Consider the following 144,179-nt stretch of genomic DNA (forward strand, 5'->3'; position numbering starts at 1 on the left):
TTTTCTTTCTCATTACATTTAAAAAGAAAAAAAAGAAAAGTAAATACATATTATGAAGAAAACTTGAATCCAAAGTGAAAACTCATGGAATAGAAGTCCATCAGGCTTTTCAAAACCAAAGATGCTGATAATAGTCTCTAGAATGGGAAGCTAATGCTGGCAGGACATGGCATGGGAAGTACCATACTGGATTTATTCCATGCCTTGTTTCTTTTCTTAAACATCATTGTCAGAGACAGGATGCTGGGGCAAATGGACTTTTGGCCTGATTCAGCCATACTGAAACAGATGTCCCTTTACTGTTTCAAAAGGATATTTGTCTTTTAGCAATGTTGTTTCCCATTCCCTGGTTTGCATCTCTTCTGTATTCCTCACAAACCTGGCTATTGCTACAACAGCATGATAAAACAGCTTTACACCTTCCCTTCTCTCCAGCATGAGAATATTCAGACTCCTTCTCTGCAGACAGAACCATGGTATTTAGGTGTCTTCACAATTTATGTGAGGCAATGACTGCCTGCCTGTGATTTGGGCTAGCGGTGGAAAAATAAAAAGTCATTCTCAGATGTGAAGTTTTCATATCACATTGATCAGTGCAAAGCAATAGAAAACAAAACCACAGTGGCACAATTGCTTTGAGGGAACAGGGCATTGTGGAACTGAAAATTTGTTAAGAAATATATAACTGAGGCAACATATATGTTTCTATTCTTCTGTAGGCTTGATAAAAGCTTCTGTGGCTTTGGAAAGCTTGTATCACTCGGATGAGAATATTTTGAGGTTTTGATTGCTTAAAAAATGTATTTGTAGATACACAATTCGTGACTACTTGGTGACAGTTCTGCAACAGTGCTTGTTAGTGTAGATGTGGAACTGGAAAAGAAAGTGGGCTAGTAGATAAACAGCAAGAACATGAAGTCAGGGTGTTACTGCTTGTTTAATAAAAGATCTGACAGTGCTTGCTAGAAAATCTGTGTATTTTGGCTTCAAGCATACATAGTGCTTTATTATTAATCATGATTTGTTGTTTTATTTCAGTAAAAGCTAACTTTGAAAAAGAGGCAAAAAAAAAAAAAAAGGTAAGCTGGAGTTTTCAGCTATGAAGATGTATTTTGTCTAATACCTTGTCAGGATTAATTCACTAATATGTAAGTGAGTACTTTCAGATCATTGCACTGAAGTTGCAATACAAAGGAAGTATGTAATTTGTTTTCTCACATCTGAAGCCCATTATTAGTACAACAAATAAAGAACATTTTAAATGTCAGGGAAGAATAGAAATTACAAATAAACAAAATTCTGTCTTAAATCATACATGACATGTAAAAAAGCAGGATTGCTCACTGCAGAACAGTATTTAATTTTTGCCTGGAATAAAGAGTACTTATTCTTCCAACACATTTTCATTAATGGTCACTTGAGATGTTTATAACACAATGGGCAGCAGACACAAGACCTATTCATCAGTCTCCTCCTGGTTACAGCCAAAGTGGCCTTTCACACCACCATGAGACATGAACTCAATGAGGCTGTCCTGCCAACTGCATCATCTGCTTCCAGTCCCTCATCTTCTCATGCTGACAAAGAAAGCACTGGTGGGCAGCACCCATGGCTTCCCTGGACACATTCCAGGACTGACTGATGTTGTTGGGGGCTGCTCTCCTCCGGTGCCCATCAATCTACTTTTGAGCCTGACACACATTTTCCTTTTAATCTTTTTTTGTCCCCTGGAATCACTTGTTCTCATGTTTCTTTTTTTTTCCTCCAGCCCCTTCTGCTCAAAAGGCTTGAAGGGTTGGTAACAGTTTGGCTAAAACCTGGCTCTAAAAGGGAGAAAGACAGCTAACATGGTTTAAACAGGACTTAATTAAATTTTTTGCTCCTTTCTGCAGGGTCTAGGGAGAGCTTATGTGCTCACAGCATCACTGAGAAATACTTGAGGAATAATTGGTCCCAGGAGAGTCATATGCTGGTGACTTGAGATTACCCCTTTACACTGAGAAATTTCCTTTGTTAAGTTCCCACTGCTGATGTTAACCAGCAGAATAAGCACTGACCTGGAGTGTTACAGTCAAATTTTTCTTCATCAATCTCTTTTTGCTGTCCATCTTTTTGGAGGTTTTTTTTTGTTTGTTTGTTTTTGTTTTTGTTTTTTTTTGTTTGTTTGTTTTTGTTTTTGTGGTTGCTTTTTTTTTTTGTGACTAATGACCTCACAATTCTCTGAGCAAGAAAAGAATTTGGAGGTGAGCCTTGTGCTCTTCAGAGCCCTTGTGCTGCAAAATTTGGATCAAAACTACAGGCAAGAATTGGATCTCCAAAGAAAACTGAGGCCATGTCTTCTATAGCCCAGCAGACTCCTGCAGTCCAGTGATGTCACTCAGGGTCAGAGCTGCTGCTCTGGTAGATAGCTGTGGGGGGGGAAAATCAATCCCCCCTTTTCCCCCCAGCACACCTTGTTTTCATCAGATAATTGTGGAACTATAAAAAAAAAAGGCCCCACCTGCAGATCTTTGCCTGTTTGGAGTGGTGGTATATCCATGAAAATATCTCAGGTTGAGATTGCCAGTTCACCAGGCAGAGGAGGCGTGAATCTGCAATCAGATTTTTACTGTTGACTTAAATAAAATGCTGGGGAGGTTTCATTGTGTTTAGCTCTTAACTACTGCACAACAGATCACCGAGTGTTCTAGAGGATGATGCATGTTTGATTACATTTACTCTTCTTGAGTGAGTCTGGGCAAAGTCATGAGAGTATTCTTATGAGTTGAACCATATACTCTGTCGCCTAAATATTCAGAAGTTAATCTCCCAATTTTTCACTTTTGTTAGGTTTTGGTAATTAAAGGTTGGAAATGCATTAGATTTCTTGAAAAACAGTTTGTGATTGACATAATAAAAAAACAAGCATACCTCAAAGAACGGAGAATTTCACCCACTTTGGATTATGACATTTGTTTCCTGCAGACAATGAAATCTTAGTATTTGCAATTTTCTGAGTGCACTTCTCTCCAGTGTAGATATTGCAGAGAACAGCACTGTTTCAGGTGATTTTATTTTAACTTTTTTGTGTCTGAGAAAAGTTTTTAAAAAGACTTATGGAAAAGAAAAGGGATCTAAGATCAGAGAGGTTGGGCAGTGTTGTGCTTTATGTAATATTCTATTTCTCATAGAGATCACTGCCAATTTGATGTAAATTACAGCAAGAAGTCCTGCAGTGGAAAATAATGGAATATATTTTCATCTTATTAAAATCTAGCTTCTGAAAATTAGCATAACACTGGAAATCTGAGCCTAATACTATTAGCTTTTTTGGGCTTACTTGTGCTACCTGATATTCTTGTTATCTTCATGAAGTTCTTGTTTTTTTAATACAACTTCAATGGCATTCTTCGGAAATGAATTTGCACAGTGTGCAATTACACTGTTGAAAAACACCTATTTCCTTTTTCAGTTATAAATGCATGATCTTTTGTCTAAATGGATGCTTGCTTGTTTATATCTGATGAGAAGAATCAATTCTATTAGTTCTATCCACCTTTCCAGTCTTTTTCTGTGTACATTTATTCCATTTCCTTGTATTTCTGGTTTAAAGCACAGTGTTCATCTATCTTCATTACAGTATTTTTCCATGTCTAAGAGCCTTTGTCATCAGTTCTGGCCTTCTTCTATTTTTGCTATGTTATCCCTTGGGACATAAAATCTCCATAATAAATCGTAATGACAAAGTATAAATTAATTTAGCATGCATTTGCACACAATAATCTGCTTCCTCTAGGACTCTTGGTATTTCTTGAACTGACTTACAGTTGATTCAACCAGCTATCAATTTTTAAAATAAGTCTATTTTCCAGAAGTATTTTGCTTTTCTCTCTTACACATTTTCTTTGGACAAAGATCTCCACTGACTAACTTACATGCCAAGTCACAAACAGCTTTCCTATACGTGTCAGGATTTCAAATCAAAGTGGGTTTGTTATCAGTAAGAATGGAGTTTGACTAGTGACAAATCTCCTTTCCCTGGTAGGGTTAGACCTCACCTTTCTATTGGTAAGCCTTGACAGTTTAGAAAGGAGGGCTAGACCATCTTGAGGTGTTTTGTGGCTCCTAAACTAGCTATATTTATGTTTTGTTTTCAATGAGAATTATACTAAAAATCCCAAAAGAGTAGAATGCAACCTTTTTCAAATTGTCTAGAACAGCTTTTATGTAATAAATGTGACTTACACACCTATGCATATATAAGTGAAATGTAAGTATTGCATTTGAATGAGCTTGGACTTCGTGATGACTCACGTACTGTAGTCATCCAGAAGTCATATTCCTAAAAATTGTGTATTGTATCACACAATATGTATTTTCTCATACACATCACATATGTTTTAGCTTGAAGTTGGCTAGGGAACCACTAGGAAGCATGGGGTAAATCATGAAGAAGAAAATTTTGTCCTGAACTCTGGTATTACTAGTTGCTGAACCTTCCTCTCTTTCTACAGTTCAAAATATATAGCCCTGGCATTGCTTATTTTTGTGAACATTGATACAGTTGTAGATAAATGTCTACAATAAACACTGCAGAAAGCTAAGATGAAAAAAGGAAACAATGTTTCTCTCCACAAGTTAGAAAGGGAGAATAACCGAGATATGACATCCAGGCATTTAAACTTTCATGAGATAAATTCCAGACTGGGACTCTGGCACTATCAGTGTCCAGAAAATGAAAAACACATGGGGGTAGGAAACCAGTAGAGGATATACAGATACTCCAGTGCCTATGCTGTATTCTGGCACAGTGCTATAAAGACAGTTTTCACCATGAAATGGCTAACAATGGGCCCCTGCAGTGGGAATGGGATGTCTCCCTAATGCTTGTGGTGTGTGCCTAACACTGCTGGGAAGTGGTGAATCTCACGTTGCTAGGGTGGTCTCCAACAGCCTGGCTGAGGTCTGAGCACCAGGTGCAGCTGATAAGGTTGGCAGTGGTGGCAGCAGTGGTGGATGTGTCATCTCTAGCACAACACGGGTTTGTTCTTGCATCTTGCTTGGAACAGCAGCACTGCAGCCATAGCAAGGTTAGTCTGTCAAGAAGGGTGACAGGCCACTCACATGAGATACTGCTTGTGGCACAAATGAGTGAGAGATGCCATGGATAGTAACTGGGATTTGAAGGGCAAGTGCTGAGAGCTGTCGGGATGGATCCACTACCTGAAACCATTGTGCATGTACCTGAAGTCTGGTAATATCCAAAGGTCCTGCAGCCTGAAGTCACTGATGTATGCTAAAGCCACTAAGTGTCATGGAGTTACTTGGTATGGTACAGGGGACCTTAGTGCTCTTAACTTTTCTCATTTTCGCTCTCTGTCTCCTGAGAGCCTGGTTTAGGCCAGAAAAAGGACTCCATCCTTTTCTTTCCTGGGTCAGAGCCTGGAGTGAGAGAGGAAAGGAGAAACATATTTTTCGGCAGTATAATGTTTTGCCAGGTCATGAAGTGGCTGCTAAAACCATGTTGTCTGGCTTTGCTTTCGAAACAGCTCAGTACTGCTTGGGAGTCAGAGACTAAGGCTGCATTTTCTGTTACTTCTCTCATATTTTTCCCCAGCTCGGTGCTCCGTTAAGAAAGACAGGATCAGAATTCAGAAGAGGAATCATCAATTTTTTCCCATAATGATATTTATAAAGATGTTCATGGCATTTTAAATACCATGCAAAAAGTTTCTCAAACGGGATTTCACAGTTTTCCCCTGAATACAACACATGAAAACATAGTTTCTTAGAGGAAAAAACTGTATTGAAGTGCTTTGTATTCTTTTGCACCCTAGGCAGATCCAGTTGGCAGATGTCAGCTTCTTAGTCTGGAAAAACAAATTTGATTAGTTGTATATAATTAACTTTAAAAGGAAATAATAAATTTATAAACCCAAATCTGTAGAATAGATCAGCAGAAAATAATATTCTTCTCAGAAGAACATGAGATAGTGCTCAGCCAAGCCCTGGGGTCTTGAAGATAAATAGAAAATGTGAGCTGAAAATCTCACCTCTCTAAAGTCAACTGGATTGATTTTCAGTGACCAAAGTAAAGCCAAGTTTTCACTCTGAGGTTCAAGATCTTAGGAGAAAACCTAAAGGGGAGGGGAGGGGATCAAAATTAATAATAAAAAAAAGACCAAAGGCATGTAGTTAATTCTGTGTGTATTTGGAATGCTGTGTGAATTTCTTAGTGAGACCAAAACTGAGCAGAATCATAAGTATTTGCAGGATTTGGGCATAATGATAGAGTTGGTGTTTCAGGCAGCCATAAGAAAAATAGCAAAAGGAAGGCATTGGATTAAAATAGTAGGGTCACTAGTAATGTGGAGACAAATAACTTACTTGATCTTTTCAAGGTCTAAATACAGATTTCAAATCAAATAAAATGGTTGTTTTCTACTTAGAGTTACACAAACATGTGCCAATATAACTTAGAAATATTTTTGTTTATAAATTTGAAGGAGTGAGAGGTTAAAGAACTAGTTATAAATTGACTTGGCCTTGTAGAGGAAATCCATGCTAAACCTGATCTGTCTTTAATAACCAAGAATGTGTTTTGTCTCCTACCCTCTTGAGATTCAGTTAATATTAATGCAAGATGTGAAAGGAAATTCTGTGCTTCACTTTTTAGTAGCTTTTAGTCTCGCAAGAGAAGGGATTGAAAATGAGATAAAAAAGACTTTGTTTGAAAACTTATTGCAAAACTAATGGCTTTTAGAGTCCTTCAAACACTTGTGCACTTGCTTTATGCTCATTGATACAATTTTGTGAAGTTCATTTTCAAGACAGAGGGCTAAAACTGCACTAGTGTAAATTCTGTCGTTGCAGGTCCAAGTGAACTGAATGTATCTTTTGTGGAGTCAGCTACAAATTATAGTTAGCTACACAGCATTCCTAAGTCATTACAGAAATCCTGGATCAGTACAAAAGAGAATTTATTGTTAAAACTATGATGGTTATCTTAGTAGATAGGACATTTTATGACAGAAAAAGTGCTTTTCTCACTGATTTGCAAATCTCGAATCTGTGGGTGTCCTGCTGCTGCTGATGGGAGCTAAAGGCAGCAGGTAGCACATGGAGCAACTGGTCTGCAGGATCTGCTGTTCCTGCCCCGGGGCGAACCCTTTTCCTGTTAAGCAGGTAGGTGCACATTGCAGCCAAAAAACCCCCAGCAAAGCACCGCTGCTGCCTGATTGCTGCTGCTCAGCCCCGAAGGGATCAGGCAGTCACAGCAAGACTTGCAAGTCTGTCATGAGGGATCCTTGAGTGTTACGGCCTTTCACTAGTGAAATCATAGCAGCATTAAGCAAGAGAACAACCCAAAAAGATTGTTTTAGAGTAGTTTCCCAGTTCTTTGGACATCTGACCCTAATTCACAGATCAAAATAATGGATAAAGGAGTGCTTAGGTGGGATTTTAATGGAGAAGTATCCCAGCAAATCTTTCTGAAAACTAAGAATCAATGAAAATACCAGCTGGTACACAGGGGCATTAAATCTGGATCATTCAGCCATCCAACTGGGAGCTCCTGGCACTCACTGGACTCCAGCTGGATGCACCAGGCTTTTCCACCCTGGCTGCAGGGCTCCAGGGAAGCAGGCCTGTGGTCAGGCTGGGGGGCTGGCTGGGCAGCCTGCCCTTCCTCAGAGGCAGCCCCGGTGACCCGCGGGGGTACACAGGTGGGCGCACACGTGGATACACAGGTAGGCACGCTGGTGAGCACACTGGCAGTCACACGGGTGGATAAACTGGCAGGCACACAGGCAGGGTACACGGGTGGGTGCGCCAGGACCATTTGCAGAGTTGTCGGGCCATCTATGGCGCTCTGCGGGTGCCGCTACTCCCGCTACCCAGACGGGTCCAGCTTCACCTCCGAGTACCCCGCGTTACTCTCACAGACATCCCGCTGCCACCGACAGCAGGGCAGCGCAGTCCGCGCCCTTCACAGCATCGGCCGGCGCTCGGCGAGTCCGTATCCTCGGGACCCCGTCCTGTGCCTGCGGGCGGCTGCGGGGCGAGCGCCGAGGTGCTGCCGGCGGGCCCGGCGCTGTTGCCGCGGTGATGCCGGGCAGCCCCCCGTGCCCGTGCCCCCGCCCCGCAAACATGGCAGCGGCGGCGGCGCGGCGGCTGCGGGCGGCGGCGGCTCCGGCGGGGAGCGGCGGCAGGTGAGGAGTGGCGGGGGGGCCACGGCTCCCGGCCCAGCCCTGCCCGGCCCGGCTCGCCCCACCGCCGCGGGCCGCCCGTCCGCTCCCCCGGCTCCATCCGCAGGCCGGTGGGCGAGGCAGTGGCGGGGGGCGGGCTCCCGGCGCCGCCAGGCAGCTCCTCCCTCCCTCCCTCCCTCCCTCCCTCCCTCCCTCCGTCCCTGGCGGCCGGGAGCCCCCGGCGGGGTGACAGCCCTGCCGAACGCAGCCGCCCCGGCCGGGGCTGCGGAGCAGCGCCCGCTCCCGCCTCGGCCCGCTCGCTGCTGGGACGCAGCGGGGCCGTCCCCGCGCCCGCCATGTGGAAGCTCAACAAGAGCAGCAAAGTTCTGCTAGACGACTCGCCCGAGGAGGAGGAGACGCGTCCCCGCGGGCCGCCGCCCGCCGCCGCCTTCGCGGCCCCCCAGGTAGGAGCACGGAGCCCGGTTCGGAGGGGTCGTGAGGCTCGGCCCCGCTCCCGCTGCCCTGCTCTCCGGCGGCATGAGTAATCACTTTTCCCACCCTGATGTGCAGCCAGGCTGGCCCTGGTAGGAGCTGGGAATGTTTGAGCGGATCGTGCGACTGTCACCTGGGTTTTTGAGGTGCTGTCTGGCCTATCCACCCTTGTTTCCTTCCAGCAGCCGGCCTCCGGCGTTGCTGGGACTTGCTGTCCTTCATTCCAGTGGCTTCGTACCGCAGGGTACTTTCTCTCCCAACCCTAGGCAGAGGCACTGCAACCCGTCTGTTAAGCACGATACATAAAGCAAGGATGTTTAAGAACTTAACTTTATTTGCACGTTTGTGTAGAGCGCTGATGTTTTGGCAGGATTGCTTTTTTTCTATGGTTTCAGTAATGGTAGTTCACGGTCTTTAAATAGCTGCGATCTTGTTGGAAAGCTTTTGTTGTTAAGTGTTAAATACCAACAGTGACTTTCTCAACAAATATAACTTGAAAGGACGAGTATCGGTTGAGTATCAGGGCAAACAACTAAAAAAAGTTTGTTGACTTGCTTTCAAAACTTAGGAGCAATTAAGCATCCATCCAGATCAGAAGCCTGTTGCGCTGCCCAGTACAGCTTCCTTGCTGATCTTCTGTTACCACAGAGTTACTTTAAATGAGAGGTTCTGAAGTAAGCAGTTGCCCAGGGTAGTAAAACAGTGAGGTTTCTTTTCAAAAGAAGGTACTAAAGCCTTCCCAGCTCTCTACCCCATGTTTATCTGGCCTATCTTACTGAAGGAGCTGGAGTGTGTCTAGATAAATTATACTCACCTTGAGTTTCTGGTTGACAGGTGCTGTGGGCTGTCAACACATGTGGCAACTGCTGAAGAGCAGCCTCTCCCAGTCACAGCAGTTATTCTCTCCATCTTCCAGTAGCCACAATCACCAGTTTAGCCTTGCCTTGCCCCTGCACAGTAAACAGTAGAACCATGGCCCTTGCTACTTCTTTGACACCAGCTGTGGGGAGTCATATGGATGACTAGGATCTCCTCCTGCAGAAGAAGAATAGACACGAGACCCCCTTCAGTGGAGGAAGGGGGATTGTGGGGTTTGGGGTGACCCAAAGTATCTCCCCCAACCTCTCATACAACATCTAACCTCTGCCTCCTGCTGTTCCTGTCCTCAGGTGCTTGTAAGCCTCCACAGTTTTTGCTAAGCTTCTGGCTTGTACTATCATAGCCCTTGTAGACTTGCTCACCTCCTGAAACCCTCCTCGAGCACCAAAGGTCACCAAAAGCTTCCATAAATCCCACTGACTCTTTGCTGCTCCTTTTCTCTGTCACTGATGGTCCAAGCCCTCACTGAGGTTCCTGACCATAGCTTCCCAGTCAGGAGAGGATTCTTCAGACTTCTGTCCAGAAAATTCTCCCAGCCCTCTACTTTAGCAACAGAGGCTGGAGTTTGTTTATTTCATTTTGTCCAGTACAATTGTCTTTTACTGTCCTGGGCCTCTGTTCCATTAGTTGAGTCTCAAGTTATAATGGTGATGACAATGATTTCTTGTGCAAAAGTTTTCATTTTCATGAACTCTAAGAAAATTCCTTTTCAACTCCCAGTGCAACTGGAATCCTGGTTTTAGTGTTGGGGAGTGGCAGGAGAAAAATGAATTATTCTAAGTCACTAAATGAAATATTCTTGAAGATAAAGGATTCAGTAAAGTTAGCACAACTGTAGTGTAGCTTGGAGTAAAGATTATAAGCTATTAGTTATTTTGCTTGTTAAAATCAAAATCTTTTGAAAGGAATGCAACACCTTGCCCAAAATATTTAGCAGTAGTCATTTTAGAGTTTATGTACACTTTAAGGAAGAACAGAATATATAGAAAGCCCTGACCACTTGATTGACATTGTAATTCTCATGATCAGGGGGGCTTTTAGGTCACCATAGGTAAAATGTGTCTAAACCATGGCTGGGACAGGGGTCAACGTAACCAAATGCACTTGCTGCCTTGTTGTAGCTGATCTGGGTCATGTTCCTTGCTTTCAGTATTTGAAATTTTTCATGTTTCATCACATCCCGTTTTATTCGCCCAATAATACGATTGTCAGGGAGTGAAATCTAGTAATGCGTAGAGGGATTTCGTAATGATCTGCACTGCCTGCTGCTGCATCCTGACATGCATCATCCAACCCCCTGGCTTTGGAGGACAGCAGCACCATGAGAGCTTGGAGGAGTTATGAGGGCAGTTCCTGTGGTACCTTAGCTGTGGATGAGGATGCCTCAGTGTGTGTGTAAGTTGTTATGGTATTGCCTGCTGTGAATGAAGGATTACCTCATCGAGATGAGAAGAATCCAGGACTTCCCTAATTTTTTATCGTTGGAGCCAAAATCCAGATAATTAGTGTGAGTGCTTTTTAGTAAATTAAGAGGCCCAGCTTTAGATCAGAAGTTGACTGTTAAATTTAATTCCTTTTTCTGATACCTCATTTGGTAGAAGAGAAGATGAACTGGAGTAATTGTGTTTTGACTTTGATTTATGATGTGTTGTTTTCCAAAAAACCATCTTTTGTCTTTATTTTTATTTTTAATAAGCAAGTGGGAAGAAAGTGCTTAAGATTCTACCATTCATGCTATAAATAAGGCTGAAACTTTTTACTTCAAAGGCAAGAAATTGGTAGTCACATCTATGTCATTAAAGCAAACAACGTTGAAAGTATTCCAATATAATGAAATGTTGGTGCTGTATATTGTTTCTTCAAAGCTGAGAAAGAGGGAAGGAGTTCTCACTATGCAACCTAATAATTAGGACATTGCAGTAGCAGACAGCAACAAAGAATTAGTCTACTATAAGTTAAAAAAAAAAGTGCCCAACACAAAAAACTCCTTTGTTACTCTAGAGAAATTTTAATCATCCTATTTAGATATGGAAGCCTGATCTGGGCTTAAGCAGACATTTGAATTTGTAGATGTTCATAGTTCTTAAATAGAAAAGCCTAGTTTGATCAAAAAAAAAAAAAAGTTTTTACAGTTCTGGTTTTTTGTTATACAGAATAGTTTGATTTTGTTCCAGGGGAGAACAAAAACAAATTTTAGAACATGAAAATTGCAAGGGAGGGAACTGTCAGCCTCTGGCCACTTTTTAGCAAAAGCTTCTGCATACATTCAGCTACTTTGAATTGTTAACACTTATTTAAAATAGTAAGGTGTTTCCTGAGATAAGAAAGACAAGTAAATTCTGAAACAGTACTTGTGTAAATAAATGTGTGGATTATTGTGAGGTTTTTTTAGCCCAGACAGTTTTAGACTGTATCTTAGAAGTTAAGTTAAAATTGATGCATGAAGGTAACTTGACATGCATAAATAGTACACACATATGAGATGAAATTAATGTGCTTTTTGTGTGTCTCTCTGAAAATATGCTAGAAATGTGCAGTGGTGCATGCCAAACTTGCATTCAGTTTGGAATATGGTCATTATGTTTCAAACTGTAGTTGTATTTTTGGAAAGGGAAGACCGCTGGGTTTTGATTTCTGGAAGGCATTGTTTTGGCAGTTGTACTAAGTTTTTCTTGTTGCAATCCTGCCATCTAATCAGTTCTCAGAGATGTCAATGCTGTGTCAATATCGTGTGTAACTCTGACGTAAAATGGTACTCCATGTTAAAATACATCTGTATATTAGGGGAGGGGATGGGTGTCAGGCTGACCTATATTATCTAATGAAACTCTGTCTTTCATGTAAAAATATTTCAGAACCCTAGCCTTGATCTGTTCTCCCCAGTTGTATTTTCTGTTATGTTCAAAGAGAATGTGTGCAAAAACATGTTTCATGCTGAATTTTGTTTAGACTTGCTCAGGATGTTTGAAGGTTGGCTATACAGAATTTTAGTTATCTCTTTTAATGAAGATGTTTAAATGTCTGGTACCGTTTTAATACTGCCTTTCATCTTGGAATGAGTTGAACTCAGAAAAGCCCTGCAGAAATGGGTGGGAGCTGAGCAGCATTTCTTATGTTTTACTAATATGTTGAATAAGGGTATTTTTTAATTAAAAAAATAAAGTAGAAAATGTTAATCCAGCTAATGCCTTCCCTTCACTTTCTGGCCATTTCTGTGTGTCTCAGGCCTTGCCTTCAGTACTCTAATAATCCCATCATACCTTCTCCTCTCTGCTAGCCTGATTTTTTCCTCTTCATTGGAGTTGTTCTTGTGACATTTCAGTGGCATTTTCCTGGCTAAAATCCATCACCTGTATTCTGTCATCATTCTTGAACATTAGATTGTGGTACTGTCAGCGAAGACTTTCCTGAGCCTTCCTTGGCCTGCCTTTCTTGCTTTTCCTCCTTCTTGTCACATACATAATCTTTCAGCAGCTTCTTGAGTGGGTCCTGTTTATTTCACACAGTCTTTCTGGAGCTCTACAGAGCTGACAGTGTCTTTTGGGGTTTTAGGCTTTCTAAGTTTTAAATCCTTTTCATTTTTGAGGTGTTTCACTTTTTAATTTATACTGTCATTTTTTACACAGCTGGCTGGGATCAGACCTGTTTCTCACCTCTTATCCCCTCTCTCTTGGCTTATTCTGACTCTTAAAAGTCTGCGAAGCACATATTGTCTGTTTGGTCTCCTATTGCAGACACTGTCAGTATATTTTTTTTTTCTTTCAGCCAAGGCTGCAACCTGCAGGTTGTTGGTGGTTTTTATCTATTGTGCAAAAGAAAATTTGTGTCCTAGACTTTACTATTGTTTCCACCATGAATTCCAGGTCAAGTCCGCTTTCTTTCTCACTCTCTTTTTCTTTTTTCTTTTTCTTTTTTTTTTCTTTTTTCTTTTTTCTTTTTCTTTTTTCTTTTTTCTTTTTCTTTTTTCTTTTTTCTTTTTCTTTTTCTTTTTTTCTTTTTCTTTTTCTTTTTCTTTTAATTATTTTTCTTTGCTGTCTAGACAGTTGAAATTCCTGTGCAGACCCTCACTTCCCCTACTGATGGCAATTACTTCCTCTGCAGCTTCTAATACCTATGCTGTGGTTTCCCATCCCCTAGTTCCTGCAAATTCCATTGCTGATACTAATGTTGTTGCTTATGGCATAAAGTTTAAGTTCTCCTCATCCTTCAGATTCCATTTCTTCAGCTGGCCGCCCTTTGTTTCAGGAAGTTTGCATTTAAATCTTTGTCCTTGCATTCAAGGTTTTTCTTATTACATCTCCTTCCTCTCCCTCATTTGTCACTTTCATCACTTGTACCTTTACTTGAGACAGTTCTGCTTTACTGGCTCTGCTTGCCTGGGTTTGCCAGCAGCAGCCGTGTCCGCCCTCCTCCCCAGGCTAACTCGGAATTATCCACTCCCACTGAGCCACAAACCCACCAGTATCTTCTCCTCTACAGCTTGGCTTGAGGTCTGCTTTCACTACGTTATTTGTTGCATCTTCTTGGGATTTTGTGAGGTTTCTGGAGCCATATTCTCCTGCCACTGCTGGACTTCCTCCTATCAATATACAAAGTAAAATGTAATTGGATTTTGAGAACAAATGAATCCTTTAATTTTTTTTCTGTTCAAGTAAGTTTATAATGTTTTCCTCGCTTTTATAGAAGCTGTTTGCCAGATTGTGTGAGGACATCCATAACATAAGTAGAGTTACTAGAAGTTGCTGCACACTTTACTAGGTAGATTTACTTTCAGCTCTGTCATCAAAGGTACATTTCCAACAGGTTTTGCTACTGGTTCTTTGTGAGGAGCTCCAGGAAAATGTGTGATCACTGCACGTGTGATAAAAGCCACATATCAAAAGGAAGCTGTACGTGTGCTGCTGAGCACTGCCACAAAAAATGATGCATTCAGCCCATTTTGCAGAAACTGTGCTAGGAAAATATGGCCATTACTCATCCAAGACCTTTATTGGAGACATGTAGATTAATGGCAAATTCCATGACTGAATAAGAATTGTATGTCAGCTACTGCCTTTTGAATTTAGCATCTATTTGTTTGTTTTCTGGATAAGGAAACAGCAAATATGAACTTCCGCTATGGCCAAGTTGTTAAACGTAATTGACAGGTTTTCAGCTGGAAATTTCATCAAAATTGAAAACCTCACTGGAATAGTTGAATTGTTACAGAAATTGAATTAAAATTGATTATCTGACCTTATTTGTTTCAGCTTTGACACTGATGGATTTTGATCTTAATACAGCTGTTTCCATTTCATGAAGCATATTTGAAATATTATAAATTAGGTAAAGCTAAATTCTTAATGACATATGAGATTTTTTAAATCTTTTAAGGTGATCAATCTTTAATATTCTTCCAAAAATATTTCAGAGAAGCAAAGTCTGAGTAAGATGTGTTATAATCTCTTACTACAGAGATGCACAGTAATGTGAACACTTAATAGAGTGACCTTGTGTATTGATATAAAAACAGAGAGCATAGGAATCTAGTGTTCCAATGTTTCTCTTTGTAATGCCAATAAAATGCAGAACTACAGAAATATTCTTGTGTAAATACTTATATTCTGAAATTAATCTTCTCTGGTACACTTGGCCATTTATATCCATTGACAGTAAAAATATGGAAATAATTTAGATATTCTGTTTTAAAATGTAATGGAATGTGAAACAATAACTGAAGTGGTTGAATGAAACAGTTTGAAAATGCTGAGCAAGTTCTTAACAGCTGTGGATGCTAAAGAAAAGAACATCATCTATATTATTAATACTGAATAAATTAAAATTATTTGAAAGATGAAAACCCATTTCCCTATGTTTTCACCTCTAAGTTGGTCTGGTGAATAGTAGGCAGTTACGAGAGGCTGGAGCCTAAAACATGGAAGCATTTTTAAATATGTTGGATGGGTTATCTCCTGTATATGACGTAGTCATCCAGAGTTTTTTAAGTTAGTGGAGTGAAATAGGTTCTTTTGGAAATGATCTGATGAATTGCATTTTAAAAGCGTGTTTCCAGTTTACTGTTGTCTACAAAATACATGCCAAAATAAAAGTGCATTCTTCAACACACTTATATTTTACTTTTCTTTTTTCTTTATCAACAAGAGTATTTTCAGTTTTGCTGAAGACTGGCAGAGGAAACTTGCGGCACAGGAGTCACTGCCACTATTTAGATACTTTATTGTTCATAATAAAGATTTTTTTTCTAAGTAGAGGGAGCAATCTGGTGTGGAAATGTATTGTTTATAGAAGAGAAAAAATGAATTTAGAATACCAAATTACTCTTAAGCAAGACTTTAGAAATGCTTAGGTTAATTATTTTCATTGGTGACATTAAAAGGAAGTTTTCAATTTACACTGCCTGCCCAGATGGCTGGTTTGATTCACTCATTGCTTTAGGAACATACAAATGGAAGATTGAGATCTAGCAGTAGATGAAATATGGCCAAGGCTGATCACATTATCTTGATCTCAGTCTCGGCTATCTCTGCCAGAAAGGAGCAGAGGCAATTCACAGTTCAGCACTGGGGTTTTTCCGCTGAACACATAGCCTCATGTCCAAGAAGAAAGAGATGTATGACTGAGTAATGCAGCCTTTATTTGTTAAAATTGAAAGCCTTGCTTTTCCTTAAAAGCATGCTCAGTTTTGTATAGATGTTCAGGTACAGTTCAGCTTTGTTTTTCAGCTGTGTTAAAGGAATATTGAAAGTAGTAGAATTGTTTCAGTGCCCATTTACATTTGATCACTGTTGCATCAATTTCCTGACTCAGAAAGCACATATCCATGCATTGAAATTTTCCAGGTGTATTTTAGAGGTGCAGCAAAAAAAAAAATGAGGCCAAATGCCACTGATAACTGATAACTTTCTTCTTACTCATGTTTGAGTGTATCTTGCATTAGTTTTGATTCAGTTCTAAACTTAGATAAGCAGACTGACTTTTGCATTAATAATCAGCTTTAGTCTTGTTTATTTCATTTTACATTATACTAAGATCCTTCTCAAACCCAAGGAAATATTTTCTTTTGTTATCTGTAGTTTAAGATGATGATCTGGCTGTGTGATCTCCTCTTCCCAATCAGTGTTGTTTCTGGTCAGGCTGTGTATATGTAGTTGTTCTACTGTTTGGTTTGTAATCAGTGTTTTGGGAATCTTTCCAGCTTCAGAGGTTGACTTTCAGGTTTGTGATTTCCTGAGTGATTTTTTTTAAAATTTTTTTTAGACCTTCCCCTCTCCTATCACTAAATCATTTACTAGGTTTGTGGAGTACTAGAAATTGCGTTAAATTCTTCCCTGGAGTGCATCTCTTCAGGTGCTGTTTGTTTTGGGTTTTTTTTTTTTTTCCCACTTACATGATACATTTGTGGTACATAACCTAGTTCACACTTACAGGCATGGCAACCTAGACTATATATTGCAGTCAGTCCTTGATGAGATGTGATGATAGGTGGAGGGGATGCAATAAGTCAGTAGAAGGGTGAGAATTTGTTCCAAAAGGACCTACTCTTTTAACAATAGCTTGTTTACTCTCATGTTTGCACAGCTAATGTGTGTGTGTATTATAGGAAGCTCCCACAACTGGGTAGAGAAAATCGATAATATACCATTTTACTTACTAGAGCACGAGAAGGGCATGCAGGACGAAATGATGCTATTATTTCCCTTAACTCTTTGATGTTCAGCATTCTTCATCTTGGCCTGAATTATGAAAGTGAATGATCTAAAGAGACTAATTAATTACTTTACCACAAAGGAAGCTGAGGGAAGCAGATTACAATTTTGATCTCTGTACAAAAAGGTTTGTGTGCTAGTTGAATTAGTCCCTTGAGTACCTTATGGTTTGCAGTATGTCCAACAAAAGGGCACTTGTTTCCTTATGAAAACACACTGTGCATACCAACCTTCCCCTGCCAGAACTGGAGGGCTATTCAAGTTGCTGATCAGCATTTCCCACTAGTGTTAGCATTTTCATCTAGAAATATCTAAATACTGTAATGTAGTTCAGGTTTTTCTTTTAAATTGAAGCGAAACAATGAATTGTCATAACTGTAAACCAACCAGACTAAAACATACTAAAATAATTTATAAGTGTTCAACATCACTATGTGTTATGCAGCATGATAAAGAGTGAAGATGAGCTTTTTTTTACACGTAGCTGCTCAGTAGATTGTTCTCTAAAGAAAATTGATAAACCAAATCATAGGCTCCCTCATCTCAGAATGGTAACAAAAGTAGGAAATATGTATCAGGAGAAGGGTGTACTAATGTGTATCACTTAAAAATACAAATTATTCTGTGGGTAAGAGGGGAAGATGGGTTGTAGAGATCTCTCATTTTTCCTGCTGGCTTCTTCTCAGTGGTGGCACATGTCCCCTCCCTCCCTCTGCTCTTTTCCTCTGTCCTTTTTTTAAAATACAAAGCTCATCCCTCCTGCAGGGTGTACAGGTCCCTCCCTGCCATGGCTGGCCCTGAACCCTGCCCCTCTCCCACCCTGTTCGTGCTGTGTGGCATTAGTCTGCTCCTCTCTGCTTTCGCTAAGGATGCATTTTCCACAAAACATTTTCAAATCTAGTCTGTTGGAGATGGCTGAATTCAAACCTACAGGCTGTTTTTGGACAATGCATGGGATGCATTGATGGCCATCACAAGCACTCTGCCATTATTCAAGTCTCCTTCTTCATCTGCAGTGTATTTAAAAGGATACTATGAATACTTGATCAGTTTTCTGCCCCAAAAAATGTATATTAGGGATTAGATTGTCACCAGTTTTTCTTGAGGGTTTAATGTGTTTCAATCTTTGTATTTCATCTCTTTGAACTTTGTGTTGTCCACTTACCATCAGCCTGGGTTGTGTGAATATAGCTGTTGCAAATGTGTGTTTCATTCTTTAGGAGGTACCATTTTGTATAACCATGAGCAGTAACCCTGTATTAATACAGCAACACAGTCTTGGTTGGCTCTTTTTAAAAGAAGAAAATAAATACCCCCCTTTGTCTATTTATTGTTAATTACATCTTTTCTTGACAATGGTTTTCACATTTTATTGTGATGATTCCCTAGCCCTATAAGGTGGTCTTTGCATCTTGTGGTTTTTCCCTAAAAACTTTCACTGTGTGCTCTCTTCTAGAACATGATGTCTCTATGCACTTTTGTATTTTTATTTTCCTTCCTAAGATACTTGGAGAGCTGGAAGAATTATCATGAGAGGCATTATTTCTTTGGAAGGTACTAACAGTGTCTTGTTTGTTCTGGAGGTGGTATTGTTGGTTGTTGAAACTTATAGGTCTGCCAGCTCTGGATGTCTGAGAATTTCTCCTCTTACCATATTTCCCCTTGGAGCTTTCCTAGTTCTTGTTGATTTTTTTTTTCTTTGGGAAAAATTTGGATAAAACAGATGATGTATTCTTGAGCTCCTACCCTGTGTCCTAGCAGAGACTACATCATGTTGAGTTTAGGACTTTGCAACCTCATCCAAAAGTTTGAGAGCTGAGAATGTTGAGGGGCAAGAGGGAGACTTCTGAATAATATGTTTGAGCTGCTTCCATTTAAAACACTACCAATGTTTCTCTTAAAAGTAGAGAAATAAAAAAGCTGAAAGGGGTGGAAGTAGTGGAATTTAATTTGAGAGAACTACACAAATCTTAAGGTTTTCGTTTTTGTTATCTCATCTACAGTCTTCTCACATTCGACAGCTAACTGAATTAGGAAGTTAAATAACTTGTTGCAATCCACAGGAGGTAATAGTCTCATTTTGACTGATAATATGAGTTCCTGACTTTTTGTTCTACCCCAGCAAGTAAATCTGGCTATCTACAGCTCATTCTATTCCAACATACAAATACTATTGAAGTATAGAGCGATGATCTTCATATTCTATTCTAGAAATGCTCTATCCTTGTCCCTTTTATAGTATAAAGTAGTGCCTGTAAAGTAAGTGGAAACAAATATATATGAACAAATATAAATAAGTAAATAGATCTAAAAAAAATGCATGGGATTTGAAACTAGTCTGTTAAACTGACGCTGATACATCTGGGCCCCCACATGACTAGAAATACATAACACTTTTGTGCTGGTTTTCTTGCCTCTTTCTGATGCTGTTAGCAAAGTGAAGGAGGCCTTTGGCAACGTGTAGGAGCCAGGATAGTGAGTGTTCTAGGTGTCCTGGGATATGTGCATGTGGAGTGCATATCAACTCCTTAGCCTTTACTTTAGTTGAAAAGGAAGGTGTTGATAAATTTGAGTTTTGAAATAGTAAGTGGCTGATGTAATCAAAATATGGACCAGAGTGAATACTGGAGATTTTGTGAAACTGCTGCTTCAAAGACACTTTCCACTTTTCTGTTTTAATTCTGTTTTATTTCCTGAAACTGGGGTTAAATATTTTTGGTCATGTGTAGCTGTTCTGGTTTTGTACTTGAGACTGTTTGTATTTGGAGTCATATGTAGAGAAAAAAAACAAAAAGGCATTTTTCTCATTAAAACACAGAGTGAAAAAATTGAAAATTGCAGATTTCCTGAATGCTATGTCCCACTTCCTTTATCTTTGGCTTCTAAAGTACTCCTAGCAATGATCTTACTTGCCATGTCTTGAAGAGAGCACTGATAGTAACAGTAGGGCCTGACAATACTAGCATAGCAGTTTAACTCAGAGATGGGCAGAAATGCTTCCCTACTGAATAACCTTCACAGGCATCTTTAGCACTCTAGTTTTCTTCTGAAATTTATAGTTGTGCATGGAGGGGAAAGGAATGTGGAGGAAAGTCTTTGACTTAAAGAAATGTAGAGCTTTTTAATGCGAAGGAGGAAAAAATCCTGGGACATTACTCTCCCCCCAGCCCACAGACAATGCATAAGCCATCATCTAGTACAGTATTTAGAAACTCAGTGCAGATCCAAAAAATTAAGATACTAATATTAAAATAAAATCAAACTAATTGTACTAAATTTTTTTATGATGCAAGAGTATTTCTCCCTTTGTGGTATGGGGCTTTTGGTTCTTTAAGGGTTTCATTTTTCATCATTCTAAGTGTAGATTTGTATTTTAGTAGTGGTGTTCACTTAGTTTTGTGTTGTAATCATGTTTTGTCAATTTTCTTTTCTGATGTGCCAAATAGAATAAAAGCATTTGTGAGTAGTCTAAAATGTGTCAGTGCTAATTGTGAAACCAAAACTGACTGTGGGCATTTTTTTATCTTTATCCTTCTTTTGAGAATAAAGACCAGTTTCTTCATGATGAAGTTTCATCTTCAGTGGCACATCTTGCAACAAAGGTAAATACCTGTTCTTTGAAAATGTAACATTTAATATCATATAGATAAATTTCAGTCCATGTATGTTAGAAAGTTGACAGGTTTTCATGGACAGCTGATTAAGGAATTTATATAGTTCATTGATGATTTTATTATTATTTTATAATTTATATTTTATTATATCCTTGGTCATGGCGTTCTCATTGAAGTAATATTAGTAGTGCAGGACTAGTTGGAAAGCTCCCTTATTTGTTTTCCTGAATGGGGAGGGAAGGTATCCTGATTTTTTTCTTCCCCCCGATGATAGCTATTAAAACACAAGATGAAAATAAGAAGCCGCAGGAATAACTGAAGTCTAAAGAAGCAATTCTAAATTCTAGCTGCAACTGGCAATAAAAATATGAAAGTAGAAGAATTTGGGGTTGTTTATTCCATTACGTGTAGCTCTACTGGCTCTCTGACCACAAGAGGTTAAGGATTTTATTTTGTATCTCTTTCAGGAAAGAGAAGTAGGCATGCAAGTTAATTTTTTTTTACCTTGATATGTGTCCAAGAATCTTCTTTAATGTTCCTGAAATACATTAGTAGAAGATGAAAGAAGTGGAAGTTATTATGATAAGCTAGAGCTTGTTTTGAAATTCCATAGGTATAAAGAAAAGTATTTTAAAATAGGTTCATTAGTGTAATAGGATACTTTACATTAATATGTATAAACTGAACATCTGTCTCTGTTACTTCTTTTTGTTCTACTTCAGATGCAGCATGACTTTCATTGAAAATAGAAGTCAGATTGTACTATACCTTTTTCTACCCTTTTGAAGAAACATATTCTTTTTTATGAAAACATAAATTACCATATATTTTATACCAGATGATAAATGTTTAGGGAGAGAATCTTAAAAAGAATCTATTTTCTACTGAAACTTCTTTTGCCCCTTTCTTAGTCATTCAGGAAGGCTTGCTAAATGTGTGTTCTGACTTAAAAAACCAAAAATGTCACCAGGTAAACCACTGAGCTGCAGTATTTTTGTCTTTTAAAATAAAACCCTCTTGTCTTAAAAATGTATTCTCAAGAAAGCACCTTATCCTTCTCATCTTCTCTTTCTAAAAGCATATCTTTATTTTATTTGGTTGTTCTGTTGTCTTAGAAGCTGTGAGTAGAGTGATATTCCAAAAGTTTTAATATGTTAATATGTTAATAAAAGGCTAATGAATTGCATGTGTGGCCTTTCCAGTACACACGTCATGAATAAAATAGTCTCCATGTTGAAACAATATGGTGAAGAGCAACAAAGTTCTTGAAGAAGGTAGTGGATGAATAGTGTGTGTGCTCCTTGGGGAGACAGCCTTCCTGGTCTCTCAAAGCCTGAGTTTTAAGACAATGTTGATGCCCATTTGCAGAGGAAAGCCTTTGTCCTAGGTTTGGGGGTCTAAAAGTGGGAGCTGGTCCTAAAGGCCACAGGTGGAGCTTGGAAAATGGTCTTGGATCCTGCTCTTGCAGGAAGCTGCCTACTGAGCACTGAGGTCAGACAGTGCTGAATTGTTCTAGTTCTCTCCTCACAGCTCTCTTGAAAGGCAGGTATAGGTGGTTAAAAAGCCTCATGCCACCTCAAAGTGAGGAACCATGAATGCTCCAGTGGTGCCCTCCAAAATGCAGCAATCTGGAACCTGTGTTCACACTCAGCCTGGACATGTGAATTAGAGAGTAAGTCCTATGAGGATTGACTGAGGGAGCTGGGGGTGTTTAGCTTGGAGAAAAGGAGGCTCAGGGGAGACCTTTACAACTACTTGAATGGTGGTTGTAGCCAGGTGGTGGTTGGCTTCTTCTCCCAATTAGCCAGCAACAGGATGAGAAAATAGCCTCAAGCTGCACCAGGGGAGGTTCGTGTTGGACATCAAGAGGAATTTCTTCACTGAATGCGTGGTTAAGCATTGAAATGGGCTGGACAGAGAGGTCATGGAGTCACCATTGGGGTTCAAGGAATGACTGAATGTGGCACTCAGTGTCATAGTCTGGTTAACCACTTGGTGTTCAGTCACAGGTTGCACGCGATGATCTCATAAATGATTCTATGATTTGGCCTCTGAAAAACTCAGTCTTTAGGGGTCTCACTGCCATGCTCAGCTTCTGAATTAAAAGTACAGTAGAAACTTCATCTGCAGTTGTTTTTAGGCCAGATTTTGAAAAGAGACAAAGTTTTGAGAAACAAAATAGATCAAGAACCTTAATGCACACAAATCCATGGAACCTGATGAGATACATTTGTAGGTCCTGAGGGAGCTGGTGGAGGAAGTGGCGAAGCCACTATCCAGCATACCTGAGAAGTTATGGCAACGTGGTGGAGTTCCCACTGGCTGGAAAATGGAAAACATGACCCCTATTTTCAAAAATGGAAATAAAGAAGACCAGGGAACTGCAGACTGGTCAGTCTTATCTCTATGCCAGGCAGGGTCATGAAGCCAATCCTCTTGGAAACTATACTAAGGCTGATGAAAAATAAGGAGCGAATTGGTGACAGCCAGCATGGCTTTTTTAAGGGCAAATCATGCCTGACAAATTTGATGACATTCTATGACAGTGTTACAGCATTGGTGAATGAGGGAAGAGCGACTGATGTCATTTATGTGGACTTGTGCAAAGAATTTGCATGATATCCATGCCTTTAAACTGGAGAGACGTGGATTTGACAGATGGCTCATCCAGTAGATAAGAAATTGGCTGTATGCCATGCCATGTATGACATGCAAAGAATTAGTCAGTGGATTGATGTCTGAGTAGAGGCCAGTGACAAGTGACATTCCTGAGGGGTTGGGACCAGGCCTGTTTACCATCTTTGCTGGGGACATGGACAGTGGGGTTGTGTGCACCCTCTGCAAGTTTGTGGATGGCACCAAACTGTGTGATACTGTCAACAAGCTGGAGGGAAGGCATGCCATCCAGAGGGACCTTGACATAACAGAGGTAGGCCTGTGTGAACCACATGAAGTTCAACAAGGCAAACATGTTCTACAAGTTCAACGTGCCATATCCTGCAGCTGGGTCATGGTAGTCCCAAGCACAAGTAGAGGATTGGTGGAGAATGGATTGAGAATAGCCCTGCTGAGAAGACTTTGACAGTGTTGGTACGTAACCAGAACCATTGGTCTGCACATTAGAGGCTGGCTGATTGAGAAAATCCCCACCACCACCAATGCTTTAATATCTGTTAGACAAATGTGGGAGGGAGTTGGTTTTTAAATTTCAGTTATCTGTCTTCTTGCTCATTTTGAAGAGGTTTCCTGTCATGTGGGAAGAATACTTCTTTAAAGCTGATTAACATTTTTTAACTGTTAAACACTTAATTATAACTTTATTGAACTGTAAGGTACTTATATGGAAATTTTATCTCTAACTTTTTATTTTAGCTTAATTTCTTTTAGGGGAGGAGTGAGGGAAACTCTGGAACAAATAATTATTTCTTCTCAGTCAAAGTCAAAAGGAAAATCCATTCTTTTTGTTTATATTTATAAAAAAATTCTGCAAGTGTTTTGTGAAGTGCCTCTACTTAGCTGGAGAATTTTGATTCACCACTTGTCAATCCTCTGTGAAAGTACTTGTGAAGGTCTGCTGAAACATGGTGCAAATATAAATTTCTGGAAATCTCATTTCATACATGCTGAGCAGTGACTTTTTAGGGATTAACTGCTTAACTACACAATGGTATTGAACGTGCTGGTTCTCACTGCAGGTGTACAGGAAGAATGCCCTGTAATTCCTCATTTTGCTTGCTAAGACTCTGTCATGTGTCTTGTTTTAGCTGGCAGCGAGTGATTTCTTTGCTCCACAGCCCTGGTGGCCTGGCATTCGGGAGGCAGAAGAGTCTAACAGGAATATACTGAAAGTACTGGTACCCACTCCTAATGCAGTCAGCGTAAAGTCCAAACATACGTGAACCTCTTGCTTTGTAAACTGCTTGTCTTGTACCTTTGTGACCCAAATCTTGTTATGATTCATTGACTTGATTGAATTCTATGCTTTTTTTACCTCTTCACTATAAGATAATCTGTATTAACCACATCCATCTGATACACAAGTTTACCCGTTTTCAGTTAAATTTACACCATCCTCCTCTTTAGTATATATTCATCTGTATCTACATACTTGTTTTGGGTGCGATAAACTTCTGAAATTTGCTTTTGGGACTGAACTACTTTAGTTTATACCCAGCTGTTAGTATTCCTGGTTTGTTGCTTTTTACCCTAATATTTCATGAACCTTCTTGCCCTCTAGCAGAGCCCTAATTACCAGCTGTTTACCTTTGATAGTAAAATTAACTGAAAAGTCTTCATAGTGATGCTTTACTGTTTCCCAGTGGACTCTCTTTGGTTGTTCATTTATTAGTCTTTGCCTGTTTACCTGTTATGGGAAGATAGGAGTTATGTAAACATCAGAGTTTGTTAATGTGGTGAAAAATGGTGTCCATAAAGTAATTTTTGTAATAATACGTATCAGTCTTGTAGGAGACTTCCAATTTAAGGGGTCCTGACCCATTTTGGGATGTTTTATAAAGTTAACTGTCAGTAGACATTTGTTCCCTGTTTTATCTGAAGAAAGAAGAATTACAGTCAACATATACAATTTGTATACACATAATTCACTTGAATCAATACAGCTAACAGCTGAAGTCTTACTATGGAAGTTGAGATTAGAGTGAATCTTAAGGATTTGGGGGAGCCATGTTGTATGTGCAAAGCTCCAAGTATGGAAGAAAGCTGATAGATGACTGCAATTTTCAGAGGGTGCTTCAGATGTTATAATAGTTGTTGCTTCAAAAAAGTGCTGTTGCCCCTAAATTCCACATGCTTTATCTTTAATGAATTGATTCTTAGTACTAACTTAAAAGATTGCAAAAAAATGAGGGAGTTAGACTTCTGCTGGCTTAAGTAGTTGTCTTGGTTTGGAAAAACAGGTGTTTGCTAGGGAAGGCAGGAAACTCCCTTGAAACGGAAGATGTAAACCCCCTCCCTCCAAATTATTATGATTTTAAAATTAAGGGGCTCTCAGGCAAAGATATGGGAAAAAGAATAACAGTTCTTTACTAGGAAAACTGAAATAAAAAAATGCAGGAGTACAGAAAGCCCCCCAAACAAACCACTGACAGAATACAACCTGCCACTCTGTTGTTCAGGGTGTTGGTAGCAGTCCCATTAAATCGTGGCTGCAGTCCTCCTGGAGTGACAGATGTGGTTTTGTTGAAGCAATGATCCTGTAGAAAGGTGCAGTTTTCCTCTGAAGGTTCAGTGGTGGTGTAGATGGGTCTGGTCTTGCTCTGGGAATCCAGTGGAAACCGGCTGTCCTGGTGTTCTGACTCTCAGATTTTATCCAGGTAGGAAATCTGGGCTCCTCTCCCTGGGTGGAGCATCTCACAATGGGGTGATGTAATTTTTTCAGTTGTGCAGTGAGGCTCAATTGCCCATTAACAGAAGATATCTCCCTGGAGGGAGGATGGGTCATGGAAGAGATAAAGAACACTGCCCCACCTGGTTTTAACAGCTGGTAATAGAACACATTTGGTTACATCTTGCGTTGCAATCTAAGACAGTAGTTGAACCAGTTTTCCAGAGCATCACACAGGTACAAAACCACAGCATAAGGAAGGCAGTATCAGTGAGCAGGCAGTGGACTGGGTTCACGCTTTTCAGCAGCAGTGTCTGATAAACCTTGTGATCCCCTCTCTCTGGGGATCTATCTGACAGATGGGCATTGATACTGAAGCACGGGCAAAGCAGAGGGGAGAGGAGTGAGCAGGAGAAACAGCAGACAGCTGGAGCAGAGATACAGACTACATCCTTCACATGATGTTCTAGGAGGGACTGCTCGTATGCCCAGTTTCAGAAGATTCACTAATTAAATGGCAGCTTTCTCATGGTGGAAAAAAAAGTACTTCATAAACTAAAAGGAGCTGAAGGAAAAGAATCTATACTCTGGGCTTGAGCTCTTAATATAGCAGTTGAAACAGATCATGATGACTTTTCAGTAGTTTGCCAGTTGATGGATCAATATTTATGTTTAATTTCACTTTTACTGATTCTTTTAGGCGATTGCAAAAAAGCACTGCTGCACAGGTTTTCACAACCTAAAGTGGAAGATACAGGAGAAAATTTATTAATTGCTGTTCTGGTAGGCGTACGCTTTGCTGTCATAGTCAAACTGCTATGAGACCAGTCTGTATTTCTACTTCAGAGAATACTGAAATGACATCTTGAGAAGTTTCTGCTTTGTTTCTCATTGACATTCTTGAAAAATAGTAGACTGCAGCATCCAATATAGTCCTCTAATTCTAACATCTGATGTTACAGTTGTAGTCAGTAGTAGTTCTCTCTTCCTTAATAGTGGTCTCTTTTTTGTTTTTTTAGCTGTCCCATGAGCATTTCACTGAAATTCTTTTTAACCTGGTTTTGAGTGTACACCTGGTTCTATCAATCAGCTTTGATTTTCAAAGATCACCTACTCCAAGCTCAAGCCCAACCCATCAGGCAGAGAAAGAAGCAAAGGTGGCAGGAGACATGATGAATGTGATATTCCTGAGAAGCCTTGAGCATTAAAGGGAGGCATTCTAGAGGTGGAAGCAGGGTCAAGTGACCTGAGGGGAGTATAGATACACTCTTCAAGTACGCAGGGATGGGGTTAGGAAGGATTAAACCCACCTGGAGTGAAATCTGGTGAGCAGCAAGAAAGGCTTCTGCTTGCACACCAGCAGCAAAGAGAGTGTGAAGAAGATGGAGCCTGACTCTTCTCAGGGTGCTCAGTGAACAGGCAAGAGGCAAAGGGCATAAACTGAAATAGAAGAAATATAATTTAAAAATAAGAAAAATCGTTTTCACCATGAGGATGGTCAAGCCCTGGAACAGGGCTTCTGAAGAGGTTGTGGATTCTCCGCCTGTGGAGATACTCACAACCTGGCTGTCCATGATCCTTAGCAATCTGCTGAGGGTGATCCTGCTTTGAGTAATGGGGTTGGACTAGAGGGTCTCCAGAGGTCCTTTCCAGCTGTAAAAGCTGTGTAATTCTGTGAATTCTGGATTATTTCTTTTTCCAATGACACAGGGAAAAGTAGTTTAAAGATTTGAGAATATAATCAGGTCAGTTACACTTATAAACCTAGAAAATTTTAGGAGTAGTACTTCTGTGTAGAGTTATATCATAAAAATGAAATACAGAGCTCCTGCCAGTGGACTGATGCTTTAAGACCATTTCAGTACTGTGTTTTCATACTTTGCATAACTTTAATAGTTTTACATAAAACAAGTCTCCAGTGTGGTGAGGATTCAGCTTACTGAAGTGTCATCTTTACTAACTGACCTTCCTTTGACATCCATTGCAAGGAAGCTAATTGTTCTGGGATATGAACGATTGGGTCTTTCTTCAGGTGCTCTGTAAGATTGTAAGTGATTCCCAGCTGATTTAGGTTCTGGGAATCTGTGACTGTGGTAACAGGAGATGGTGTTCAGGAAGAGCACAACATGGCTGGTGTCTAGGGCCTCTTCTCCTAACATCAAGAATCATTGTTTTAAGGTATTAGAGGGTGAACCCCTTTAAATAGGGAGTATTCCTTTATGTATCTCCTGTCTGAATTTGTCTAATTCTTCTTGTGATGGTTCCCAGCACTTTTTGGCTATACAGCTGCTGCACATCAAACTGATGGTTCCGGGGGACGGTGACTTCAGGATCTCCTTCCTGAGCTGTACCTACCAGCTGATACAGTTGTAACTGTTCCAGCTGCACTTTTCAGTTGGTTAAAAGTGTTTAAAGAGCTCTGAAAAGAAACATGGAAATGCAGCAGGCTGTTTTGAGGAATTTCATTATTATGTGTCAGCCACATGACAGCAGTAGTCAACGATTGTTGTCTTAAAAACAGTTCAGTAGTTACAAAAAGGCTTCTGGAAGTGTGAAATATGTATTTGACCTCCTCCTTCACTAAAGTTTAAATTCTGGAGTATGCTACCACTGAGAAGACAATCAAGAGTGACTTGGTTGCTCCTGGTTGGTGGAGTGAAAAGATGTTTCAGGAGACTGGAGCCGGTGCAGGCAGGTGGAGAGGAGGAGGCTTAGGTGTGGTAGGCAGATGTTCTGGTTTTACGCTTGCACTTCCTGGTTTCTTTCAGCCTAGTCTGTTTAATATGTAGTAGGCTTTGTGTAATGAGTTATATCACATATTGGCAAAATGTGATTTACTTGGACATTGGTGTTTTTATGCAGGTCATCCTGACAGTGTTTCCTTTGAAAACCCCAAATAAGTAAGTGGTGGAAGTGTGTCTTAGATGTTTGGTGTACATTTCTCCTAAGGACTAGCTGAGAGAAGAATAAATCAGTTACAGTCTGGTTATTAGCCTTGTATGTACGTACCAAATACCGTGGACATGAAAATATGGAAGGAATTGTACAATGTGTACATAGATAGTGATTTACATACAGGTTGAAAGAGTTCAGAGCTGTGTATTTTTGTGAGCATGCTATCAAAGTAAAATAACCTATACCTAGTTATTTGTCCTTGAGGGAGAGAGAATCAAACCTTCAATAAAATTTAAGAAGTAATTTATGCTGTATACGTAATGGTCACAGTAGATTTAGAAAACACACTGTAGTGCACCAGTGCCACATCTTATATTGCACTGGTGAGCCAATGCTTTTACCCTTCTTGCTTGCAGGGCTGGAAGTTGTAGTTTAGTAGCTACAAAGAGGGACACAGATGTGTAAAGCAGGTTAAATCTAAAGAGTTTCATAATGCATGTCGCTCTCCTGTCTGTTGTGACTCTTTCTAGACATGACTGTTTCATTTCTTGTCTACTGAAGCCGTTTAGACTGTCCTTAAAGCTGCCCAGATTCCCTTGTTTCTGTGCTACATTAAAATGGGGCCCAGCTGTACTCAATGACATCAGAAAAGCACCAAGGATTTGTAGTGTTTGCTCAGCAAGGAAGGGCTCTTGCTGCAGTAACTGGACCAGCTCTTTTCCCAAGCATGGCCATCCTCTGCAGCTCTGTGGAGTGGCTCACTGCCGGCAGCCCTACATGCAGGAGACGCAGCCACTGCTGCCACACAGACACAGCCAGTGGCAGTCCCACTCTGAGCTTGTGAATCTGTCACTCACACTGATGAGGATTTACTTCTCTCTGTAGGTTCAAGGTGCAAGTTTCCGGGGTTGGAAGGAAGTGACATCTATGTTCAATAAAGATGATGAACAGCAGTTGCTAGCAGGATGCAAGTCTCCAAAATCCAAAGGGTGAGTAAAACCATTTGGTCTATCTGCCATTAAAATACACTCACTGGAACGGAAAATATCTGTGCAAAGTAATAGAGCTGGATGCTGAGAAGCAGCAGTGTCCAACTGCTGGAAGTCAAATTGACACAGAAAAGTTTATGAGCAAAGCTATATATACATTAAGTTTACAATGAAGAAGGCATGCTGTATTAGGAAAGGACAGATGATGTTTTTAACATTTTTAGGTTTGTCAGGAAGAAAAACGAATTTAGCTGCATAATATTTTTTTTTACTGTAGAAAAGTAGTAAAGGCTTGTGAGTAAAAGGGTCATTCTCACACTTTTTACTTTCTTCTTAGGGATTAATTATGGTTGAGTTTACAACTTCCCTTTTTTACATGCCTTACTCTCTCTTTTGAAGTCTTACTACACCTAGAAAGGTTAACTGGAGTAGCTGTACTAGGACCTGCAAGTCTTCCCTGCTGGCACTGAGCTGTGTTTTGGCACAGTTGTGTGCTGGTCTGGTTAGAGCAGCTCCCTGCTCAGAACACGCTGCCAGGACAGACCATCTTCCTGTTACCTATATGTGCTACCTCACTGCTTTGGTTACAAACCAAGTATACCACATAGCAGTAGATCTGTTCCTGCCAAATACTAGCTTTGATAAGACTTGCTGTAGCAGGCTTTGGCTCCAGTTTACTTTGAAATAAATGTGTTTCAGAATGCAAGTGTGTGTATATATGCATGTAGGGCGTGTATGCATATAAATAAACAATTTAGAATATAAATCCATGTATTTTATTTCCATTTGAGCCTGTTCCATAAAACTTCCCAAAAGTTCCCAGCTACTCTCCCTGTGCAATTTTATAGTCCCCAGCTGCTATCCCTGTGCAATTTTATATTATTAAGATACTAGACTCCTGTAATAATGCTTTGCAATTGATGCTGAATATAAAAATCAAGTAATACAGTGAAGTATGTTAACAAAGTTATCACCAATGTAGAAAGTTATTTTGGTATTACTATAAGAACTGCCTGTTTTTTAAGTTTGGGATATTTTCCTTTAGTTATAATTTTGACTTTACTTTTAAAGACACATACAACTTTTAAGTGTCCTGTTTGTAAAATACAAGAGAAGTGTTTGGAGCCTGTGGTTGGTTCTAGCAAGACAAAAATTCTGAGGAATCATAAATTCAAAATCCAGTAAAGGAAAAGTGATTTTTAAAGGTATTGGTTGAGTTGCTTCTGTTTAAATGTAATAGAGCTAAGCTTTCATTAATGGAACAAAGCTTTTTCAATATAAATGCTTAAAAGAGATTCAGTTTGTGGTTCAGTTGCAGCTAAGGAATTGATATGCTACTACAGATAATGTTTTCAATTTGTTTTTTAGCTCATTGAACCCTAAAGGTTGTGTCTTTCACCCCTGGTGTTCAACCTTTCCTTGTGGCCCATTATTTGATTATATACATAATATATAGGTATGCATAAACATTTGACATTCTGTAATTTAAATATTTCATGCTGCAAAATTATTCAGGTTGAAGATTCTTAATGGGGTAAGAAAAGTAATAATAAGAGTAGCCTTTCAAGTGTCTGAAAGAGAAGTTACAGTTATTTTTTGGGTTTGGAAGGGGGATTTTGAGAGTTCTTACCAGAAATACAAAACAGCTGTTTTCACATTATTGTGTGGATCTTTGTGAAAGTATTAATAAAAAGCCTGGTATCTTTAAAGTCCTAATACTGTGTACATCGACTATTTTAGGGTATAAGGTTTAACTGGCAAGGTGGTAACAGATATATGAAACTAAGTAACACAGTGAGTGTTAAAGCTGTTGTTACAACATTGTCATAGTCCTTCTACTATCATACTCCTAGGGTTTTTAAAATCTTTTGGTTTTGTTTGTTTGGTTTTTTGTTTGGTTTTTTGTTTGTTTTTTTGTTTGTTTGTTTGGTAAAGTCCTAAATTGTTCAAATGCATCCTAAAATACTTCATACATTTCTAAAGGCAGCTCTGTGGAATTCACTCCACAGGAATCGGGTAGGGATGGTGGTGTGTCAATTCTTTTGTAATAGAAAATGACCATACTCGGTCCTCTTCTGATTTATCCCTGCAAGATTCTGCTTTGTTTAGGTTTATGTGTATGTGAGGGTGTTTTTCCTGAAGCTAACAGCAATGGATGAGCTGCCACAGGCTGACAACGATTAGCACTCCTTACTGTAAAACACAATTTAATTGAATGTTTATTAATAACTACTACATATATCGTTAAATGAAGGAATTAATCACCACATCATTGTTACTTTCTAGAACAAACCTGAAATTAAAGGAAGAGATGAAGTCTGAAAAGAAGCCAGGTTTTTGGGACAGTTTGGTGATAAAGCAGAATATTCAATCTAGGAAACCAGATGAGATTGAGGGATGGGAACCACCACAGATTACCACTGCTGACTCTACCAGTGATGCAGCAACTCCTTTAGGTGACTATACAGCCTGGTCAGGCTGGGAAGATGAAACCAAAGGCTCCACAAAATACACAAACCTGGCCAGCTCAGGAAACAGTTCCAGGTGGAGTATCAAATCAGCTGGCAAGCTGGTTAGTATTAGACGTCAAAGCAAAGGTAACCTTACTGACAACTGGGAAGAACTAGAATGATACTGGTAATGTGAAACACTTTATACGTAAGAAGAGAACAGTTCCATGATTTACTCACATGTTTAAACCAAAATCAAATCTGCTCTATATTGCACCTTTATACAGTACTTTGTTTTATTCAGATTGTTACAAATTTTTGCTCACCTGATAGTAGATTTTCTTATTACATTGTTAATAGCTATGTTTTCCACACTGAAAAAAAAAGTAGATAATCTATTTTGTGCCTATATTTCACATTCAGACTCTGCAGTACGTCAGATTGTTGGTTTTACCAAAAACAAAATGTAATTCCTTAGTGAATGTATACACTGGTTGTAAATTTGACTGCCTTATGAAGGAACTTCCACTAGCTTGAGGTCCTGCTTATTTTCTGGTATTTGAGGGCCATTCAAACTTTTAGTTTTGATGCTGTCCCTTTTAAACTAAGAATACTGATCTGTCGCTTGCAGGGAGAGTCCTTGTACTTAGTACTGTTTTCCAAATCTTCAGTCTCAGCATATGCTTCAGCTTGTGCATACAAGATGCTTACTGCCGCATTGTGCTGTACTCTGTGTGACATGGGAAAATCCTATTCTGATGTAATTTCTTCCATTACAAGATTGTCACCATCAGATGGATCAAATGGGTCTTCCAGAGTTGAGGTCTTTTTGTGTTTTGAATTTTTTTTTCTCCTGTGTTGTTTTTTGGGGTTTGGATTTTTTTCTTAGTTGTTTTTTGTTTTATTTTGGTTTTGTTTGGTTGTTTTTTGTTGTTTTGTTGGGTTTTTTTTTAATATTTAACTTTGACAAAAATAAGTTTCTCAATTTTTAAGATGCATGTTATGCCAAAAAATATAAATGATTGAAAATTTGGAAAACAGCATTGAGTAAAGTGTAAGATGATCTCCATATTCTGGGGGAATATTGAATCTGGGTATAGGAATAAGTTGCTTCTTATGGAAGGGCATATGTTTTCATTTTTTTTACAATAGCTGATCCTTGTTCTGCAAACAACTTTTTTTGGTTTTGACTGTGTTTTTTCTTTCATCCCACTGCATAAGCAATGATTGAATTTACTCTGGCATTTTCAGGGTAGCTGAGTAACTGAGCCATTGCAAGTATATGCATGCACACAATTTCTGAAGCATTTTTGTTGAAAAGTTCCATCTTGTTAGCTACTGACACTTTGCTTTTTTTGGTAAAAGAAGGTGAAATGTTAAACTTGAGATTTGAAATGTATATATGACTAATAAAAGTGCCTCTTTTTAGCATATTGTCTCTCACTAGTGGTGCAGCTGATGTCAGATCCAAAGTTAATTTCTGTTTTGTTTATATGACCCACACAAAGACTACTTTAACATTCATGAATGAAAATCAAACCAAAAGTTTCATAAGAAGTGAATGCTAGGCCTTTTCTCATGATAAGCTGGTAAGTTCATAACAGAACTGAAATTTGACTGTCTAGCAATATGGCCAATACAGTCGGAAGATAAAGCTAGCATGTTAGAGAAAATCAGCATTTTTACAAGAAAGTGTAGACCTTTGTATAGTAGATGTCTTGTAAACATATTTTTGCAAGAAGCTCATGCTGATGAAAAGGGATGCATGCAATTTTTTTCTAAGCTTGTTTCTGTTACTGCCACATTACTCCTCCCTTAGCTCTCTCTTTCTCCTCTCTCCTCTAATTCATGTATAGTTTTCTGGCTTGCAGTTCCTGCATAGCTATTTTTTGGAGATTCCTGCTGAGATGTGCGTGGAGGGAAACTGTAGCAAAATGGTTTTAGTTGGTTGGGTTTCTTTTTTTTTCCCTAATACTGATTGGATGCTAAAAGACATTGCTCTTAAGTTTACAAAAAAGAATGGTGATGTTTTGTGCTACGTAACAAAATCTTGCAACTGGCAAAAATACTTGTAAAATTTGCATTAGATATTAAAAAGTGTTAGTAGGGGAGAAAAGGTTAGCATTTATAATGCATTGTTTAGTCTGTGAATAACCTCTCTTTTTGCCTTGGGCAGGTATGTATGCTGAGGTTAATTATAGGAAAGAATTAGTATTCTTTGGTAAAGTATGCTGCATTTTATAGTTTGTGGAATACCCTCTAAGGCATGAGCTAGTATTTAATTTGGTTGTTGGTGCTGATCTGAAAGAACAGAAAAAGCTCTGTTAGCAGCCCTTAATATTTTGCTCTCAAAGATGGACTGAGAACTTAATTTCACTCCTGAAGAAACTATTTATACTGTGACCAGTAAGGGTTTTGCCTTGCACATTATACTGTCAAGTGCCTGTTTCTCACCTTGATGATGTGTTTGATGCACAGCTTAACTGCAACCTTTTTTCAATTTGTTTTTAGATGTATGATAAAAAATATGCTCACAAATCTGAAGCCTATTATAAAACAAAAGTGGGAAATTGAGATATGTAAAATTCCAGTTTCATTCCTAGTGATGAAAGTTTTGGTGTGCTTTTTAAGTGATATTTCCTCAGAAATAACCATTTTAAGGATCAACATTATTAAATTTAATATAATTTATTGTTATGCTTTAATAATGTATTTGTCTGTTGAGAACTCACTGATGTGAGCTTTTCTTCTCATGTTTATAAATGTGTCTGAATTTTCAGGATGGGGTCCTTTCATCTTTTACCTTTGTTAGATGCTTAACTACATTAAACGTTAAAAGCTTAAGCTATACACAGCTCCATATGTGGAATAAGTGTAGAAAATGTCCCTTAATATTTGTTTTGAAATTGCATTTCAATCTATGTGAAATGTTTTAGAAGAAGGTAGCATTAAGATTGTATGATAAGATTGCACAAAATAAAATATAGTTTATATTGCTTTCTCATAGCCAATCTGCATGGTCGTTGGCGTGGTTTTAACGGGAATTAAAAGCTTTGCGTGGCTGTTACTAGTCACTTAGCTCTGAGCAAAGTTCTTTCTGAGTATTTTTATTTATTAGCATCATTTGCAAAAAGAAAAGTAGTATTTTCCATATGAATAAAGATTTAGTTTGAACTGAAACATCTTATGCTTTGACTTCTTTTGGTCCCATTTTATTTGTCATGTGAATATGTTTACATTTGCTTGGACAGTTTTGGCCACCACCATATAAGAAAGATAATTAAACTATTAGAAGGTGTCCAAAGGAGGGCCACAGAGGTGGTGAAGGCCTTGAGGGGAAGCTGTATGAGGAGCAGCTGAGGGCACTTGCTCTGTTCAGCCTGGAGGAGACTGAGGGGAGACCTCACTGCAGTTACAGCTTCTTGTGAGGAGGAGTGGCAGACCCTGATCTCTTCTCTGTGGTGACTAGTGGCAGGACCCAAGGGAATGGCCTGAAGTTGTATAAGGGGAGGTTTAGGTTGGGTATCAGGAAAAGGTTCTTCACTCAGGAGGTGGTTGGGCACTGGAACAGGCTCCCCCAGGGAAGTGGTCACAGCACCAGCCTGACAGAGCTCAAGAGTCATTTAGACAAAGCTCTTGGGCACATGGTGTGACCCTTGGGGACGGTGCTGCTCAGCGACAGGAGCTGGACTCAGTGACCCTTGTGGGTCCTTTCCAACTCAGCTGATTCTTTGATTCTGTGACGTTACTTTCATCATTGAAGAGCATGGCCAAGGAAGTGATAGCAATGTTTGCCCAAATTCTGTGACTCATGTCATCTTGGAACTTGCAGCATCCTAGATTTAAAGCATCACACACTGCTTTTACAGTGGCAAGAATTCATTGGTTTCAACAACTAAAAATATTTTGCTTTACTGTTTTTTTTTGTTTTCAAATGTTGTGGGGTTTGTTTGCTTTTTTTTTTTTTTTAAACTTATTGGCTGTTCTAAAAGCAGCATTCTTTCTCTGAAGATTTCAACAGCTACTTCTAGAGTGGAGGACCTGAAATGCTTTTGCACACACTGACCCCATAACAAGGTGAGACCTGCACAACCTGGCCTGTGACCCGTGAGGAGCAGCCCCTGCTTCCAGTGGAGCAGATGCAGAAGGAAGCTTATTCTCAGTCTCTCATTCTTCCACTCCAGTCTGCTGGCTTTGTGGTTGTCTACACAGACTTAGCAGGGAACATTTAGGCAAGATGTTTCTTGCCATAGTGCATGAAGTAGCTAAAACAGAAAATTTCATTCATACAAGTTATATTCTTAGAAAAAAAAAAAAAAAAAAGGCTGTATTGAGATGCCCTGACTAGACATAGGTGGGTCAGATACACAGCTAGGCAGGTGAAAGGAAGTGGAAGGATCTGCACTTCCAGACCCTGAGCAGACAAGGACCTTGTCGAATTTTGAGCACAGATGTTCCTATAGCCTAGGTGAATTTAGCCTGGTATCTGTCTCAATGTCTGAAACTTTTCAAAATGCTTGTTATTGTATGGGAATCATGGATGACAAAACTGTAGGTCGTGTGCAATCTGAAAACATGAATGTGCATGTTATTTAGCTGTTTCTTGCATATCCAAACTTTTCCTGCTAATTTGGGTTGGTTTGTTTGATTCTTTTCCTCTGAGTGCCTGCTACGTTGTTTCTGATGTATCTGGGAAATGAAACCAGTACTGTGACGAAGAAAAGTCATTTCCCAAAAGGTTTATTACCAGTGACAGTTGGCAGAAGTGTGTATCATTAAATACTGGCAGTCTCAAAAATCTCTTGTAGCATGACTGGTTTGTACCATACAAGACAGGGAATCAAACATACAGGCAAAAAAAGCCAGTTTAGAAATCAAAACGAGAGAATTATATTTAAGTGCCACCAGTATCATAGCAGAAAATGATGCTGCTTCTATAGTTACAAAGAAATAAAGTATGAAAACAATAAAAAAAATAGGAATATATATAATAAAAATTTATATAAAATATATAGTAGTAAACAAAGTGTAGGGAAATGGTTTTTCACATGGTATCTACTGACTGCTATCACTGGTCATGAAAAAAGAAATAGCTGCTCTGTACTTGGGAAGAAATTTTTCCTATTCTGTGTCTAGAAATTACTAAAAGATGTAAGCATGTGACAATATTATATTCAAGGCCATAACAATCTGGTGAAAGCTTGGCTGGCATTTAAATTTTTATGCTTGGAGGGCCAAATAATGCTACTGGAAGCTTAATTTTGAACTGTAAGTTGGCTATTGGAAAAGAAAAATGATTATTCTTTGCATAGAAAAGTGCACAGCTGTGTTTTCTGAGATTGGTTTGTCCACATCTGAAAATAATCATGTTATATTTTGCTTTCTAGTTGGTCCAGCCCCTTATACTGAGGAAATAGTTGAGTTTAAGTAATTTTTCAGAGAATAGGCTGGTTTAATTATTTGAGATTGTATAGTAAAATAGATTTGATACAGAAATATTCCTATAAATTAGCAATGTCTTTTGGCCTTTTTTCTCTTGTACCTTTTTCCTTGAAACCCCCAAATGCTGCAGTGTTGACTATCTTGTTTGTCTAGGAGTCTTGGATTCTCTACAAGGTTACACTGCTAAATTCTTCTGGTATTTGAGGGATGGAAGAAACACAGGTGTGTGTGTTTGTGCTGGAGAAAGGAGGGGAGACTAATGTATCCTGACACCAAGTACTGTACTTGGCATGTTATTTTTTTTCTGGTAAAGCTTTCTAATATACAAGATGATTAGTATTAATTATTCATTGATTTTATTTTTGTACTTGTAGTCCGTTAGCTTTTTAGGACTGTCACACATGCAAAGGCATCCTGATTACATGAAGACCCACTCTTTGGTGTTTCTCTCATGACCGACCCTTTTAGGCTGAAATGCCTTCAGTTTAGGTAGTGCCTGTAAACAGTTTATCTTTTGAACATTTGGACAGAAACTTGGCGACCAACAGTTGATAGGACAAAAAAAGGAAAACAAGTCAAGCATCACTTCCCATTAGGAAGTTAACCATTGTTTGATGGGATGAAGCACAAGATTCCCAGAAGTCATACTACAGATAGAGTAAATCTGCACAGGGTTATTTTGAAAGTTAGAAACTTAATGAAAAAATACATGCTCCTTTTTTTTCATTTTATAAACTAACCCTGAAGTGCAGTACCCATCTGCACAGCATGGTTGCCTCAGTGCTCCCTGCCTGAGAGCAGGTGTGACCTGACCAAACCATTGTGGCCAGGCTGAGCAGCAGCTGAGGCCACAGTGCAAGATCTGAGCTCCTGAGCTGTGCAGTGAGGACTGGATGCACTGGGCACGGGGAGGGGTTGCAAGACTAGGGAAGGAGCTGATGTTCTGGCATCGAGAAATGAAGCGCAGTATAAAGAAAAGTAAGAAGTCCAGAACATCTGAGAATGTTCCTACAGCTGTTAGTACCAATATTTACTATTAGGCCAGGGTTTTTGTCTTAGAGAATCAGAACTAACACATGTCTAGTCCTTTTCCCTGGTGTTTTTTCATGGTGTTCCTATTCAAGTCCAGGACATTAGGCTTTTGATGAGCAACTGAAAAGAACATCCCTTGTGCACAGGTACAAACAGCAAGTTCTGCTCGTTTGTAGCGTTGGTGCTCTTCAACTTGCAGCAAACACCTCTCCAGATCTATTCTGTACTACTCTGCCTATAAATTGGATTAGTTGATGAAAAATGTAGGTGAGTGCAGGTGGCAGAAGAAACATAGGATTAGCAGAAGGCCGATAGACAGCTTGCAGCAAGAGCTTAAATGGTGGTAGGATTAATCTATTGAAGTGGGGGCTGAGCTAGGCCATGGAGCAACACTCACCCTGGTTAGTGCTGGTCTGGTTTCTGCCCAGTGGCTGCTTAACCATGGTCAGGCTTCGGTGTAAGAGCAGGGGAAGGGCACAGAATGGAGCTGTGTAAGGAAAAATAGCAGAGGTGCAGCTAGGACATGTGACTGCAGGAGCATGTGGTCAAGCATATCTGGTTCTAGTGAAAATGCTGCCAAAGTATTGCTTTTATAAATTCACCAAGTTCTAAAGAGATACCATTGAGTTCAGAAGGGGAGTGCAGGCTTGCAGCTTTAAATAGGGCTAAAAATAATGGCTGTGCCTAAGAGAATAATGGGGACCAAAACATTGGGAAGAGGTGCTCTCAGCATGCAGAACCTTGTGCTATATCTGATAATTATGTGGGAATGATAACTGAGCTTAGCAAACAAATTATTCTTTCATTATTGTTTTGCTATCAATACTACAGAAAAATTGCATTCAAGTGGGAAGAGCACCTAAAAATCAAGTAAGTAAATTTTGGAATTCTGTGGCAGCTGTTGGTGTAGGCCTTGAAAATGGTTAGAAAAACTTTCAGCTGAAGGCACAATGACTATAAAGTGCAACAAATATAAAACTGAACATGTTTTGTTCATATTTGTAGAAGAACGTACACATAGACCTGCAGGAAACAAGCATTATCAGCATGTCTGACAGGTAGAGGGACAGGTCTGTGTGTGGCACAGACGACAGCCCATGGGAATTAAAAGAACCTTGCAAATGAAAGTATAAAAACACTGCAAGTGAATAGCATAATTAGCTAAAGTTTCAATATTCTCAACTCTAATTTAACAACTGTCTCTAAATATTTGATATTGATTTATTTAATGCAGGTCTCTATCTGCCAATTCAAGCAATTTTAGTTGGATATTAAGCGTCTAGCCTTCCTCTAAGTTCTTTGCAAATGATAGAGCAATAAATATGCTAATTTTTGCACCATGAAATCAAAAATGTTGTGCTACTGTTCCCATCCCACCCTCTCCTTCCTGCTAGCCCTCATTGCTTCTGCCTTCCAGACTGCAAAAAGCTCACTGGTCTTTTATAGTCTTAGTGGAGAACTCTTGGTTTGAGCTTGGTGTTTTCTTGAAATTCAGCTTCTTCCTTCTCCTAAAGCAACTTCATGCATTTCTCAGGGATGGGGAACAGGGGGAAAGAAAGGGCAAGGTCCCACTCCTCTGTTTTTTCCAGATAAGGGCCTCAGTCCTGATATGCAAGGAGAAAGGCTCACAGTGCTCTTGGAGAAGGTCCATGGCAGAGTGTCTTTTCCCAGAAATAGGTGAACAAAACTGGTGGGAGAGAATGTAATAAAAAAGGCCCAGAGTCTCTCAGAAACAGGTTTAGGAGGCAGTGACTGGGGAGTGAGAAGGGAGACCTTATTTTTCAAAACTGTAATTTCAAGCCCCTGGTGGACTATGGCAGACAATGTCCTGATTGCCTTTGCACTGCTGTTCTCAGGACTGGAATTCACTAAAAGCCAAATCACCCAGGATCGGGAAGTGACCATGGAGGGACCACAGTTAAAAAATGATTTCCTACCATTGCCACTGCAAGATCTGTCTATAAGGAGATCCAGGTTTGGGCACAAAAGCTGTGAAGCAAAAGAAACCTTTGCTGTAGAGATTTGGAACACATTTCAAGGCACCCTTTCTGCTGAAGGGGAGAGTGCCTGCCTTTCCTCCTGGGACAGCAGCACACAGGAGGCCAAAGAGCAGAGGTTTCATGTTAAGACATAACCCTTCTCATGGTTACAGTGCTTTAGGTTACACTAAAAAGTGCTGGAGTAAAGGAAAAGGAGATTAGTTCAGGCTGTCAAAATATGTTCTGTGCTTCAGGTGAGGTATTAACAAGATAGTTATCCTAAAGATGAAATCCTTTCCTTGCTTTTTATGTGATTTAAATGAAAAAACTCAACAGATCAACACAAAACCCCAAACACCACCAGCTCTCTTACCAACATCACTGCCTTGGCTTTTTTGCTTAAGTAAAACAATTGAAAGTTATCTTACGCATCCAATGACTTCACATCACATAGTCTTTCTTAATCAAGCTCTTATTTGCCTTGTATAAGTGATGTATTCACTAAATATTTAACAAGCTTGTGGAATTGTTCCCAAAGGTCAGTTTTGTCAGTGTTAAAAGCTTATAACAGTACTCATGCCAATGTGATTCTGCACTCAGAGTTTTAGATTTTCTTTAAAAAGAGTCATGAACTGAAATGCTTCTCAGTACATCTGTACACATCTCTACTCCTGCTTTTTTTTTTTTTTTTTTTTTTTTTTTTTTTTTTTTTTTTTTTTTTTAAATCCAGAAGAAATGTTTAAAAAGCCACTGTACTGGCTTTGAGGCCTGGGAGTCCAAGTTGACCATGAGCCAAGCAATGTGCCCTTGACACAAATAAGGTTAGTGGGCTACATGGACTTACTACAGGGAGTCAAGTGAAGGATCATAAAGATGATAAAGGTGTAAAGAAAAAGAGGTGACTGGAGCATCTGTCCTGTGAGAAAAAGCTGAACTGGAACTGTTCAACGTGGAGAAGGTAAGGCTCAGGGGATCTCATAATCTAGCAATACATAAAGGGAGGGTGGAAGGAGAAGGGAGCCAGGCTCTTGTCAGTGGGCTTTGAAAGGACCAGAGGCAAGAGGCACATTTTGGAACAGAGGAGGTGGTATCTGAACATCAGGAAATGCTGTTATTGTGAGGGTAACCAAACACTGGCAGAGGCTTCCAAGAGAGGCTGTAGAGTCTCCTTCCTTGGAGATAGTCAAAAGCCATTTGGACGCAGTTCTGAATAAAGTCCTTGAGAACCAGCTCTAGCTAATCCTGCTTCTACTGGGTCCCTCCCACCCTCAACCAACCTGTGAGAGTAGAATGAAGCCTCTTAAATACAAGGCAGAGTCCTGCTTCTTGTCATCTTAGCTCCTGCCACCTCAGCCCAATGGGACAGCCTAGTAATCCTAAATGGATATCCATACACAGAAACATATCTCAGAACTTACCTTTCAGCCTGTCAAAGGCTTCTTGCTACTGAAGAAAGAGCAAGACAACAAGTAGTGAAAGGGAAAGAGAGAGTAAGCCTGACTGCTGTCACCTGACATTTCTAAGAGAACAGCAAATTAGTTATTACAGATACTGATTTTTTTCCAAATCTGTCTTTAAATGGCTTGTAAGACCTTAAAGTCATTTCCCTCCCTCCTCAATTCAGTGGCTAGGAGAGAGGTGTCCTCTCAGCTCTCTTAATACCTTTCCCCAGCTGTCACCTTATTTGTCTTTTCAGCATTGGGCAGCTCTCAGGTCACAGTGTAAGAGCTTTGCCCTCTGTCTGCAGGAGAGACAGCTCTGCATGGTTCCTCAGCAGAGGCCTTCAGCACGAGGGGGAAGAGCTCACAGCAGCATTAAACCAAATGCTGGCTTTAAAACCTTTCTTTCAAGCTCTCAGAGAAAGCAACCATACATTTTCAGGAAGTTTTATGCAGGGTAGCAAAGCTGTAACTATGGTAAAGGAGTGATTAGTGGTTGTCAGCCATCACCAGCCACTCTCAGGGTTACTGAGGTCACAGAGACAGGAAAGCATCTGAGGTGTTACAGGAATTAAATAAATGGGTACAAATTGTTGTTAAAGAAGGGCTGCTGGGTCCTTAAATCCAGTGGCTACAGCACTGCTTGGCTGGGAAAGCAAGGCTTGCAGCAATGCTCTGAATGAACAGGAGTAAGAAGGCAGCTCCTTGGATCCACACCTGACCATTACTATCACCATCACCACAGTCAACACCTGAATTGAAAGAAAGAAAAAAAAAATCCACAAAACCCTGTATTGAAAAATCCACAAAATTCAGCAATTCAATCATCAAATTTGAGTTAACATAAAACTATTTCTTGAGGATATAAATATTCTCCTCTCCTTGTGCAGCCTATTAACAGCCCAGCTCTGCTACTACAAAAAGGGCTAATACAACAAACTCCTGTAAAGCAATAGCACTAAGACTGCTTGTATGATTCTCATTCCATTACCAATTACTACAAACAGGTTACAGAAAGATATTACAAAACTCAAATTGATTCATCTCTATGCACCAGAGGCTTCCAGGAATAACAGATAAAAAACATGATTTATTACACTGTACAAAACTGGATTCAGAACAAGCAAGTGCAGAATATGGTACATGATTTATTCTTTCTGTACATTACATATTGTTAAATTTAATTGAAAAATCCAAAACTTCCATAATTTTTCCTTTACCTGCTTAAGCCAAAGCAATTTATATTGTTCTACAGGATAGAACAAAATAGCTTTCTGGAGAATTTATCATCTGATTAACTTGGCAGAAGGTGCTCCAGCTCAGAGTGATTTTCAGTGTTTCTCATAGCTTGTCAGGTTAGAACCTCAGTTGGTAGCATAGTGTTCTGCCGCTGTACTAGTCTAGAAACAAGCAACTCCATCCTCATTAAATGTCAATAATGTCTTCTTCTTAGAAGATGAATTAATGCAGTTACACTTGTAGACATTCCAAACAGTATAAATGAAGGCTGTAGCTACCACCAGAAAGATTTCCAGTAGCCCCAGATTGGTCTCATGAGTTCTGCAAGATGTGCTAAGATAGGTTTAATGTTTAATAAAGTCCTTAGGAAAAATAAATATTTTTGCATAATGTATGTACAAAAATTGGTTTATTTCCTTCATCCATATAGGTTCAACAGCAGATATAACCACAGTTATATTTTACTCACTAGCTGATAATAATTAATGCCATCTTCATAATGATGTAGTAAGAGTGTCTAAAAGAATACTGGCCTATTCTTTATAATAGTGCAAATTATATGGAAGTGTTTTGAAAACCATGGCTTATAGAAAGAAGGATTAACAAAAAAACCCTCCTTTGGTCCCTGCAAGAGTATTTAATTCTTCCATGAAATTTTCAAAACTCCCCTACATAATTTTTACCAACTATTAAGGCGTCAAAAGCATGGATTTAAAGTTGAGATTGAAGTGGTCTTTCTTGGACTTGAAAAAAAAGTCCACTGGAGATTTCCTGACAACGAAATTTTCTTAATGTTTCTCCTTTGCTCCTCTCTACTCTGCACAAAAGCAATATGCCAAATGAACCTCTCTGATAATCTCTCCCATATATTTTTTTTAAACTACAATAAAACATTACATTTAAATATATTGCACAAAAAAGCATAACGTATCCTGCCCGACTCTTCACAAAAATGGCCACAAACACAGGAGAACAGCTACTGAACATCTCAAAATTTGAAGAGATCAATGAAATGCTGAGGAGATACTGGCATGAGACAGGTGTTTGGATCACTGGCTGTGCAGGGGTGTCCTGTATCCTGAAAAATGAAGGAGAAAAATAAGTAAGTTCTCTTCCCATATTCAGTCTCCCTTCATCCCCAGTTTAGGGGGAAAACAAAACAAACCCAAGAACAATTCTCTCCTTCTACCAAAACCAGAACCTGAGTTGGAGTCCTTGAAAAAGTATCATCATCTTCCTTATCCATTATTCTTCAATAAGCATAACAAAAAGGCAAAAAGGCACCTTCTTTGTTGAACCTAAATTAGCTGTTTAATCAAAATCTGAAGTCACCTACTGCTTTGGGGGAAAAGGAGTCCTTTGCTTTGAAAATGATGGGCAGCAGATACTTCCTCAAAAACACCTGAACAGTGTGTATGAATTCCCAGTCTTAAAAGCTTTTCCACCTTGCTGCATTTCCCTCCAATCTTCCTTTTGTCTTTCACTCCTACCTTTTCCCCAAGTGAACTGAAAGCACTGCCTTAAAACAGAAGTTGGTACCTAGGCAAGGTAGGGATAGAGAAGTTAGACAGGGTGGAAAGGCTTTGTCATTACAAACTCACTAAACCTGAAGTGCTTTCTTTCCTCTTACAGAAATTTGACCTCAGCAGAACTGTCTGATTATTTAAGATTCAAATTCCTCTTTGAAGAAAAATTCCTGTTTTGCATCTTATTTAAACTCCCTAAATGAGGGGAATGCAGAGGTGTAATGAAAAGTTCCCAGATAGTTCAATGGAGAAGTTAAATAACTAATCAGTGTTGTTGTAAAGCTCAGATGTGTCCTCACCAGGCTTTAAGGAGTTTCTGTCCCTTTTCCACCAACGTTGTTGAATGCACCATTGTGAGGCAAGGAAACTAGATAAATAGATGCAAATAGATCACAGACCACTATGGTCTTCATTGCTGTTGTTTCCATAGGAAGTGAAATTACACACAATTCAGTTAACAGAAGGGAAGAATCTTTAAGTGATTTTTTTTTTCTCACTGCCACATTCCCACCCAAAGTCTTTGCAGCACCAAAGTGCACCAGGCGAAACACATTCTAAATACTGCTCAGCTTTTCCAGTGAAAATTGTTACTCAACAGATGTATTATCTCTGTTTTTCCATTAAGTCTATGGGGGACTACAAGAATACATCAAGTGGTATCTCCTCCTCATCCTCCCACTCTTTTTAACAATTGCTTTAACATCACATGAGAAGCAGTGGTTAGATTCATGACACAGAGGGAAAGACAAACACACATTAAAAAAGAGACCCAGGTAGAACTGCCTATTGGGGGAATCTGCAGGCGAGAAAGAACAGATGACCAAGACCAAAATCAGAAGTGTTAAACTTAACACCTTCATCTTGAGACGACATCTGCAAGGAAGAGCTGCACCATACCAGAAAACACTCTTAAAGGTAGCTGCTAATGAACTTTTATCTTCTCTACTCACTGCCACGTCAATGACACATCATTACTTTCCTAGTTTCCGGGAAAAAAACATCATCAGAATTATAATTCTGGGAAACAAGGTAGGGTTTTTCCTCTTTTCATACTTATTTGTACTCCTGAATATTTTAGACTGAGTTTGTAACATGCTGCTTTTCTGCACATCATTATAAAAACACTTTTGAAAGTTCTACCCAGTTGGGAATTACAGGTGCAATAAAAATCTCAGAGATCAGTTCTTGGTGTTTTTAGTTACTGAAAACAACATAAATTTTACAGCGAAAAAAAGTGATGAGGACTGAAAAGAAGAATCTCAACTTTCCTGTAATTATGAGTATTCCTCATTTCGAGAGAAATACATTTTCATAGGAATTACATTTAATAAAATGTTAAAATAATTTGATTTCAATGTTTCAAAGCTAAAACAGACTTCTTGTAAAGTAAAAAGAGAATTCCCCAGGAGGAGTGTTTACTGGCAAATGTTGTTGTTTTCCTCAAAATTTAGCATAGCTAGACATTAAGAAGCTCTGTATAAGTATTTTCAACATTTCTTCATTCAGAAGGCAACAATATAATTGCTTCCCTTGACTACCCCTAGACACAAGCAGCCTGTTTTGGGGAATTTCTTTTCAGAGAAAATCTCCATAAAAGTAAATACAACTACAGCATTCCAAGTGCAATAAAATCAATTTTAGTACCTTTGTATGAAAGTTTTCTGAGGTACATGTTACTCTTCAGATTTAAGTACTGAATTAAATACATCAGGGAATGCAGAAAAAAGTTTATAATAACTCTGAGTGCAGAGAAACCTATTTCTTAGCAAAATCTGTCTGATCTCACTGACACCTATGCTTATTAGAAACTGAATTATGGCTTCTAGTTTCAATAGCATTAAGAGGGAAGATGGCAGTAATAAAAGACAAAATGATGAAAAGCTGAGATGGGAAGTTATCACTACCTTCATCTACAAGGGAAAAAGAAACAAACTATTCCTGCTGCTAAACTGATGTGCAGAAACAAAAATCAAAACAAAGAGCATCAGACAATTAGAAAGGAACACATTATTCACTTTGACATTACGGAACAGTCAGCAATGAAAACAGATGAGACACAGGAAATACCTGGAGTAACAAAGCAAGGTGGTAGTCCTTTGAGATCGTGAAGAAGGAAGCAGGAAGGAGAGCCATAAAGTAAAAGAAGCAGAGTTAAGATTTATTTAAGCAAAGGTTCATATGCCATTTAGAAAAAGTCTTTTATTCTTGTGGCAAATCACTAGCAGCTTTGTGAGAACCAAAATCAGCACAAGTTGCAAGAAGACTAAAACCAAGTGTTATGCAGAGTGATAACACTGTTTTCATAAAGCCCTGGAAACTGAAAGAAGAAAAAGGTATTTTAGCTTCTGTGGCCATGTCTAAGATAACTGAAAAGTGCTACTAAGTAAGCTCAGGAAAATAAAAGAACCTGCCACAATTCCAATGGTGCCTAGTGGAACAGAAGAAATAGTATAAATGAAAGCACTCACAAAAGCATCACACAATAATTAGTCATTAATTTTGCACTACTAAAATTATGTGGTTTTTTCAGTTCCATCATGGACAAATGCTTTAGCAAGAAGTCATTTTGAAAACAGACATTCAATATGAAAATTTTCTTCTGACTCCCTCCTAACACAGAAGAGTACAAAGTCACTGTACTCCCAACAAAGAATTTAGGAGACTCCTGCGTGCTATATATAAATTTGTTTTGGTTACAGATTTTAGACAAGTACAGGAATATAAATGCCTCTTCCTGAAAAACTCCTAAAGACTTGTTAAAACCCCACTGTGATTATTATAGCATACTGAAAAAGTAGAAAGTCATTTCCCTACTTCAACAGCTTACTAGGTAATTCACTTCAGTCCCTTCTTTTGCAAGGCCTTCTTTGAAAAGAACACAGAACAGAGGGCTCCAAGGATTTCCTGTGTAGCCCTCCCATCTTGTCAGCAATTACATTATATTATCAATTTTCATAATTGTTATCACAATATCATATATTGCTAAAATTTTTTCTCATCACTAGCTAAGCTTTTGGGCTATTTCAGACCCTTGTGCCTTTGGTTCTTAAAAACTCCTCTCAGCACACTTACTCTAAACTACAATTTACTTGTATCAAGGATGTCCCTTAGTGAATGTAAATAATTTCAATAAGTAGTCTCATGGTTATGCACCACTTCTCTCTTTCCAAAAACAATTTATGGACAGCAGTCACATTGCTTGTTAGCGTTAAAATAGGTTAAGAGAAATTAATCATTCCTAGTCTTCTTCATGCCCCGATCACTTTAGCCCTTTTTCCTCTGCAACTAGTCCAATGTTTTGCTTTGTTCTTTAATGAAGGAAGAATAATAAAAATAGATGCCTTATGAAGAAGTGTTCATCTCTGCCTGAAGTTCTTGTGAATGACCTTGGAAACAAAAGTTGCCTGACTTCTGAATTATACCATTAAAAGAAGAAACAAAGTTTTTACATATTATCAACTACCTGAAGAATACAGTGTTTCTATTTGTTTCAAGATTCAAACACTTGCTACTTTTCCTCTGTAAAGTAACTGATTTCTCTTAAAATCTGGATTTGGTGGTAGTGTTTTTGTTGGTTTTTTTCTTTGTTTATTTTGGGGTTCCCTTGCTATGAATTACAGATACAATTGTATGTCAAGCACTCATATACATATTTAATTACCAATCTTTCTAACCAAGTATGATACTGAAGCTTGAATAAATTGTCAAAGCCTGAAAAAAGTTCTGATTAAGGAATATTTTCACCCAGCACAGGATTTATCTAGAATTAATAAAGTACCTTCTGCCCCTTTGCCCCTCATCCCTGCTTTACTTCCCACCTCTCTTTAGCAAGCTTGGGAAAGGATACAGACACAAGAGTCTGAAGGAAAAAAAAAGTACTACTTTTTTCCCCCCCACATAACTGAGTGACCAGCACTACTTGACCCACATTGCACTGTATAAAGAGGGACAGTATTTCAGATGAACAATTAACTTGTCCCTGCAAATAAGGGTGCCAATTATGCACAAATCAATTCATTTAACAATCTATTTCAGCCTCATCATCGTTTATTTTAAGAGACAAGGCTTAGATGCCAAGACTAAAGAAGGAATACTGCAGTGTAGGCTCACAGAATGATCAGGCTGAGAGACCTCAGGAGGTCTCTAGCCCAGTCTCCTGCTCAGACGAGGCTAATCTGTGAGATCAGACCAGGTTGCTCTGAGCTTTATTCAGACACCTCCTGGTCATATCCAAAGTTGGAAACTGCATCAGCTCTATGGTCAAACTGTTCCCTTGCTTGGCTGTCCTCATAGCAGGCTTTAATGTCCCCCTGAAGCAGTCTTCTCCAGCCACTCCTCACAGGGCAAGTCCTCCAGCCTCCCTGATTATCTGACCTGAACTTCACTGAGTGTATCAGTATCTTCCTTGTGCTAGGAGCCTCACTGGCCGCAGTATCCCAGATGGTCTAAGGAGTGCTGCATGAAAAGGGATAATGGCTTTCTTCAGCCTGCCGACTGTGCTCTTACAGAACAGCTGATCCCAAACACCTGCTCCAGTGTTTTTGTGCAGAAGGATACAACTGATCTACAACTGCACTGTCCCTTTAAAACCTGTCCAAATCTCTAGGATGAGGCAGTCAGCACTGGAATGGTGATCGAGGAAGTGCTGCTCATCAATCCAAAGTACCTTTAGAACTTCCTGTTCTGTGTTTCAAAGAATTTAAAAGTCCAAAATGAACCCTATTATTCCAGCAGTCGACTGGAACAGGAGTCTGTCACCTTGACTTCTAGAATCTACTACTAGAATACTACTGCAACCTGAACAGGTTCATTGCCTCTTACTGTCACACTATCTCCAAAGCTAAACATTTAATTCCAAACACATTTAAAGTAATTCCTAATTTCAATTATAAGAAGATCAAAATGAGAGAAATTTAGTGTAGAAAGCATTAACTCTACACGGTGAAGGCAGATAATCCAGAGAAATCTGATACCACAAATGCCCATCTAAATGCACCTGTGTACTGACCTTTGAAACTTCCCCTTTTAAAGAGAGGCTTTACCCTACATATTGAGCTACATGCTAAAAACTTATTCCACTGTAATGTAAGTTCTTAGTCATTCTTGACACAGATCCTTCAGTAAATGCCCAGACTTTTCACAGTAGAAGCCAGTTCTGGCTATCTGCTTTCCTACAATTAATTCTGCAAAACATTACTACCTGGAAGAGCTCCCGTGATATGAGAAATACTCAACTTCAAGATAATATCATTAAGGAACATGCTATTTCTAGCAGGATTTAGCTTATCCTGATAAATGGCCTAGATTTTTTGAAGGAAAATTAAAAAGCCTCACACTGACATACAATTTCTCCTAAAAAATCACAGAAAGACGACACAAGAGCAGATAATTTATGTTAATTAGAATATGAGTAATATGAGTATTTTCCAAGATTTCTCAAACATTTCTTGCTCTTTGCTGTCCATGTAACACTACCCATATCTGATCTTTCAGCTGTGAAATTAAAGAAGTCTCACTAACTAGAAGGCTCTATTAGAGTGCAACACAGTAAAAGCAGGATTATGTAATCACACACATTAAAGAAAAGAATGCCTTAGTGAAATTAAAATCATCCTGTAACACAATGTATGCTTCATGATAAACTTCAAAATCAGGGTAAAACACACTCTGGATGAAGTTTTAAACATCTCTCCAAGCTTCATACGGGACAGAAGCAATAATATAAAAATACAGAGCTCTACACCAATGTGGTAGGAAAAAAATGTAGTAACTATTTCTCATTAGATATGTATTGATTATCATGGCGTAATTAAAAACACTAACTTCAGACTAGTCCCTCACAACTTTCTGTTAGATCAAATTAATAAAATAGAGTAACTCTTTCCACATGGCACTTTCCATTGCAATTCTAAGTATTGAGGTTGTCAGATATCAGGAAATAAGAAGGCAAGAATAAGAACAACTTTAGAATTTAACACAGATTTTATATGGAAGTTTTATATATTATTTAAAGTTAGATATTAGTTATCCAATCTGCTTTCACATGAAAAAGCTTATAAAATGACCTTACTATTTTTCCTGGCAGATGATCACCAGCAGCTGTTTGAACTTACTTCTGATTATCTGTTTCAAAGCTCTTACCTTCCAAAACAGAATACTACAGTGTCGGCAGAAATGCAAGGTGTCCCCATACTGTTCCTTTATTGGGTAATATTTCTGAAGTGCAAAGTACATCAGCTTCCAGTCAATGTGACCTTTCTCTGATGGAATCAAATGCCTACAAAACTAGACATAAAATTAGTATCTTCCTTTAAAATTGTTCCAGTCAATTCAGGCAAAGGACAGGGGAAGGTGGGGGGGAAGGTAGTTAAACCAAAGTTTTGTAACTAGAATTCTTTGAAGTCAGTATTATGACATCATACATCTCTGCAAAGCAGAGAGAGGATCTAGCCACAAAAAAGATGGAAGGCAAAGACTAAAAATAGGAGAGGGCATATTCGCCAAGAAAAACTAGGCCATACACAGCTGATCTAATTCTACTGTCTCAAAATTATTCTAATTATAGTCAAGAAGTGTTTAACAAAACAGTATTTAGAGCTGTAAGCAATTAATTTTATCCTTTTAAAAATCCAAACCACTCAGGAATGAGATTTAAAAACATGATGGTGCATTATGGATAGTGGGTTTTCTGTTAAAACATTATGGATTTAAATAAAGCTCCTCCTTTAATTTTAAAAACATTTACATGTTTTACATTTGGTTGTGATGTTTCTAAAGGGATAGCAATAATTAGTGATTGATGTACTTCTTGAGGACCTAATCTGCATGTAAAGATTAGCTGCTGCACAACAGCTATTTCTCCCCAGCTTGAGAGACAGACAAGGTTTATTAAGTATGTATTATAAAAGCCTTCTGGTCCACTCAGTGTGGATTAATGCTAATACATTGAGGGCTTTCTTCATTCAGAGGACAATTCCTGAATGGGGAGAGAATAGATGGCACTGTCTTTCTCATTTCAGCTACACTTCTCTTTGTTTCATAATGGCTCTCATTTTTTCCAAAAGTGCTCTTCAGATATCAATTATCTTTCTGTGGTTGTTTCAATGGCTCAACAAACACACTGCACAGGACAGAAAAAACCCACCCAACATGTTTTTGTGGCTTATTAAGCCAGTATACTTTTAAAGAGAAGAAGCAGAATTTGATATGGGAATATCATTAGATAACTTACTAAGAAATGGAATGTGAACATTCAGGAATACACTGAAAACACTGTGAACAAGAGTACTTTATGGGGCATAGGGACAGCCAATTTCTCTGAAACGCTTAAGGATTTTTTTCCCTGCATTATCCTACTATAAGAATTTCCTTTCTAATCAGTTTTGTCATTGTTCAATAGAGCTTACCTCATCTACCCTCAAAATCCACTCAACTGCTTTGTTATCCTTGTAACTTCACCTTGAATTCTTCTGGGCTGCTTCTGAAGATGGGTTTTGAGTTTGCTTTTGTCTGTCTAGTTTTTTCCACAGTTAATTCTAAAACCTTTCATCTCACAAAAAAAAAAATCTTATTTGGGTCAATGGTGCATGAGTTAATTGAGCTTCAGTTCTGTCTTCCCCATGACAATAACATGTAATCCGGTAGTCACCAAGCAACTCGAACCTGACAGATTTAGGAATAGGCACTTTGGCTTCCTCCAGTACAGAATGTACTAGGTTTCAAAAGTTCTTACTCCAGCTCTGATGAGGCACCTTCTACTTTCCTAGGTTTATTCTTACCTAGTCTGATTTTTCCCAGCATTCAATAATGTCAGAAAATGAAGACAGTTCTTGCGTTCACCTTTAAATAATGCAAGGAAACAGCCCCATAGTTATCCTAAACTCACAGACATACTGAACGCAAGATCTAGGACGAATCAAGTCCCAAATACAGAGAATACTCATGATTACTGCACAATGATACACTTTTATCTCAAAAAGGGCAAGTTCATGCTCCATCATTAGTACATGATATCAAAAAGGCTACATTTATACAAATAACAGAGTTTATTACCTGCTTTTCTGCAAAATGGTACTGGCAGAGTTTTTTCCACAGCTGTCTGTCTTCACTAAGCATGTACAAAGTTGGGGTCACTTGACCCAGAGTAATAATGTCCCAGCCATCAGAGAACCTGTATAAGATGTTATTCAGCATATGAAGAGGGAGATCGCTGAGTGTAAGTCCATTGTTGACTTGCTGGAAATAAGAGTTGAAGACTTTTAGCTACAAAAACATGACAGTGTAAAGTACAAATAAGATTCTTTTCTTTAGAGGCATCTTAGGTCTTAGTTTAGTTTTTTCAAATCATTGAGTAAAATCTATGGTTAATGCTTGCCTACAGTTACTCTCTAATTGCTGTTGAAAATTTAAACGACTAATGGTACAGAAGAAACAACACACTGTATAACTCATAGCTTTCTTACTGTTAAAACAAACATATGCTGAATTTATTATTTAAATTTTGAATAATTTTTGAAACACTTCCTTTCTCTCAAAATAATACTATGCAGTCTTGAAAACTATAATATAGTTAATTCCATCTCTAGTGTGCTAAAGCCTTAACTATAAGAAAGGCATGAACCAATCATTTCTAACTTGTTGGATCACTACAGTTTCTCAATTTTTATTAACAAACAAAACACATGTTGACTTGTCTTAAGACAACTAGAGTACAGAGTAGAATACATAATACAGGACCGAAGACCAGAGACACAAAATGAAAGCATTTTGGAAGTCAGAGGCAGAAAAGAGCAGGATAATTTCTGAAGTCTAGAGAAAGTTCCCCCTCATGTATACATGAGAAGATCTGCAGAGCTGACAGATTAGAGCACTGAGAATGGTCTTAAAAAAAAGCTTTCACCTCTGTGAACTGTAGTGGGGTAGGTTACAGCATTGCTCCTACATGACTAAAGCTGGAGCCCACAGTGCCATGTAGCAGAGGCCCAGCAGGCTGGCGACAGTGTCCCAGTTGGCAGGGAGTGAGCACAGGCAGCTGCCAGCCCCAGGGAGCAGAGTTGCCCTGTCACAGGGTGGTGGCAGCACAGCAGCCCTGCACCCGCGGGCTCACACTTCTGCTGGTTTCCTTCCCAGCCAGTCACCTTGCTTAGAAACCAGACTTTCCACAGTCAGCTGGTACAAACACTGCTGGGACTATCTCTGCTGAGGAATGAATATGTGAGCACTACAGATGCAGAATTTCTCATGGGCTACTTCAGCCAGTGTAAGACAGCTCCAAGGGAAGTGTCACGCTGGAAGGAGACAAGCACAGCAGTGACTGCACTGTCTCAGAAGTGTCTGTGCTGTGGCTGCCTGGCACATGAAAACTGCTGAGACCAGGTTTCTCATTTCTCCTTTCTATTCCAAAAGTAGCTGATTTATTCAGATAACCAGCTCATACAGAAAGGATAATTTCAAAATTTCATAGCTGAAAGTCAATAGATAAAACATTTGTATGGTTTTACAGTGAGCAATATCTTATAGCATTTCTTCCAGGAGTTATCCAGCCAGATAAAAAAAAAAAAAAAAAAGTCTGCTTATCATCAGAAGTTTCCACTATAAAACCCTGGAAGAGTGCATAGCACATGCTTTGAACACAGTCACATGAGGAGAATCCAGATGCTGAAGTCATTAAGTCTTTTTTCTTTTTTTACAAAAACAACTGTGCTAATGAATAAATATGTAAAATTTTTACTTGAGCATTCTCTCTCTTTCTTTCTGTTTTCTTGATACACCTCCAAAATGTCTTTTAGATTTTTATTTCTTCAGTTGTAGAAAATTTACTTTGGAACTAAAAATTGGGGCTTTTTCCCCCGTGTCTGACAAACTAGAGATAAATTTTTTTTTTTAAACTTATTTGAGTGCTTTTTCTCTACTACAAAGCAGCAGTACAGACACTGTAGCAGTTTTCATTAGAGAAAAGTTATTAAAACTTTAGAAAATGAAGGTGATGACAATGTGTTAATTTCACACAGTGTTAATTACTTCTTTATAAAACAAAACAAGTGGAACTGTTTAAAATGAATTTGAGACTTAGTTCACTTACAAATCCTAATGCAATATTCAACAAAATTCCCCTCCCCAACATATTAATTAATGTTATTTAATAATATACCTTGTTCATCTGAAGATTTTTTAATTGTTGTTGCCACAGAAAGATGGTTTCTAATCGGCAAATCCAAATATTGATGTTGCCTACCAACACAGATTTTCCTACTCCCCTAATGAGTATACAGAGAGTAGAACTCAGATCCTGTAGAAGATCTTTGATTAGTCGTGGATTGTATTGGTCTTCCATAACTGGAAAACAAAACAAGCCAAATACAATTTTGGTTGACAGAGTTAACCAAGCTAATAGCTCAAGCTAATCAACACTTTTTTTTAGATGAGTTACTCACAACTCAATTGTTTGTGTACAACTAACTGCCCTAATTCCCACCATGACATTCATTGGTGCTGTTCCTTACATGCAAGATCAATAATAAACAATCTCACAGGCAAATTTGATGCAAAAATTCATACTATGCATTAAATAAACTTAATGCCAAACAGGTAGTTATAAATCAAATTTCTTCAGTTCAAAGCAGACAGTATAACATCTCCATTTAGTGTGGTTACCAGAAAAAGACAAAAATCAATATAATGTAATGGTTATTTCTTAAAATAACCAAAACCTATGTTTTTTGAGTCTCAGTACATCATACAAACTTAAACTCAAACATTTTATAAACCTAAAAGCTTTCACATTTTGTGAAGAGTATAATTTAGCAGTAACCACGAGTTTTTGAATAGAATCTAAATGTCACTTAATTTTACCAACCTGTTTCAATAGACTTTATTCAATAACCAAGAGAAAATAACTTATTACAATTATGGGATGGGAAGTATGAAACCTGGCACTAATTAAGTATGCTATTGCTATGTCTTTTTTACAATGTAAAAATGGTAATAAAACTAACAAAAAAATCAGTTCATAGCTTAGTTGCAGCAATTAAATTTGAACAGTCAGATTTCAAATCCTTAGGTCTTACCCTTCTGCACAATTTTGTCCAAAATGTTAAAGTAGTTCTTCTGTGCTGCACCACTCAGTGAAGTTAACTGGGATTTTGCAATTAACTGCAAAAGCTATGGAAAAAGAAAAAAAAAAAGTCAGAAGAATGACAGAAGTAAAGGATGGTTTTAAATGTACACTCAGTGCATACACTCACCTACAACAGCCTGCATTGGCATTTTGTGAAAATATAAAACTACAGATTTCAGAAGACAAAGTAAGATATGTGGAAAGCTTTAAGCATTCCCACAGGCATACCATGAACAATTTCTGAAGGATGTACATTTTCAAAATACTGTACAAATACCTATCTCTGCTGCTTATCTCTGACAAAGCACATGACATACAGACTTTATGAGCTGTAGTGAAGCAACAGAGAGAGTCTGTTTTGGGGCCTCACAAATACAAATGTGAACTTGGATGTGGCTGGGTCCTGAAGTCCCTGACAGATTTGGTGGCCAGGAACATCACTCTGAACTGATACGAGCTACCAGAATTACAGCTTCTGAGTGAAAGTATCATAGTGGTCAAACTGAAGTGTGATGGATTTAGTGCACTGCTTTCTACTCATGGAGAGGAAATGCCCTATTTTACCTAAACTAGGGAAAAAACAATTTCTGTATTAGATCTACATTCAGGTGCCTGGTAGAATAAAACCAGCAATCTAATGATGAGCAGTGTACAAACCATATCAGTAACTTTCCCTTAACTACTATAGTAGGAACCTCCCAGCTCTCCACACCTCTGTCTCTGAAACCACTGTGAGCAAAGAAGTAACAAGAACAGTGGCAATGGTTTAGGGTAAAACAATCAAAACAGCTTAAATTCTTGCTGCATGTGAATGCCAAGCTACAGCTACTAGAGGCAACCCTTGCTCTGTTCTGGCACCATTTGTTTTTACATTTCAGATTAAGTTTCACAGCTGATAAGAACCATTAGCTCTTCAACAAGAAATGGGCTCTTACGAGAGACTTTGATGTTGTGACACCATTACAATGTTTAGAGGTCCGGCACTGAGCTTTGCAATTGTATTTTATGAGTTCAGAAGAAGTGTTCTCAACACACTGGAAAGGGAAAGCATGGAGCAGAAAACAGCATTCCCTACAGAATGTTCTGGTGTAAGGTAGCATCAAGGGTTGGCACAGTGGATGAAAAAGACTAAGCTTGCCAAAAATTATATTGTATCTTCATTTATAAAACATCAATTTGACACTTCAATCAACAATAATTTTCCTTGGGAGGAAGAAAGAATACACCTGTTCTGTCCCTGATTTAATAATGTTACTTCTGGCTTCTCAGCACGATCTCTGACATAACATTATGTACTATGAAAGGAAGAAATAGCTGTCCTGATGTATTTAAATACAAGTAATCTAGTCTCCAAAGCTGTATAAATAGATCTCAGGATCTCTTTGTTGGCTTTTTTAAAGCCTATTAGCTTGATTAATAATTTGGAACACTCCTAGAGGTCTCTGGCAGTCTGCCAGTTCAAGCAAGTAGGTACATTTCTCTTGATTAATTTAAGAAAAAATCAGTTATGTCGCTCAGCCGAAAGATCAAATCAAATAAACAAATTCCACCGGACTGATCTTAATGAAGATTCCAATTTCAGTGAAAGTTAATATGCAAGGATTAAGACAATTCTAGCAAAAGCAAGATAGCAGGGAGTACAAGGATCTCACACACTGATACATGCAGAGCCATGGCTTATGTTGTCTACTAGAGATTGGAATTTTGCATGGATCATCTGTTTACTCAGAAACATTTGAACAAAACCCATCCACACCAAAGTCAACATATCAGAATTTAACAGTGACAAAGTTATCAATACACTACAGCACCAACAAATACTAAAAACTGATCCCACCCTCTCCCCCACTCACTGCCCATCCTAAAAGGGTCCTGGACAGACATCAATATTAACTTTTAATAATGAATGGCATATTTTTAGTTAGTTGGAGAATCATCTTGATGGTCTGGGATCAAAGAAGAGCTAGAGTAGGGTTTGGTCTTTAAAAATAGTATTCTAGATTTCTACCTTGCCATCAACTAACAACCACCACCACAGAGGAACTGATGCAAAGGCACAATTAAAGTCTTGTATTTGTAAAACAATTCTAAATTTTAAAAATTCCAAATAAATTCTAAAACATTTAAAGGATTTTGAAAGTCTATCTACTATTTTAAATTCACCCAGATTTCTAATGGTCTGCTATTAGCAGAATTATGGTTTGGATTGCAAAGCCAAATTTCTCAATTTTAAAGTACTGCTCCATCTGCAGTGATCTTAAGCCTGGCTGACTAAACCAGAATTTTATATTTATTGGTGAACAGAAGAAAAACTCATCAATGTGCTTATGCTGGACTTTGCACTTTGACTGGATCAACTGTTTTGAGCAACCCAGTTTAGGCACTGCAGCATCTAAAACAAATGCAAAATTCTAGATCTGCATTCCTTTTACCTGCTTGCTGTTCAAGTGAGGTGCCCAAGGCTGACACCATTTGTAACAAATCACCTTTTTTAAGTGCTTTGGTTTTTCTTCTTCCTACTGCTCAAGGCTGAAAAGTATTGGGAAGGATCAAGGCTCTTGATTCTGCTCCCAAAACAGCATTAAAAAGCCATGTTCTAAACCACAACACACACATATACCAAAAAAAAAACCCAAATCCTGCAAAGGGAACAAAGCAGGGAAGAACCCTAACCACTAGCCTGGAAGCAAATCCTTTTTGCTTTGTTTCACATCTCTTCTTTTTCTGAAAGTACAATTGACTCATCTTCATAGGGACGGACAGAATGTGTTTTCTCTCCAAATAGTCCACAGCCTAGCGGTAAGGGTGTTCTCCTGTTATGTTTATTTAATTTTTGTGTCTTTTCAAATTCTGGATGGATTCCAAGAAACACAATAATTGTGAACAGCCTCACCACAGAACAGAACTCTAGTCTTGATATGACTCACATTTTGAGCTTCTCTAGGAGTTGGGACAAGCACTTTACAACTCAAGTAAGATAATAAAATAATTCTGGGGCTAGAAAAAGATCAATATCCCCAAAACAGGCATTTCCAAGTGGGCAGCTGGTGAGGCATTGAGGTAATTAAGGCTGGAGTCTCAAGTTTTAAGGAATGTTAACAAAGATAAATGCATAGTTTGTCCTTGATAAAAAAAAACCCTGTGCAATGAATCATAGGATTGGTAAGAAGTTGCAGAAGATACAGAAATAGCAAAATACTTACACATCAAGTACTCTTCTGGAAATTGTTATTTGCAACATATTTGAGATGCAGGAAAGTATATTTAAGATTAATAACACTTCGCTATTTTTGGTGGTATAGAAATTATTTTACCTTTAAAGAGAGTTCATTACCCAGACTGATGAACAACTGAAACTACCATCTATGTTTCCCTCTAAATAACACAGCACATCAACATCCTCCTCAAGGTATAGGCCTTTACACAGCCATATAATGAGTTTTCACCGAAGAAAATTAACTCAAAGTTGCTATCTGCATTATAAATTACATATGATCAGGATTTTTATACAATCACAAATCATCATCTGTTCAGTGCAAAAATGCTCCTTTTGTAGACACAGGCACATCAGCAAATGCATTTTTATAATATGCATATAAAATAAAGCTCTTACTTTGACCACGTAATTGAACCTCCTGATGTCCTGAATCGCACTTGAGAAGTCTAAGCGGTTGAAGGCTTCTCCCAAGGTGCAGTAGCCATGTCTCTGAGAAGGGGAAAAAATACACTTTAAATGGAAAGAAACAAAGACAAAATTGAGTGAAACATTCAGAAAAGCACTCTGAAGTGCAGCTGATGCTAATGGATACCATGCTGCCTGGAAATATAGTGCCCCTGGACTGAAGAGTTATTTGTTTTATAAGAAATTAAATGAAACCAGATACACTATTTGTAACTATCAGGTATGTAGGCAAGGCCTTTCAATTCATACTAAATGTGTAATCTGGCATTACTGGTATTTGATTTCCCTGGGAACCTACTCCACTCTTGCATGGCCACAGTGCTGCCACTCCCTCATGGCTATCATAGTCCCCATTTGCCATGCACAAGGAAGAGCTTGTCTGTACAGCTGTCTGAGTCTACAATTATGAGAATTATCTGATTCACACTTGAGGGTGAGAAGATAGCTAGTTGCTCCTAGGAGCAGAAGAACAAATGGTCTGAACATCTAGAATTTATTTGCCAGGTGCTAGAAGCTTAGGCACTTTTTTTTTATGCACCAAGAGCAAGAGCAACTACACTTTCTTTTGGTACTTCTCCACATCTTAATGTGAAAATCGAAGTTTCAGAGGCTGTTGAGAACAACTTAAGGTGGTACTAGCACCTCAAAATGACATGGGATTATGGAAACTCAGTACATTTAGAGCCACAAAGCCACACTGGAGCCCAGGATCAAACATACTGAGGCTAGGAAAATTTCTAACTGGTAAAAGAGCATCTTGCAGAGCAGTAGTACTAATATGGTTTTATTAGGTCAGGGAAGAAGGGGGATAAATAATTATTTAAAACTCATTCCTAGACAGACCTCCTTGGTAAATTATGGGATGGTGACCAATTCTGAAGTACAAATAAAGTCCTTTTTTGCAACCCAGTGAACGCTTACCCTGCACATACCCCAGTGGGAAGGTGTTGGAACCCCGAAGGCTGAAAATTTCAGGCTTTCTGAGCTGAGGGGTGCTGACCCTTGGGCAAGCACCGCATTTGACTTGAGGCCTTGGAACAGGCTTGCGAGATTGTGTGATAGCACAGGGGTTGGAAGTGTGTCGTTCGAGTGGTGTTGAATGATCTCACAGGGTGAAAAACCTAGATTTGGGGTTTTGGTATACAGTAATGTGTGTAGACCAAGATAAGAGGATTCACGGCGTTGTCTAGGTTCTTCTTCTTTGCCTTCTTCTTCATGAGTTAAAGTAGTTTTCTTGTAATTGGGTAAAAAAGGTCCACATTGCAGGCCTCAAGTAGTCATTATTGGGTCAAAAGTATAAATAATATAGGTGCCACCTTGTTATTGGGTAATTGTCTCTCAAATAACTAGAAAGAATTAGAAACTTGCCATTTATCTTGTTTCTCTAACTTACTAGTTAGAGCTCATGTCTTTTGAGACTGTAAATAAATATGATATAATAAACAACCAAGACTAAACTCAACTCTACCTTTCCCCTGGCTTTCATCCTGACCTCAGCTGAGATAAAGAAACCAAAACTGTAACAGGAAGGGACAGTTAAGAATTCACTGCAGAGTGGGGATAATTTACTGCCTGTTGGTTAATGACCAAATTCAGGATTGTACTGCTTGCTCATTCAGCTGATACATCTCAGACCCAAGCACACTATGCACATCTTGCTTAGATAATAGCAGTAAATTAACATATACAGACAACAAAACTTTTGTTGAAATTTAAATATTTGTGGCTGTTCTCTGGCTAAACAGTTATCATTAGGTCATGCTTAACACACTAACATAAGAGATATTTCCCTGAACAAATTTCTATGAAACTACAGCTCTACCTCTCCCAGGGTACCATCATGACAAAATTATTCAAGAAACACCTCCAATTTTATTTCAGCTATACACATGCACTTGTTTTGTTTGGTTTTTGGTGTTTGGGTTTTTTTTTTTTTTTTTTTTTTTTTTTTTTTTTTTTTTTTTTTTTTTTTTTTTTTTGTTATTTCAAAGCTCTCCCATAGCACGTTTCACATGTTTCTTATCAAGACTTTGGTATCTTGTCATTTTGCAACAAAAAACAGTATCCACTTTGGGAAAAAATGTTTCCCTGCTATGAGACCGCTATTTCAAAACCAAGGAAGACTAGAACCTGTAAGAAAAACTAGAGCCTCTAAATTATATTTTAGATTAGCTTAAATTGTTGCTCTGAATTTTTTGGTTCATGTATTCTTATTTCTTGCTACTTTTTCAACCTTCCACTGTAATCTTTTAAATTTATACAAATAATTACTTGTAAGATTAGTGTTTAATTCTAACCATTCCTGGTTTGTTTTTTTATTAAAAAACCTAAATAAAACTGAAAGATAAATGTCATATATTAGAAGGTAATCAAAATATTTTGTCTGCTCTCAGAATGGACAAGGAACAAAAGCAAATACTCACACATCACTAATACACCAACTTCTGCACAAGTCGGGGTAAAAACAATCCCTATATATATGGGTTATGAAAGACACCGATGCATGACTTCAGGCTGTTTGTATTTTGGCCTCAATGTACTTTGAAACCTCAGTTTAACCTTATCATTCAAAGCACCACACTGACCGGTGAGTCTGTTGTCCCCCTGATCCTTCTCACCCTAATCTGAGATGGTACAAAGGGAAAAAGCATGCCTGAGACATTTGCAGAGCACTCTAAGCAACCTAGAAGATAAAGCATAAGGAGGACTGTGAATCTGGCAAAAGGCTTTAAAGTACCCTTCAGACGTAGATGGGCAGTCCCTGGGTCACTGGTCTGTGAAGTCTGCAGAGTCTTGCAATATGTCCTTTCATGTAAGCTCTCCTCAACAGCATGCCCTTCCTCAGGAAAAAGCTCTGTATTGTCTCTCTCAGCTCTAAAATGGAAAGCTACTTTTGCCTGTATGACTACAGTCATCAGCCTCACCTCCTTCCCTCTCTTCTGGCTGGAATTACTATGTGGATATAAAATTTCCTTACTGGTGTTCAAGTTCCACACATCCCACCCAGATAGCCATGGCAATCGGCACAGGAATGAAACTCACATTTCAAGGCAGAGACAGTAGGAAGACAGATGGCCTTGGATAAGTAGTGGAGAACTGTATGTCTATCCTTGCAAGTTCCTACATCTCTGCCACAAAGACCTACCTAGAAGTCACTGCCTTTGCCTCACCATGTGCAGATGTCCAGTGTTGCCAATCAGGAGAGTTAAGTATAGCCCCTAAGACCACATAGCAAAAATACTTTTTTCAATATACTGTCTGTCAATAAAGAACCACAAAGATTGTAGGAATTGACCCACACTTACTTCCTTGGTGCTTTCTTTATGAACATAAATCCACTTTTCACGATAAAAACCTAAAATAAAATCAAAATATAAGCATTTTAGGCTTCCACATTAGTAAATGCCTTCCAGAAAGAAACTCAACTAAACATACAGTTTTCAATAAAATGCTTCATAAGTTATCAGAACAGTTTTAATGAAAGAAGTTGAAAAAGGCTGGAAAAGATAACTAAAAATTTTCACAAGTTATGGACTTCATGAAAATAATAGGAAAGTTATATAAATGGGATTTTTTAATCCACAAGAGTTGGCACACAATTGGCAGATGAATGACAACTTTTGTCAGCTGTGACCAGTCACTGACATAACAGTGGTCCTACATAATTCCTGACTGGTTTCTTTATACGACAGGTTCCTTAGCATTTGAAAGTACAGCAGATATAGATAACATTTTTGTTCCTGACCACTCCACCCCTCTAATCCATTTTCTTCTGCAGAGGTGCCTGCTGTACAATGACTTGGTTCAACTGCACAGGACTGCAGGGATGTCAAGGATACAGGACTAATAAAGGCTGACCTTCAGCTTTTACAAGTCCCACATGTTATCAAATGAGACATACAGCCCCTAGAATCTTCCAAAATACCCAAAACTCTGACAGGCCTGGAAAAGCTTGCAGCTTTCCGCAACACCATCTCTCTATCAATTTTGGGGATAAACAAATAACATCATTTCAAGATCAAAGCATTAGAAATGCCAAGTAGTTGCTAAACAACTTACCTTTTTTTACGCACTCTACCAGATTCTCTGCTTCAATAAGTTACTTGCTGTCATACACATTTGCAGTCCAAAGTACAAGTGATCTTTTACAAATGAGAACTGATAAAATGGCTTTCATATTTTAATTTTTAAAAAGGGACTTCTCTCCAAGAAATTAAATACTGATAAAATCTTTATCAAGAGATATTATTATTATGACAAAATATATTTATTTATGAATGGATTCTGGAGTTGTATGACTAATTAGAATTTGAATTAAACAAAAATAAACTATCTGCTTTGGGAAGCAGAAGCTCTCATAAGCACCCAGAAGAATTTAATCTAAAACTAGTCCAGAAAACATAACAGTGGTTAGTATTAGAAGACACCTAATTCTCAGGAATTACTATTTTTACATGAATTACCTTTGGGTCTTTGAAAAAACATCCAACACAATAAATGATTGATAACACAGTTTCAATTAAGACATATAACTTTTGACACCAGAATTTGTTGCCAATACAGAAATAGACATAATCTGGAAGGCTACTCTATAGGTGACTATAGCATGGCTATTATAACCTCTTAACCTACATGAGTCTTCTAAAATCAATGAAAAAACCCAGGCTTACATTGTGAATCTGTGTTATTCCTAAAATGATCTTTTTTCCTTTTCTTGGCTGCAAACTCACAGTCTTCAGTATTGTACACTTCTTCATTCTCATCATCCTCAGCTATGATACTGAAATAAAAACATCTAATTAGAATAGCAGTAATTAAATATTTAAGATGCATACATCTCACAATTTTCTGCATTAAAGTCTACCAGATGAAAAAAAAAGAAATCATATTCTTAATTAAGATGCTCTACCTCATTGTCTATAGCAACATGTATCTGGAGAAAAGCTGTCTTCTTTTCTTCCCAGAGGGGTTGAATTTGGTGCCAAAGTGGTTAAATATGCAAAAGTATCTTCCTAAGAGGTATCTTGTAAGTCATTACTGACATTCAGGAAGGACTGCCAAGGAGACAGTACTAGTGGGACAACTGTAAAACTCTGCAAAGTTCTGGTGTACAAAAATCCATTATTTGAAGTGGACCAAGCCTTAACTGCACACAGGGAAAATGTCTGAGAAGAATTATTGCACATCCTTGAACAGGCAGAAAGCCAGCAAAGAACAATGTCTCTCTTACTACTGTCACCTTTGGGGCAAAGAAAGTCTTTCTTTCAAGAAACTCTTGATTCACAACTCTGCACATACTACAGGTGTCATGGCACTGTTTCACCAGTGATTTGCACAGCATCATGAGCCAAGTGGTCTGCCTCTGCCAGAGACACAGATCCTGCCTATGTCACTTCTGCGAGTTAACTACGTCACCCTACACTGAGGACTATCCCAAATGCTTACCTATATTGAACAAATAAGTGTGAGTATAAAAAAATACACATATAAATTATTGAAAATCTTTTTCAAGAAGCACACCTTTCCAAAATGTATATGCATTTAAAAACTGTCTGTGCTTCAGGAAATCCACACAGCTTCATAAAATTTTCTTTCCATTTCTGTAGATAACTATAAGGACCAGCAACAAAGATAAGAATGGGTGTTCTCTTTTCTAGCACTGAGAAGGAAGATACTTCATATGAAGGCCACTGTCTTGCACAGATAAGAAGAATAATGAAGGATACATGGTAATGAAGTTTAACTGAGAGACTTTTTTATTTCAACATTACTGCTCTTTGGCAAGAAAATTATATAGGAAACTCCTCACATTCATTACTATTTTTAATCTAAATTGCTTTTGATCACTGCCAGTTTGAACTTTGGATTAAAACGACTGAACACTGTAAACTGAAGGACAGAAGTTTCTTTAAAAATAACCTGTATTTGGGCATTAAGTGACAAAAATCAAATTATTTTAGTCTACTGCTACTAGCTTACAGAGTTTAAAATTTTTAGGTTTGAACCATCTGTTAAACAACACTGTAAAAAAGTTTGGCTTTTGAATTGTTCTAATCAGTACATGCTAGCTCAGCTTAAAGATACACAAGTTGAGAAGATTTAGAAAAAGAAAGTTGGTTTCATATTTGCTCCTTTTTTTTCAGGATTTAAACCTAACATACCTCCGCATTCAGACAGTGCTCAGCCCAAGGAGATGGCTTTAATTCAGTCCTTAATATTTTTAAAGCAGAGGATAAAGACTCAACACCTTAAATATTCTATGCAGCGGTGCCAAATATCACATCTGGTCAAACAGCAAAAGAGTTTAGAGGGAAGGAACCAGCAAGAGACAAAAGCAAAGCAACTGACAAAAGCAAAACATTAATACAAGTTATTTGATTATGTAACATTCCAATCCATCAGTTTGGGTTGGTTTGTTTTTCCCCCAAATCTATCACATAGGAAATATCTAAACCCACTAAAATGAATTTAATTAGGATTTAACACATTGGCTGCATCACCACATCATGTGAGAAGCTATGGCAGAATCTGAGGAGTTGCTACAGAACCAGAAATTGAGCCCAAAGCTCCCAGACCTTTACAATCCTAACAATATATACAAGACTAGGGAGAAGGTCTGATACTCTGCAACGTAACCCAAGCAGCACAGAAACTCTCTCACTCCCTTTGACCCAGGGCAAGCAATGGAGAGAGGATGGGAGGCCACATTCCTGAAGGCCTGCTTAGAAGAGGAAGGTTAATATGTAAAGATTCCTTCTTTTGTTCCTGGAGGGAAGTGTCCCCAGAAAGTAATTTAGACCGGTAACATACCTGAAGTGATTTGAAGCCCACTCCTGACACTCCATACAACACACTTCCTCAAGCATCATATAAATAACTAAGGCAGCTTAAGGAGTCAATAAACACAAGGAATTGTGAAGATTGAGATGGTTATTTCAAACACCTTTGTCTAGCATTCAAATTTGCCTGTGACATTCCTGGAATTCCCCAAGTCTCTTTATCGAAAAGACAAATTGGACTGTTACCTCTGAGGCTCTTCTGATATGAGGCTTTATTTCCTCATGTTCTGTCCCACTTCACATAGCCTCGCCCTACTCATCTGTAAACAACATGACTCTTCTTGACAAACCTTTAGTCTGAGAGCAATGAATGAAAGCAAGGGTCCCACAGACACCAGAAGAATTGGATAGAAACACAGAGTTACTCAGTGACTGCTAGCATTCCTTCCAGAAATCTGCAGAGCTGCCTGAGAAGTAATAAAGCTGCTCTACTGTACCAAAAGCAACCCCTGCCCCCTCAAACACCAAGCTAGGATACAAGAAACCAAATCAAGTTCTGCACGTGCCATATGGTGGAACAGAAGCCTTAAATTAAGGTTTTTATTATAATACTGCACGTGACATTTGAGTGCACCTGGCAGGATTTAAATGCACACATAATACTGCCAATTTACAGCTATTCTTACTCTCTTGTCTTGATGACGCACTTCATAAAAAATTATTCTAAAGCTTTTAAAAGCAAAGTACCTGGTGTCCTTAGAACTATAATATCTTAGATAAATCACGTAACAATTTCAGTTTTTCCAAAAAAAGTAATTTCATAGTGGTATTTAAATAACCTCTTGGGTATGACACTTAAAATGATGGAAAATGTGACAGGGCTATCTGAGCTCCAGCTATTTTCCCTTATCCCCTTGCTTCTTTTCACATGGCCCTCAAGTCATGCAGTTATATACAGAGACACACTGAGCATTTTAGAAGTGACTCTCACAGCTTGACCACGGAAAATCCTGATCTGAGAGCATGCACCAAAGGATTTTGTCATTTGACAAGTATATTGTAATGTTATCTATTAACAGATTCAAATCAAAGGACTTCTATCCAGTGCCAAAATCACTCTTGTGAACACTGTTAGAATTAGTGAACAGACACCTCAGACTGAAATGACTACCCTGCCAGTCCAAATAGTTCATATGAACCTAACACACAAAAAAGTTAACATCGCCATCATGAAAATCTTATTAATTCTCTTTCTTTTACCTCAAAAGGAATGCATAAGTCAGCTTTACTCCTAAATTGTAGCCTATTGAAAGGCACTTGCATACAATTCCGTAAGGCAGTTCCACCCCCACCAAGCTTCTCTCCACCACCAAACTTGAAGGACACAGTACCATAGCACTGGCAGAGTCTATCTTTGCTTGAATTTACAGGCAGTCATGGCCAGCATTCACACCACAGAGCTTAAATGCACACAGCCTAAGCCACATTTCCAGCTACTATATACCTTGAACACAAGGCACTCTTATGCAAATAAACCAAGACCTACAGAAGCGATGGTATCATTTTTTTTGTATCTTAGTTTCCATAAAAAGATCTAAAGAGCAACTATTCAAGCATTATGCCAAATAATTAAAACTGTTCCTGTACACGTGATTATATTTGTTCAAGCATGGTTACCATTAGGTCCACCAATTTTACTAATCCAGCAGCTAGATTCACCAAGGCATTGGATGACTAATACAAAGCAAAGTTAGAAGTTCTATTTTAATAAGAACACATTCTTCAACTGAAGTAACTTATGTGTCTTTAAGGTTTATTTCTGAATCTGTTTGTGATTAGATCTTTGTAATTTCTGAAGAGAAAGTATTTGCAATGGGTAAAGGACAAAGCTTGGCAAGCAACTATCTACTCTTTCTCTCACAGAAGAGAATAGAAGCAAAACTAGAAAGGGTTTCATTCAACTACATAGCTTGAATTTAGTATTGTGTTTAAGGGAGCAGTTATAGCAGCTTTTCCTTATAAAGAAATAAAGTACTAACTTCAGAAAAGATTCCCACAGAACATTTTAGTGAAAAAGATTATTCCTTGCAATGGATGTAAATGAACAAAACCCTGCTAGAACTGCCAGACTGACATATACCACCATCCCTTTTCACAGGGCAGCTTAAAGAGAGACAAATAGGTATTTTTGTACTGTTTACTGTATGTTTCTTCTACAAGGAAGCACTTTATCAAGTCTCATTCTTTTTTTAATGCTACATCATGTTAGCAAATCTCCTAAGCTGAGTTATCTTCAATATACACAATAATTATTTCCAAACAGCATAAGACGGTACAGAGAACCAGCCAGCAACACATCTCACACTGCTGTACCACAATATGAAGCCCTGCCCTGACACAGAAGAACCCCAAGCCTGGGTATCTGCTGGCCCTGCAGAACCCAACCTCAGCTGGCCTTGCTTTGAGTATGTGTTTCAACCAGATGACACCCAGAGGTCATTTCCACCCTAAATTTTTCCATAATGTTGTGCAAATAGACATTAATTGCCGTTTAGAGGCAGAACTTTACTGGCATATAAAAAGTTCAAGTTACAGTCACAGATCCAAAGTTAAAAGTGCAGCAAAATTACTCCAAAGTAGTGCTACTATGCCAAGACATACCAACTTGAATTCTCTAGTCTGAGTTTGAACAACATAAATTTCTAATTGAATAGACAGAAGCAAAATTAAGAATCAAAAATTAAAGCCACAGTTTTTGGCTCCAGAAGAGTTCAATTCTAGGGTCTTCCAAGACTAAGGAGAAAAACAAAAAAAATCAATCTGGTACTTCTGCTCAAAGAAGAAATAAAAATACCTCACCTTGCTCTTTGGGGGAAATATATATATATACATTTATATACAAACACAATTATGAGCAGAAGTCTTAATGGTATTCACAAAGACTGATAATTCCTTTCATACTTATCAAACAGTATTAATTAGGCAACCTACATGATACTTATTTTTAAAGCAATTTGCACAGTTGCTAAATACTTATTAGATGTCCCTTAATTTGCCAAGTATATTATTAAAGACATGAAAAAGAGAGAAGATTTTTTTCAAAGGTATTTAAGGCAACTTTTATGCTGGAGGCTTACTGAACATTTGTCCAGACAAAGTTTTGTATCCACAGTGGCCAGACTGTGTGGATAAAGAAGCCAAATGAGATCAGTGACAGATGAACACAAAAGGAAAAAAGGCATGAAAAAACCAGTAGGTTAAGCTCAATAATAATGTTTCACTGCTTGATAACTCCGTTGAGGATTGTGCCACAAATTTAGAAAACACAGGTGTGTGACTACAGCAAGCGCCAGCTTCCCAGTAAATTCCCTCTCTAAACCAGATGAGTTATCATTTACTGGACTAACAACAAAACACTGAATGTTCCCTTTCCTCAGTATGAGCACATTATGCTGGAATTTATGACCAAGAATGCTGTCCCTGAGAATTACTTCTTTGTGGAGAAATTTGTTTTGACAAAGCGATTTCTATCACATCAGTCTGTGGGCCACAAGTGTTACTTTATTTATCCAATCTCTTTCTCACCTGCCCTACAGGAGCACATGCAGTCATTTATTGTGTTAGAGAATGAGCATTAAGCTACCACTGATTCTATATTTGGAGCAAAGGTATTTTATGGCTGCCACAAACTAATCCAACACCCACTCAGCAGAAAGCCTTCACTCACTTCCAGGTAAGAGTTCAATATGCCTGTTGCACTTGCAATGTACAAGTGTCACTCTTACCTTTAAATAGTACTCCACAGGCATTGGGGGGCAGGTTTTCTCTTTTTTCTTTTTTTTTTTCTTTTGTTTGTGGGGTTTTTTTAATATTTATTGTTTTATTATTTTGAAAGACATATAGCCTAAGAAGGTATCTGGCTGCCTGAAATAAGCAACTCACAAAGCAGTGACAAAAACAGACAATCTCCACACGGGTCTCCTGTCTGCCTAACTAACAAAACACACGACTGCATTTGTATACAGATGACATCAGCTACCACGAACAGTTGCAATCTGAATGGAAATTAAGTCAATTTTGCCTTCCCACCTGCTATTAATTCATGCAGAATCTCTCTTTTTTTTTTTTTTTTAACTTACACAGTGTGGCTGAGATCATTCAGCTGATTATTCCCATCCTCAAGTGCAGGACTAAAGGGTTCACATCTTTTCCATCCATCTTCTGTTTTAACCCATCTCCATCCAGGGGATCTCCAGTCTTGGCCCAAAAATGGCATGGTTTCTCTAGAAGCAGCAAGAAGAGATTCTTTGTCTATTATTTATGAAAAAAAGTTTCAAAACTTCCTGTCATTATTTCAGTTTTCTCTTTAGCCTTAAAAAAAAAAACAAAAAACTTTGAGAAAAGTTCTCTGTAGAGCATCCTTTTAAGAAACAGATTCAGTGGTTGAAGTAGATTTTTTATTCTCTAACCATGTTTTTCTTGTCTTTCAGCATTTATTAGAGCAAGGTAGAATTCCTTGTTCTTTGGAGAACAAGGGAAAAAATCCTGGTAGTCCAAGAAAAGGATAATACCAAAAAAGCAAAATTATATCAGTTACATCATGTGTAATCTGCTCTGCCATGACAGATCACTCATTTTCATATGTGACTAATAAATGGATTTAAAGAGATTGACAGCTCATAAAATCAATGTTGCTCCTTTTGTTTTTTCTAATCCTTACAAATACTGAGTTTATGGTACAATGTGTAATGATGTTTCGGTAAAGGAATTTTAACATTCCTAAAACCCTTTTTAGGTTGTTGTTGAGGGTTCACCTCCCATGCCAGCCTATTAAGCAGATACCAGGACAAAAGAAGACTGCAACAAAGTCCATTGTGACACATCTCCAGAAATTGCTACAAACAGATGCAGGTCATCACAGGTATATCATTCAAACAGTGTTCTGCTACCATTTTTCAATATGAGATTCACTTCTGTCACATTAGGATTTTGAACAAGGCAGTTTTCTACACTTTGAAGATTGTAACCTCACCAGCTTTTGCTCTCTTCTTCCCATTGATCACACAAAGATATTGCTCCTTAGTTTAACAAGAGATTTCACATGCAAGCTATAGAGGGAAGATGGCATTATCATACTTGAAACACACGTTAATAAATAACAGCAACAGCTTTGGTCCTAACAAATATGCATTTTCTAATATTTTTTCAACTTGAAAAACTATTAGGCCCAGCAGTAAACATCACTATGAATTAATTTAAACATTTGCACTCTTGATCAGCATCTGCCCTACATATTTGTTAGAGCAGGATAAAAAGCCAGATGAAATACAGGTTGAGTGAGCCAGTTTTTCTTTATTTAAAAATCTGCATAGCATGCAAAACAAAAGTGCATTGCCTAGGCCTCAGGATTGACTAAAGTCCCCTTCCTATTAATAACTCAGCTTTCTTCTGCTCCTAACAAGAACCATTTCCAACATCCGTTCCCCCAGTCACAACAAACTTTATTTGTGCCTTTCTGCTTTTCCAACCCTTTTACTCTTTCCTGGGAATAATATGAAACACAAGAAGTTGTTTACTATTCCCTTCATACTGGTGTCTTTATCACAGAATGGTTTGGGTTGGAAGGGACCTTAAAGATCACCCAGTACCAATCTGGGTGACACCTTCCCCTAAACCAGGTTGCTGAGAGCCCCATCCAATCTGGCCTTGAATACTAAAAAGGATGGGATACCCACCACTCCTCTGGGCAACCTGTGCCAGTGCCTCATCACTCTCACAGTAAAGAACTTTTTACTAAGACCTAACCTAAACCTACCGTCTTTCAGTTTGATGCTGTTCTGCCTTGTTCTGTCACTACATGCTCTTGTAAAAAGTCCTTCTCCAGCTCTCTTGTAGGACCCCTTTAGCACTGGAAGGCTGCTCTAATGGTCTCCCCAAAGCCTTCTCTTCACCTTGCTAAACGACCCCAATTTCCTCAGCCTGTGTTCATAGGACAGGTACTCCAGCCCTCCCTTGGACTCTTCTCCAACACAGTCACAGCCTTCCTGTGGTGGGGATCCCAGAGCTGGATGCCACACTGCAGGTGGTACACGAGGAGAGCAGAGTAGAGGGGCAAAATCCCCTCCCTTGACTCACTGGCCACACTTCTTCTGGTGCAGCCAAGAACACCTTTGGCTTTTTGGGCTGCAAGTGCACATTGCTGACTCACAGTGAGCTCCTTGTCAACCAACAGCCCCGAATCCTTCTCCTCAAAGCTATTTCCAATCCATTCTCCACCCATCTTGTACTTGTGCTTAGGACTGCCATAACCCAGCTGCAGGACCTCGGCCTTGTTGAATTTCACGAGGTTTGCAGACACTCATTTCTGTCCTGTCAAGGTCCCTCTGGATGGCATCCCTTCTCTTCAGCTTGTTGACTGCACTATACAATTTGCCATCCGAAAACTTGCAGAGGGTACACTCAATCCCACTATCCATGACTCCAGCAAAGAAGTTAAACAGACCCAGTCCTAATCCCAACCCCTCAAAAATGTCACTTATCACTCGTCTCTACTTAGACACAGAACTGTTGACTGTTCAACTCCTTGAGGATGACCATCCAGCCAGTTCCTTATCTACCCAGCAGTCCATCGGTCAAATCCATGTCTCTCCAGTTTAGAGACAAGGAACTTGTGTGGGACAGTGTCAAATGTCTTTCATAAGTTCAGGGAAATTACATCAGTCACGTGGTGACCCCATATGACCTCATCCACCAACCTTGAAATCTCACCGTAGGCGGCCACCAGAACTGTGAGGCAGGATTTGCCCCTAGTGAAACCACGCTGGCTCCCATCCTCACACAGCCGAATGAGATCCCAACACCACATTCGTCCAGTCAGGCTCCACAACCCTCGGTGCCGCCCGTCACGCCTCGCCCCAGCCCCTTCCCCAGACCCCTCTGCCCACCCTGAATTCCAACACCTTGTCCCACACTCCTTCAGCTCCACATGCCCTTAAGAGGCAACCCCAAACCCCTCAAGCCACGGCTGCCCACGCTCAGCCCCAACCCCCCGGGCCGCCGGGGTTCACACACACGGCCCCACAGGTGTCCTCCCGGCCCCGCTGCCGGCCGGGCCGCGCTCACCTCCCGGCGCCGCTGGCGCCACTCCCGCCGTCCCCGCCGCTCCCCGCCCGGCGCTCGGCCCGGGCCCGGGGCTGTTGCCGGAAGTACCATGGGCCGCGCTGGCCACGCCCCCAGAGCGCTGATTGGCCTCTGACCGCCGCGCTTGTTGCTACCCGGCAGCGCGAGCCGCCATTGGCGCAGCGGGGTGGGGCCGTCTCCGCCCGGCGCGCGCCTGCCGCATCACGTGACAGGCGCCCGCGGGGCGCACGTGCCAATGTTTTGGTCGGTGAGGGCGGGGCGAGTGGCGCGCGCGGGGCGGGGCGTGAGCCCCTCGAGCACCCCCGGGTGTGACCCCGTGTGACCCCCCTGGAGAAACCCCCCGGTGTGACCCCGTGTGACCCCTTGGGGAACCCCCCGCCGGTGTGACCACTCCCGGTGTGAGCAGTGTGACCCACCCGGTGTGGCTCCCTCCACGTGACCGGTGTTGACCCCCTCTCTTCTATGACCAGTGCGACTCCCCGGCATGACTGGTGTGTCTGATACGACTCCCCCTGCCCCGGTGTTGACCCCCGCGGCGTGCCCTGCTGTGACCCTGTGTCCGAGGTGTGCCGTGAGTACCCTGATGTGGCCTCTCGGTGTGCCCCCACGGTGTACCCCGTGTCCCCTGGTGTGACACCCCTCTCCGTGTGACACCGCCCCCTCTGTTGGAGCTGCCCAGTGTGATCCGGTGTGCCCCTGCATCCCCCGAGTGCCCCGGTGTGACTCCCGCTCTGTGCCCCACTGTGCTCCTCTGTGCCCCGGCTGTGCCAGTGTGCCTGGAAAACCAAGTTTACGGAGGGCCTTGTTTCTTAAAACCTTAATTCATTACTATATGATTGTATAAACATTTCAGATTTCAGTTAAAATGAGTTATTTTCACCTGTTTGAATGTGGAGAAAACTAGGAAAAAAAAAAAGAGTCAAGGCATTATTAGTAAAATTAAAGTAGTATTTTCAAACATCTTAAATTTTATGCTGTAGAAAACAGCTTTATTATTTTAATTATTTGATTGCTTGGGATTGACAATACTACAATTACAGCAACTTGTCCCTACCTGGAAGCAATCCTTAATCTTTTTGCTAGTCTTTCCCATAAGAAAATGGAGTTTATGAGCTTATAAAATAATTTCAGTGTCATAACAGGACAGAATTCAGCAAAGACTCAGACTGGAAGGGCTTCTTTTCTGTCTTTGGTCTTAAAAAACTTACATGAGTAGTTATTTTTGGTCTGGGATTCATTGTGTTCTCAATGCGCTACTTTTAATAATTAAACTAGAGATAGGAATCCTTTCTTTTTCTGAAGACAGAAAAAAAAAAGAAGTTTAATACCCAAATCTTTTTCAAGACCCCATTATCCTGACACAAATACAGCCAAGGCAGAGGTGCTGCCTTTGCACAGCCAGAGGCTGTAGGCCACTCTCTTTGCCATTGCCTGATTGAAGTTTCCCAGCCCTGCACTGGAAAATGATGTGAGTCGATATTAAAAATTCTACACCACTACTCTGCCAGGAATACGTCAATCTCCTTGTCCAGTCCATGAAAGGCTTAGGGTTTTTTTTTTTTTTTTTTTTTTTGTTGTTGTTGTTGTTGTTGTTGTTGTTGTTGTTGTTGTTGTTTGGGTTTTTTTTGTTGTTTTGTTGTTGTTGTTGTTTGGGTTATTTTTTTTCCTCTTTGGCATCTGGATCTACAAAATTCCTTTGTAATGTGGCAAAAATCCTTTTTATCTCTAGGATCCTTCTATATTTTCTGTCTTTGAGGTATCCTGTGGTGTGTGGACATACAATGAGTAGTCAGTTATTTTATTGCTCTGGTGGGGTTGTTCCTTTAGGGCAGGCTGGATTTTACTAGGGCAGGCTGGATTTTACTAGCAGAGCTTCATTAGTGAAACATCTAATCCAAAAGTGATGCAGTTCAGAAAATATGCTGTAGTTCTCTTGTGTTTACCTGAGAAGTAAGCAGCATTAAAACCCTGAAGGACTGTAAGCAGGAAATTACTTCTTGAGAAAGTGCAACATTTTGGGAAGGACTCACATTGGAGCAGTTTGTGGAGGACTCTGTCCAGTGAGAGGAATTCTGTGCTGGAGCAGAGGAGCAGCATGAGAAGGAAGGAGCGGTGCAGACAAAGCATTATGAATGGACCCCAGCCCCAGTTTCCCATCTCCCTGTGACAGTTGTGGAGGAGAGGAGGTGGCAGAAAAGTCACGAACAAAGAGTGGAGCCGAGTCCGGGAAAAAAAGGGAGTTGACAAAAAGGTGCTTTTATTTTTTGTTACTGTTTCTCACAGTGCTATTTTAAAAATACCCAATTTTTAATTCACAGCAAATTAATTTTATCTTCCCCAGGTTGATTCTGGTTTACTTATGATGGTAATTGGTGGATAATCTCTCTGCTCTTATCTGGACCCATGAGATTTTTCATTTATTTTCCCCTGTCCTGCTGAAGAGGAGGAGTGAAAGAGCAGAGGGGTGGGCACCACACTTCCTAATATCATAGAATGGTTTGGGTTGGAAAGGATCTGTTAAGGTCATCTACTTCCAATCCCCCTGCCATGGGCAGAGATACCTTCCACTAGACCAGGTTGCTTAAAGCTTGTGGCTCAAAGCCAGCCTGGCCTGGAACAGTTCCAGGGATGGAGGATCCACCGCCTCTCTGGGCAGCCTGTGACAGTGGCTCACCAGCCTCACAGGGAAGAATGGTTTCCCAGTATCTAATCTAAACCTGCTCTCTCTGTTTAAAGCCATTCTCCCTTTTCCTATCAGTATATGCCCCTGTAAAAAGGCACCTGCTGGTATCAAGCCCAGCTGGGGGATGTTACCCTGGGTGAATACCTCACACTTTAGGGAGGATACAATAGAGAAGGAAGAAACAGAGGAGGCCATATGCTTCTAGTTTTTTTCTTTTTTTCTGGTATAGGTCCTAGAAGGACAAGGACAAGTGTGTCTTCCCAGCTTAGGCGGTCACACTCTTTGACTTGTGCTTCAAATGTAATAAAGTTATTAACAGCTGAGGTGCATAAGTAATTGAGTTTTCCATGACAACTCTCTTTCCTGCATATTTCCTGCTACTCATGCTCAGCTATTATAATATTTCACCTGCTGACTTCAGCACATTTATATTAATTATACAATAGAGGGAGCTGGAAGAATGTGATTTTTAATTTATTTTTTAGTAAAGAGCCACTTATTACAAGACTTTATGTATATGTGGTTTCATTCCAAGTGTCTAAAACTCTTGTGATTTTTCAACAAGCAGATGCAAAGTGGTTATTGTGCAGAGTTACTACTGAGCCAAACTCTCTTGCAAGTGTAATTTTCTCACTCTGTACTTCAAAACCAAAGTAATTTTTCTGTATAGTGTTTGTGAAGTAATTCTACTGTTTAATGTTTATGATACCTTTCCATCTGCCTTTTTTGTAAGAAAATATGATAAAATTTCAAATGAAGAAATTTAGAAATATTTCCCATGTTAAGAATTGTTGCTAGCTTGAGAATCCATGCTCTGACCTATAAAAAATTCATTGAAGACTGAGAAATTTATTTTAAAATATTTTTTAATGTGTAGTGCATGTCTGTGTCAAAAGTATACAAAAGAAAGCATGTTGTTCACTATAGGGGTGTTTAAAGATGTAAAATTACTTAATGGAATGTGGAGGCCTTTAAGACTATTCTGATCAATATGGGGCAGCTCGAGCAGTTCTTGAATAATTTAATATTGATTAACATTATTCCATTTCAGACATTCTTTATAAAGTTCTATGGTAATTTTCTTATTATGGTGTCACAGCCTTCTATTATGTTTTATTTAATACTAAAGCAGTTTAAACCTTTGCAGTGGAAATTGAACAAACTGATTTGAAATGTGGCTGTTAGTGCTTTTCATTGTTTCAGAGAGATTTTAAAGTGAAAATTTCATTAAACTCAGATGGGTTTTGCAATTGGGATAGTTACCCTTACTGCTGATTTCAGGTCCATGTAGATGAGACACTTGATCATTGCCACATTAACATGAAATTAGGACACCTCAATAAAATGGTGAATTCCACCTTTTCCATTTTTTTGCTATTAAATTACTTAAATTATGATTTCTTTTTAATAATCCACAACAAAGGTGAATTTTTAAATGAGCTTACACTGAAGGAAAGCCAAGGTGTTTTGCTTTAAAATTACAATTGCTTGTAAGATCTGAGACACATTATTAAAAGCAAAATGAATGTTATTTGTTGTGGCTTAGGATAACCTCATGGAGCAGGTAAAGCATCTTTTCATTAAGATTCAGATTTCCTTAACTGCTTGGTCTGGAAATATGCATTGTAGGAATGTTTATATGTGTTTATGTTTATATATAATATGTTTATAGGAATCACTTCCAATTTTTTCTAAGAAATCATCTGAAAATGAAGGTTGTGGTAGATGCAAATGGCCTTCTTTCCTTTGGGAGAGTAGTTTTAATTTTGCTGAGTAATCTCTATACATATTTCAAAAAATAGAATAGTTCTGCCAAATAATAACGCAGCCTGATTCAGTTACTAAGCAACATTTAATGCTAACAAAAAGAAACAGGAAAGTGATGCAGGAGGAATAAAATCATTAGAAAGCAGAAGGAAACTCATGACAATAATGAAGACAAAACTCGTAAGTAAAACAAAAAAATGGAAAAGAACACATAATCCAAGCAGTTAGGCTTTTTCCAAGGAGTCAGTTGCTTATAGTTTCTTCTTTCAGGAAAATAACTACCAACCTGGAAAAAAAAAAATCAAAACTTGGAGAAAAGCCTCATTATCCCAGATATTACTTAATGTATGCTTTTCAGTGTATTACACAGTTCTTCAGAAATTTCTTTTGTGGCTGGCATAATTTTTTCTTAAATACTCATTTGGATACTGCCAAAACAAGAGGTAGTGCTACCGTTCTTCCTTCATTAGGTTTATTACTCTCCTCAGTGTGAGAGGATAAATAATTAAGTGTATTAGGGAAACTATAGATGCATAAGACAACATCTCCCTTCCCACAGGCTTGGCTGCTGAGGACCAGGTCCAGCTCAGCAGTGGTGCAGCCCAGGGCAGCTCCTTTCCTCCCGAGCACGTCAGGCTGCTGACGGTGCCAGGGGAACCAGACTGGCCTGTCTATGTAGCCTGCTGAGCTAGGCTCCTACCTAGACCTGCAGATCCTAGCCGGACCCTGGAGCTGCCTGAACCTGCCTTACCCTTTGATTTGGACTCTTGGTCGAACCTGGCCCCCATCTACTTGCCTTTTGCAGTAAGGTCCTGCCTTGTCACCCCAGCACCCCTCTCGACTCCCCAGTCCACAGGGATGTGATATCATCAGACAAACTGCTCTCCAAAGGGCATGGGAATGGAAAGAATTGATGAACAGAAACGTCTTGTAAGAGCTTTGTGGGCAAAAAAGGATTCACAGATATACAGCAGGTTATTAATGATTACGCTCAGAAAAGTAATTTTTTCAGCAGATTTGCAAATCAATGTTGGTTGCAGAATTTTAATATGGAAGATGTGTTTTATAATTCACTGTTGAATGTAAAAACAGATTTACTTTGGTTGGAACAAACACTATATAGCAGAGGGAAAAGTATTTTGAAAACTAATAATTACTCTATGGAAAAAAATTGGTAACACTTTGCTGGGAAATAACGTTAGGGAGAAACAGAAGAACTTACAGTGAGGCAGTAAAAAACATGATTTTAGATACTCCAGAGAAACAATCTGAAAAAGAGCATGTACCATATCTGGAGACAAATCTTTAATTGAAAGCCCTGGGACATGAACAGAAATTACACCATTCGATCAATGGCAGGTTGGATACTGCAATAACTAATTTGTGATGGGGGAAATGTGAGGTTGAAAAATAAGGTTTGGCAAAGAAATGTTTGTTTACCAAGAAATATTTGCTTTACCTATTTTAGAGAAAGATAACTAAAAAAAAATTTATTCGTTTAGGAATTTGCAGTGTGGAGTAGAATTTCATGGCAGTCCAAGCTATAGAGATTGATAAGAAACTTGATACTCATCAAAATAACGTTCATTTCTTTTATGGTAATGTAGGATGGTGAGAGGTTTCTAACCTTCATGAAACCTTTAATCAGAAAAAACCACCAATTTTTAGAAACAGACTTTCTATATTGGTAAGTTACCATCTGTTTTCACTGTATTTGTATGCATCCATTGAACCTGTAAATTGGTTTGGATTAGTGGTTTCAAATATGTTCCTCAGAGAAAGTGATTTCTGCAGCAAAAGCTGGGGACATAGAACTCAAGGAAAAAATGGATCAAAACTGAAGACAATGTTATAATAATTAAGATAGATAAACAATTAACATGTAAACGAGAAGATATCTAACTGTTGAAGGAGAGGTACTTTTTCTCTCTTGTTTCTGTCAGCTTTTTTCATAGGAAGGATTGGAACAAAGCAATCTAATTTTACAGAGAAGTTTCATCAGTATAGGAAGGGAAGCTTAATCAGTATATTATGATATAGTTGAATCTGACAGTAGGGAACTGAATGCAAGCTAGTAGATGTACCTAGAAGGGTAAGAAAAGAAGTAAACTATTAGTCTGCTATTCTACAAAATTATATGCAATGGTGTTTTCTGAAGTGCTCAGCTGAAGGAGATGGCTAACAGAACTGCTAGTTGGAAAGGGTTAGTTTTCAAAGACAAAGACAGTGAAAAATAGGGCTTGAAAGAGAAGGATAGCTAGAATTTTTGGAGAAATTAGATGTTTATTAGTTTGGCTGGACCTGATAAATTGAGTTACATAGCCAGTAAACAATCTTAAAAATATCAGCATTTATATAGAAAACATGTAGAGGATTGGAGAAGTGTGACGGAACTGCAAAAGAGCAAATACTGTGTCTATTCTTAAAAAAATGAAAAATAAAGCCTATCAATTATAATTTGTAAATTTAACTTCTGGTGGAAGAATTCAATACTAATATGACCTCTGTAGTGAACTGGAATACAGAATTAAGTGTATGCATGTTAAATTGGTAGATGGTAGGAAATTGGGAGGATCTCTGAGAATGTGGAAAGATATGCTAAGAATATTAAAAATTAAAAGTGATGTTGGAGAAGTGGTCTGAAACAGAATGAAATTCCCTATAGACCTTCTTTTGTATATCCACTCATAATGAAAACATCTGTCCATAGGGTGCTTTGCTCCCATTTAGTTAGCCTATGGTACAAATGGTTCAATAGAATAGCATAAACCCACAAATAATTACTAGTGTTATCACTCACTGTCTTTATCTCAGGAGCAGAAGTTGTATCTGATAGAACAGCAATGTTATTGAGATAAAGCTGACCATTGAGGAAATAAAAAAGGACGCATGTTGAAATAAAAAAAACCAAACCCAACCCTGAAGTTTACTTAGGTTTTGCTTATACCAAACAAAACACCTATAGATAATAATTGTGCTAGTCAATTTATATTGTGGTTTATGGAAGCAGGAGAACAGAATTGGCTTTCTGATTTATCAAAACTTTAATGGAAGGTAACAAACACATTTTAATCTTGTCCTGGTTTCAGCTAGGGTGGTAGCAAAGGGAAGTGGGGTTGAGTGAGCGGCTGCATGGTGTTTCACCTCCAGATGGGCTTGAAACCATGACATGGGATGCAGAATCTTAACTTTAGTAATTCAAGTTGCACTCAACTACTGCACTTTAGCTCAGTGGTATCAAAGAACTGTGGTTCTGGCTTACAAAATGTCCTGTTTCAGGTTTATCTTTGAAGCAAACTGCAAATGCATAGTAAGGAAAAACAAAAGTCTTGTACCATAAAAATTGTGAATAAAGTCCCTTAAAGTCAAAGTGTCTTTCCACTGGCATAGCAGACTCCGTAGCATTTTTTAAAACCAGCAAGCCCCAATTTCTTACTTCAACTATTTTTATACTATACCTATGTTATTTTTCAGAACTGGAAAATCCACTCTTACAGGAAGCTTTTCTCTGGTAGATTTGTGCATGTTGAACCAAACATTTAATTTATTGAGGTTTTAGTAAGTTTCAGTTCCCATGTCTTACATTTGAGCAATTTTCAACAGTATAAAGGTGGGGAAAGGGCTAGAATGAGATAGTGACAGAAGGAGGAAGAGGACATGTTGAAATGAAAACAATTACTTCTGTAGATGTAGGTAGTAGAATAAGGGGCTTGGGATAATCACATTATGAACTCTGGAGCATTGTAAATTCTGCTGGCATGTGTGTTTACTTCTGTGGGATGCAGGTTTTACTCTCATGCTCATCTTTTATGACAAATGTAGTTGGTACCAGGCTTATTACCTGATGGTGCAACTTTGTGGCAAGAAGTGATGTTTTAGCAGTTTTGGGGCATTGAGCCTTTGTAGACATTTGTGGATTAGACTGGGCTTTAATGGCTACTTTCTTTGAGGCATGTTATGTCTGCCATCAATAGTGACAGACAGATGGCTGGATGCACTCTATGTTTTCAGCCTTTGCAGGTGTTCTGTAGGGGCTTGGAAGCCTCACATTTCCACTGCCCTTTCTCAGGAGGTTCTGAATTAGGATGGTTTTCTCTTCAAAGCCCCTGGACATTCAGCTTGAGCTCAGGCTGTCCATGGCTTTGACCAGAGAGAGTTACTGTCATATTTAAAAGGCACCACCTCCAGCAATTGGAAATTAGTGTTTTTATCTAGTCTTAGTGTACACGTAAGCTTCCATTTTAGACTTTTTTGAGAAATAAATTTTGGTTATAAATAACATAATGCTCTTTGTTTTCAATAGAGGAATTTACAGTACTGCTGAATGAGACCGGCATCAGTGGACTATCAATCTGACCCAGAGATGAAACAGAAAGCAAGCTGTCAAAACCTTTAGTTGGTAAGGTATTGGAGTGATGGGTTCAGAATAATTTTATCTTTTCTTGGAAAAATGCAAATATAGGTGATTCTAATGAACAAAACAAAAACTTGATGATTGACTATTATAAAGGTTACTGTATAATATATGCTTCATATATTGTATATTTACAACTAATTTAACTACTCAAAGTCTATCAGAGTTTAGTACAGGGTCAGTAATCCTACACCTCATCATTAGTAGTCCTCGTGATTTTTAATCCACTGTGATCTGTGGGAGTAAAGAGCTCCCTTTGGAAGCACTAAACAGAGGAAGCCTTAGGAAGTAATATATTTTGTAAAATAGAAGCACAATATACTTTTATGATTATTATTCATAGCCTTGCTCACTATGTATTTATAATCCCTAAATTCACATTCCCATTGCAGGGGAAAGGGAGGGAGCTGGTGAGTTTGTCCAGTAAGCTTTATGGGTTGAAATTCCTGCATTTGATCTCTGCTTACTGTATTAATCTGAGCATCACTTTGTATGACAACCTGAAGAGCCACCCGAGTCCTGAGGGAGTCAAGGAGGATTTTGACCTTTATTTCACAGGAAATGAATCAGGCTTGTTTGTATGGAAGAAAAGCAACTGCATATTATACAACTACAATTCTAAACTTTATAGTTAAATTTCATGCCAGTCCAGTACAAAAAACAGTCATGAGAAAAGCTGAGTAAATTTCAGGTTTGTTTTGATGGTGTTTTGTTTATTCCCTGATAAGGAAGGAACAAAAGCAGCATTTTATTCACTCACACCTTTCTGCATAATTCTTGAGACCATTCTATGACACAGAGCAGAACTCCACGGCAGTACATCTAACCAGTTCTCAGAGAGGTTTAGAACTATTAATTCTGAGTGTACATTTCTTCATATGCTGTTTGGAAATTTTTATTATTATTTTATCAATATCTTAAACATAAAATCTATGGATGTAGATAGGAACTTTTACAAAACAGTTGAAGGCCTTGTGGATGGAATTTTTTTTTTCCGGGTGCATTTTACAGAAAAAGGAGGATTGCCATTAAACTAAACAGGCATTTTCAGAAGCTCATAGGCCTGGGAGACACATGGATTTAATTCATATATTATTTGAACACAAGCAATATGCAAAGAATTAAATCATTTTTGCAACCTAGTAAGATATAACTGCCTCATTAACACATATATTAGACTAGAGAAACAGCAGGAAGTGATCAATGTGCCTTTCAAGTTGGAAATTTATGCTTGCAAATACCGATAAACAATGTGAATAGTCTTGCTGATAGCATCGGAAATGCTATTTAGGCTGACATCACATAACTAGGTGTACAGTTATCTCATGAGCTAGAGTCAAGAATCAGTTAGATGTTTTTCTCCTGCAAGCAGCCTGGTTAAATGAACAAAACATTTACTGCAGCAATGATTGCCTGTCCATACCAAAAGGATGACTCTTAAAAACCCTGAGAACAGAACGGGAACCACATTTCATTGTGTCTCTCCTTTTCCCCTTCCATTTCTTTCGCTTCTTTCTGTCTACTTTGACTTTGTAGGTCTCAGAGAGAAGTCCCACGCTGCTCCTCGGCGAAAACCAGAGGACTTGTGCTCCCATAGAGAGAGCTGTGGGCTGGGGCCCTTCTCCTTCAGTTACTTTATGGCTTCTGTGGAGGCTTCTGTTCGTCACAGTTCTTACCTGACAGAAAGGGTGCCATGAACTGGTGTTGTCTCCTCACACTATGGCCATTCTCAGCTCTTTTGATGGTGTTAAACATCTGAGATCACCCTGTAGGCCCTTTGAAAAAACAAATTGGTACCTGATGAGTGCATTCACACTGCCATGGAATGGAGGAGGTTAGCAGTCACTCCTCATCACTAGCAGTAGTTCTTTGAGATAAACTGAAATTTAGATCACTCTGTGAAATACAGTAAAGATGTAGTCAATCTGTTTAAAGATGCGGCTAATTTGTTTAAAGACATTCTCTGTTGTCACCAGTTCTGTGATGTCAACAGTTGTGAAAAGTGCTGATGCTGAAAGGAGTTTTGTCTAGGTAATGGCAGCAAGATTGCACCCTGTAGAATTCTGTCTGTGGTGTCTGTTTCATTTGAATCAATAAGCTTAAAAGAACGTATTTATGATTGTACTAATAATTGCTGCTGTTAGCCTCTACCCTTACATTAATTCTTCAACTTTGGGAGTACAGAACAGCTGCCTATAGATTATTAAAGTTAAGACATAATTCTGATTTACCTGTCTGAAAGATATTTCAATTTGTTATTGCTAAATTAAAAACAGTTAATCGCTTTCCTGTGTTCATTTATATTGAGGAGATAATTTCTTGATTGAATTTGCTGACAGTTCTAAAACGTAAATTCATGGCATGTACTATTTTTGTGTCTCTATTTTATAGCATGGTTCATTTTATTCATTTACTTAAATAAAAAATGAGAGTGATTTTTAACTTTGATGCTAGATCTTTCAGCTGCAGTATTGGGATCTGTACAAAGTCTTATTGGTATAGGTTACTTATATATAAGCAGAGGTAAGAGGATCAAGGAAAACTGGTTTTTTAGCCCTTAAAGCTGGATCAGGTTGAGTTACTATAGTGACAGATGAAGTTTCATCTGGATGTAACTACCACTCTGAATGCTTATTTCTTTGGTAGCCACCTCCAAGCTTGTTATGGAAGCTGCCTGGTTTAGGGAGCATCAGTGGTGCTGCAGAGGTTATGTCTGTGAGGTGAACTGGGCTCAGTAACTTCAGCCAGAATTTGTCAGAGTGAAGACTGGCCCCAAGATGCTGTTGTTTTTCAGATAAATCTGTGCAAGTCTGGGAAATTAGTTTTGCTTTAATATCAGAAAAAATACTGAATTAAAACCAATTTGCAATTATTTAACCTTACTTGATGACATTTATTTTAATGCAGTGCCAACTGTGAGAACCCTAAAATCCCCTCAGGGAAATTTCCAGCCTTCGCCCTGGAAAGATCAACCGTAGAGTCTTCCCTGCCTATACTGAAAGAGAGGACTTCTCTCATGGTGCCTTGCAGAACTGCAGCCAATTTACCTTAGGTTGCTTCCCCATTGGCTGGTTGACCCTGCCCACTCCAATTGTTCATCCCTCATCCCCCCTGTGGGTTTGCTGCCCCTTGCCCTGCCTTTGTACCACCCCTGTGCCCTCAGGTCATTGGCCACTGACCCCTTACTTAAGCCTGTGCACAGCACATGGCCTGGTCTTCTGTCCCTGACCCCTTCAGCATGCTGGAATAAACCTCTGCTGGAACATATCATACAGGAGGCCCTTCCTGTCTTTTCTCCACTGAGCTCTCTGTGGTGTGTGTGTGCATGGGCCCGAAATGGCTGTTCCTGCGACCTGCTCTGAGCGGCTTCGGAAGGAGATGCTTTGAGAAGGTAGCAGCATTTCACCATCCTGACACGTTGCTACAGCCAACCACTGATCTATTTATGATTATTTTTTACAATTTTATGTAGCATGTACATGCTTTGAGCATAATGTCCATCAGGAGATAGAGAGCAAAACCTTCACAGCTTCCAACTCTACCAAGAAAGTAATTGACCCCACAAAGCAGCAGTCCTGCTGGTGGGAAGGATAATCTGATGAATTCTAGCAGAAGCAGCCTCAGTGGTTGTAAAGCACTGAATTTAGAGGCTAAAAATGCATTAGGCAAGTGCTGTATGCTTTCAGTAATCTATCACAGCATGATCTATCATGCATCTCCTTTTCCTTGGATGACATCACCTTCTAGCAACATCAGCACAAATATTTGGAAGAAGGCAGAGAAACATATGGCTTGCAGTATTTCATTGGCAAATTGCTTCAGCAGAAAGCATGCCTTTTCATTTACCTTCCCAGCCAATGCTTGGAGTTAATCATAGCGACCAAGTGTCACTGCTGTGCCATAAGGAAGCAAAGCTAACTGCATTAACAGAAATTTAAACACATGTGGGGAGAGTCACTGGAATTATGAGTTCTGGGAGTGCACATTTAATAGTCAGACAGGAACACTTGACAGAAAAGAGAGGAAAAAATTGCACATTTCTTGAATCTTACTCTTTCCAAGACTCTCTTTTGACTTAAGCTTTCACCTCATATGCTCCGTCACAAGTTGTTGTGCTCCGTAGGTCTTAGCTACTTGAGAGAGTAGGCAGCAGCAATGATGAGAATGCAGTCCTGATTTCAATGAAATCAGTGGCAAGACTCCAGTAGGACAAGCCAAAATTTTTCTTTTAATGTAGGTTCAATTCCATTAAACCTGTTGCCTTAAAACAAAACTAAAACAAAAAAACCATCCTGCTGTCTTTCTAAATATTACAGGAAAATACCACAACTGGATCCCCATTCTTCAGTTACTTGCTGTTATGATGAATTACTGGGTTGGACTGTACTTTGGGTTTCCAGATCTAAAGAGATTGTCTTGGCAGCCTTGCTATGTCTTCACTTTAATCAATTATGTAATCAAATTGTCCTCCTTTCTCCAGTGTTCTGTTGACCTTTCTTGAAATGATTAGAAAAGATTTAAAGGATTCTAGCTGCCATCAGTGACAGCAAGCACATAACTTGAAAATCTCATAACTACTTGTGAAGAATATTCAAACAGGGCTATTTAAAAGACAGGCTCAAGTCCAAATTTGGACAGTTAGTAAATTCTTTCCAGACCTTATGAGAGCGAGATAAAGTAAGATTTATCTCCTCTGCCCTTATCCATCTCTAGTTTGAATGTGTTCACGCGAGTCGGGGAGCACAGAGAAGGAGGCAATTTTAAAGCCCATCAGTAATTTGATCTGTTTTAATCTTCGCTTTAGTACCAGTGTCTTTCCAATGACTGCGGAGGGAACTTTAAAGGCAAATATCTATATTGTAAATATGTCTAGTTAGATGAGATTCATTCCCTCTGGGATCACCTTCCATCCTCCTGCAGGATATCCCATATTCCTTGCAGCTTTGGGGGAAGTATTTCAGTTCCCAACCTAGTTCCCAAGTACTGTGTCACGCCTAGGTGGCCCAAAATAATTGAAGTTAAAGCATATATCCCTGTTAGCTGACCTTGGAAAAGATATGCAATAGACATGGTAGGAGTTGGGTGGCCTTTGTCACAAACGGTTGATAAGTAGAAAAGAAGAAAAATCAAACTAATTTAAAGATTAGTAGAGACTTGCAAATATGTGCTTATTCTCTTAAAAAATGGGAAATAATAAATACACTGTTGGGTTTTTGACACTAGATGGCAACAGTATACATTAGAAATACTGGATTGTCAACTAGTAAAAGTAAACTTTACTCAAGGGATTGAATGAAGGAGAATCCCAGAAATTATTTTTTAATAGATTTTAAATATAATTAGAAGAAAATAAAGCATATTTAAAGTACAACCTGTTTCTTCTATCAAGACATAAAACATACAGGAATGGTTTAAATCTACTAGAAAAGCTTGTATTTAGTCTGACTTAGAATCTGCCCTTCCATGAAAGAGTATTTATTAGAAGTTTATCAATCCAAACAAATTTTTATGTTGCTTTTACTGGCTGGATGGTTGCAGAAAGTCTGGTGGTCACAGGCCCCCCCTCCCCCTTTACTCCTCAACTTCCTCAACAGATTGTTGTATGCACAGAATTTGAGAGCAGTTTTCTTTTACCATGAAACACATTTGTAGAATATAAGAATCAAGTTCTCATTTGCAGCTCTTCTACTGAGTAGTAGCGACATTATGCTGCATGACTCATTTAATTAGGAAAAAAACCCAATACTAAAACACTGCAGCAAGATTAAACTGTGGTGTTAATCTGGGAGGAGAGATCACAGCTGCACTTCTTCTTTTATAGTAGTCTAAATCTTTTGGTTTGGTTGGTATTAGTCAGTGCAGAGAAGGATGTGACTTTCTGGCAATTCCTTTTTCTTTCCTGATGTACTTGAGATACCACATTTGGGAGATCTTGGATAGTCCTGTATAGGACTTTCCAGCTGCTCAGGGAAACATCCCCAGTCCTCACTGTTTGTTGGTTTAGACAATTTTTCTTAATACATCTTTCTCAGTGCCAGGTTCCTAGTGGTGCTGTTTAACATTCCACAAGAGGAGTCTACAGCTAATATACTGTGGTATCATAACACAACTTCTACAGTAAATGAGAACTCTAGACTTTCAAGGAATAGAATGGACTATTTAAGGGTTAAAAAACACAGTGAAAATTCCAAGACAGTTCATGAATATATCCCTTTAATATTGCTACTATTTTGAAAGAAAAAGTCAGTTATTTGGTAGAATACTCTTTTGGGCTGTGGAGCTATCATTTAAATATTGCTTCTATTTTGAAAGAAAACTTATTTCTTTTGTACAATATGTTTCTAGGCTTTGGATGTAAAGCAAACTGGACATTGTCTGAATTAGCATGCTGCAGAGTTTTCTGAAGGACTAAAGCAGTAGTACTTATGGCTTCACTCTTCACATTTCATTCTTCAATAGAAAAATATAAAGAGATCCCTTTGTGGCTCAAAGTGAGAATTGCCTACTACTTTTTTTTTTTTCTTTTTTTTTTCTTTTTTTTTTTTTTTTGTACAGAATTATACAGTAGATATTTGGAACACAGGCAACAAAGTTGTCTTCCCAACTGCAAGAACTCCATCTATACTGTATTTTAAGTGGACTCTTCCTTCCACCTTCAAGCAGAAGCTCACTAAGCACCCACATTATCTGTATTCGGGCCTGTCCTATGGTCAGATAGCTCATGTATCCAGGATTCAGGTTCTGAGTTTTCCAGTATTTTTCTTGGAGAGAAATTATGTGGAGAGAGACTGTGTGGCATCAAGCACAGACAAACTTTTAACCCAGTCTCAAAGGTTCAAGATCCACAGGATAACTACTTTCAGTCCTCATGTGACTTTGAGGTGAGGTATGGCCTAAGGAAAATATTTCTGGAGAAGAGAAACAATGACCTTTCTTTACTATTAGGTGAATATGGTAACTACATATTTCACAGATGTGGAGTATGAAGCAGAAAGATTAAGTGAACAGCTCAAGGCTATAAAGAAAATTTTGTATCAGAGCCCAGATCAGAAGGGAGGAACTGCTGACTCCCAATGCTATGCTAAGATACCTCTCTCTGTTAAAATTGGCCTATGAATCATCTTAAAAGCCAACAGTAATGCTTTATGGCTCTCAGCACTGCAGATGCTATTAGTTCTGTTGAGGAAGAAGGGACTTCTTTATCAATGTGCAGCAATAATCATTCCTCATCCTTACAAGCATTTATAAGTATTCAAACCATTCACAGTCTAAATCCAGCAACCTTACCTTCCCAGGACTAAAAAATATTATTATTATTATTATTATTATTATTATTATTATTATTATTGTTTTTCAAAATGTCATTTCCAAAGCCTGTAAAAATGACTTTGCAATCATATCCACTTCCTGATAATACCTTTATTTTTCTTCCTTAGGAGATATTCATAAGATATTGCAAGCTCCTTGGTGGCAGCTGTGCACAGAGAGAAAAAAATCCAAATGTGAGCCTTTGTATTTCAGGACATATCTTCATTTGATTCTGAATGATAATACCTGATTATCTTCTGTCCTCTTTTAGATATGAGCAATTTTATTGTCCCTAACTTGTGAATAAAGTGTCTGAATACAGAGATGTTGTGCTACAGCTTGCAGAGAATATTCCAGTTGCCAAACCTTGCGGGATATAACTGGCTTCCCAAGAATGTATTTTGGGATCTAAGGATTTGGAATCACAGAATCACAGAATAGTCAGAGTTAGAAGGGACCTTTGGAGATCATCCAGTCCAACTCCCCTGCCAAGGCAGGGTCACGTAGACCAGGATACACAGGAACACATCCAGGTGAGTTTTGAATGTCTCCAGAGAGGGAGATTCCACAACCTCCCTGAGCAGCCAGTTTCAGGGCTCTGACACCCTCAGTGTAAAGAAGTTCTTTCTCATGTTGAGGTGAAACTTTTTGTGTTTTACTTCATGGCCATTGCTCCTCATCCTGTCACTGGGAACCACTGAAAAGTCTGGCACCTGCCTTGGAGATATTTGTATGTATTGATGAGATCCCCTCTCAGTCTTCTCCAGGCTGAGAAACAGGGGCAGCTTCTGCAGTCTCTCCTCATGACAGAGGTGCTCCAGACTACTAATCACCTTTGTGGTCCCCTCTTCAGTAGCCCCTTGCCTTTCTTGAACTGTGTAGACCAGAATTGAACACTATACTCCAGATGTGATCTCACTAGGGTCAAGCAGAGGCTGAGGATCACCTCTCTCAACCCGTGAAATTCCTTTTGCTTCAGTTGCTTTCTAATCAGATAAGATCGGCTGAGTCACCTTGGTTGACATTTCCTAAACCAGGTGAATTTGGAACCAAAAGTCACATTTCTTTAGGTTGCTTAGTGGAGAAAATCAGGGATAACTCCACTGTGGGAATACACAAGACCAAGAGCAAGACAGACTTAATTAGCATAGCTAGTCTGGTGACTAGGATGCCATGGCAAGGACAAACAGAACTTTGAGCTTATGAGAAGATGGGATTAAACCTGCTTAAGGGAAAAGATTCAATCAACCCCCTACGATAAAGATGTTGTAAAATGCATAAGTTGCTTGTATGATCTTTTAACCTAATTATTGTAGTAGAAATTTTTAACCTTACTGAAATGGTATATAAGTTCTTGGAAAACCTGAGAAAAATCGAATTCTGATCACCGAATCAGTCTTCCCGTCTCTCCATCAATCGCCGATACTCCACTTAATGGTGCCACAGTGGAGGGTGAGGTGGAAGCAGGACAGAAATGTCATGAGGGAGGTTCCCTATGCAGTCAAAGTTACCTACCTGATTACTGAATTACTTGGTTGTCTATCTCCCTCTGAGCATAATAAGATTCTTGGCAACTCTAGATTAGAGGGCAATTTTCCAATATGTATGGGACGTGATGGTAAACCACAAATAATCCGTATGTCCATAGCTATCAAAGCAGACAGCTCAGAGGGCATGGAGAAATCTAAGTCTCTGGCCTAGCACAGAAAAGGCTCTGAGATTTTGTATTCTCTCTGAGTCATGAAGAGAATTATTGCTGTAAAGGTGCAAGGCCTGAAGTTTTATAGGTGATGGGGGAGATTTTCTTACTTGAGTGTGAAATGCATTAAATTGAGGAGAGAAACAATATGATGTTGCACACAGCCTCACTCACAGGCAAGCATTAAGCATAAAATGGATCTAAAAGAAGTCATCTGTGAGCTCTGAAATGACACTGTTAATTACTGTGGTGTCTGATGTCTCAAACATCCCACCATTTTCTCTCATCTGGAAACAAAAATGAGCTTTAGTGGGTTTTTGCTTGACTTGCAGACATGAGCTCATGCAGATGCTTAGCAAGAAAATCTGTGCATCTTTACGTTCAAGTACCATTGACTTGATGTCCTTAGAAAATAGCTTTTAATTAATCATGATTTGTTCTTAGTTCATAAATACAGTACCAAATTTATAACTAAAATTAAATGCTGCATTCAAGGTCTATTTTCACAACAGAGAGAGATGTAAAACTGTTTTACTTTAATCAGTTAATAGTATTTAGCCACCTGCATAACTAGCCACTTTGAAGCTATCACTATTTGCATTTATTATGTATAAAACATCATATTTCCTTCTTCATTTAGCTGTTATCTCACTGATTGTCCTTTGTTAAGTTACTTAAACTTCAGCGGGCCACCATTGCATGGCTTGATGTAGCATAGGTACTCTGCTTTAAAGATGCTTTTTCTCTGGAATAACTTTCATCTGCCCTTTCTCAGTTATGAATCCCATCTGCATTATGAAATTTGTCCATAAGCAGGTTAGCATAAGGACATTTAAGCATCAAGAATATTATACCCTTTAGGAATTGTCATTTAAAGGTTTAAATTCTAATTTTAAAAGGTTTCTCTAAAGTAATATTTGTTCTTTTTTCAGTAACTGTTTTGTAGCTGCTACAAGGTACTTCAGACTTGTTAACAACTTCCAGTAACCAAGTTGTTTACATCTAACCAGTACACTGTGAAGAAACCAGAGCACTGTTCATAGTGCTGGTGATTGTGCAAGTCTGGCCCTGCTGCCATGCAGAAGGATCAGGCAAGAGACTCCAGCAGCCATTTATTCAGTTTTTAGGTGTGACAATTATCCAATCCAGAAGGGATTTTGTAGCCCAGAAATTTGCAGTGAGTGAGAACCCCAAAATGAGGGGAAGGCTATTGTACCAGTAAGGAGGAATGTCAGAGAAAAATGTATGAAATAATCTATACCCTTTTCTGAAAGTGCAGAAAGACTGTTTCATGATACTGCCTTGGAGCCTTGTTGTGGTGTAACCTCAATCTGCAACACACAGCCACTCACTGACTCCCCCACCAGTGGGCTGGGGGAGAGAATTGGAAGAGTAAAAGCTAGAAAACTCATGGGTTGAGTAAAAGGCAGATTAACAGGTTTAAAAAAAAAAAGCCACACATGCATACAAAGCAAAACAAGAAATTAATTCACCACTTCCCATGGGCAGGCAGGTGTACAGCCATCCTCTGGAAAGCTGCATGTAATGGTGACTTGGGAAGACAAATGTGATCACTCCAAACCTTTCCCTCTTCCTCCTTCTTCCCCCAGCTCTTTATGTGCTGAGCATGTCACTGTGTGGTCTGAAATATCCCTTTTTTCAGTTTGGTCACCTGGCCCTGCTCTTTCTCCTCCCAGCTTTCCACACACCGACAGCCCCCTCACCAGTGTGGCACCATGGAAAGCAGGAAAGGTGCAAGTGCCGTGCAGGTGCTGCTCAGTAGCAACAAAAACATCCCTGTGTTATCAACACTGCTTTCAGCACAAATCTAGAAGGTAGGTCCCTACCAGCCATTCTGAAGAAAATTAAATCTACCTGTCAGGGTCCACAAATATGTGCAGGGAACTTGATGATTTGTTTTAAGGATCTCAAGGCGCAAAAGACACAGCGGGGGACAACTCAGTTTACTCAATCAAAAATGCACCTTTATTTAGTGTCAACAAATGTGATAGTGGGGATTTGAAGGGAAATAAAGGATAACGAGAAAAGAGAAAGAGGGGGTGTGTTATAGCTACCAACGGAGAGACGAAGTCCTCGTGGCCCAGCCAATTGATCCGTCTTCTTCCATTGGGTGATCACAAAGTCTTTGGTTAACTCAGGGGTCCTTATAGTCCTCTCCAAAGCGACAGGCAGTTGGCCAAAAGGTGGGGAAATTATTACTATGTGTTCATTTTGAGAACTCAGAACAGGTCAGTCATCAGCAGGTACAGTGTCAACCAGAACAGGTCAGCAGGCACAGTCAATTCACCGTGACTTGCCCATTGTTTCTGCTCAGGTTCTGATGTTCCGATAGAAGCGCGTGTGGGGTTTTTCCACTGAACACACCTGCAGGCAGCACTTGGCCAACATCCCACCTCAGCCAGGCCAGAACTCCTGTATTGTGATTTTAGAGTCCCTTTAAGGGGTTTCAGTCTCTGTCCTTTACGATGGTCGTGAGGCAGATGAGGGATCTTCGGGCCGTCTCTTACACTACCCCAGCCAAAACCCTTAGAAGTCTAATTCAGATAATTTTATCCTGAATATGTAAACTGTTGCCCTTTTTGAGTAGTATGATATTATTTCCAAACTCAGACCGACTTGAACTGTTACCACTAATCAAATGCCAGAGGCAATTCCAGAAAACCCTTATATCCATAGTGAAGAATGATGAATAGTTTGTAAAATGTTTAGGCATCCTTCACAGAGAAAAGCACTGTTTAGGTGTGTGGTGTTTGTATCTTGGTAGGTCTGTACAGTTTGTGTATTAAGAGCAACAATAACAACAACACAGAAATTACACTGCTTAAACAGTGTTAAATCTGCTTTGATGCTATTACCATATCTAAACAGCAAAAGTTTCAGAAAGATATTTAATCAAGTACTTATACAATACAGCTTTACTGCCATTTCATGGTATAAATCATTCCAATTATACTAGTATTGAACTATAAATGCAGAATCAATGGAAATGCACAGCACTTTAGGTAACATTGTCATAGGAAGGCAGACTTCAACCTACTTTACTTAAATGAATTCATGTGTGTGTTTCCTTCATAAACAAACAAACCAACCAACACATAATGAAACTGAAATAATGAATGACCTTACCATAGGGTGCTTCAATTAAAAGTTATATAACTCCTATGGCAATTTCATGAAAAGAGTATGGAAATGCCACTTGAAAAAGACAAGTAACCTCAAAGAAGAAGTAGCTTAGGGAAGGACCATCAGTACTTGCTCATCCCAGTTGTTCATAGTGTTGCCGCTTGTACCCGTCCAAGCTGAAGCCTGGAGGCTCTGTTTACACCATGAGGCTGAACAGAGTCAGAGCACTTGACTGGCTGTACTGATTGTTAGCCTGGATGCTGGCACAGTTTGGTAAGCCCAAACCAGGGAGACAGCCAGGCTCTGGCTCTTCTGCTTTGAGATGTAAGGTAATTTAGTGGTGTGTCTGTAAACTGTTGTAACACTTGAATTCTCATGCTACAGAGCTGTCTCTGCAGTGTCTGATTTACTAATACAGTCTCAGCCTAAGTGTTGAATGGCAGCCTCCTGATTTTTTACTAAGAATGAAGTGAAAAAAAAACCACAGTTATTTTCTCAGGGCAGAACACACAGACAGCCTGATTTTTTTTTTTTTTTTTTTTTTTTTTTTTTTTTTTTTTTTTTTTTCCTGTAAAGGTATAAAGTTCTCATGCCTTTGAGGCAGATCTTCCAAACTGGTTGGCTTGGGATGGGACAAAGGGACACTTAGCATTTTTGTCAAGCCTCCAGCACTTAAGAAAGAGAGAAAACAATAACATAGTGTTAATCTGCAAAATACTTAGCTAAGAGGGAGGCTGGCATCACACAGAAAAAAACCGACTAAAACCAGAAAACTATTGTTGGAAGGCTGGAAGCAAAAAGGATAAGCAAAAGATTCAATTGTCTTAACCTTGAGATCAGTTTTTTTTGTTCCAGTCATTCACTAGAGACTTTCTCGTTCCCTCAGGAAATGAGACTGCTGAGATAAGAGTCTTCTTCAGTATTTTGCCTTAATTTGATCCTTAGACATGTTGGAAAGAACTGTATGTGGTTTGTAATTGCACTAAAACAGACATACAAGAGGGCTTAATGTTTTCCACATGATGTGGAAACAGATAGGTCACTGTGTTGGTACTGTTTTTCTTATTCTAGGCAATATTTGCTATGACTAGCACTCTTTTTCATGAGAGTTCAAGCACTAAATAATTTGATTATTGCAGGATTTTTATTGTACAACTCTGATAAACAGGATTCCTCCAGTGTTCAGTCTATGGTTTGATCTTCATGCATCTGAACTCTCCCATTTAAGAAAAATCTTAGATGACTTTTAAAAGAACCTGTACTCCTATTGTTGCCTCAGACACGTCACAAAAACACGGGGACATGTTGTTTACTTTGTGCTATTGGCAGTGCTGAACTATTGCTTACTGTAACTGTCAGTATGTAGGAGAGTATTTTCAGTGCATTTTTCTAAATCTACCTGTGATTTAATTCAGAGAAATCAAAAGAGATTACACACAACATGGTGAGATTTCCCTTGGAGAAGATTGCAAGACCCACCTGTTTCCTAAAGGCTTCTTATCACTGCAAATAAATATGAGGAAATCAAAAATCAGGCACTATTTCTTAGAATAAGTGATGATTCAGGAGCCAAGTCTCTGGTGAGTTTGATATATAGAAATCACAGTGAAAGTACCTCAGTTTGTACCTTCCTTAAAAACAAACAGAAAAAGTAGGATAACCAAAATAACATTGACTATGGCATATATCAATTATCAGTCTTAAATTTTCAATGTCTACTCTTACAGTCTTCATTCCATTTTCTTGAATAAAATCAGAAGATTTTTCTTGACTTTAAATGAAATTTCAAATTAACATAAATTTTTGATTCCGTTAGTTTATCTGTGAGATGGTTAAGACCTGCATTTTTTTACCTGGTTCTGAGATGTCTGAACACAGAATAGTGCAAGTGTTACATTATTAGTGAATTTTGCTTGTTTGTTCAGGGTTTTTTTTATGTGAAAGTGGTAGGTGAAAATGAGAAATAAATTCATACCAAATGAAGATTTTATCTACTTGTGAAGCAGGCTATCAACCATGCTTTACACTACTACCCATCAAACCACTAAACATCACTCATTTAATTTCTGAAATTTTAAATTCTAAAATTATAAATCCAAGAGAACAATTCCTTCTGAATGTGCCTGTACAAAAATTCAGGAACTGAAAAACTGATTCTGGTCAGTATCTCCTAACTTTTTTTCAAACAATTTTATAGAAAGAGGGAAAAGAGAAAGCGGATCCATTCATCCATGGATGAATATAAATATATATATACATTTATATTATAAATATAAATATATATACATTTATATTATAAATATAAATATATAAAAATATAAATATATATATTTATATTTATAAACATAAATACCTCAAAGCTGGACATCAAGAGGATGTTGCCAGTCTCCTTTCAGTGGTGTCCAGAGACAGAACGAAGAGCAATCGCCATAAAGTAAAACACAAGAAGTTTCACCTCAGCATGAGGGTGGCAGAACACTGGAACTGGCAGCCCAGGAACGTCACGGAATCTTCCTCTCTGGAGATGTTCCAAACCCACCTGGACACGTTCCTTTGTAACCTGCTCTAAGTGCTTGGCAAGGGCATTGGACTGGATGATCTCCAGAGGTCCCGTCCAACCATAACAATTCTGTCATTCTGTGAAGTAACACACAATGCAGTATTTTCTACCAGGTGGCAGCCAGGTTAGACCAGAGAAGAAGGGAAGAGGCTATTTCTGGAATAAAAGGCTCAGTCTCACAATGTATACAGCTTCATGTTATCATGTCTATTGAAGGCTGTGAAAGTAGGAAATCATTAGTTTCATCATCTTTTGGGTGCTCTGATGGATGTAATGAACTGCATTACAGTAGTTCAGACCTAGAAAAGGATAAAGGCATCTTCACAACATCTTTCCTCTTTACCTTTATGCTCTCTATTTTCTGTTTCCAAAGGTTGTCACTGAGTTGTGACAGATGATAAGTGTCCCTTAGTGATGCAACAAAGGAGTCACTTTTTTCAGATTCTTGGTGGCTGTATATGTCATCTACCTGGGCTGCAACTTGTTCTGTTACAGCCTTTGACAAGTAGAGCTCTGTTACACTTGACTCATATGCAGCAGCTCAGGCACTGGGGGAAGCAGAACATCCCTCAACTGCCTGCCAGTTGTCAAGTTAACTCAGGCAAAAAAATTCCATGTCAGGTCAGTGCTTCCTGCAAATTCAACGTTGAGAAGAGTAAATGCTTTCCTCAGAGGCAGGAAAGAACTTCACTAAACCAGTTCTCCCTTTGATTGTATCAGTCACTTTTTCTTGGCCAAGCTGCTGTGAAGTATTGAATGCGTGAATGCAGAGAGAGAACCTGGAATTTAGGCTGTCCTTCTATCTCTATGGATCCTAGGTTGTTATCTCACTTGACAAGTATTCTGTTGCTGACAACTGGGATATTAAACATTAGTTGAAAGAAGAAAAAGAATGCAAATTCTCTTTTTATTAATTGGAGAATTTGTCATCAAGCATGGTTTTTTATTAATATGCATATCCTTATTTATATGCCTATAAAATAAGGAAATCCTATTATTTCTGTTTCACCAATAAAATGTAACTAGAAAACATAAAGTGATTTGCTTAAAGAAAAAGCATGATAGTAACAGAAACAAGGTCAAAATTCTCAATACTTGAGTCTCAATCCAGTCCCTTCAAAATGAACATTCTTTCCTGCAAACAATTTTTTATTCCTCTAACCTATACTCTTCACAATTTCTGTATATTAGACAGTTACTGAAGTTGTTACTGATATTTCTGGTTGTTGCTCTTTAGCTTGTAATTTAGTTCTTAATCATAAAATCTAAAAATAAAATATAACAAGAAATTAAAATTAAAACGGAAAACAATACTTCAATGGAAATGTTATTTTTAGCTGTCATAAAATTTTTCTTTAAAGCATGTTGGGGCAGACAGATGTATATAATATAATGCATTCCTGTTTAAATAATTTAAGAGAAACTGAATATTTGTTTATCCTTCTACAAAAAATATATTCAGTATTAATACTTTAACACTGGGTGACAGATACAATATAATCAAATGATCATCAAATCCTAGTATTCCAGGAAAAAAAACCATGTCAGTAGATCAGTATAAAAGATGCCATCTGTGAAGGGCATTCAGAAGTTTCTTTAGAGGACACCTTTTACTCATGACATTCACAGAGTAGTTCCTTTTTCCTGCATAGCAGAACATAGGACTTTCCCCAATGCTCAGCTTTAGGCCCAGATGGAAGTTCCAAGGTTCTGTTCAAGGTTTGTCAAAATTTTGTTTAAGGTATGCTGAATGCTTTCATTAATAACAAATGAGGATGACAATTAACTGCAAGGACCATGGAAGAGTGGAAAGCCACCATGTAGGCGTATGCATCATGACTCCAGCACACGAAAAAGATGTCCTCTACCTTTGATGAGCTGTCAATGTAACATAGAAATCTCTTGAATTAACTTTTAGGATGGCTTGTCTTGAGAAACATAGACTCGACCCTCATTAAATTAATGCATCTGAGTGAAACTAATGAAAAATAAAAATTTTAAAATTTTTTGACCGTGGAGAGTATCTTTGTTCCCAGAGTTGGAAATTGCTTTCTTAGCCACATAATCATGGACACATTCTTTATCCAGTGATTAAGGCACTGGAAATAAGTTAGTGTGAGTCCTGTGTTTCATTCCTTCATGCCGGAGCTGGTTCTCTGCTGCATGTGGGAACATTACTGAACGAATTCTGCCTGCTCTCATAAAAATTGGACTCTGAGGTGCTTTTTAGACCTTAGTACTTCAGTCAGTAAGTAGGCTGTAAACATTGCAAGAAATATTATGTATGGTATGCATTGTATATCTTCCTGCAAATGTCTCTGCCTTGTCATGTATATAAATATGAATGAGCTGTGCTTCCAGTGTCTTGGATTTTAATTCTGCAATTTCCTCAGAGTCCTCTTTGCTAAATAATGGATCAATTTCAACAGCAAATAGTAGGTAGTGCAGTCCCCTTCCTTCAGCACTCTTTCAGAGAAGAAATTAATTCAGGTTTCCTGCTTTCTGTATCATTCCTACTTTGACCTTGTTTGAAATTAAAAGAGTGACTCCTACATACTATTTGGAAAATAATTACTCTTGTGCTTAGGAGACAGTGCTTTTGATCTCTGCTAGTACATCCTTATGGCCCCCAATCAAGGATCCAGCTCCAGAAAAAAGGATGCTTTTGTAAAGATCAACCCTGATGGAGTCCTACTGCTGAGCTATAGGAAAGTGTATTTAATTTTAAGTGCTCTTTATTAATGTTTCCCTTTCTGCATAGAGGTTACACATTTAAAATGTGGGTTCCCATTTTCAGAACTTGCTACCAAATGTTTAGATTCCGGCCTCCTTTAACAGGTCTAACGCATGGGCCTTAAATTAGAGTGTGAAAGTCTGTGAACTTTCCATGTATCACGTTTATTTTTCTGGTCCCTAATTCCAAGGAGTCAGTAAAATTGGGAAGCACATTTACATGAAGTATGACTCACTCTTTTAATTAAAAAATTGGCATAAAATAGTAGAGGGCATGCCTTTTTGTAGCATTCATTTTGTAAATTGTATTTGATTGCTGCCAAAATTTCTGTCATTACTGTCAGTTGTTTAGTCCTGTTAACAATATTTCTTTCAGTCTACCAGTTGGTAAGGGTTTATGTTTCTAGTCACATGGAAATGATGTGTTCAGGTAACTCCCTTTGTTATGGACTGGAATAAAGGGCCTAAGCCAGGTGTGTATTCCACCAGATTTCATTTGGTGTTGTAATGATTGTGGCGAGCAGATTGAGGGAGGTGATTCTACCCCCTACTCTGTTTTCCTCAGACCTTATCTGGAGTGTTCCATCCAGCTCTGGAGCACCCAACAGAAGGACAGGGATCTGCTGGAGCAAATCCACAAAGATGATCAGAGGGCTGGAGCGCCTCTCCTGTAAAGACAGTCTGAGCAAGTCAGGGCTGCTCAGCCTGGAGAAGGGAAGGCTTCAGGGAGACTTTTAGAGCAGTCTTCCAATCCTTAAATGGCAGGCTACAAAGAAAGCTGGAGAGTGACATTTTACAAGGGTCTGAAGGGAGAGAAAAAGGGGAATGGCTTAAAACCGAGACCCTAGGTTTAGATTTGATTTTATAAAGAAAATATTTACTGTGAGGGTGGTGAGGCAATGGAACAGGTTGCTCAGAGAAGCTGTGGGTGCCCCATCCCTGGAAGGTCAGGGATGTTCAAGGCCAGGCTGGATGGGGCTTTGAACCATGTAGTTAAGTGGAAGGTTGCTGCTCATGTCAGAGGCATTGTAACAAAAGGATCTTTAAGGTCACTTCCAATCCAACCCAATCTGTAATTCTGTGATTAGTACTTTCCCATCAAAATTCCCTACACATCGTTCTCACATAGCCCGAAGAGAACAGCCACCTTTTAAACTCCAGTTACGTATGCTTTATAATCGAAAATTCAGTTACAGATTTTTTTTTTTTTAACACAGACCTCTCTGTATTACCTCAGTATTGGCTTTAAAATAGCCTCTGACAATCACATCACTATTGAGTGCTACAATTTGTCCCACCTTTACTGGAATTTGTCCAGGGCTTTCCTTTCATAATTCAAATGATGAAATGCTAGAAAAACCTGAGGCTAAGGAAGATCTAATAAAAGAAAACCAACAGAAGCAACTGATTATTCTGCTACATCTTTTACACACAGATGATACCCACATGCATAATACACCTCATTTAGACGAAGATGCTGAGATGAAGAGAAATATAACTTGTAAGACATAAGAAAGTAATCCTTAGTCTTTACACAGCATCAATGAAGTTTCTGCAGAAGCAGAGGCTTCCAGTTCATGGGAGAAGAAAAGAAGAAATTCAAGCAGAGATCCACAAAAAAGACCAGAGGACTGGATAACATGACCGACAAGTAAAGGCTGAACAAACAAGGGTTAATTAGATGAAATAAGAAAGGATTATCAGGAAAAAGAGAGAGGAAAAGAAGTGTCAAACTTCAAATAAGTTAAGGTCTTCAGTGAAGATCAATGAATTAATTTGTTCTCTTTGTCTATGACATATGTATGCCATGGGATGCAAGGGCTTAAATTACATCAGAAAATTCAAGTTAGACACCAAGGAAGTTTTCTAACAGTTCAAGTATTAAAGGGATAGAAAAGCTGCCTAGGGAAGGTCATGGCACCTTTGTCTTTGCAGAACTTTGAAACCAGATTAGAGACATGTCTACCAGGTATGGATGTTTATGCTTTGTTGTACAGTGCTGAAACACACAGGAAGGAAAGGTCTTTTGTAGTTGCTGTGACTCTGAGACTGGTTGGAATAACAATGCACTTGCTTCATTTTTGTAAACTTGTTCTTCCCAGACGCTCCCTGGGGCTGAAAGCACAAGATTCTCCAATGGGGTAAGCAGAGCTTTTTATAGTGCTGGCAAACCCTTAAATTTGTTGTAGTCATTGCTAAGGAGCCAGGGGAGAAACTCAGAAGGCTGGGCGATGTGGACATTGAGATAACACCATTTCTTTTGTAGGGAAAGAAAAGGGAGAATAGTTCCAGCCTTTGGCTGCAGGGGAAAATGGCTGGATAGAGGAAAGGCAGCTATCCCCAGGAAGAAGGGCAAGTATCCCTTTGAGGGGGAACTTGTTGAATTCAAGGAGCTCAGAGTCTAGAGTGAGTCATAACTGGCTGCAGGCCATTTGCTTAGGAAGCTCCAAGCACTCTTCCAAATAAATGTAGGTATCAGGATTCCAGCACACCAGTACCACAGAATGACAACAAGCTGTACTGAGAAAAAACAGTGGCCTGGAGGAAGCATGAGTGAGAAATTACTTTGTACAAGAGATGCTGATTTAAGTTGATAAGAAACTTAAAAACTAAAAGCTAACTTTTAATTGCATTGCTGCAAACTTTCTTTTAGTGAATGACTTTCATGTTTATGGATTGAAAGCCCAGAAGGAAAAGTAGCAGCAGCAGCAGCAGTGTTCCCAGTGGAGAGAGGACTTCTGGCACAGTTTTAGCTGACTGCTGAGATCCGTAGCAGAGTTGGAAAGTTATCAACACACTCCTGCTTGACATGAAAGCAAAATACCTCAGACAGATGATGAATGGTCTTGTGCAGTTGTGACAGGTGGGAGCTTGACCGAGTGGGACCTGAAGAAGCTCATCAGGATCACTTGCATGCACTGTGAATACAAACCTCTCTGCTCCCCTGATCAATACTATTTCTACCCTCAAGATGAAAAGTGGTTATATGCCATGCAGCTCTGTGGGGCACTAACAACAACAACAGTAATCAGGAGAGTGGAGCTCTAAATAGCTAGGGAATGACACACTAATTTTCCTATTTGAAAAAAAAAAAAAAAGATGCTTCAGTTTTTGGGCTTTGCTGAAAGAAAATTATACAAATCTATTCCTAAATTGTCAGCAGTTCTTAGCTCATTGCCCATATGCTCACCCTTCCTGGTGATAACTTTAACTCACTGTGAGAAGCATTGCTTTATTTTCACAGCAAGAGTTGTGCATAAACTCTAACAAATCTTCATTTCTCAGGGCATCTGGGGAGGACACACTATCACTGATTTCATAATATATGGGAACCACCTCTAAAGATAGGGGTTTGGAGTTTGATGAAAATTCATAGTATGCACAAATTTTTTCAGAGATGTCAATAAAATGTGAAGATGCTTTGCATATTTTAAGATCATGTTCAGGTACAAGACTATTATAAAAATCTGTAAACAGCATGAACTTTCCACCTCTAGGAATGGTGCTGCTAAGATATGTGTAGGAGATACAGTAAGAATCACATTCCAGTCATTGCCAGAGCTGGTGCTCAGCATTTAATCTTGGTATTAAATGATTGATGGAGCATTTCCAATTTCTGGCGAAACTTATTTAACATTGTTGAAGTTATTCTTAAATAAGTTGAGGAATCTGTGACAGCTGGTCAAATTCACTTTACGTGTACGTCACTGAAATGAATCTGGCTCAGATAGCATTTTCAATTTCCCTTGAAGTGGGACCACAATGCACAAGCTGGAATGGAGAAAAAAGTCAAGATGCCAATCAGTTTCTAATAATATAGTGAATATGTCTAAGCTGTGAGATACTACTCTAAAAGTAGTAGGCATGATAGGAAGGAATTTAGGAACTCAGTCAAAATTGGATGCAATGTCTTGATTTAGCAATAGGAGCAACAGGAAAGTTTATTTGATGGGATCACAGTTATTATTTTTTTGTTGATAAAATTTATTTTACCTTTTGCTGCATTGTGGGAAATAGTCTTCAGAGTCACCAAGCTTTTTTTTCTTAACATAGTTTGATAATTACATCTTTAGACAAGATATACCTTTTAACCCTGAATTTGGCAGGGTTTGAGAGCACTAATAGGCTTTAATGTCCCTGACCAGCATTACCTGGAGCTTCCACCCCCTCTGTTGTGCTGGGGCCTTCATTTCATCTCAGGGCTGGGCATTCTGTTCTGGCCCCAGTTGTCCTGGGAAAGGGCCTGTGCCAATCCATGTTTCTGGTCCTACCTCCAGGATGGATCCTGGACCTTTGCTACAGTTTTTTATCCAGTCCTGTCCTTAACTGCCTACTAAAGAAATTTCTCCACTGTCTCTGTCCTTAATTTCCTAGTGGTCCCTGGGTGGACTGAGGACCTGATTCATGTCCTCACTATGCCAGGGGCTGCTCTTGTGTGTTACCAGATCTGCAGCACAGGTGCTGTGGGGCTGTGCCCAGGGTGGTGAGGGCACTGCTGGGTTAGCAGTCACCCTCAGCTCCCAGCTCACCTTCCCTGAGGGAATGGCCCAATCTCTTGCTGCTGTCTGCCTCTAAATTTCTCTGCCTGCAAAACCTGAGTGCTCTGCAAAGCTGCTTGTTTTTTTTTCTTCTGTCTTGTACTAGTTAATTTAAGGGCTAGTTAGCTAGTTAACTTTAAGGGCTTCTGCTTTTACCTCAGAAATTTTTTGTAGTAGATCAGTTAACATTAGGTTATAATTATGACCAAGTTTATTAGGCCTTGATAGGTCTTTTTTCTTGGGTCACATGAAGGGTCTTATCTCTGAAGTTTTGCTGTGTCCATTGACATTCATCCTGTACTACTGGAGTTGCTTTCAAGCAAATAAAGTACAGTTAGACCTGTGCCTATTTTCCTGGTAAATACTTTATATCAGAGAATCACGGAAAAAATGTTCAGAAGGTATGTTTGAAGGTTATCTAGTTCAGACTTCTGCTCAAAGCAGAGCTATCTCTGAAGGCAGGTGGGGTTTGTTCAAGACTGTGTTTAGCTGCATTTTGAGTCTCCAAGAATGGAGGTCACACAATTTATCTGGCAGTCTGTTTGATAAACTCTCACTGTGGATTTTTTCCTCATGTTTGGTAGGAATTTCCCTTTTTGCAACTTGTTTCCTCTCTTGTCTTTTCGCTGTTCCACTCTGAGAAGAGTCTTGCTCCATCTTCTCTATTAACTCCCTTTCAGAAATGATAGTGTTCCTAGGTGCCCCTGCAGTCTTCTCTTCTTAAAGCTAAACAAATGCAGTTCCTTCAACACTACTTTTTACATTACTTGCTCCAGATCTTTAAACATTGCAGTAATCATCAGCTGCTGGGCTTGCTCTGATTTGTTCTTGTTGCTGTTGTGGTGGGGGCTAAAAGTGAAACCACAGTGTTCCAGACGCAGCCACATAAATGCTGAGAACAGGGGAATAACCACTTCCCTTGATCTGCTGACTGTACTTCTGTTTGTACAGTCCAATATGTGGCTGTATTTGATTTATATATGCAGTGGAAGTCTGAGTGTGGCCACAGGTAGGTTCAGGGTACTGCAAAACATCTTAATATTTCTCCATTCTGTCTGAGCCTGGAGACTGCACTGAACCGGGATCTCATCTATATGTGGGCAAGACTTCAGCTTGCCAGCTTATCCATCCAGCTGCCATTTTTTTCTTTTTTTCTTTTTAATCCACCAAATGGGGAACACATAAGTGATGCTCTCTGCTTATTACATTGAAACTCTACCCTTCACGTTGGTAATTCTGAAGAATATGCAAATGATGGCCATTCCATGGACTTTGCAAGCTTGATGGATTATCATCTTGCTGTGTACAGTCCTACACTTGGCTAGGGCTATTTTATAACAAGGGTTTACTGACATTTTCCTCTGACTTCAGTGAGAACAGCTTACATATTGCTGCATATAGGTTCTGCTTTGTACAACATATGACAGTGGTGAGGGTGTGACCAATATCAACAGAAATATTGAGGTTCTTGCACTGCCAAATATGTCAGCATCTTGTGAACAGAAAAGCTACTTGGTCCAAAAATATCCCAGAGTTTTAGCCATCATACTTGGCATAAAGTTTAGAGTGATTTGAAGAATTTTAAGGCAGAATTTGCTTTTGTTATTGCTATGTTTGTCTGCATATATTTGTACATTTTACAGATCCATGTAAAAATTTAAGGAGAGGAAATAATTACTGTCGTGTCCCTGTGTCATGTTTTAACCCCAGCTGGCAACCAAGCCCCACACAGCTGCTTGCTCAGTCCCCCATCAGGGGTATGGTAGAGAGTCAGAAAGATAGAACTGAGATAACTCCTGGGTTGCAATAAACATAATCCAATAGGTAAAGCAAAAACTGCACCCACAAGCAAAGGAAAGCAAGGAATTAGTTCACCACTTCCCACAGGCAGGCAGGTGTTCAGTGATTCCCAGGAAAGCAGGGCTCTATCACACCAAACAGTGACTTGGGAAGACAAATGTCATCATTCCAAATGATCCACCTCTTCCTCCTCGTTCTTTCAGCTTCGTATATGTTGAGCTGTATATACACCATATGGTGTGGGGTATCCCTTGGCTCAGTTGAGAACAGCTATACTGGATCTGTTCCCTCCCAATTCCTTGTGCAATCCCACCCCCCTCCTCTGGTAGGCTGGGATCAGGAGCAGAAAGACCTTGACACAGTGAAAGCACTGCTCAGCAACAGTGAAAACATCCCAGTATTGTCAACACTGTTTTCAGCACGAATCCAAAAAACAGTCCCATACCAGATACTGTGAATAAAATTATCATTAGCCTGGACGAAATCAGAGTGCTAAAGAGTGCAGCCTTAAGCTGCACCTGGGGAGGTTTAGTCTGAGGCTCTTCACAGAAGGAGTTCTTGGGCATGGAATGGGCTCCCCAGAGAGGTGGTGGAGTCACCACCCCTGGAGGTGTTTAAGATAAAACCAGATGGGGCTCTCAGTGCAACGACCTAGTTGACAAAGTGGTGTTAGGTCATAGGTTGGACTTGACAATCTTAAAGATCTTTTCCAACCTCATTGATTCTGTGATTCTGGTTCTACTTGCAGAAGTGCTACAGTGCAGGGAAAATCTGTTTCTTTAGTATGCTGACTTAAATACCAAGGAATAGAGAAAGGGAAAATGATCACACATAAAACAATATTTCATTCTGCTATAGCCTGCCATTACAGAGGTCACCAGTTCCCCTGTATGTAATATTCAGCTGCAAAGCAATGAAAATGTGTGCCTGAACGGTATTTACAGTTTTCATTACATTACTGGACAAAACCCTGAAAAATGCTAAGCATCCATAAAATCACAAGAGGCAGACAGCAGCCAAGGGAAATAATCTTCCTCTTCACCTGAAGAGAACTTAACACTTCTCTGTATTTACATTTCAAACAGAAAGTGAATGTGTGTTCCTTTTCAATGCTTAAGCTGCCCTTTATTGAAGTCCTTGACTGTTGTTGAGTGAACTTTATGACATTTCTGGCGGTTTGAAGTCACAACTATTGTGCCTGTATAAGAGCACAGTGTGGTTCTGTCCCTGGTACAAATGGGTTCACTGCAGCACGGAGAACAGGGACACCTGGTTTGAGTCAGGGCAAAGGAGAGATGCTCGGGGTCTGACACACGCTCCTTATTATAGCAGCCTCTCTCTGCAGGCTGCCAAAGGTCTGCTCTACAAAAAGGAAAAATGTGGAGTTTCTTATCATTGCCATGGGGATCTAGAGTGCTTCAGAGCCCTGAACAAAGAAAAAAAACATTAGAAAGCTGTTCATTTGGCAGAGTTATAAATCTGTCTCATGTCAAAAATAGGACTTGAAGGAACTATTACTATGTATTTATTGCTATTTTTAAAATAAAGAATAATGAAAAATAAATTAAAGTGACCTGGGAAGTCAGCTGAGGAAAACAGCTTGCAACTTAGTCAATACTGGCTTTTCTAATGAGGTTTTGAGGATTTGGGTGTTCTGGGCTAATAAAAGCAATTTTCAGGTTTGCTTCATTTTTGGCTCCAGCCTAATCCTATTGAAGGCAGTACACTGGCTACTCAGTGAAGTCTGGAGAGGTATTTAAGACAGGGAGAAATGTTTATGTGTTCATACAATTTATCTCACTCATGAGAAACAGGGGCCAGAAGATATTACTGGTGTAGTGAGTGTTCTTCACATCCTCTTCATCTTCCATGCAAACATTACTGAAATTAAGTTCATGAAAATAGTTAAATATCACACTCAAAAAGGCATCCAGTGGAGAAACTCTAGTGGGTAGCTTTTATACTGTGTGCTTTTATTTTGCTTTTACTGAAATGCTGCCATCCCAATTAGGTACAGTTGTTCAACTGAAGTCTTACCAAAATAGACAAGAACAGAAATATTACTTCCTTATGTCTTTAGAGGCATATTTCTTTTCAAATGTGCCACTATGGCTTTCCTCCACTAGCATGGCATTTCTGATTTTTCATCTGAATATTAGCTTCCATGCTAAAACTTTTTTTGAAAGAATACGTACTCATATCCCCATACTTGTATTCTGGCAGATTACTATTGCCTCTGAAAAATAATATTCTGCACTTGTACTTATGTTTTGACACTACTTCTCCCATTTGTCAAATTAGTTTTGGATTATTGCTGTGTTCTGTAATAAAATTCTTCAGCTTTATGTAGTTTGCATATGTAGGAAGTATATTCTGTCACTTGAAGAGAGTTGGGAAAATCTGCTTCAAAGTTTTACTCAATAGATCCTCTTATTTTGACAGTGAAATACTGATTGCTACCCTCTTAGTGATAACACAGTGTTTGAAAAAAGAGTCTGTATTATATTATACCGCTTTACAGTAAATTAAAGGAGTGACCTTTGCAATACTGTCATGATGCGATACAAATTTATGTCTTAATTTTGTGAATTCTCACCCGTTTTACTCTGTGTGTCAGATGATCCAATTACTCTTTCAGGACCCATTCTCAGTTCACAATATTTATTACACATAATTTCTAAATGTATCAAGAAGAATCTCTGTTTTATATGCTTAGTTTTTCCGCTTGGCTGATACAATATGATGTATACAAGAGGCTTGACCTAAAAACTATATATTTTTAATAATAAAATAGTTAAGAAACTCAAGACTGAATTGATTGTGTCAAAACCAGAAACAATGTATACTGATCTTAGAGTATATAATATTTTTTTTAAAATGTCAGTAATCACAGTAGGAATTCCTGTATCTTGATCCCTGTCATGGCAGTATTTTAGCATGATTATAAAAGTATTTTAAAAAATACTTTGGACTGAATTTGGCTCTTAGATACATTTCTGCAATTCTGGAGGAATTCCCACTTAGCTAATAGTTACTGGAAATTTAACATTGCTGGAACTGTGAGCCAGTGCCTGCATTTACTGAAGTACATAGCAATCCTCCCACAGATTCCATTAGAGTTTGATTTGCAGCCTCCAAGTCTTAAAGATGTTCTTTTTATATGTTAGTGTATTAAAAATATTTTATTGTGAAAACTGTCATGTATACTATCTATTTTCTTAATGTACAAGCAAATATTTAGCTTTAAATACAAATTTTGCAATTTTGCTCTTGATAATACAAAGTCCTGGGTAGAGAATTCTCCATGTACAGAAAAAAAAGATAATTTTTGTTTTGTTTTAATGTAATTTGTTCTTGAATTGAGTTGTTCTGCAGAAATTGATGGTAGGGACAATGGAAGGAATGAAGGAAGGCCTGCCTTGTGTAGCGTTTGCTTGTAGCCTGGACTGGCAGATACATATGGATAAAAGCAGTCTCTCTTGCTACATCTATATTCACAAATTAAGCCATATTAGAGTATACCCCTGGGTAATAGTCCTCTCTATTGTTAAATTCTTAGAATTTTTTTGGCAAGACTTGACCCGTGTCAAATAGCACTTGGCAACTCCTGGGCACCGTTCTGAGGTGGCACAGGTCATTCTGAATGAGAAATTGATGTTGGAATGTTGGATTTTGCTGGGTAAGAGTGTTTGGTATCGTGGGCTGGAGGTACTGATGGATAGAGTACTCTTGGACACATGCTTCTCAGTATAAAAACACTTAAAACAGCAAAGCCCTGGACTTAAACTGTGAGTCTCTATAAACACTATCAGCAGATGGATAAGCTAAAAATGTGGCTTCCTGAAGGTAGATACATAAACTATCTATCAGCAAATTCAGAAAGGGCTGGACACAGTCCCATGGTGACATATCTTATGCTTTCCCAAACAGCATTTGGGTATACTTCAGGGAGCATCACAGGCCATCCCATCACATTCCAGAATCTATTACACTGGAAGAGAAGTTCCCCATGAGGTATGAGGCTCGTGGTATGGTTCTGTCCCTAGGCTCATTTTGTTTACTAGCACAAATGCCTTCTTGTGTTTCAGGCATACTACTTCATATTTAAATTTTTGACATAGGCTCTAAGCTACCATGCAACAGAAACTGGCACTGAATTTTAGATAGTGTTAAGGAAGCTTTCCTGTCTGACCATCCAGAAGCCACTCTGGCAGTTACACTCACACCACCTGAGCTGGGACAGAGACACCTTGGTGGGGGTGGCTCCAGTGACTGATGGGTACTGTTTGATTCCCTGAACACTCCACTCTCACACAGACAGACCAGGTTTCCTTACTGGCTCAGCCATGGGTTTCCAGAATCTGGATCCTTGAAATAATTTTATCTTGGCGCAATAGTTAAATAACAGGATAAAAGCTCAAACTGGGTGTATCTAAGAAGGGAACGTGAGCAAAGAAAACCCTGGGCTTTTATATCCTCACAGTCTAAGTATGTGAAAGTCTGGGGTCTTTGGCTCCTGCTGTGCCTCTGAGAGTCTGGTCATGCCCTTTCTTGTGCAAAAGATCAGTGCCAGTTCCTGGTCTGTTGCCTCTGGATCCCGCCACCCAGAGCTCAATCTGCAGCCTGCACACTGAGCTACCTGCACTTAAGGTATTCTTCAACACTTCAAATCAGAATAGAGGTCTCATTAAACCTGTTCCGTTATCCTAATACTGTATTTGGCGCACTTCACCTATATCCATCAGCCTTCTGCCTCTCAAGAACATTTCAATCACTATCCAGGGAAGTAGACTGGCAAACCTGGGGAATGATTTCATTTTGAGCAGGTTTATCTTTATGTTTGGATTAATTAAAAATGACTTCTCTGTCTCTAGAAATGGAGATTTTTCCAGTAAGACAAGCATCAAAACATCACCCAGAGGTGATGTAACTGCTTAAAAAAAATCATGCAATCACAGTAAGACTTGCAGAAGCACTTGGTTATTGCTTTCCTAGTGCTTAGCTTTGGTGGCTTGTGCTCTGCAGTCCTTACCTGTAGAAAAAGTGCCTTTCACACTGCATTTATGAGTATTTGTTCTGATAAAGAACTTACACAAAAATGCATTTGTGCACTGCATTTTTGTTGTTATGGCATCTTGGGAGTGTTGGAGCCTGTATTCCTTTTGCATTTTGCACTGTAGCTCAAGTGTTACCCCCAGCCATATCAGGTGTCAGAGCGAAGATCAAGGGGATAAATCCTCATGTGAGCATAGATTAACTTCTGGCATTTCAGCAAGCATTTCTGTATCTTTTTCCTATTTTTTAGTTCAATTTTGCGGGGGTTAAATTTAGTAAGGCAGGTGACTGTAGGAAAGAGAGAGCTAGTTGCAAACTGTATGGATAAGAAATCTTCCCTTTATACATCCACATGCACTAAAGCTTTCTGAGGCATTGGATTAGCTGCACAGGAACAGATAGCTAAAAGAATGTTCTAGGTGCTGATGTGAGCAATTACATGAAATATTCCTGCCCTTGTGCTGAATTCCCTTATGTATACCATTACCATTGCAATTCCTTTAGTGATGCTACAGGATTTGACCTCAGCTAGTCTGCCAAATACGTTCCAAATCTGAGGCCTTTGGGAATATTTTCAAGTAATTTTTTTTCATAAAGGTAGAGAATTTCCATAAAGATCACTTCAGGTAACAAACTTCCTCAAGTAAAAAAAATAAGGAGAGGAAAAAAAAAAAAAAGAAAAAAAAAAAAAAAAGTTTTGCTTACTCAGAGAGCCCCTAAAGGAATGGCTTGGAAGTTCTGAATTGTTCTTGTTATCTGAATTTAGCTTGGGGAAATTTTCCTGGTATAATGAAATGGAAGTGGTGTTTTGGCTTCATTTCTTTTCAACATGCAGAAATAATCACAAGTGAGGTGGTAGGGGTTCAAACAAATTCTGGAGGTGAGTAATTTCCTACATCAGGTACTTTCTTTTGCAGACAGGTTTGCTATCACTGGTGTGTCGTTATGTGTTTTAGAGGGTATCATGCAAAACACACAGGAAGCCAACCTGACATTTGTCATCACTGAGTAATAGCTGTCCTTAGAAAAGGGAACTTAGAGTCAAAGGTCATAATTTTTGTTCTGTGTTATACAAGAAGGTCCTTGATTTATGACTGTGATGTCTGATAGTGTGATGACTTGTGTGATACTGTTACCAAAGACTTACAGCTGAAGTTGAAATGATAATTTTATTGGTCACAGTCAGTGATCACACTGATTTTTAGCTGTGGCAGATGAAAATGTCCCTTTTACCCTGAAAAATTTTGCAATGATTTCAGGCTAACACTGAAGTTGAATTATTTGGTTAATGATAGTTACACATCTTGATGTGAGTGCAACTGCAATGAATAACTTTAATATTACCGATTTCCTAAGTTACTTGTTTCTAACTTTTTATGGAAAGATAGGAAAGAAAGAATCATTATGATAACATGATCACCAGTCAGGAAAATACAGCATGGTGTTGTTTTTCTTACTGAGCAGAAAGAAAGTGGAGAGTTTGGGAAAGAATAGGAAACATTTCTGCAGCTTTGCTCTCTTAAATTGATGGGAATTTTCCATTGTTTTGTTTAACATAAACCCAGTTTGTTTATTTGCTTTTAATTTCAGAGGGTTTTTGGTGCATTGCAGTCACAGTGCACCCCACTGAGATAACCTAGGAGGACATTATGTTTTCATGCACAAGGAACAAATCATGCTCTTGCAGGCTATGGCTTCTTTAATTTCAATCAAGGAAAGTGACAAGAAAGAAAAGAAAAGAAACACTCCATGGCAGAGTATAGGAAAGATATCTCTTTTATTGATAATACAGAAAGAAAAAATTAGCATAAAGAAAAAAGAGTAATTTGGAGTTCGGAACATAATTGTGTTAATATTCCTTAGGTTTAAACTGTATGTAAGGGCTCCCTGAAAGATGGGTTGAGTCCATAGTGTTTCATGGCACCATTGAACAATGGTGAACAAACTCAAATACTTGAGATTTTAGTAGTCATTCATTCAGAATCATATGATTTGGAATAGGGAGAAGATCTATCCCTTAGAATCTGCTAAAAGATTTCAAAACAAAGAAAAAAATCCTCCTCATTATTTCTATTTTAATGGTTTATCCCTAAGTATACCAGCTTAAGATTTGTAACCACATTATTACATTACAAAAGGAGAAGTCCTTGCAGGGAGAAAATTCTAACTATTTGTCCCAAGTATATGTCAAAATTCAAATAGGAAATACAATAAAGGCAAGAAACAAAGTACTGTGCCGAAAATACCACAATTTTTAGCTACACACCTGAGGACAGTATCATGCTTCTTATGACTGAATAGCTGGGGATAAGCAGCCTAAATAAGGATTTAATGCCTGTAAATTTAAAGGAGATCAAAATGGATTATCTTAAAATTTTTATCAATGCAAAGAGTGCACTGGTCAGCAAGTGGCCTGTGGGAAAGGTCCTTCCCATTTGACAGTCCTTCCCATTTGTTGGCTCCAAAAGGTCTCTGCCTTGTCCAGAGCATCCTGAGCTTGTCCTGGCATTCTGCACAATGCAGAGGGGAACCAGTCACCCTGCTTGGGGCTGCCCCCACTGTGTGAATACAATCTCTGACCTGGACACTGCTTTTAAGAATGGGCAAACCATAAGTAAAAGCAAAATGAACTGCTTGTCATTGTCAATGTACATGACAAGTAGTGTATTTGCAGCAACTGTACACAAGGAACCCCAGGTGTTTCTAGCTACTGATGCTTTGCTTAGTAAGGTAAGGTGGTCTCTAGACCACTGTCCAAAGAGCTATTGATGGTCATGCAGGTCTGACAGCTGGGACCCAGGCATCTCAAAACATCACAAATGCCTTTGTAGGATCAGAGCGTTATCTGAGAACACACATCTACTTTTTGAGAATTTTCTGTAGGAGTTCCATTCAAAATCAAATGCATTCACCTGGTTGTCTTCTAGTAAGAAAGTCAACCATTTAAAACCACATTCCAATAAGTCCTCAGGGCAGAGTTAGCATTTGGCCAGACAGTAAACAAAATATTCATTTGACGCCACATCTAGTGAGTAGATTGATACTTGTCAATAAACAGATGATTTAGCTGTTGAGAATTTAGTGTTCACTGCAGAATGTTGAGTGATATATACATTAGTGCACAATCCTTTATATCACATGCATCAGAAATATGTTTTATATAAACACGGAAAGGAGAATTATGAAAGCACCTTATTACCAGTTATTGACAGGGTCTGGAAGCTATGACAGCCAAGCAGGTTTGGGCTGATGGGATGTTTGGGATGAGAACACTCTCCCAGAACTGGTTTTCAGGGAGTAGAGATACCATGGCAACATGACATAAATAAACCAGACACATAACTTTTCCCCCTTCGACAGAGTGAATTAATTAACGACTGCTTAAATTGGCATGTTGTCATCATCATTGTCAAGAGAAAAAAATTGTGTTTATAAGGCTTTTTTTAGTAATTTCTAAAAAACTTGTTTCATGTCTGAAGATGGTGATATACTAGACAGAATGGGAAAAGGAGATGAATGAATTTTAGAAGTGCTCAAATTCACCTGAAAGACTTCAACAATATGCTTTAAGGTGTTGATTAAGAGCCACTATTACAATTATTTATGTCACTCAAGAGCAGCTGTCTACTTAAAATCTTTATTCATCAGTCCTTTTTCATACCTGACTCCTGTTCACATCCAGCTGTCTGGAATTTTTCTAGAGGTCTAAAATTTCTTGAAGAATACAATTCAAATAGCCAAGACTTCTTTATACAAGTCCTCCAGGATTTTAGGCAGGAGTTAAAAAGTTTGCAAAATTTAATGCTGGTCACTCACGGGTGACTTTAGTAATTAAAAGAGGAGAAAGTTCTTCAGTTCCTCATGTGTATAGTATCATCTTCTTCCCAAATCTATCATTTAAGCCTGCTATTGAAAAAACTCAAGATTTTCTTTCAAAACCTGATTTTTCAGGTCCACTGTGGTTATAATTTTCTGTTTGTGAAGCAATAAGTTATATACTTGTCAGACTGGTCCTCCAAAGTGCCCAATTCCAATCTGTATATTCTTTTTATTTGTCACAAGGAGGTCTGTAGTGAAGTTATATGATGTTCTGAAATCCCTTGGGAAAAGGGAAATTTCCATTTATGATCTTGGGATCTCCAATTGCATTTGGAGTGCACTCTTATGTCAGTCTGTCAGACTTGCACACTTACGAAAACTTTTGTTCTATCCTGTATTTGCTTAAGGCACAATGTGACAAGTCCCTGGTGTTCTTATTGATATGGTAAAAACTTTACCTAAATGTATCTTTTTAATAAATTAGTACATTGACTAATTCTGATGCTGCTTATTTGTAATTAATTTGTAATTACAAAGTCTAAAGAAAAATGAGGATAGAAACTGTATTGCTCAAAGCCTCTTTTGAGCTTCTTCTCCAAACATTTCAAATTTCAGTGCAACAAATATTTTATTTTCGACCACAGTGTTTACCTTAGTTTAACAACTGCTTCCAAAATTATGTGCAACTCACTGGAACCTAGTTTATCTGTTCATTCACAGACATTTTATAAGACTTAGTGCAACTTTTCTGTGCACATCTGACACGTGCTGCCCTTTTGCTCCTGCATGATGTGCAGAGATGGCAGCAGTGGATGACAGTGGCTGTGTGCCGTAGAGCTGAAGCCTCAGTTTTCTGCTTCACACCTTGATTTCCGAGGCTGAAACTCAAGGTGTGCTTACAAATCTGTCCCATATATGGAATCGTGAAGTGATAAAAGTTTTCTTTGTACAGTATGTGTGTGGAAACTTGACTTTAAAATAATCCCTCAAATGACAATGGAGAAACATTTACTTGAGTGAGGCAGCAGTACATAAAGAGCTGGTATGAGAAATAAGAGCATGCCTGCACTGGCTATCAACAGTTCCACAACCACACACCCAGTTTTCCACTTGTTAGGCATACATCTTGAAAAAATTTGAGCTGTTCATTTGATACCTTGTAAACCTACCAGAAAACCTTTAGGACCATGCAAGTCATGTTCCAACACTTTAATGTTCAGAAACCTTGTCGTAATGCAAAGATATATGAGTTAGATAGTGCATTAAACAGCAAAAGTGGGAGCCTTTTATAACATTCAGTTGTTGCTTACTATGCATTTTTTACCTATTCATCAGCAGGATGGTGTTAGACAACATGGAATGGTAATAAATGAATCTTGGCTAGTTGCAAACAGCCAGGAGGGACTGGCATATAATTTACACACTGCTAACAAGCACATGTAAAGCGTTTGTGGTTAAGGTTTTGGCTGTATTTACAGTGGAACAAATCTTAAGTGAATCATGGTTCCTTTGATCAGCTCATGTAAGGAAAGGAGATGAAAATGCCCAGGAGAGAATAGTCCTGCCATGAGAAGCTTTCTGCCAGGCTGGTCAGATCTGAACTCACGTATCTGGTCTCTGCTTCCCTAGGAGTACATGGAGGGTAAGGATGGACTTCACTGGAGTCAGAAATGGCACCAGGGCTAAAGGCCCTCTTGGGCAACCCACAGCACTTGCAGCTCCTGCCCAAACAGAGACAAATCCTTTATTTTGGGTTTCACTGACAAGCTGAGGCTTGGTCTTTCAACTGGCTTCATCAGGAAAGAACTAAGGGAGAGAGTTGAAAGGCTCAGGCTGACTGTGCCATCCCAGTTGGCATTTTGAAGGGAGAGCTGGAGGAGGTCACAGGTCATTTATGTTTTGGCTTTTTGAATGTACCTTCAACAGCTGCAGCAAGGACAAGGAGCAAAAGCACCCTTCAAGGGAGGAGCTCAGATGTTCACAGTTGACCTACTACAACTTCTACCAGGAAGACTGGGAAATCTGACCATTTTCTGCCAGATGTTTCTTTATCCACAAAATATTGTGGTTTATTTTCTTAGCATGGCTGCCTTACATGGCTGCCTTACAAACCCTTTACTTTTGTCCTGGTTCTGCATTTCTTTTCTTAGTTTTACAGCTAGTTTCCTAACTACAACAGCAAGAAGAATTCTGCCTTTAAAATACTTCAAAACACATTACAAAAAATGAAGTAATTAAAGTTCAATTCTGCTTTTGTCCATGGCCTCAGCAGTATAAGTTTTGTTAACCGCTCTGTCTCAAAGCTTTGCATTTAAATATATCCACTGGGATCAGAAGTCAAAATCATTTACATTAGAGATGTGTACTTGTAGGTATGTACCAATATATAGAATATCCAGTTTCCACTATAGTCAAAGGAGATCTAATTAATGCAAAGCCAAAGGATGGCTTGTCTCAAGCCAGTTCAAGAAGAATTTAGTTGCCTAAGCAAAAATACTTCTCATGACTCAACAGAGTCACTCTTAAGCACTGTCTATCTGAGCAGGAGGCAGTATATGTAGGTATGTATGGAGAGGGGTAGCTGAATTAGAGCTCTCAGAGGGGGTGGTGGGGTCTTGTATCACATCCTGAAGTGTGAAGCACAGAATCACAGAATCAGTTTACTTGGAAGGGACCCACAAGGATGTCAGTTCCAGCTCCTGGCCCTGCACAGCACCATCCCCAAGAGTCACACCATGGGCCTGGGAGTATTTTCCAAACTCTTCTTGAGATCTGTCAGGCTGGTGCTGTGACCACTTCCTGGGGCGCCTGTTCCAGTGCCCAAACACCCTCTGGGTGAAGAACCTTTTTCTAATATCCAAACTAAACCTCCCCTGACACAACTTCAGGGCATTCCCTTGGGTCCTGTCACTGGTCACCACAGAGAAGAGATCAGGGTCTGCCCCTCCTCTTCCCCTCACAAGAAGCTGTAACTGCAGTGAGGTCTCCCCTCAGTCTCCTCCAGGCTGAATAGACCAAGTGACCTCAGCTGCTCCTCATGCAGCTTCTCCTCAAGGCTCTTCACCCTATTTGTGGCCCTCCTTTGGACACTCCCTGAAAGTTTAATAGCTTTCTTATCTTGCAGTGACTAAAACTGCACACAATACTCAAGGTGAGTCTGCACTGCACCTTGTCTAGCAGAGCTAGGACCACTGAAATAGTATAGGTTCAATGATCTGGTATTCCAAGCGTTTTTGTACACTTCAGGACAAACATTGTCCTGAAAGATAAAAGATGTCTTCTTAAAATTTTATTTTATTTTATTTTATTTTATTTTATTTTATTTTATTTTATTTTATTTTATTTTATTTTATTTTATTTTATTTTATTTTATCTGTGCATGAGTAGCTCAATTCTGTTCTTAACTGAGCAGAAATCAAAGGCATCTTTGAGTAGAGCTCAGCATAAATAAAACAGAAATTCTGCTGGAATATCCTCTTTTACATAATGAGTCCTGTTAATTGGCTTGCTAGAAATGGCTGCAGATTTGGTTTACAGCTCTGTGCTGTAAACAAATCATTGATTATGACCAACCTTAAAAATATTCTCCAAAAAATATGTTAAGGTAGATATGTACTCCAAACTCCAGGGAAGATCCACAGTATCTTCCCCATACTATAGATATTTTTGGTCTGTGTATCTGTAGAGATGTGATGCAACTGGAAGTTTTAATACCACTACCCTTAAGAGAATTCCAGCTTTCCAGACAGGGATACAAGTAAAATTGGAATATGATCTTGTGGAAATGATTTTGTAATATGAATAATGTCTAATAAATAGCCAAAGTGCCTTGATAGTGGATGACTGACAGATCAGTTCCTCAATTTTTGTTGTTTTTTGAGGCAAATTCTATGAAAAGGAAGCATTTCTTTGAGCTTGATATGAACTAATAAACAGATTGTTAAAAATCAGTGAGATTACCAAAAAATGTATGATCAATTATCCCTATATACACATTAAATACGTCTTAATATATCACATTGGATATAATTCTGTTATTATGTTTTGCAATGGTGTGTAGTGCATGTACTGTATTTGCATACAATACAGTATAGTAATTATATAATGTATTACATAATTATAATTATAATATAATTATATAATATGTTATATAATGTAATATATAGTTATGCTATATCATTATAACATATCTAATATAGACCACTATATTAGATAACACATATTAGCTTCCAGTAAATAAAGGACTTATTACATGATATGGATTGTCTCAGTGAAGTGAAATGAAGGGGTGACATTGCAGTTGAGATGTGGAACAAGAGGCCAAGAAATATTTGATAAAAAGAATTTGTTTAATTTTCTGATGGGGAATTTGAACAATGAGAAAAAATAATAACTAAAAAGGAACAAAATACGGAACTAAAGACCAAAGATTGGGAATTATTTATGTGACAGCTGTTCCCAGTGCATGTAACTAATGTCAGCTCTTAAAGGTCTAAGTGCATTTCAGTGTCTCACTCATTCTGGAATCTCCTGAGTATTTTCAGTGTTTCTCAACACTGTGTATTACAGACTCTGCAGTCCAGACAAAGTTTAAATGCACTCTGTGAACCAGAAAATATCTTTCTTCTCATGGAATACTTCAGTGTATGAACAGCAGTTTAAGCAATGTTCCAGTGAACAGGTTTTCCTTAAGCTTATGAAATCCATCATTAGGGTTTTGTTCAAATAAGCAAGCTTCAGAATGTGATTGTCCACAGATGACTCAATACCTCGAAAGCTGGAATTTTGTTCTTTTGAACAGACTTCCTCAACATTGGAGATGAGAAAACAAAATTCTTCCTGTCTTATTTGTTTAATCTAAAGTATCTGCTAACTAGCCCTCACCAGAAAAGGGCTCAGCATAGAGTACATTGACCTAAAGACATTTTGGGAAATGCTCTTGAAAGAGAAACTTTCATTGCTAGTGGAATGGTACAATTGCTGGTGACAATGAAAAATATGTTACACCTTTCTTCAGCTAGTAATCCTTTAAAATCCTCTGTGAATCTGTGGGGTTTGATTTTCATCTCTCATGATGTTCAGCATTATTGATGTCAATAGTTTTTCAGGTTGACACTACAATAAATGGCAGAAAAAGCTTTCTCTTGTCACTTAAAAAATGTGTTTTCTTTTTCATCAATAAAACAGCAGTCAATAAGGGAAACTGAGAGTGGCCATTAAGTTAAAGTAGTAAGAGTAAAGAAGTAAGAGAAGTGTTTTGGGTAAGATCTGAAGTTTTCTGCACAAGGTGGATAGCCCCCAACTCTGCAAGGGCTCCATAGAAATGGCAGTTAAACTCTGTGCAGGTTTAGCTAACAGCATGGAAGGTTCACAGAGCAGCATGTCTCCTGCTGTTGTGCTTAATCTTGATGAGGACTGCTTGGCATTGCATTTCTGAGAGATTCTGGTGCCAGCTAGCACCAGGAGAAATGAAGACTGAAATTACTTGATGTCCTTAAAAAGTACCAGGACCCACAGGTGCTTTGATCTGCCCTTTAACCTTTCCTCAGTCCTGGGAAGCAAAGTGTTCCAGGAGCTGCAAAACACCAAACCTTGCCTTACTCAGGCAGGTGTTCTTCAGGCTGTGCCTTGGCGCATGGCTGAACATCCCAGTAGTTTATGGGTGATAACTGCCCTCCACAAGCTCTATCAGCACTTGCACCCAGTTCATGTTTTTCTTACTTTTGAAGAGGGATGAGTCAACTCAGCATGTGGATTTTGACACCTCGCGTGGGTTCATTAAAGGGTGTGCAGGGAATATTAGTCAGAGGTGGCTCTAATCTTAGCAAGTGACTGGTCTCCTCTCCATGGAGACAGGTCTCATAGAGCCAAGCAGCTGAAATGCTGTCTTCTGATTTTCTGCCACATGCTTTCGTAAGGGTTGCTGCTGCTATCAGCTAGTCTGCTTGCTGTGACTGGGCTGACCCAGCTTCCAGCAGAGACATTTTCCTGAAAACAAAATCCATTGTTCACAGGTAGTAGAGCTGCTCACTTGGATCAAGTGGTTTCTTACCACAAGAAAAAAACTGACCAAAGAGCAGTCATTATTCAGAAACTGACTCTGTCCACTCAATCTGCAATTTCTAGGTCCCTCTTCTCATTCTCTGCTACCTTTGATTTCAATTCTTCCTGATCACACTACAGACTTCCCAGTCATGTTGCTCTTAGCACTTCAGGGGATTGATGAAAACACAAATTTCCTTTGAAAAATGAAAGAAAAAAGGGACTTCCCAAATGTGATCACAACCCTACACCATTGCTACAGTCATTAATGCACACACATTGCTGCACACAGGAAAATTTCCTCATCCCTTACTTACGAGTGTCCAGGAAGATCTGTGGGAGCACAGGAAAAGCCCAGTCCCCAGCGCCCCTCTGGTCTTGCTGTGTTTGACACCTCAGCTGTAGAGAGAAGAGCTTCTCCAGGACAGCAGCTCCAGGCAGGGCCATGGCCAGCACAAAGCCAGCAGAAAGGCTGGGCCCAGTGGTGCTGCCACTCTGCTTCTAGGGAGAGTCTGGGCACTGGATGCACCTGGGGCTGCTGCAACAGCAAGGGCTGGATGCTGTTGGCCTCTTGGAGCAGGGACTGCAGGGTTGAGGGTCTCTCTTGCTCAAACATAGATGCTGAGAGGGGTGGTGGGGTTTTGCACTGTACTCAGGCACTGAGAAATGTGTTGCCTCTGCCCAGGACAGGGCTCTAACTCAGAGGACATAATGCTGAGAGTTGGAGCCATGTAGGAGAGAAGATCAGGGAGGAGTAACCTCTATCTGTATGATGAAGGTTTTAGTTATCAGCAAAGAATCTGAAATCCTGGTGTTGACAACAAGGCAGTACTGAAAAACACATATTCTGGATTGGGTTCTTGTACTGGAACAGTGGACCCAGGTTTTACAGGAAATTTTCTTTCTATCTAACTGTTTTCCTTTTTGTCCCAAAATAGGGTGTTATGTGTCTTTCACAGTTCCAACGTGAACTATCATGGCATTTCCCACCATATTTCTATTATTTCTTTTCCTCCAAAATGTAAGAAACACATTACTCATAAAATATTTTCTGCCTCCCCCTTTCAGTTTTCAGTGAGATAATTAAAGGCCTGTCACAACTTGTGTGCTTTAGTCCTCATCATTTCTGCTGTTTTCAACAGCCACTTCTATCACGGAGTATGAAACCTCCAAATTCAGCTTGTAAGCCAAAGAAAACAACTGCAATTCACAGAAATCCCTTAATAATTCCAGCAAAATGCTGAAGAAGGTATTTTTAATTAAAGATTTCATATTTTCTTGCCTACTTTCTTATTTTCATTTCTTCACCGTGTTCTGTCATGAGGTGGGAAGATTTTTTCTACTGATTCCATGGCACTACACTGGGGGAAAAAATGTTCGCACAACAGGCAAATTTTTTATTGGAATAACTTTGTCATATTGTTATCTCTTAAATTCATGAAATAAGTATTTATGGGTATCCTTTTCCCAGGCAACCTTCAAATCAACATTTTCTTCATTAGACTGTTGCAACATTTAGATTAAGTGCTTTGGCAGAAGAAATTTATTTTATCCCAAGTTTGTGGGTTAGTGTTTGGCAAGCTTTAATACATAACAAATCAATGGGATTTTATCATGGATTTTATTTTATTCTGTGCCATGCATCCTGTGAGCTAATATGCAGAGGGTGGAGGATGGAAAGAAGCAAAATTTTTCTCATAGCAGAAGCTCTTGTGAATCTGATACCTTAAGAACTACTGCTCTTGCTCTATTATGTGTGTGGTTGTTCTTTCCACAAAGCCTCTAGGGCTCAGCCAGGAGGAACTCCCTGATTCCTATACTCCCATTCCTGTGTTTCAGGGACATTACTGTGTTTTCTTTCACAGGATTTGAAAATGAAACTGAAGTTTATACAATACCAAGTTCAGGAAATAATCATATGAAATCATACAGGATATGAAAAGTCTTCCTGGCTGCCACACAGACATGTCCAGATATCATGCAGCTCACTTCTAGTGAAGCACACCCAGATGCCTCCTGTCCAATGGCTGTCTTCAATAACATTATTCCTTTACATCTTGATGAAGAAAATGCATTTTTTAATCTAAGCTGGAGCACCTGCATATTCCTTCTTTGTAAATTTTGCACAATAATTCCTTCTTGTGCCCTAGATTAACCTTTTTTGCCCACAGAAGGTGGTGTAATGTTAAAAGATAACTTGGCCCCCCATTTTTGGAGCATTTTCTGATAATAATGTTTACTGTTGAAAGTGCTGAAAGCTCAGTCTTTGGAAGATTGACAGTAATACAAGCCTTAAGCAGTCAAACTGAAAAAAAAGAGACAATTCTTATCTCTCTATTATTAATTTGTATGCACATGAAAAATAACAGGCAAAAACCACTGTCATCGATAAAGTACACATATAATTTACAGAGGAGGTTCAATACATTATTGCAGCAGATTAATGAATGACTGAGCATAAAATGAAACAGGAAAGGTAAAGATGACTTCTATATATTATAGTTTTGTCCTCTGGTGTCTCTCCTTTCATTAAAACTTGGGTTTAGTAGCCTATTTCTAAAACTCTTATTAAAATGTTCCTGTGAAGTGATATATAATGTTGCTTAATACTGAATTTCAGTACTTGCAACCTAGCCACACAGAAATCTCCCCTGAGTCAGCAGAATGGCAAGTGCAGAGTCTCTGCAGAGAAAGGCATCACCTCCCCTGTCACACAGTCACAGACCTGGAGCACAGGCTCAGCCTCAAGACAGAGGGATGAAATGTTTGAGGCAGACTTAAATAGGGGGAAGAAATAGGAGAAAGCAGAAAGAGGATGTTAAAGAGGACTTTAATTTGCTTGCTTATTATTTGGAGGGACATAAAAATTTGAACCAATGCAAAAAATTATTTTGAGAGCAAAACTGGGATGTTTGCGGTATAAATATGAACTTATTGAAAAGGAAAAAGCGAAAGACAGCTGTGGTGTAAACTCTACCTGAAAAAACAGAGTATTCAGCAAAGATAAATGGACACATGCTGATGAAATTTTTACCCATATCGATTGCAAGAACACTGTGCAGAAATCATAGCAGAAAACATGTTCAAGATGCAAAGTGGATTTTACTCTATTAGGCCAGATTTCTAAGTCTGCCTCCTTACATATTTTATTTAATGTTTTTACTTGCAATTGTGCCCTGTCATGTCACCATCTGACACCAGATTATGCTCACTTATTTAGATTTACATGCTTTCTAATGAAGGTTATATATCTCTATTCTTGTCAATATCATAGTGGCAATGTACATGTGTGTTCATACAGAATATTATAACTCCAATTCAATTTAAAAAACTACATTGCTAGATTTCTTATTTTGCCAACTGGGAAATTAAAATAGTCTGTGAGAAATAATATATTATTTTTCCTTGGTTTTTTTTTTGTGGTTTTTTTTTTTTTTCTTTTTTTACTCTTGCATTTTTTTCAGACTAAATTAAAAAAAAACCTACTCTGTTCAACAGCACAACTTCTCGACGCTTCAAAAGGAATGCAACAAAAATAAATGTTTAAGTTGTGGACAATCTACTCTGACTAAAGTTAATTCATGGCTGTCTCACTGTTGGAGTAGTAACTATTGATCAACTTCTTTTTTTTTTCCTTCTTTTTTTGAAATGTTGAAGTACTGTAACCAGCTGCATTTGTAGAGGGGTGAGTGAACTTGACTTATTCACTAAGGCTCACTGCAAAGTTAATGAGGCTGCTGAACTTGATGACTTCACAGGAAGTGAATATAGGACACTGAAAGATGTGTGTTTCTTCCATTTTATTAAGATACATTTCATGAGTCTAACAATTGGTACTGATTACAAGGTGGTTAGAGCAAGGAGTCAGAGAAGAAGCCACATTCTGTGGCTTGTCATGGATTAATAAGTCTCTCATGCTAGAGCTGTCCTACTGCCTTGGTCATTGAAAATGCATTCTGCTAGTGTTGAGAAATTCCTTCAGTTTTCATGAAACTCTAGTCATCCTTCGACGATTCAGCCCTTTATCTTGGGATCAGCCACTGGAGATATCAGAAATCCTGCCTTGAAAAGGAAACAGAAAATTCCCATCTGTACCTGTGTAAACCAAATACTGTATTCAAACCAGACTGCCTTTAACATTTAAACATTAGATGCCATATTCATATAGAACATCTTTGGTTTTAAGATATCAGTCTTTGGCCCTGCATTATAAGGTTTCTTAAAGTCTTTGTCTTGGCAATGTAAATTTCCAAATGTTTCTTCTTATCTGTCACCTTTAGCAGCAGTCAGGGGAAATTTTTTTTTATTATATTATACTTTGAATGGAAATTACAAAACTCCCCCAGTGATACTCATTTATCCTGGTGTTTAATTCTTCTGGGTTTTCTCAAATCTTGGCATCCTTGCTGTGACAACAAGGATGACTAGGAAATCCATCTGTTCAGGATATAAATACAACACCAACAGGAATTATGCACAGTGTTTCAATTTATAAAGAAGACTAAGTACTCTCAACCTGACAGTGATCACTTGTCACCTGCATTTTATCTAATGGTGCTAAAATTAAGGACTTCCTTAATCATCATCCTAATTTTATTGAATTGTAATAGAAAAGTTATGCAATAAGCACTTTCTGGACACTATTTTGAAGAACTTACAGGATGGTGCAGACTTTCTGCTCATTCCTATGAGGCATTTCCCACACTTCCTCAGAAAAATATCATCACTGCTCTTCAGTGTTAATAGATGTCTCCGACCCTGCTGCTCCTCTTCAATTTTTGAATTCCACTTTCTTCCATTGGAAGAAAGCCTGCAAGGAACTGATGGAAAAAGCCAAAGTCTAGATCTGTCTTGCACTCTAGCTGTGCAGAATAAGAGTGTGCTGGCTACTATCATGTCAGTGGCTTTCTTACAAAATCTATTGGCAACCTTTTTTCCCCTTTTGATACTGAGAAAGAGAGGAGTCTCATACAATTATTCTGCTTTAAACTCTAATTTTGTCTGTCCTTCTGACTTGTGTCTCTTGCTTCTCAGGGTGATGATTCAGTAGTAGGAGCAATGTGTACTGGCTGACATGGCTTGTAACTCCTGCGTGGCAGCTTGAGATGCCTGTGGATCATCTCAAGCTCAGCTGCAGTGGATTTCCTGACTCCACACACAGCACATTGTCAGATGCAACACACACTTCCACCACTCTGAAGGGGCTTGTCCTGCTGACGTATCTCATAGTCAGTTATGGAACAGGGTAGCATACAGAAATAAAGCTGGAGGTGACCTCAAGTATACTGAAGTTCAGCTGGCTACCCCTAGACAGGATCACCTATAACTGCAGTTTTTTCTTTTTCAAAGATTTGTAGGGATGGATATTCAACAATGTCCTTGGGCAAGCCCTCTAGAGCTTCATTATTCCTGCCATTAAAAAATTTGCCCTAATACCAAACGTAGGTTTTTCTCTGCCATTTCAGTTCATCATAGTGGAGTGCCTTGATCAGTAGAAGTCCCAACAAAAATGTTAACTATTTCCCCCGGGAAACATTGTGTGTGAAATTTTAATGCATGTTGTAAGCCTGCCTGTGCATTTTGCATTTTTAAAACATTTTGAAGTACATGTAAAAAGTCAAGAGAAGTTGTACTTCTGCATTTATTGTCTAAAAGCTCTGTTCAGCCTGGAGAACAGGAAACTGAGGGGAGACCCCATTGCAGTTACAACCTTCTCATGAGGGGAAGAGGAGGGGTAGACCCTGATCTCTACTCTGTGATGACCAGTGACAGGACCTGAGGGAAGGGACTGAAATTGAGTCAGGGGAGTTTTAGTTTGGATATTAGAAAATGATTCTTCACCCAGAGAGTGGCTGGGAACTGGAATAGGCTCCTCAGGGAAGAGGTCACAGCACCAGCCTGACAGAGCTCAAGAAGCTTTTGGACAGTGCTCTCAGGCACAGGATGTGACTCTTGAGGATGGTGCTGTGCAGGGCAGGGAGTTGGACTTGATGATCCTTGAGGGTCTCTTCCAACTCAGATGATTCTGTGAGCTTTTAATTATAATGGGCTGCATCTGAATACAAGGCCTCATGTTACCAGTGCTTGAAAAAAGGTTGTGCCTCATTACCCCTCAGTTCACTGGGACGAATCAGATATTCCACCATCTTCTCGTACCTATCAGGGTGGATGGTACCAGGAATCATTTAGTGACTGCAAAAAGTGAAACAAGAGAATTAAGAAAGCAGCTTGCACACTAAACACCATCCCTTAAAAAATTGACCAGGGGCCAAAATCAAAACCATTAAATATTCTTTTTTGGAGGTGTAAAATAAGAATAACCTGGTTTTACTTGATTTGTCAAACTGCCTGTCAAAATTTCCCTATAAATTCTTTGCCAGAAAAGAAACTGGAATTGCAGATTGATCAACAGGACAATAGTGCAGGGATACCTCTGTGCAGACACCACAACTGCCTGACTGATATCTGAGTGATAACTCAGTGAAAACTGACTAGTAACTATATCAGCTTCTATTCAACATGTTGGTTAACACAGTTAATTTTCATTTGGATCTGGGAGCATAACTATGAGTACAAGGATAAAATATGTATGGGTTAATATGCACTAAATCTTTTTTAAAAGTGGATTTTGGTTTGGCTCCTATCTCATATCCAAACATGTTTCTGAAGTTGAGTGAGCATAAAATATTTGGGATACAATGCCAGATTTTGTTATTGGTTGAATATGGCTTATATTTGTTTCAACAGTAGGTAATGCACATAGCTGACCTAAAAACATGTTTGCATGGTACACAGAATTTTGCCTCTACTTAACAAGAGAATATTGCTGCCTAGATTGCAAAACCCGAGATTGGCATCATGCTGTGGGCTTTTATTGTCTGACTGTGTCTAATGGCTGAACTGCCAAAACAAGCAGCAGGGTGAGAATAAATTATGAACAAATGAAGAACTTTCTCATTCTTGTGCGATAGTCCAGATTTCCTTTATCTATAAATAATGATCCTAGGGTTTGAAAATGAGAAGGACAAACATTATATGAACAAATGATAGGAAGATTTTACATCCTTCGTAGAATTATCTTCTCTGACAAATCAAAACACCAGATGCTTAATATAAACAGGATGGAAACTCTGTGAATTAAGTATCCATGTAAGATATTGATGCTTATATAAGATGCTTTATATTCCCAAACCTGGTGTGCATGACTTCTTTGTAAGAGTAATGTTTTTATTCGTGAGTACGATGGCCCTATGACTCACAGTCAGCGTTCTCTTTATAGTCAAGAGGAAGAGGGTGTTTTTTGCACAACAGATTGCCCAACCTAGCAGCTTATTCACATAAGAAATATCATTTAAATCAATAGGTTTCCCCACAATAATTCTCTCCATGTAAAGAATGGCATGCTTATTTAAAACCACATATACCAACATCACCAGTGTTAATTCCTCCTTGCATGGATTTATACCAGTATGGTTGTTTCCATCAGGAAATCACACTCAAATCAGGGAACTATTCTCATACAAATAGGACTAAAGAAATGCATATTTGCACCTTTACTGTATTTGATGAGCAGAAGTTAAAATGGGACATGCTTCAAGCTGAATAGGATGGGAAAAGAAAGAGAAAGAGAAAAAAATATCAAAGAAAAGAGGGGAATAGTAGACAAGATAGAAAAAATAGGCAGACTTTTAGGATGTTAATCTCTTTAAGTTTTGAAATGTTCTGCCAACTTTAAATTATTATTTGGCAAATACATTAAATGAGACTTATTTTGACCATGACCTCAGGTACCTGTCTTCCTCTAGTTCCTGTGGTCTTCTTTTTTGTTTTTTTTTTTTGTTTTTTTTTTTTACCTTTTCTCTTGTTCTTCCTATCCTTGTTTAATCTTTTAAATCTAAACTATCTCTGGTTTTTATCCAGTTTTACCCACAGGAAGATTCTGCCACTGTGAAGTCCCATTGTTTCATAGTGCAAACATCATGTCTTTCACAGGCAAGAAATCCCCTACTGGAGTGAATGCTGTTGAATTATTTAGGCAGAATAACCAAGGTATGCTGCAATATGAATTATCCTTTATGCGCTTGCATCAGTTTGATGCCTTAGCCCACTGGCTGTACAGTATGAATAGAAGTCAGTCCATTTAAGCCTTTTAACCTACATACATATGGCATGTGGCAAGAAGTTGAATGTGTACCAGGAGATAAAACATACAAATAGCATTAACACTTCTGCATACAAATAATTATTTTTAAAAAAGTTTCATATAGGAAAGATTGTTAGGAACAAATAGGAGGATTGATACTGTCCTGAGTTGTAGTATACAATGTGCACAAATTATTCTATCACCGTCTTCATGAACTGTTGAATCCAGGTGGGGCAGTGTTTCCCCAGACCCTCTCCCTCTGGGCCATTATCTTCTGTTAATGGCCCATCAAATGCCTTGCCCATGACTCATAGATAACTCCCTCCAGGAGTTATCTCTGTTTAATGGGCCATCAAGGAGCCCCAGCATGACTCATCATCCCATTGTGAGATGCTCCGCCCAGAGGGAGGAACCAAGCATTCTCACCTGGATATAATCTGGGGTTTGGGACAGTAGAGGGGGCCCTTACCCACTGGATTCCCAGAGGACCTGAGCTACCAGACCTTCCTACAGGATCACTGCTTCAGGAAGACCACCTCATCTGGACTGCTTCCATCACTCTGCTCAAGTTGTATTCTGACTCTGTCAGTAGTCTTTTGTATTATTGCATCAATTTTATTTTAGCTTTTTTTCCTTTCTTCCTATTAAATTGTATCTCTGACTTGGAGCCTCTCATTTGTTTTGCTTTCAAACCACTACAGATACATTTCCTAGTACAAAGTTGTTATGTCAGAAGATACCTTTAGCTACAAGTCAGTGCATGGATCTCGAATTCTGCAATTTGTTTCTTTTACTTAATGTACTAATATAGTCTGATGATATAGTTTATATACAATGTCCACAATATGTTAGATGTACTAAGCATGTAATTACTCATATCATGTATGATGACAAGAATCCAAGTTCAGATCCTGTATGAAGGGCTCTAGAAATGAGAAGAATGTCAAATTTGTACCCTGATTGAAATATAAAATTCTCATCTTTGCCTGCTTCTGAAAAGAGGCAAGAAATCAAAATTTCCTAGAATGTGTCAGCATGGTAGCTAATGGAATCAGTCTGTCTTAATAACTCTGCAAGAATTAAGGTGTTTATAAAAAATAACTTTGTTTTTGCAAAATAAAAACCTCCTAAAGAAATTGTATGAAAGAGCTAATTGATATGTACCACTATGGGATCCATACAACACTTACTTTTGCATGACTAGAAAATATAGAAGTATGGTAGCCTAAGTAAAAGTGATTGAATCCATTGCTTGCATAGGGGCTTGGAGGAGGCAAAAAAAACCAAAGAAAAGACCAAATTAATACAGGATTAATATAGATTGCTCGCAATTATTATGTACCCAAAAGCAAGGTTTGGGAGAGATCTGCAATACCGATTCTGTGTGAGTCCCCTGATTTCCAGTGACTACAGGATCTAAAGATTTGTCAAAATCAGCATCTTTGTTTCACAGAAGGTACTCATGGGATATTTCACTTCCTGACTAGCAAAATAAAAAAGAAACAATGCCAAACTACTGTGATCTCTGCTTTGATGTTTGCAAAAAAGTGGAGTGGTCAAGAACATCTGAAAGGAGATTAACAAAATCACATATACTCAAGTGAAGTCTTGCCAAGCTGCATTTACTATGCAGGATAAATTTGATTTGCAAAAACGTGGAATATAGATTACTAGATTAATGAATTAAAAGAACAGACCTTGCTGTCTCTTTTGCTCATTTTCTGTCTCATGAGAAAAATAAATTGTATTTTCTCTCCTCACTGGAATAATTAAAATTTTGAAGAACATGAAAGTACAGTACTGAATAATTACTTATCCATTTGCAATTTTGCTAAACTTTCCTTGTCACAAAGTGAACATCAGTGTGTTCACCTAGTCATTAATAAAAAATGAGTGCCGTACTCAAACAGTAATTTTTGCTTCCTTTCCCTCTGATTTAGACTAGGTGCGATCTGGTATTTCGGAATGATTTTTTTCATCTATTCCTTGCCTCACTGAAATTTGGATCCTGAATCAATTTTGCATCTGTCAGTGAATATTCAAAATGTGAATTCCATGGGCAGAAGGACATCTCACACAAAGGAGGAATCTGGTGAGAGGTCTTTATCCAAGGCACAGCAAAGCCTGTGAGATCCCCTCTTAAGATTTCTATGCGCACACAGGCGAGGCTAGAACACCCACTGCTCATCTCAGACAGAAAGTAACTATACTTTGAGGGATCATAACAATAGCAACCATCATCCTCCAGAAAACAGGTACATACCAAGGCATATTTAATTATGTGAGAAAAAAACAGGGCAACTAGCCAGGAAAGACAAAAGACAAGAGGGTGTATGTTGCATGATATTAAAAATAAAAAGAGAGACTTGAGGCTTTCAGGCAAGCCAAAAATAGGGCTTGGTGCTAAGGAGAAAGACACTTCATTGCATTATTTGATTTCAGATAAGGGACTCCAAAGCAGATGTAGTCCTTATGGCAGGACAGGACCAGTTCCTCCTCTCCAGCTGCAGGGAGGTTTGTTTTACTGAATGGGCTACTAAAAGAAGACCACATGTCTACAAGCTTCTGTGCTAAATCAATGTCATGAATGAAGCATGAGTCCTTGCATTTTTGTCATTGCTGTTGTGAATAAATGGGATTGCATATAAAAAAATACATGGCTTCTTTGTCAAATCTTTAATCAATGTCTTTATCAGTTGTTTCTGGTAGAAATATGGTATTGGACTGCACACCCTGGCTGATAGCCCAGTCTCTATATATAGACTCAGTGTGTATGCCTATAAAATATTTCTCCTCTATGATGATCCCTCTGCAAAACGCCTATTTCTGTCAGTTCAGATTAGCCTTTGAAACTTCAGAGCCAGCAGCTAACAGGCTTAACAGCAGAGCCTAGTAAATCATCTGTCTTGCAAAGGCACTTATGTGGAAGAGCTGAGCATCTCTGAAAATCAGGCCATTTCATTTTACTGGCTATATATGGGTTCAGCAACTTAAATTAGGCATACAGAAATGTTGGCAGTGGAATTTTCTGAAGACTGATTGCTATTCCATTATTAGAGCATGCTCCAAATGCTTGTTTCATGCCAGAAAAGATATGATGGCAGTACTTCATTAGCCAAATGGACATAATGACCATTTTGAAATGGCTCCAGCATGGGATGGGGCTGACAATGCAGTATCACCACATGTGGGTGGGTACTCAGAAGTGCAGGGGTTCCAATACCACTATTGGCAATTTTAATCTATGAAGATGAACTCTAGATTTGATGATTGTGTGGCCACCCCACAGCTCTGAAGAAACTGTCTTGGACAGGTTGGTGAGTGATAAGAGTATATGGCTGAGAGCAGGGGTCCGACAACACTAAGCATGTGCCAAGCCAGTCACTGGCACCCTTAAATTGATAGAGCACGTATCTTTCCAGCTCCAGGATAATGTTCTCAAGGGAGCTGGGATCTTCTGCCTTACAGAAGAAGTTGTCTCTAGCTACTGCTTTTGGGGCAGTAGTACTGCTTTTCTGGTCTTTTGGATCTTGCAGTCTGGTGCCAGCTCAGCTGTGTGGCAGATGAAATCTGTGAGATGGGCTGCTGCCTCTTCCACCTGGTCACTTGCCCAGGGATGACTATGTAAATCATCACCTAAAGCTGGGATTGTTTCTCTGTCTGGCGTTGACCAGTGACATGATCTGCAGCATCCACAGATATTTGGTCCCCTTCCCACAGAATTCTCAAGATCTCTGGAGCTACCTGTTCCCAAAGGAATGATCAGGCACAGCTTGGATCACAATGTATGTCATGGACTGATCCTGAAACATCGGCGCAAGCAAGGGGGTAAGTCATGCACAGATTGCAAGGTGTGTTCTGCCAGTTAGCCTCAGGACCCATGGTCCCTGGACTATTTTACTCAGTGGTATGGACAAAACTAGAGATTAAAAAGATCTGACCTTTTTTTCCTGAGTCTGAGAAGAAAGATCATCCTTAAGATACCTCAGATTTGGTACTTGAATGACAGAACTGCCCCAGAAAACTTGTAGCCTGAGATTTTTGAGATTTCTGTCATCATAAATGCTTAGACTATGTACAATTTAATGCCAGAATTGGTTGATGCCCTTTTTTCCAAAGGCTCTGCATGAAGTCTGCACCCTTTTAAAGAGCAGCAGGCCATGCTTTGTGAACCACAGGTAAGGCAAATGGCAGGTAAAGCAATAGCTGCTTTTTTACTTTGGAAACATGTACCCTTCCTGAGCCATCTTGCAATCAGAGTCAGTCTGCAGTTTTGCCATAAATTACATAGCAACAAAAGAGATGAGGAGCTGTTTAACAATTTGGGGGGAAAAATGACTTTTAGGCTGACTGGATTATCTTTAACACTTTTGAAGTTTAGCAGAGAGATTTTCACCATGCTTTGGGAATTCCCAGTGAGGGATGAACACAGCTAATGAACAACTTTCAAAGAGTCTAAACTTAACTAAAACCTGTTAATGAATTCCTTCAATAATCAAGAATAACAGCAGAAGAATGAGATTGAGAAGACAAAAATCTATAGCTTGACTTTACACTGTGAACAAATTAAGGAGCTGACTCTTATATTTGATCTTTTAAGTAAAAAGGTAAAGTATCATTACATTAATACTTCACTTTGCCTCTCATCACCACACTCCCGTCATTACAATTCAAATGGTGCTGATTCTCGATGCTACTTCTCTATACATAAGCCCATCTGGACTCCACCTACATTTCCACATTGTGCTGTTGTCATGTCCTGTCTTTGAACTGAAATGTTTGCAATTTGTCCTGTTGCAGCTTCTCCCCTTGACTGTGAATGCACAATCCATCAGATATTCTTCCATTCTCTTTGGCTACTGAAGAATGAAGCATATTTTGGCTCTTCTCCTAGCAAAGGAAGTTAACAGTTGATGGGAGCTTGTTGCCACACTAATTCCTGAGCTCCATCCTGATTCCATTGAAAACCCAGGATGGCAGCACTTTGCAAAGCTGGGCCTTACACACTGGCAATACCTGCTTGCAGTGAACAGACTATATATAAAAGAGCTCTACCTAAAGGGAAACAAAGCTCATGGGCAGGCTGTCTCTAATCTGTCTTCCTTATAGAAAAAGTTACAACTGCTTTGTTGCTGTTGCTTTGTTGTTGTTGCCTGTTTATTTTTTAAAAATTTTCTTTTAGAAAGAGAGAGCTTAACTCCTATTGTACTGATTGAATTTTTCCATTTGGTAAGCAGTCTAAATTTCCTTCATTGCCAGCTTCTGCCCAATGTAACTGCAATTGTGCAGATTATTTTACAGAGATGACTGGAGTTTTGAGGTATGTTGTATGGTGGTGAATTGTTCGTCAGGGAAATTTAACTGTAAATGAAACAATATATGAACAGACTGCATGAAATTTGTGCTCATGATACTACTGCTTTTCTATTTTAAAGATAAAAAGCCAGATTGGATGAAGAAAACTACTGAACAAATGAACAGATGTTCCTTCCTCACCACTGAGCACACTGAATGTGACACTGATTTATATGACCTGGAAAAGATGTATTTATAAAATATTTTGGATCTGGAAAACCAGAATAATTATAAGACCAGTTATTTAAATTTTCAGCACTGAAGCACAATCCAATATTTGACTGTAAATCGTTTGATCACCTCTTCAGTCTCTTGTTAACAGGAAGACTGTCACCTTGAGGAATTTTAGCAAGGGCAGCATAACTACCTTAAAATGGCTGCAGGCCTGGATATGTCACTGTAGTGGTTTAGAACCAGGTGGGAATTTAACTCCAAACAAGCTGCTCCCAAGAGAGGGACAAAGGCAGAGACATGGGAGAAGATAACAATTTCCTGAAGGCAAACATCAATGGCATGAGCAACAATCAGTAATAGCAGCAATATTAATAACAGGAGAACACAAGAGAGGGTGATTTATAGACAAAAAGGTGCTCATCACCTTGACTCAGTCCCATGTGGCCACTAAGACAAAGAAAAGATGGTGGACATTTCCACATTCCGCAGCTGGCATTCCCCTTCCCCAGTGAGAAAAATTTGAGATTTTTTTCTATGACTTGTTCTGTAGCTAGATATTGCAGCAGAAAGGCTGTATCTGGGTATCATCATTGAAAATTGCCACAAAAAAGCCATTTGGGCAGGGAAAATACCAGTAAACTTACCTATGCTGTTGTAACTCTTTCAGTAAATGACTAGAGCATTAGATGAAGGGTGTCATCAGGTCATTCTCAGGGGGCTGTTGTGGTCACTCACACAGCTCTGAGGTGGGCCACAGAGCACAGGGCTCACATGGAAAGATGAAACTTCACATGCTGCAGCCATCCCCCTCTCAACTGGTTTAAGCTCTCCTTGCTGTCAGTGCAGAGAAATATCTACTCTGGAAGAGCAGGCATCCCTTAAAGTCAGCCAGGAAGAATAAGCACCTCCAGGAGATTATGATCTTGTCTAGAAAAGGCAAAGGATGAGTATTTGTCACCTCACAGCAAGAGTTTCTCTTCTTGGTGACTAGAAGTAATAGATGATTGATTAGATAACAAAAGCCATATTCAAGCTTCAGTGGAATTGTGTCAATATAAAGAGTATATTATAACTTATTTCTCTTCCAAGCATATAAGCACTTTTAACCATTTAGGCTACACCCAAACAAAATGGTGCCATGCTATTACAGCTGACCTCTGAGGCTGGATAACTGAGGATCTTGTTAATAAGTCTCTTGGGGTGAATTATGAATATGCAACTCTTTAAAAAGAGAAAATAATTTCCATATAACAGGGCCAGCAACACAGTTATAAAAGGGCATTGTGGTTTATATTATGCCTCAGATCCACAAGCAAAGTTTTTTACAGTGCAGTCTGGCAGCTCACCTGTCCTTCTCACTCATTGGAGGGTCTAGCTCTGGTGCTGGCTTGTGCAGGGTTGATGAGGTTTTCTCTTGGACCTGTGGCAAAAATTGGCCCAAGATGTCCCCAGCTACCCAGAAGCAAAACATACTAGGTGGGTAGTGATGCAGTGTCCAGAGCTCCCATCAGTCTGAGGGAAGCTTGGATGCTGGATTTGGCCACCCATGGATGAAGAAAAGCATTTTCCTCCAAAGAAAGATTCAGCACTTTGCATATATTTAAGTATAACTAAATGCCACGCCAAAAATTTTCTTAGTCCTTGTGGGATCACACACCTTTTTGGGATCTGTCTCTCTCTGGTGATGAAAATCCTGGTTCTATGTAGGTTCTTCTTTAGGGACTTTTGTAGATCTGGACCATCATCTTTTACCTCATTTATGACAGTCACACAAGATGAAGCAAAGGTATGTGATTAGTAGCCACTGGAGCAATCTCCTCTTCATATCTTAAAATCTGAATTTTACCCAGTTGAAAGGAAGCACAAATGGATCACTTGCAAATGATTTTTGAGAAGGACCCATATTTGAAGTGACAGTGAGCTGTCACAGCAAAAAAAAATCAACAGGTTTCCAAAATAGGTGTCATAAGGCCAAGAAGGAAGATGTTACAGTTCTTTTGTGGTGGGTGAAAGGGAGAAGTCAGGCTTTATGTGATGTAGCAGTTGGATTAAATATGGAAGGATATTTTCTGCTGTTTACATCTAAGTGACATAATGCTCATGTGAAACCCTGATGTAAAAATTTTCTCCAAAAAGCTGAGATTCTTAAATGACTCATAGAAAGCTTGGTTTTTCTGTCAATGCATTAGAGACAGGAAATTCTAAAGACAGTCCCTGAAGAATTCAAGTGTTAAACCAGCCAATTCCCTCAAATGTGCAGCATATCCATGTGCTAGTTTAAAATTTCACTCTTAATAGCATAGATGTGAAGCCTTCCTCTGAAGTCAGTGGAGTTGTTCTCATTAATACTGTTGGAAGAGAAAGCACATATAACTCACTGTATGGGGAAAAAGCCAAAACTGAAAACTTGCTATGACTGAAGTTGAGGAAGTGTTTTATTATTTTGTCCATGTAATATCTTGACATTGCATTGTTATTTGAAAAACTTGCTGTTTCTTGAGTCTGAGATAGCACCTGCAGGGCTGACATATGCATAGTGAATGAGACATCTGGTCTGGAACAAAGCTGTCTTTTAGCTCAAAATAAACGTCACATTTTCTTCAACCACAAACAGTAGACAGAAGTAGGGATGAAAGCCAGGTGAATGTTGCACAGTGCATATCAAAAGTGATTAGAATAGGAAGAACTTACAGGGCATGCAATTTAATCACCTCTCCAGAATCCAGGGCATTTCTCTGGGTTTTTGTTCTTTGCAGAGGCCTCACTGTGGTTAACCAGGTTTATTTTAGCAGCTGAAGATGACATTGCAGACCATCCCATGAAGCTCTGTGGGACAGTATCCGCATAAAGTCTCTCTTTTTCTTTGCCAGGTTTCCACCATGGAGGGACTGTGGGGACAGGCAGGGAATATGCTTTCTGGAAGGGATAGCTCGAATATAGTGCCCACGTGGTTCCTGTGCACCCCTGTGATGCTCCTGTCCTGCTGGCATTCTGCCCAGCCTGCCCATCTTGGTCAAATATATGGGACTGTAGAGTGGGAGAGGTGCCACAGTGTCAAGGGATCTTAAGACTTGTGTTTGTGAAATAGTGATAAAGGAATCTGCAAAAGCAAGTGCAGGTCCTGCACTTGGGAAGGAATAACCCCATGTACGAGCACAGGCTGAGGGCCAACCTGCTGGGAAGGAACTCTGCAGAGAAGAGGAAGAGGGATCCTGCTGGACAAGAAGTTGTTCATGAGCCAGCAGTGTGTCCTGGTGACCAAGAAAGCCAAAGTTCTCCTGCGATGCTTTAGGGAGAGCATTGCCAGCAGGTTGAGGGAGGTGATCCTGCCTCTCTGCCTAGTCCTGGTGGGACACATCTGGAGTGCTGTGTCCAGTTCTGGGCTCCTCAGGACAAGGGAGACAGGGAAATCCTGGAGCAGGTCCAGTGGAGGACAAAAAAGATAAGTAGGGGACTGGAACATCTCTGTTATGAGGAAAGGCTGAGGAAGCTGAGCCAGTTCAGCCTCTAGAAGGAAAGACTGAGAGGGGACCTCACCAATGTATATAAACATTTGAAGGGAGAGTGTCAAGAAGAATGAGCCAGTCAGTTGTTGCTATTCTATTCCTTGGCAGAGTCTTCAAGGGCCCAATACTAATAAAGTGGAATGTGGAAACATCAGGTTTTAGCTCTGAACCTGTCAGATATTTGCCTCTAAAATCTATAGAAATGACATGGTTTGAGTGTAAAAATTTGAACTAGGTTCAGTAGTTGAAAAAATTTTGCATGCTTTGCAAATTAGAAACAATTGGCAACCTGCTGGAAAAAATGTCCTTGCTGACTTTTGCAAACTGTCATTTCTGATAATACTAGCAAGAAAAGCTATTTTATATCCTGGAGGGCTGTTCTCGAAAAAGAAAATAAAATTCACTTTTCTTTCAGTGTGGCAACATGGAAAAAATTATGCAGCAGAGCTGGGTGTATGACAGGGAAGAGACCACCCTTGCTATTAATGAATACCCACTGGAAGAAGGAGTGTGATGGATCATTGAGGATGAATTTGAGTTCTGTGAAGGGTATGACTTCTGGTTTCAAATGGCCTAGAAAAGTAGTGAAAATTTAATTAAGTTTTAGACACTGACTCTTGTGAAGGTCACTTCAGGGCCCACTAGAATAGATGGATTTTCTTGACTGAAATACTTTTGCAAGCTTCAGTGCAGTGTGCACTTCATGGGCTTAATATATCTGGGGAGTAACTGTGTGTGCGCTTGGTTCTGCATAGTAAGTCAGACATCCTGAGCACATCAAGTGTACAGCAGAAACACAGATGAAATGAACACACCAAAATCAACCCTTCAACACTCCCAAAGAATCAGACTTTGGAATGGGTACTGAAGGGTAAGCTTCCTCCTCAATGAGCATCTCTGTGGTTTCTGGATGCTGAGCAAGCCAGGAGCCCCAGACAAAAGCAGGAAATCCTCCTCTTCTGCCCAGGTGACACTTCCAAACTGTAGAAGTGAGTGTAAAAAAAGAAGCCCTCTTGAAAGAATCACTGGAGGACTGAGGCAGGAGATATCCAAGGGAATGCCATGAGAGGCTGCCTGTAGTTCTTAAGAAGAAGAAATTCTGTAGAAGAGGCATTTTTTTCATGTTATATCAAGCATGTCCTGATAATTTCCTGAACAAATTAACTTGTACAGTCTGCCATTTTCAGGGATGGCAAATCCTCTGCCTTCAAAGAGCTCAGCAGATACAGCCCAGCCTGCTGCAGGAACAGCATATGCACAACTGAGCAGGAGATAACAGAATTTCTACTTGAATTTCCACCATAAACCACAGCAGATTTTCAGCACATATATTTCACAAATATCCTATGGTTCATTGTGAAAGTAGTCTTCTCTCTTAAATTCTCCAAATACTTCTTATAAGATTGCCAGTAACATTGCTGAGACACCCGTTAAAGGTAATTGAGACCTGCCTAGAACAAATGTCTTTATGAAAGACCAAAGGGAAAGAGATGAAAAGAACAAGAAATCCTTAAAACAGATTAGCATCACTAGTGTGACTGTCTCAGAAGGTCAGTGATGCTGATGCAGCGTCATTTATGTTCAAATTTTACAGGATTTTCTGAGTGGAAGGTCCTCCCCAGATAATTATCTGCCATTATTCATTAATCTTGTTTTGCACTTGGTGATATGCTTTTGATCTCTCATTATCTTTCTTGGTACCTATTGTTGGAGGTGGCATGGCTACAAAAACCAAAAACTCCTTGGTATGATGCCCATGTAGAGCAAATTTTATAACAGTTTTTACCGTTAGAATTCTTATAAATATAAGCAATTCTCAAAGTAGCTTCTTATGAAGTATTTTTCCTCAAGGTATCAGTCGTGTAAAACAGCTGTCTGTATACATCTCAGACTTGTTAGACACAGATAACCTGCTAAGTTACTAACCAGCAGTTTAACACCAAGTGAAAAATTTCCACCTCCTTTCCCATGTATGCCAGGTACCGGAAAAAGAGAGTTCCTAAGGCTAATGTGTGAATCACAGAGAAGTTGGTTTGGCCACGGTAAATTAAGCCTCATCGTGGGCCTGTTGAACTATGTAGACAGCTACTGCTGGGTGATACTAAACACGTGAAAAGTGCTGCAGAAGAGGACAGGAGAAACAAAGGGAAAACGTTAAAATTTGCACATTCAGGTCAGGAAATGACTAGAGCAAAATGCAGCAGAAAGCAAAAGGTTTGTAATAAATTTCTACAGTCATACTTCTCTGTGTGGATAAACGATTTGAAAGTGGAATCTCTACCAGCTAAACTGACAAAAGGGGGCAGGAGTAAACATCTGCAAAAAAACCTGTACTTAGCCCAGATGTCTCCCTACTGCCTCTTATTATGGTCATTCTCTCCTCATTCAGGCTTCCCAATAAAAAAAAACAGTGCTAGAAAGATATTCATGTGTTCACTGAAAAAAGTACAAATGCATAACAAGACTAAATGTTTTTCAAAAGTGGAAATAGTCTTAAATTGCAAAAGGCCTTTGCAGGATAATAAAGGGATTTGAGCCAAAATGAAAGTGCACATTAATGTTTTGAGAACAAAGCCTAAATAAATCCAGAAATGAAACTGATTTTTCAAGTATAAAAGTGTAAAAGAAACTGAAACTTTAAACATTTTGGTGTATATTTGTCCAAAGTGCAACACCTCATCTCTATACAAACAGTAGCAATACCAGTATAAAAAGCATGTGACACACTTACTTACTTCCTAGTTGGCAATAAACAGAAAAAAATGTTTAACATTTTTAGGCATAGCCCCAATGCCTTTTGAGAAGTTTCTCAAAAAATGAAAGAACACAGGCATAAAAATAGGAAATTTGGGTCTTTTCTTTTTCGTTGGTTGATTTGGTTTGGTGTTTTGTTTTTTAGTTCTTGTTCATCTGTTTTTTTTCTTTTTTTAAATATACATTAGTAAAAATTAGTTTTGTTTATTTCATGGTTTGTGATGTTTGGCGTACTTATTTTCAAGCCTTTCTCCACAGCAGTGACGCCTGACAAAGCTAATATTTGTTATTTCAATGAGCCGAGTTTTTCACATAATCACTTAACTTGAGGATTAGCTTTTTAAACACGGCATTTAATGTTAGGATATAGCTTGTGTTATCAGATAACACTATTTCCTTCACAAAACCTACCAGGGAGCAATTGCATGCTCCAGCAAGTCAATTGAAGTGGCCTTACATGAGAAGGTATTAACTAGCAAAGAGAGAAATTAGCTAAGGAATGACTTGGTTTCCTGTGCTTTCACAGCAGCAGCACTGTGATATCTCAAGAGGAAAGGCAAGCCCACTGACTAGATGATGGCCTTATCTCATTTATAGAGTGCAGCCTTGTGACTTAGGGCTTTAGTAACAGCTTTTTTTCTCCAAAGAGGAAAATCTACCAATTTAATTGGCCTGCTTGTTTGATTTGAGCAAAGGCTATTCCCTCGCATGCCGGTTCAGCCACTCGGTGATTTAGATAAAGAGCTGTTGCTTGCTCACTTCCCATCAGTCCAACCCTGCTATGAGAGAATACAGTCTGGAAATGCCTAAGGAACTGGGGATTCATTTCATGAGGAGCCTGGCACAGGACTTTAAGTCTACCAGATCCTGATGACTGCTTGAGGAATTCTGCATTTACTTATAGAGATCTTAATTGAGTCAACACAAGAATGTTCCATTTGCAGTGCAAACCAACAAATTTAAGAAGCGTTAGTTAGAGATTCTTGGTGGTGTCAGATTAAACCCCGATCCTAGCAAAATACAGATGTTATCCTTCTGCTTTTTGTGCTGGATGGGCAGCCTGCTAACTGAACAGCATGCCTTGTCTTATGCTTGACAATAAAAAAGCTACACTGTTCTTACAACAGTTCAATCTTGTAGAAACGGGGAAAACAATTTGAACTCTACACTCCAGTAATGTTAACATCCACCCTGTTCTACATCCAGTGCTTTCCTCAGAGCTACTGGAGACACCTCAGACAAACGATCTTACAGCAAAGCTTAAAAAACTGTAGAGCTCAAAAGTTAGGGAGAGAAGAAGCCTTTAATAAACATTGAATCTTGAGACAATGATCATATAGCTATTGTAACCAGTAACAAGCCACAGAATTTAGGCTCTTTTTACATCGTCTGACAGATTATTCATCAGCATCACTACTGTGGATTATGTCATGAAAGCAAAAACATCTCACCTTAGACACCTGTCAGTCTTCAGCTTTACAGATTTAACTAGGTAGCTTGATACAGAGACTTTCCAATGTACTTAACTAACAAATATTACCAATGTCAATCTTACTTATTCAATGGGTGTGAATCAACTGAGGGAGGGCTGAAGAATGTATCTTATTATGTTTGCCCGAAATGAATGACACCCTCCAGAAGGGCTTTTACCTCATCAGATAATTCAGCCTTTGTCATGCATGGGTATAGTTAGTCTAACCCCCATCCTGATCTTCAGGATTGTTGCAAACATGAAACATGTAAAATTCTCTTAAGAAATGATGTTCTTCAATCCTTGCTCTTTGCAGACTTTCAAACCCAATCAATAAGAAGGGAATTTAAAGCATTAAACAGAGAGCAGATAACAGGGTCTATGTGATGTCCTTGTGTTAGAAAACCAAATTACTTTTTGGTAGAAGTGGCTTGTTAAGGTTTAGGGCTGGACATGATCACAGACCTAGGGGGATGTTAACAAATCTTAGGAGGAAGGATGCCTACTGATAATAGGCACAAAGAATACAGAATTTATGGGCCACAAAAACAACTGGCAGAACTTCCAAGATAAGGCAGAAACTAATAAACCCAACTCAGCAACTGTGCTGAAATCAGCTCCAACCAGGTAAAAGGAAATTCTGGCAGGGGCAGATCTGCAACCACTGGCTCACTGACCACCAACCCAAGAAACCCACTGATGCAAAACAAGAGAAACACTGAGCATGGGGACTAATTAACATGACAGGCAAGAGAATAATTAACCAATAGAAGATAGAATGCTAATTAATAAGAGAACTGTATAACTTGTACCCAATGAACACTAACTCCTTTGTTTGCTAAAATGTATAAATAGTAAAAAGTCTTGATAATTGGTGTGCTTGATTTGTGGAATTTCACGGAGCACTCAGGCTTGCACAGCTCTGAAATAAATAATCAATCTCTCTCTAGAGTGTTTAATTACTGGCTTGCTACACACCAGGTAATGAATCCAATTTTTGCGGACAGCACCCCTGCCCTACGAGAACTGCATCTGAGCAGCTGGGCTGTCAGATAATGCCCTGAAGGAGCCACAGGATGCTTTGCAGAGCCCAGCCCCAGTGCACAGAGGTCACCACATCCATATATCTTTGCAGGATCAAACCTTTCAGTATAAATCTACCCTTATCATCCTCCCTGCCTTTCAGTTCTGTTTCATTTGTGGCTGATTTGTTCCTGCAAGCTCTTAGGGAGGCATGTTTCTCTGCACCTGGCAGGCTTCTGTTTTTCAAGCTAATTTTACCCATGGAAAGTGATATTTCTACTCT

At 39.0% G+C, this 144,179-nt stretch overlaps 2 protein-coding genes and 1 long non-coding RNA gene across 7 annotated transcripts; 2 read left to right on the forward strand and 1 right to left on the reverse strand.

Annotated features, from left to right (window-relative positions):
• The first annotated feature begins 8,392 nt into the window (after positions 1–8,392).
• Positions 8,393–35,708, forward strand: TDRP (testis development related protein). Of its 2 annotated transcripts, XM_066179831.1 has the most exons (4): positions 8,393–8,629; positions 20,785–20,844; positions 29,981–30,084; positions 32,371–35,708. In XM_066179831.1, the coding sequence occupies exons 1-4, from the start codon at positions 8,522–8,524 to the stop codon at positions 32,714–32,716; spliced, it is 618 nt and encodes a 205-aa protein (XP_066035928.1). In that variant the 5' UTR covers positions 8,393–8,521; the 3' UTR covers positions 32,717–35,708. The 2 variants fall into 2 exon arrangements, with proteins under 2 accessions (XP_066035928.1, XP_066035929.1); XM_066179832.1 differs by lacking the exon at positions 20,785–20,844.
• Positions 35,709–43,496: 7,788 nt separating this feature from the next.
• Positions 43,497–73,973, reverse strand: FBXO25 (F-box protein 25). 4 transcript variants are annotated; one of them, XM_066179833.1, is made up of 11 exons: positions 73,891–73,973; positions 70,908–71,051; positions 64,660–64,769; positions 63,295–63,344; positions 59,921–60,013; positions 56,258–56,351; positions 55,342–55,526; positions 53,244–53,426; positions 51,333–51,476; positions 47,259–47,285; positions 43,497–44,743 (listed from the first exon to the last, which is right to left on the reverse strand). In XM_066179833.1, exons 2-11 carry the CDS (start codon positions 71,042–71,044, stop codon positions 44,654–44,656), a joined length of 1,113 nt encoding a protein of 370 aa, XP_066035930.1. In that variant the 5' UTR covers positions 71,045–71,051; positions 73,891–73,973; the 3' UTR covers positions 43,497–44,653. The 4 variants fall into 4 exon arrangements, with proteins under 4 accessions (XP_066035930.1, XP_066035931.1, XP_066035933.1 ...); XM_066179834.1 differs by lacking the exon at positions 47,259–47,285; XM_066179835.1 differs by lacking the exons at positions 43,497–44,743; positions 47,259–47,285; positions 51,333–51,476 and adding an exon at positions 51,485–52,733.
• A 444-nt stretch (positions 73,974–74,417) lies between these two features.
• LOC136287836 (uncharacterized) lies at positions 74,418–85,155 on the forward strand. Its single transcript, XR_010720371.1, has 3 exons — positions 74,418–74,472; positions 82,662–82,757; positions 84,309–85,155. It is a non-coding gene; the product is annotated as an uncharacterized lncRNA (long non-coding RNA).
• Positions 85,156–144,179: the final 59,024 nt, after the last annotated feature.

Source organism: Chamaea fasciata, unplaced genomic scaffold, assembly GCF_029207755.1.
Source record: "Chamaea fasciata isolate MVZ Bird 193981 ecotype frontalis unplaced genomic scaffold, bChaFas1.0.hap1 SCAF_3, whole genome shotgun sequence".
NCBI classification, from domain to species: domain Eukaryota; kingdom Metazoa; phylum Chordata; class Aves; order Passeriformes; family Sylviidae; genus Chamaea; species Chamaea fasciata.

Excerpts from the sequence above, each read along its gene's own strand:
- FBXO25 (XM_066179833.1), bottom strand. The coding sequence starts at position 71,044 with ATGCCATTTTTGGGCCAAGACTGGAGATCCCCTGGATGGAGATGGGTT. Across the intron at positions 53,427-55,341 it reads AAAATCTTCAGATGAACAAG|CAAGTCAACAATGGACTTAC; the intron begins GTATATTATTAA and ends TCTTATTTCCAG. Across the intron at positions 44,744-47,258 it reads ACCTTGCTTTGTTACTCCAG|GATACAGGACACCCCTGCAC; the intron begins GTATTTCCTGTG and ends TTCATTTTTCAG.
- TDRP (XM_066179831.1), top strand. The coding sequence starts at position 8,522 with ATGTGGAAGCTCAACAAGAGCAGCAAAGTTCTGCTAGACGACTCGCCC. Across the intron at positions 8,630-20,784 it reads CCGCCTTCGCGGCCCCCCAG|AATAAAGACCAGTTTCTTCA; the intron begins GTAGGAGCACGG and ends CCTTCTTTTGAG. Across the intron at positions 20,845-29,980 it reads TGGCACATCTTGCAACAAAG|GTTCAAGGTGCAAGTTTCCG; the intron begins GTAAATACCTGT and ends TTCTCTCTGTAG.